This window comes from Schistocerca americana, unplaced genomic scaffold (genome assembly GCF_021461395.2).
Source record: "Schistocerca americana isolate TAMUIC-IGC-003095 unplaced genomic scaffold, iqSchAmer2.1 HiC_scaffold_29, whole genome shotgun sequence".
Classification (NCBI taxonomy): Eukaryota; Metazoa; Arthropoda; class Insecta; order Orthoptera; family Acrididae; genus Schistocerca; species Schistocerca americana.
Window position 1 is genome coordinate 5,045,455 of NW_025726005.1, and position 144,179 is coordinate 5,189,633.

Sequence of the window (144,179 nt, forward strand, 5' to 3'; positions counted from 1 at the left end):
GTGCAATTACTGTATTTCATCGTCAATAAGAACGTCCAAGGGATACAGTAAACCTGAAGTGAGGCATCGGAATCTAAAACTGTTTTCACAGGAGCGGTTCAAATCATAGAAAGTTAGAGTGGCAGTCCTCTTGTACTTAAGTCGGCATTGTGCCTTTTGTATTAAATTCGGATGCAGTTTCTGTGTTTCATCGTTAATAAGAAGGTACAAGTGATACAGTAAACATGAAGAGAAGCATCGGAATCTAAAACTGGACTCACGGGAGAGGTTCAAATCATAGAAAGTGAGAGTGTCAGTCCTCTTGTACTTAAGCCGGCATTGTGCCTTTTGTATTAAATTCGGATGCAATTTCTGTGTTTTATCGTCAATTAGAAGGTCCAAGGGATACAATAAACCTGAAGTGAAGCACCGGAATCCAAAACAGGACTCACAGGAGAGGTTCAAATCATAGAAAGTTAGAGTGTCAGTCCTCTTGTACTTAAGTCGGCATTGTGCATTTTGTATTAAATTCGGATGCAATTTCTGTGTTTCATCGTCAATAAGAAGGTCCAAGGGATACAGTAAACCTGAAGGGAGGCATCGAAATCTAAAACTGGACTCACAGGAGAGGTTCAAATCATAGAAAGTGAGAGTGTCAGTCGTCTTGTACTTAAGCCGGCATTGTGTCTTTTGTTTTAAATTCGGATGCAATTTCTGTGTTTCATCGTCAATATGAAGGTCCAAGGGATACAGTAACCCTGAAGCATCGGAATCTAAAACTCGTCTCACAGGAGAGGTTCAAATCATAGAAAGTGAGAGTGTCGGTCATCTTGTACTTAAGTCGGCATTGTGCCTTTTGTATTAAATTCGGATGCAATTTCTGTGTTTCATCGTCAATAAGAAGGTCCAAGGGATACAGTAAACCTGAAGTGAAGCATCGGAATCTAAAACTGGACTCACAGGAGAGGTTCAAATCATAGAAAATTAGAGTGTCAGTCCTCTTGTACTTAAGTCGGCATTGTGCCTTTTGTATTAAATTCGGATGCAATTTCTGTGTTTCATCGTCAATAAGACGGTCCAAGGGATACAGTAAACCTGAAGTGAAGCATCGGAATCTAAAACTGGACTCACAGGAGAGGTTCAAATAATAGAAAGTTAGAGTGTCAGTCCTCTTGTACTTAAGTCGCCATTGTGCCTTTTGTATTAAATTCGGATGCAATTTCTGTGTTTCATCGTCAATAAGAAGGTCCAAGGGATACAGTAAACCAGAAGATAAGCAACGGAATCTAAAACTGGACTCACAGGAGAGGTTCAAATCATAGAAAGTGAGAGTGTCAGTCGTCTTGTACTTAAGCCGGCATTTTGTCTTTTGTTTTAAATTCGGATGCAATTTCTGTGTTTCATCGTCAATATGAAGGTCCAAGGGATACAGTAACCCTGAAGCATCGGAATATAAAACTCGTCTCACAGGAGAGGTTCATATCATAGAAAGTGAGAGTGTCGGTCATCTTGTACTTATGTCGGCATTGTGCCTTTTGTATTAAATTCGGATGCAATTTCTGTGTTTCATCGTCAATAAGGAGGTCCAAGGGATACAGTAAACCTGAAGTGAAGCATCGGAATCTAAAACTGGACTCACAGGAGAGGTTCAAATCATAGAAAATTAGAGTGTCAGTCCTCTTGTACTTAAGTCGGCATTGTGCCTTTTGTATTAAATTCGGATGCAATTTCTGTGTTTCATCGTCAATAAGATCGTCCAAGGGATACAGTAAACCTGAAGTGAGGCATCGGAATCTAAAACAGTACTCACAGGAGCGGTTCAAATCATAGAAAGTTAGAGTGGCAGTCCTCTTGTTCTTAAGTCGGCATTGTGCCTTTTGTATTAAATTCGGATGCAATGTCTGTGTTTCATCGTTAATAAGAAGGTACAAGTGATACAGTAAAGCTGAAGTGAGGCATCGGAATCTAAAACTGGACTCACGGGAGTGGTTCAAATCGTAGAAAGTGCGAGTGTCAGTCCTCTTGTACTTAAACCGGCATTGTGCCTTTTGTATTAAATTCGGATGCAATTTCTGTGTTTCATCGTTAATCAGAAGGTCCAAGGGATACAGTAACCCTGAAGCATCGGAATCTGAAACTGGACTCACAGGAGACGTTCAAATCATAGAAAGTTAGAGTGTCCGTCCTCTTGTACTTAAGTCGGCATTGTGCCTTTTGTATTAAAGTCGGATGCAATTTCTGTGTTTCATCCTCAATAAGAAGGTCCAAGGGATACAGTAAACCCGTAGTGAGGCATCGGGGTCTAAAACTGGACTCACAGGAGAGGTTCAAATCATAGAAAGTGAGAGTGTCAGTCCTCTTGTACTTAAGTCGGCATTGTGCCTTTTGTATTAAATTCGGATGCAATTTCTGTGTTTCATCGTCAATAAGATGGTCCAAGGGATACAGTAAACCTGAAGTGAAGCATCGGAATCTGAAACTGGACTCACAGGAGAGGTTCAAATAATAGAAAGTTAGAGTGTCAGTCCACTTGTACTTAAGTCGGCATTGTGCCTTTTGTATTAAATTCGGATGCAAATTCTGTGTTTCATCGTCAATAGGAAGGTCCAAGGTATACAGTACACCTGAAGTGAAGCATCAGAATCTAAAACTGGACTCACAGAAGAGGTTCAAATCATAGAATGTTAGAGTGTCAGTCCTCTTGTACTTAAGTCGGCATTGTGCCTTTTGTATTAAATTCGGATGCAATTACTGTATTTCATCGTCAATAAGAACGTCCAAGGGATACAGTAAACCTGAAGTGAGGCATCGGAATCTAAAACTGTCTTCACAGGAGCAGTTCAAATCATAGAAAGTTAGAGTGTCAGTCCTCTTGTACTAGAGTCGGCATTCTCCCTTTTGTATTAAAATCGGATGCAATTTCTGTGTTTCATCGTCAATAGGAAGGTCCAAGGTATACAGTAAACCTGAAGTGAAGCATCAGAATCTAAAACAGGACTCACAGGAGAGGTTCAAATCATAGAATGTTAGAGTGGCAGTCCTCTTGTTCTTAAGCCGGCATTGTGCCTTTTGTCTTAAATTCGGATGCAATTTCTGTGTTTCATCGTTAATAAGAAGGTACAAGTGATACAGCAAACCTCAAGTGAAGCATCGGAATCTAAAACTGGACTGACGGGAGTGGTTCAAATCATAGAAAGTGAGAGTGTCAGTCCCCTTGTACTTACGTCGGCAATGTGCCTTTTGTATTAAATTCGGATGCAATTTCTGTGTTTCATCGTCAATAAGAAGGTCCAAGGGATACAGCAAACCTGTAGTGAGGCATCGGAATGTAAAACTGGACTCATAGGAGATGTTCAAATCATAGAAAGTTAAAGTGTCAGTCCTCTTGTACTTAAGTCGGCATTGTGCCTTTTGTATTAAATTCGGATGCAATTTCTGTATTTCATCGTCAATAAGATGGTCCCAGGGATACAGTAAACCTGAAGTGAAGCATCGGAATCTAAAACTGGACTCACAGGAGAGGTACAAATCAACGAAAGTTAGAGTGTCAGTCCTCTTGTACTTAAGTCGGCATTGTGCCTTTGTATTAATTTCGGATGCAATTTCTGTGTTACATCCTCAATAAGAACGTCCAAGGGATACAGTAAACCTGAAGTGAAGCATCAGAATCTAAAACTGGACTCACAGGAGAGGTTCAAATCATAGAATGTTAGAGTGTCAGTCCTCTTGTACTTAAGTCGGCATTGTGCCTTTTGTATTAAATTCGGATGCAATTACTGTATTTCATCGTCAATAAGGACGTCCAAGGGATACAGTAAACCTGAAGTGAGGCATCGGAATCTAAAACTGTTTTCACAGGAGCGGTTCAAATCATAGAAAGTTAGAGTGGCAGTCCTCTTGTACTTAAGTCGGCATTGTGCCTTTTGTATTAAATTCGGATGTAATTTCTGTGTTTCATCGTTAATAAGAAGGTACAAGTGATACAGTAAACATGAAGAGAAGCATCGGAATCTAAAACTGGACTCACGGGAGAGGTTCAAATCATAGAAAGTGAGAGTGTCAGTCCTCTTGTACTTAAGCCGGCATTGTGCCTTTTGTATTAAATTCGGATGCAATTACTGTGTTTTATCGTCAATTAGAAGGTCCAAGGGATACAATAAACCTGAAGTGAAGCATCAGAATCCAAAACAGGACTCACAGGAGAGGTTCAAATCGTAGAAAGTCAGAGTGGCAGTCCTCTTGTACTTAAGTCGGCATTGTGCCTTTTTTGTTAAATTCGGATGCAATTTCTGTGTTTCATCGTCAATAACAAGGTCCAAGGGGTACAGTAAACGTGAAGTGAGACATCGGAATCAAAAACTGGGCTCACAGGAGAGGTTCAAATCAAAAAAAGTTAGAGTGTCTGTCCTCTTGTACTTAAGTCGGCGTTGTGCCTTTTGTATTAAAGTCGGATGCAATTTCTGTGTTTCATCTTCAATAAGATTTTCCAAGGGATTCAGTAAACCTGAAGTGAAGCATCGGAATCTAAAACTGGACTCACAGGAGAGGTTCAAATCATAGAAAGTTAGAGTGTCAGTCCTCTTGTACTTAAGTCGGCATTGTGCCTTTTGTATTAAATTCGGATGCAATTTCTGTGTTTCATCGTCAATAAGATGGTCCAAGGGATACAGTAAACCTGAAGGGAGGCATCGAAATCTAAAACTGGACTCACAGGAGAGGTTCAAATCATAGAAAGTGAGAGTGTCAGTCGTTTTGTACTTAAGCCGGCATTGTGTCTTTTGTTTTAAATTCGGATGCAATTTCTGTGTTTCATCGTCAATATGAAGGTCCAAGGGATACAGTAACCCTGAAGCATCGGAATCTAAAACTCGTCTCACAGGAGAGGTTCAAATCATAGAAAGTGAGAGTGTCGGTCATCTTGTACTTAAGTCGGCATTGTGTCTCTTGTTTTAAATTCGGATGCAATTTCTGTGTTTCATCGTCAATATCAAGGTCCAAGGGATACAGTAAACCTGAAGTGAAGCATCGGAATCTAAAACTGGACTCACAGGAGAGGTTCAAATCATAGAAAGTTAGAGTGTCAGTCCTCTTGTACTTAAGTCGGCATTGTGCCTTTTGTATTAAATTCGGATGCAATTTCTGTGTTTCATCGTCAATAAGACGGTCCAAGGGATACAGTAAACCTGAAGTGAAGCATCGGAATCTAAAACTGGACTCACAGGAGAGGTTCAAATAATAGAAAGTTAGAGTGTCAGTCCTCTTGTACTTAAGTCGGCATTGTGCCTTTTGTATTAAATTCGGATGCAATTTCTGTGTTTCATCGTCAATAAGAAGGTCCAAGGGATACAGTAAACCTGAAGGGAGGCATCGAAATCTAAAACTGGACTCACAGGAGAGGTTCAAATCATAGAAAGTGAGAGTGTCAGTCCTCTTGTACTTAAGCCGGCATTGTGTCTTTTGTTTTAAATTCGGATGCAATTTCTGTGTTTCATCGTCAATATCAAGGTCCAAGGGATACAGTAACCCTGAAGCATCGGAATCTAAAACTCGTCTCACAGGAGAGGTTCAAATCATAGAAAGTGAGAGTGTCGGTCCTCTTGTACTTAAGTCGGCATTGTGCCTTTTGTATTAAATTCGGATGCAATTTCTGTGTTTCTTCGTCAATAAGAAGGTCCAAGGGATACAGTAAACCTGAAGTGAAGCATCGGAATCTAAAACTAGACTCACAGGAGGGGTTCAAGTCATAGAAAATTAGAGTGTCAGTCCTCTTGTACTTAAGTCGGCATTGTGCCTTTTGTATTAAATTCGGATTCAATTTCTGTGTTTCATCGTCAATAGGAAGGTCCAAGGTATACAGTAAACCTGAAGTGAAGCATCAGAATCTAAAACAGGACTCACAGGAGAGGTTCAAATCATAGAATATTAGAGAGTCAGTCCTCTTGTACTTAAGTCGGCATTGTGCCTTTTGTATTAAATTCGGATGCAATTTCTGTGTTTCATCGTCAATAAGAACGTCAAAGGGATACAGTAAACCTGAAGTGAGGCATCGGAATCTAAAACAGTACTCACAGGAGCGGTTCAAATCATAGAAAGTTAGAGTGGCAGTCCTCTTGTTCTTAAGTCGGCATTGTGCCTTTTGTATTAAATTCGGATGCAATTTCTGTGTTTCATCGTTAATAAGAAGGTACAAGTGATACAGTAAAGCTGAAGTGAGGCATCGGAATCTATAACTGGACTCACGGGAGTGGTTCAAATCGTAGAAAGTGCGAGTGTCAGTCCTCTTGTACTTAAGCCGGCATTGTGCCTTTTGTATTAAATTCGGATGCAATTTCTGTGTTTCATCGTCAATCAGAAGGTCCAAGGGATACAGTAACCCTGAAGCATCGGAATCTGAAACTGGACTCACAGGAGACGTTCAAATCATAGAAAGTTAGAGTGTCCGTCCTCTTGTACTAAAGTCGGCATTGTGCCTTTTGTATTACATTCGGATGCAATTTCTGTGTTTCATCGTCAATAAGAAGGTCCAAGGGAAACAGTAAACCCGTAGTGAGGCATCGGCATCTAAAACTGGACTCACAGGAGTGGTTCAAATCATAGAAAGTGAGAGTGTCAGTCCTCTTGTACTTAAGTCGGCATTGTGCCTTTTGTATTAAATTCGGATACAATTTCTGTGTTTCATCGTCAATAAGATGGTCCAAGGGATACAGTAAACCTGAAGTGAAGCATCGGAATCTGAAACTGGACTCACAGGAGAGGTTCAAATAATAGAAAGTTAGAGTGTCAGTTCACTTGTACTTAAGTCGGCATTGTGCCTTTTGTATTAAATTCGGATGCAAATTCTGTGTTTCATCGTCAATAGGAAGATCCAAGGTATACAGTACACCTGAAGTGAAGCATCAGAATCTAAAACTGGACTCACAGGAGAGGTTCAAATCATAGAATGTTAGAGTGTCAGTCCTCTTGTACTTAAGTCGGCATTGTGCCTTTTGTATTAAATTCAGATGCAATTATTGTATTTCATCGTCAATAAGAACGTCCAAGGGATACAGTAAACCTGAAGTGAGGCATCGGAATCTAAAACTGTTTTCACAGGAGCGGTTCAAATCATAGAAAGTTAGAGTGTCAATCCTCTTGTACTAAAGTCGGCATTGTGCCTTTTGTATTAAATTCGGATGCAATTTCTGTGTTTCATCGTTAATAGGAAGGTCCAAGGTATACAGTAAACCTGAAGTGAAGCATCAGAATCTAAAACAGGACTCACAGGAGAGGTTCAAATCATAGAATGTTAGAGTGTCAGTCCTCTTGTACTTAAGCCGACATTCTGCCTTTTGTATTAAATTCGGATGCAATTTCTGTGTCTCATCGTCAATAAGAACGTCCAAGTAATACAGTAAACCTGAAGTGAGGCATCGGAATCTAAAACAGTACTCACAGGAGCGGTTCAAATCATAGAAAGTTAGAGTGGCAGTCCTCTTGTTCTTAAGTCGGCATTGTGCCTTTTGTATTAAATTCGGATGCAATTTCTGTGTTTCATCGTTAATAAGAAGGTACAAGTGATACAGCAAACCTGAAGTGAAGCATCGGAATCTAAAACTGGACTCACGGGAGTGGTTCAAATCATAGAAAGTGAGAGTGTCAGTCCCCTTGTACTTACGTCGGCAATGGGCCTTTTGTATTAAATTCGGATGCAATTTCTGTGTTTCATCGTCAATAAGAAGGTCCAAGGGATACAGCAAACCTGTAGTGAGGCATCGGAATGTAAAACTGGACTCATAGGAGATGTTCAAATCATAGAAAGTTAAAGTGTCAGTCCTCTTTTACTTCAGTTGGCATTGTGCCTTTAGTATTAAATTCGGATGCAATTTCTGTATTTCATCGTCAACAAGATAGTCCCAGGGATACAGTAAACCTGAAGTGAAGCATCGGAATCTAAAACTGAACTCACAGGAGTGATTCAAATAATAGAAAGTTAGAGTGTCAGTCCACTTGTACTTAAGTCGGCATTGTGAGTTTTGTATTAAATTCGGATGCAATTTCTGTGTTTCATCGCCAATAGGAAGGTCCAAGGTATATAGTAAACCTGAAGTGAAGCATCAGATTCAAAAACTGGACTCACAGGAGAGGTTCAAATCATAGAATGTTAGAGTGTCAGTCCTCTTGTACTTAGGTCGGCATTGTGCCTTATGTATTGAATTCGGATGCAATTACTGTATTTCATCGTCAATAAGAACGTCCAAGGGATACAGTAAACCTGAAGTGAAGCATCGGAATCTAATACTGTACTCACAGGAGCGGTTCAAATCATAGAAAGTTAGAGTGGCAGTCCTCTTGTACTTAAGTCGGCATTGTGCCTTTTGTATTAAATTCGGATGCAATTTCTGTGTTTCATCGTTAATAAGAAGGTACAAGTGATACAGTAAACCTGAAGAGAAGCATCGCAATCTAAAACTGGACTCACGGGAGAGGTTCAAATCATAGAAAGTGAGAGTGTCAGTCCTCTAGTACTTAAGCCGGCATTGTGCATTTTGTATTAAATTCGGATGCAATTTCTGTGTTTCATCGTCAATAAGAAGGTCCAAGGGGTACAGTAAACCTGAAGTCAGACATCGGAATCATAAACTGGGCACACAGGACAGGTTCAAATCAAAGAAAGTTAGAGTGTCTGTCCTCTTGTACTTAAGTCGGCATTGTGCCTTTTGTATTAAATTCGGATGCAATTTCAGTGTTTCATCGTCAATAAGATTTTCCAAGGGATTCAGTAAACCTGAAGTGAAGCATCGGAATCTAAAACTCGACTCACAGGAGAGGTTCAAATCATAGAAAGTTAGAGTGTCAGACCTCTTGTACTTAAGTCGGCATTGTGCCTTTTGTATTAAATTCGGATGCAATTTCTGTGTTTCATCGTCAATAAGAAGGTCCAGGGATACAGTTAACCTGAAGGGAGGCATCAAAATCTAAAACTGGACACACAGGAGAGGTTCAAATCATAGAACGTGAGAGTGTCAGTCCTCTTGTACTTAAGTCGGCATTGTGCCTTTTGAATTTAATTCCGATGCAATTTCTGTGTTTCACCGTCAATAAGAAGTTCCAAGGTATACAGCAAACCTGACGTGAAGCATCGGAATCTAAAACTGGACTTACAGGAGACGTTCAAAGCATAGAAAGTTAGAGTGTTAGTCCTCTTGTACTTCAGCCGGCATTGTGTCTTTTGTTTTAAATTCGGATGCAATTTCTGTGTTTCATCGTTAATAAGAATGTCCAAGGGATACAGTAAACCTGAAGTGAAGCATCGGAATCTAAAACTGGACTCATAGGAGCGGTTCAAATCATAGAAAGTTAGAGTGTCAGTCCTCTTGTACTTAAGTCGGCATTGTGCCTTTTGAATTTAATTCCGATGCAATTTCTGTGTTTCACCGTCAATAAGAAGTTCCAAGGTATACAGCAAACCTGACGTGAAGCATCGGAATCTAAAACTGGACTTACAGGAGACGTTCAAAGCATAGAAAGTTAGAGTGTTAGTCCTCTTGTACTTAATTCGGCATTGTGGCTTTTGTATTAAATTCGGAAGCTATATCTGTGTTTCATCGTCAATAAGAAGGTCCAAGGGATACAGTAAACCTGAAGCGAAGCATCGGAATCTAATACTGTACTCACAGGAGCGGTTCAAATCATAGAAAGTTAGAGTGTCAGTCCACTTGTACTGAAGTCGGCATTGTGAGTTTTGTATTAAATTCGGATGCAATTTCTGTGTTTCATCGCCAATAGGAAGGTCCAAGGTATATAGTAAACCTGAAGTGAAGCATCAGATTCAAAAACTGGACTCACAGGAGAGGTTCAAATCATAGAATGTTAGAGTGTCAGTCCTCTTGTACTTAAGTCGGCATTGTGCCTTATGTATTGAATTCGGATGCAATTACTGTATTTCATCGTCAATAAGAACGTCCAAGGGATACAGTAAACCTGAAGTGAAGCATCGGAATCTAATACTGTACTCACAGGAGCGGTTCAAATCATAGAAAGTTAGAGTGGCAGTCCTCTTGTACTTAAGTCGGCATTGTGCCTTTTGTATTAAATTTGGATGCAATTTCTGTGTTTCATCGTTAATAAGAAGGTACAAGTGATACAGTAAACCTGAAGAGAAGCATCGCAATCTAAAACTGGACTCACGGGAGAGGTTCAAATCATAGAAAGTGAGAGTGTCAGTCCTCTAGTACTTAAGCCGGCATTGTGCATTTTGTATTAAATTCGGATGCAATTTCTGTGTTTCATCGTCAATAAGAAGGTCCAAGGGGTACAGTAAACCTGAAGTCAGACATCGGAATCATAAACTGGGCACACAGGACAGGTTCAAATCAAAGAAAGTTAGAGTGTCTGTCCTCTTGTACTTAAGTCGGCATTGTGCCTTTTGTATTAAATTCGGATGCAATTTCAGTGTTTCATCGTCAATAAGATTTTCCAAGGGATTCAGTAAACCTGAAGTGAAGCATCGGAATCTAAAACTCGACTCACAGGAGAGGTTCAAATCATAGAAAGTTAGAGAGTCAGACCTCTTGTACTTCAGCCGGCATTGTGTCTTTTGTTTTAAATTCGGATGCAATTTCTGTGTTTCATCGTTAATAAGAATGTCCAAGGGATACAGTAAACCTGAAGTGAAGCATCGGAATCTAAAACTGGACTCATAGGAGCGGTTCAAATCATAGAAAGTTAGAGTGTCAGTCCTCTTGTACTTAAGTCGGCATTGTGCCTTTTGAATTTAATTCCGATGCAATTTCTGTGTTTCACCGTCAATAAGAAGTTCCAAGGTATACAGCAAACCTGACGTGAAGCATCGGAATCTAAAACTGGACTTACAGGAGACGTTCAAAGCATAGAAAGTTAGAGTGTTAGTCCTCTTGTACTTAATTCGGCATTGTGGCTTTTGTATTAAATTCGGAAGCTATATCTGTGTTTCATCGTCAATAAGAAGGTCCAAGGGATACAGTAAACCTGAAGTGAAGCATCGGAATCTAAAACTGGACTCACAGGAGAGGTTCAAATCATAGAACGTGAGAGTGTCAGTCCTCTCGTACTTAAGCCGGCATTGTGTTTTTTGTTTTAAATTCGGATGCAATTTCTGTGTTTCATCGTCAATAGGAAGGTCCAAGGTATACAGTAAACCTGAAGTGAAGCATCGGAATCTAAAACAGGACTCAAAGGAGAGGTTCAAATCTTAGAATGTTAGAGTGTCAGTCCTCTTGTTCTTAAGTCGGCATTGTGCCTTTTGTATTAAATTCGGGTGCAATTTCTGTGTTTCATCGTTAATATGAAGGTAGAAGTGATACAGTAAACCTGAAGTGAAGCATCGGAATCTAAAACTGGACTCACGGGAGTGGTTCAAATCATAGAAAGTGAGAGTGTCAGTCCTCTTGTACTTAAGCCGGCATTGTGCCTTTTGTATTAAATTCGGATGCAATTTCTGTGTTTCGTCGTCAATCAGAAGGTTCAAGGGATACAGTAACCCTGAAGCATCGGAATCTGAATCTGGACTCACAGGAGAGGTTCAAAACATAGAAAGTTAGATTGTCGGTGCTCTTGTACTTCAGTTGGCATTGTGCCTTTTTTATTAAATTCGGATCCAATTTCTGTGTTTCGTCGTCAACACGAAGGTCCAAGGGATACAGTAAACCTAAAGTGAAGCATCGGAATCTAAAACTGGACTCACAGGAGTGTTTCAAATCATAGAAAGTTAGAATGTCAGTCCTGTTGTACTTAAGTCGGCATTGTGCCTTTTGTATTAAATTCGGACGCTATTTCTGTGTTTCATCGTCAATCAGAAGGTCCAAGGGACACAGCAAACCTGAAGAGTAGCAGCGGAATCTAAAACTGGACTCACAGGATGGGTTCAAATCATAGAAAGTGAGAGTGTCAGTTCTCTTGCACATAAGTCGGCATTGTGCCTTTTGTATTAAATTCGGATGCAATTTCTGTGTTTCATCGTCAATAAGATGGTGCAAGGTATACAGTAAACCTGAAGTGAAGCAACGGAATCTAAAACTGGACTCACAGGAGAGGTTCAAATCATAGAATGTTAGAGTGTCAGTCCTCTTGTACTTAAGTCGGCATTGTGCCTTTTGTATTAAATTCGGATGCAATTTCTGTGTTTCATCGTCAATAAGAACGTCCAAGGGATACAGTAAACCCGAAGTGAGGCATCGGAATCTAAAACTGTATTCACAGGAGCGGTTCAAATCATAGAAAATTAGAGTGGCAGTCCTCTTGTACTAAAGTCGGCATTGTGCCCTTTGTATTAAATTCGGCTGCAATTTCTGTGTTTCATCGTTAATAAGAAGGTACAAGGGATACAGTAAACCTGAAGTGAAGCATCGGAATCTAAAACTGGACTCGCAGGAGAGGTTCAAATCATAGGAATTGAGAGTGTCGGTCCTCTTGTACTTATGTCGGCATTGTGCCTTTTGTATTAAATTCAGATGCAATTTCTGTGTTTCATCGTCAATAAGAAGGTCCAAGGGATACAGTAAACCTGAAGTGAAGCATCGGAATCTAAAGCTGGACTCACAGGAGACGTTCAAATCATAGAAAGTTAGAGTGTCAGTCCTCTTGTACTTAAGTCGGCATTGTGCCTTTTGAATTTAATTCCGATGCAATTTCTGTGATTCACCGTCAATAAAAAGTTCCAAGGTATACAGCAAACCTGACGTGAAGCATCGGAATATAAAACTGGACTTACAGGAGACGTTCAGATCATAGAAAGTTAGAGTGGCAGTCCTCTTGTACTGAAGTCGGCATTGTGCCTTTTGTATTAAGTTCGGATGCAATTTCTGTGTTTCATCGTTAATAAGAAGGTACAAGTGATACAGTAAACCTGAAGAGAAGCATCGCAATCTAAAACTGGACTCACGGGAGAGGTTCAAATCATAGAAAGTGAGAGTGTCAGTCCTCTCGTACTTAAGCCGGCATTGTGCATTTTGTATTAAATTCGGATGCAATTTCTGTGTTTCATCGTCAATAAGAAGGTCCAAGGGGTACAGTAAACCTGATGTCAGACATCGGAATCATAAACTGGGCACACAGGACAGGTTCAAATCAAAGAAAGTTAGAGTGTCTGTCCTCTTGTACTTAAGTCGGCATTGTGCCTTTTGTATTAAATTCGGATGCAATTTCAGTGTTTCATCGTCAATAAGATTTTCCAAGGGATTCAGTAAACCTGAAGTGAAGCATCGGAATCTGAAACTCGACTCACAGGAGAGGTTCAAATCATAGAATGTTAGAGTGTCAGACCTCTTGTACTTAAGTCGGCATTGTGCCTTTTGTATTAAGTTCGGATGCAATTTCTGTGTTTCATCGTCAATAAGAAGGTCCAAGGGATACAGTAAACCTGAAGGGAGGCATCGAAATCTAAAACTGGACACACAGGAGAGGTTCAAATCATAGAACGTGAGAGTGTCAGTCCTCTTGTACTTAAGCCGGCATTGTGTCTTTTGTTTTAAATTCGGATGCCATTTCTGTGTTTCATCGTCAATATGAAGGTCCAAGGGATACAGTAACCCTGAAGCATCGGAATCTAAAACTCGTCTCACAGGAGAGGATCAAATCATAGAAAGTTAGAGTGTCGGTCCTCTTGTACTTAAGTCGGCATTGTGAATTTTGTATTAAATTCGGATGTAATTTCTGTGTTTCATCGTCAATAAGAATGTCCAAGGGATACAGTAAACCTGAAGTGAAGCATCGGAATCTAAAACTGGACTCACAGGAGCGGTTCAAATCATAGAAAGTTAGAGTGTCAGTCCTCTTGTACTTAAGTCGGCATTGTGCCTTTTGAATTTAATTCCGATGCAATTTCTGTGTTTCACCGTCAATAAGAAGTTCCAAGGTATACAGCAAACCTGACGTGAAGCATCGGAATCTAAAACTGGACTTACAGGAGACGTTCAAAGCATAGAAAGTTAGAGTGTTAGTCCTCTTGTACTTAATTCGGCATTGTGGCTTTTGTATTAAATTCGGATGCTATATGTGTGTTTCATCGTCAATAAGAAGGTCCAAGGGATACAGTAAACCTGAAGTGAAGCATCGGAATCTAAAACTGGACTCACAGGAGAGGTTCAAATCATAGAACGTGAGACTGTCAGTCCTCTTGTACTTAAGCCGGCATTGTGTATTTTGTTTTACATTCGGATGCAATTTCTGTGTTTCATCGTCAATAGGAAGGTCCAAGGTATACAGTAAACCTGAAGTGTAGCATCAGAATCTAAAACAGGACTCACAGGAGAGGTTCAAATCTTAGAATGTTAGAGTGTCAGTCCTCTTGTACTTAAGACGGCATTGTGCCTTTTGTATTACATTCGGATTCAATTTCTCTGGTTCATCGCCAATAAGAACGTCCAAGGGATACAGTAAACCTGAAGTGAGGCATCGGAATCTAAAACAGTACTCACAGGAGCGGTTCAAATCATAGAAAGTTAGAGTGGCAGTCCTCTTGTTCTTAAGTCGGCATTGTGCCTTTTGTATTAAATTCGGATCCAATTTCTGTGTTTCATCGTTAATATGAAGGTACAAGTGATACAGTAAACCTGAAGTGAAGCATCGGAATCTAAAACTGGACTCACGGGAGTGGTTCAAATCAAAGAAAGTGAGAGTGTCAGTCCTCTTGTACTTAAGCCAGCATTGTGCCTTTTGTATTAAATTCGGATGCAATTTCTGTGTTTCATCGTCAATCAGAAGGTTCAAGGGATACAGTAACCCTGAAGCATCGGAATCTGAAACTGGACTCACAGGAGAGGTTCAAAACATAGAAAGTTAGAGTGTCGGTCCTCTTGTACTTAAGTCAGCATTGTGCCTTTTGTATTAAATTCGGATGCAATTTCTGTGTTTCGTCGTCAATACGAAGGTCCAAGGGATACAGTAAACCTAAAGTGAAGCATCGGAATCTAACACTGGACTCACAGGAGTGTTTCAAATCATAGAAAGTTAGAATGTCAGTCTTCTTGTACTTAAGTCGGCATTGTGCCTTTTGTATTAAATTCGGATGCAATTTCTGTGTTTCATCGTCAATAAGAAGGTCCAAGGTATACAGGAAACCTGAAGTGAAACATCGGTATCAAAAACTGCACTCACAGGAGAGGTTCAAATCATAGAAAGTTAGAGTGTCAGTCCTCTTGTACTTAAGTCGGCATTGTGCCTTTTGTATTAAATTCGGACGCTATTTCTGTGTTTCATCGTCAATAAGAAGGTCCAAGGGACACAGCAAACCTGAAGAGTAGCATCGGAATCTAAAACTGGACTCACAGGATAGGTTCAAATCATAGAAAGTGAGAGTGTCAGTCCTCTTGCACATACGTCGGCATTGTGCCTTTTGTATTAAATTCGGATGCAATTTCTGTGTTTCATCGTCAATAAGATGGTGCAAGGTACACAGTAAACCTGAAGTGAAGCAACGGAATCTAAAACTGGACTCACAGGAGAGGTTCAAATCATAGAATGTTAGAGTGTCAGTCCTCTTGTACTTAAGTCGGCATTGTGCCTTTTGTATTAAATTCGGATGCAATTTCTGTGTTTCATCGTCAATAAGAACGTCCAAGGGATACAGTAAACCTGAAGTGATTCATCGGAATCTAAAACTGTATTCACAGGAGCGGTTCAAATCATAGAAAGTTAGAGTGGCAGTCCTCTTGTACTAAAGTCGGCATTGTGCCCTTTGTATTAAATTCGGATGCAATATCTGTGTTTCATCGTTAATAAGAAGGTACAAGGGATACAGTAAACCTGAAGTGAAGCATCGGAATCTAAAACTGGACTCACAGGAGAGGTTCAAATCATAGAAAGTGAGAGTGTCAGTCCGCTACTACTTAAGCCGGCATTGTGTCTTTTGTATTAAATTCGGATGCAATTTCTGTGTTTCATCGTCAATATGAGGGTCCAAGGGATACAGTAACCCTGAAGCATCGGAATCTAAAACTGGACTCACAGGAGAGGTTCAAATCATAGAAAGTGAGAGTGTCGGTCCTCTTGTACTTAAGTCGGCATTGTGCCTTTTGTATTAAATTCAGATGCAATTTCTGTGTTTCATCGTCAATAAGAAGGTCCAAAGGATACAGTAAACCTGAAGTGAAGCATCGGAATCTAAAACTGGACTCACAGGAGAGGTTCAAATCATAGAAAGTTAGAGTGTCAGTCCTCTTGTACTTATGTCGGCATTGTGCCTTTTGAATTTAATTCCGATGCAGTTTCTGTGATTCACCGTCAATAAGAAGTTCCAAGGTATACAGCAAACCTGACGTGAAGCATCGGAATATAAAACTGGAATTACAGGAGACGTTCAGATCATAGAAAGTTAGTGTGGCAGTCCTCTTGTACTTAAGTCGGCATTGTGTCTTTTGTATTAAATTCGGATGCAATTTCTGTGTTTCATCGCCAATAACAAGGTCCAAGGGATACAGTAAACCTGAAGTGAAGCATCGGAATCTAAAACAGGACTCACAGGAGAGGTTCAAATAATAGAAAGTTAGAGTGTCAGTCCTCTTGTACTTAAGTCGGCATTGTGCCTTTTGTATTAAATTCGGATGCAATTTCCTTGTTTCATCGTCAATAGGAAGGTCCAAGGTATGCAGTAAACCTGAAGTGAAGCATCAGAATCTAAAACAGGACTCACAGGAGAGGTTCAAATCATAGAATGTTAGAGTGTCAGTCCTCTTGTACTTAAGTCGGCATTGTGCCTTTTGTATTAAATTCGGGTGCAATTTCTGTGTTTCATCGTCAATAAGAACGTCCAAGGGATACAGTAAACCTGAAGTGAGGCATCGGAATCTAAAACAGTACTCACAGGAGCGGTTCAAATCATAGAAAGTTAGAGTGGCAGTCCTCTTGTCCTTAAGTCGGCATTGTGCCTTTTGTATTAAATTCGGATGCAATTTCTGTAATTCATCGTTAATAAGAAGGTACAAGTGATACAGTAAACCTGAAGTGAAGCATCGGAATCTAAAACTGGACTCACGGGAGTGGTTCAAATCATAGAAAGTGAGAGTGTCAGTCCTCTTGTACTTAAGCCGGCATTGTGCCTTTTGTATTAAATTCGGATGCAATTTCTGTGTCTCATCGTCAATCAGAAGGTCCAAGGTATACAGTAACCCTGAAGCATCGGAATCTGAAACTGGACTCACAGGAGAGGTTAAAATCATAGAAATTTAGAGTGTCCGTCCTCTTGTACTTAAGTCGGCATTGTGCATTTTGTATTAAATTCGGATGCAATTTCTGTGTTTCATCGTCAATACCAAGGTCCAAGGGATACAGTAAACTTCAAGTGAAGCATCGGAGTCTAAAACTGGACTCACATAAGTGTCTCAAATCATAGAAAGTTAGAGTGGCAGTCCTCTTGTACTTAAGTCGGCATTGTGCCTTTTGTATTAAATTCGGATGCTATTTCTGTGTTTCATCGTTAATGAGAAGGTACAAGTGATACAGTAAACCTGAAGAGAAGCATCGGAATCTAAAACTGGACTCACGGGATAGGTTCATATCATAGAAAGTGAGAGTGTCAGTCCTCTCGTACTGAAGCCGGCATTGTGCCTTTTGTATTAAATTCGGATGCAATTTCTGTGTTTCATCGTCAATAAGAAGGTCCAAGGGATACAGTAACCCTGAAGCATCGGATCTAAAACTGGACTCACAGGAGAGGTTCAAATCATAGAAAGTAAGAGTGTCAGTCCTCTTGTACTTAAGTCGGCATTGTGCCTTTTGCATTAAATTCGGATGCTATTTCTGAGTTTCTTCGTCAATAAGAAGGTCCAAGGTACACAGTAAATCTGAAGTGAAGCATCGGAATCTAAAACTGTACTCACAGGAGCGGTTCAAATCATAGAAAGTTAGAGTGGCAGTCTTCTTGTACTTAAGTCGGCATTGTGCCTTTTGAATTTAATTCCGATGCAATTTCTGTTTTTCATCGTCAATAAGAAAGTCCAAGGTATACAGTAAACCTGATGTGAGGGATCGGAATCAAAAACTGGACTCACAGGAGAGGTTCGAATCATAGAAAGTTAGAGTGCCAGTCCTCTTGTACTTATGTTGGCTTTGTCCTTTTTGTATTTAATTCGTATGCTATTTCTGTGTTTCATCGTCAATAAGAAGGTCCAAGGGATACAGTTAACCTGAAGTGAAACATTGGAATTTAACACCGGACTCACAGGAGAGGTTCAAATCATAAAAAGTTACAGTGTCAGTCCTCTTACACTTAAGTCGGCATTGTGCCTTTTGTATTAAATTCGGATCCAATGTCTGTGTTTCATCGTCAATAAGTATGTCCAAGGGATACAGTAAACCTGAAGTGAGGCATCGGTATCTAAAACTGGACTCGCAGGAGAGGTTCAAATCATAGAAAGTGAGAGTATCAGTCCTCTTGTACTTAAGTCGGCATTGTGCCTTTTGTATTAAATTCGGATGCAATTTCTGTGTTTCATCGTCAATAAGAAGGTCCAAGGTATACAGGAAACCTGAAGTGAAGAATCGGAATCAAAAACTGCACTCACAGGAGAGGTTCAAATCTTAGAAAGTTAGAAAGTCAGCCCTCTTGTACTTAAGTCGGCATTGTGCCTTTTGTATTAACTTCGGATGCTATTTCTGTGTTTCAGCGTCAATAGGAAGGTCCAAGGGATACAGTAAACCTAAAGTGTAGCATCGGAATCTAAAACTGGACTCACAGGAGAGGTTCAAATCATAGAAAGTGAGAGTATCAGTCCTCTTGTACTTAAGTCGGCATTGTGCCTTTTGTATTAAATTCGGATGCAATTTCTGTGTTTCATCGTCAATAAGATGGTCCAAGGTACACAGTATACCTGAAGTGATGCATCGGAATCTAAAACTGGAGTCACAGGAGAGGTTCAAATCATAGAATGTTAGAGTGTCAGTCCTCTTGTACTTAAGCCGGCATTGTGCCTTTTGTATTAAATTCGGATGCAATTTCTGTGTTTCATCGTCAATCAGAAGGTCCAAGGGATACAGTAACCCTGAAGCATCGGAATCTAAAACTGGACTCACTGGAGGGGTTCATATCATAGAATGTTAGAGTGTCCGTCATCTTGTACTTAAGTCGGCATTGTGCCTTTTGTATTAAATTCTGATGCAATTTCTGTGTTTCATCGTCAATACGATGGTCCAAGGGATACAGTAAACCTGAAGTGAAGCATCGGCATGTAAAACTGGACTCACAGGAGAGGTTCAAATCATAGAAAGTTAGAGTGTCAGTACTCTTGTACTTAAGTCGGCAAATTGCCTTTTGTATTAAATTCGAATGGAATTTCTGTGTTTCATCGTCAATAAGAAGGTCCTAGGGATAGAGTAAACCTGCAATGAGGCATCGCAATCTAAAACTATACTCACAGGAGAGGTTCAAATCATAGAAATTTAGAGTGTCAGTCCTCTTGTACTTAAGTCGGCATTGTGCTTTTTGTATTAAATTCGGATGCAATTTGTGTGTTTCATCGTCAATATGAAGGTCCAAAGTACACAGTTAACCTGAAGTGAAGCATCGGAATCTAAAACTGGTCTCACAGGAGAGGTTCAAATCATAGAAAGTTAGAGTGTCAGTCCTCTTGTACTTAATTCAGCATTGTGCTTTTTCTATTAAATTCGGATGCAATTTCTGTGTTTCATCGTCAATAAGAAGGTCCAAGGTATACAGAAAAACCTGAAGTGAAACATCGGAATCTAAAACTGGACTCACAGGAGAGGTTCAAATCATAGAAAGTGAGAGTGTCAGTCCTCTTGTACACAAGTCGGCATTGTGCCTTTCGTATTAAATTCGGATGCAATTTCTGTGTTTCATCGTCAATGACAAGGTCCAAGGGATACAGTAAACCTGAGGTGAAGCATCGGAATCTAAAACTGGACTCACAGTAGAGGTTCAAATCATAGAAAGTGAGAGTGTCAGTACTCTTGTACTTAAGTCGGCATTGTGCTTTTTGTTTTGAATTCGGATGGAATTTCTGTATTTCGTCGTCAATAAGAAGGTCCAAGGTATACAGTAAACCTGAAGTGAAGCATCGGAATCTAAAACTGGATTCACAGGAGAAGTTCAAATAATAGAAAATGAGAGTGTCAGTCCTCTTGTACTTATGTCGGCATTGTGCCTTTTGTATTAAATTCGGATGCAATTTCCGTGTTTCATCGTCAATAACAAGGTCCAAGGGATACAGTAAACCTGAAGTGAAGCATCGTAATCTAAGACTGGACTTACAGGTGAGGTTCAAATCATAGAAAGTGAGAGAGTCAGTCCTCTTGTACTTAAGTTGGCATTGTGCTTTTTGTATTAAATTCGGATGCTATTTCTGTGTTTCATCGTCAATAACAAGGTCCAAGGGATACAGTTAACCTGAAGTGAAACATTGGAATTTAACACCGGACTCACAGGAGAGGTTCAAATCATAGAAAGTTAGTGTGTCAGTCCTCTTGTACTTAAGTCGGCATTGTGCCTTTCTATTAAATTCAGATGCAATTTCTGTGTTTCATCGTCAATAAGAAGTTCCAAGGGATACAGTAAACCTGAAGTGAGGCATCGAAATCTAAAACTGGACTCGCAGGAGAGGTTCAAATCATAGAAAGGTCGAATGTCAGTCATCTTGTACTTAAGTCGGCATTGTGCCTTTTGTATTAAATTCGGATGCAATTTCTGTGTTTCATCGTCAATAAGGAGGTACAAGGGATACAGGAAACCTGAAGTGAAGCATCGGAATCAAAAACTGCACTCACAGGAGAGGTTCAAATCTTAGAAAGTTAGAGTGTCAGTCCTCTTGTACTTATGTCGGCATTGTGCCTTTTGTATTAACTCCAGATGCTATTTCTGTGCTTCATCGTCAATAAGAAGGTCCAAGGGATACAGTAAACCTAAAGTGTAGCATCGGAATCTAAAACTGGACTCACAGGAGAGGTTCAAATCATAGAAAGTGAGAGTGTCAGTCCTCTTGTACTTAAGTCGGCATTGTGCCTTTTGTGTTAAATTCGGATGCAATTACTGTGTTTCATCGTCAATATGATGGTCCAAGGAATACAGTAAACCCGAAGTGAAGCAACGGAATCTAAAACTGGACTGAGAGGAGAGGTTCAAATCATAGATTGTTAGAGTGTCAGTCCTCTTGTACTTACGTCGGCATTGTGAATTTTGTATTAAATTCGGATGCAATTTCTGGGTTTCATCGTCAATAAGTACGTCCAAGGGATACAGTAAACCTGAAGTGAAGCATCGGAATCTAATACTGGACTCACAGGGGAGGTTAAAATCATAGAAAGTTAGAGTGTCAGTCCTCTTGTACTTAAGTCGGCATTGTGCCTTTTGAATTTAATTCCGACGCAATTTCTGTTTTTCATCGTCAATAAGAAAGTCCAATGTTTACAGTAAACCTGAAGTGAGGCGTCGGAAACAAAAACTGGACTCACAGTAGAGGTTCGAATCATAGCAAGTTAGAGTGTCAGTCGTCTTGTACTTAAGTTGGGATTGTGCCTTTTGTATTAAATTCGGATGTCATTTCTGTGTTTCATCGTGAATAAGAAGGTCCAAGGTATACAGGAAACCTGAAGTGAAGCATCGGAATCAAAAACTGCACTCACAGGAGAGGTTCAAATCATAGAAAGTTAGGGTGTCTGTCCTCTTGTACTTAAGACGGCATTGTGCCTTTTGTATTAAATTCGGATGCAATTTCTGTGTTTCATCGTGAATAAGAAGGTCCAAGGTATACAGGAAACCTGAAGTGAAGCATCGGAATCTAAAACTGGACTCACAGGAGAGGTTCAAATCATAGAATCTTAGAGTATCAGTCCTCTTGTACTTAAGTCGGCATTGTGCCTTTTGTATTAAATTCGGATGCAATTTCTGTGTTTCATCGTCAATAACAAGGTCCAAGGGATACTGTAACCCTGAAGCATCGGATTCTAAAATTGGACTCACAGGAGAGGTTCAAATCATAGAATGTTAGAGTGTCAGTCCTCTTGTACTTAAGTCGGCATTGTGCCTTTTGTATTAAATTCGGATGCAATTTCTGTGTTTCATCGTCAATAAGAACGTCCAAGGGATACAGTAAACCTGAAGTGATTCATCGGAATCTAAAACTGTATTCACAGGAGCGGTTCAAATCATAGAAAGTTAGAGTGGCAGTCCTCTTGTACTAAAGTCGGCATTGTGCCCTTTGTATTAAATTCGGATGCAATATCTGTGTTTCATCGTTAATAAGAAGGTACAAGGGATACAGTAAACCTGAAGTGAAGCATCGGAATCTAAAACTGGACTCACAGGAGAGGTTCAAATCATAGAAAGTGAGAGTGTCAGTCCGCTACTACTTAAGCCGGCATTGTGTCTTTTGTATTAAATTCGGATGCAATTTCTGTGTTTCATCGTCAATATGAGGGTCCAAGGGATACAGTAACCCTGAAGCATCGGAATCTAAAACTGGACTCACAGGAGAGGTACAAATCATCTGAAGTTAGAGTGTCAGTCCTCTTGTACTTAAGTCGGCATTGTGCCTTTTGTATTAATTTCGGATGCAATTTCTGTGTTTCATCGTCAATAAGAACGTCCAAGGGATACAGTAAACCTGAAGTGAGGCATCGGAATCTAAAACTGTACTCACAGGAGCGGTTCAAATCATAGAAAGTTCGAGTGGCAGTCTTCTTGTACTTAAGTCGGCATTGTGCCTTTTGTATTAAATTCGGATGCAATTTCTGTGTTTCATCGTTAACAAGAAGGTGCAAGGGATACAGTAAACCTGAAGTGAAGCATCGGAATCTAAAACTGGACTCACGGGAGAGGTTCAAATCATAGAGAGTGAGAGTGTCAGTCCTCTTGTACTTAAGCCGGCATTGTGCCTTTTGTATTAAATTCGGATGTAATTGCTGTGTTTCATCGTCAATAAGAAGGTCTAAAGGATACAGTAACCCTGAAGCATCGGAATCTAAAACTGGACTCACAGGAGAGGTTCAAATCATAGAAAGTGAGAGTGACAGTCCTCTTGTACTTAAGTCGGCATTGTGCCTTTGTATTAAATTCGGATGCAATTTTGGTGTTTCATCGTCAATAAGATAGTCCAAGGAATGCAGTAAACCTAAAGTGAAGCATCGGAATCTAAAACTGAACTCACAGGAGAGGTTCAAATCATAGAAAGTTAGGGTGTCCGTCCTCCTGTACTTAAGTCGACATAGTGCCTTTTGTATTAAATTCGGATACAATTTCTGTGTTTCGTCGTCAATACGAGGGTCCAAGGGATACAGTAATTCTGAAGTGAAGCATCGGAATCTAAAACTGGACTCACAGGAGAGTTTCAAATCATAGAATGTTAGACTGTCAGTCCTCTTGTACCTAAGTCGGCATTGTCCCTTTTGTATTAAATTCGGATTGAATTTCTTTGTTTCATCGTCAATAAGAAGGTCCAAGGGATACAGTAAGCCTGAGGCATCGGAATCTAAAACTGGACTCACAGGAGAGGTTCAAATCATAGATAGTGAGAGTGTCAGTCCTCTTGTACTTAAGTCGGCATTGTGCGTTTTGTATTAAATTCGGATTGAATTTCTTTGTTTCATCGTCAATAAGATGGTCCAAGGGATACAGTAACCTGAAGTGAAGCATCGGAATCTAAAACTGGACTCAAAGGGAAGGTTCAAATTATAGAAAGTTAGAATGTCAGTCCTCTTGTACTTAAGTCGGCATCGTGCCTTTTAAATTAAATACTGATGTAATTTCTGTGTTTCAACGTCAATAGGAGTGTCCAAGGTATACAGTAAACATGAACTGAAACATCGGAATCTAAAACTGGACTCACAGGAGAGGTTCAAATCTTAGATTGTTAGAATGTCAGTCCTCTTCTACTTAAGCCGGCATTGTGCCTTTTGTATTAAATTCGGATGTAATTGCTGTGTTTCATCGTCGATAAGAAGGTCTAAAGGATACAGTAACCCTGAAGCATCGGAATCTAAAACTGGACTCACAGGAGAGGTTCAAATCAAAGAAAGTGAGAGAGTCAGTCCTCTTGTACTTAAGTCGGCATTGTGCCTTTTGTACTAAATTCGGATGCAATTTCTGTGTTTCATCGTCAATAAGAAGGTCCAAGGGATTCAGAAAACCTGAAGTGAAGCATCGGAATCTAAAACTGTACTCACAGGAGAGGTTCAAATCATAGAAAGTTAGAGTGTCAGTCCTCTTGTACTCAAGTCGGCATTGTGCCTTTGTATTATATTCGGATGCAATTTTTGTGTTTCATCGTCAATAAGAAGTTCCAAGGGATGCAGTCAACCTGAAGTGAAGCATCGGAATCTAAAACTGGACTCACAGGAGGGTTTCAAATCATAGAAAGTTAGAGTGTCAGTCCCCTTGTACTTAAGTCGGTATTGTGCCTCTTGTATTAAATTCGGATGCAATTTCTGTGTTTCATCGTCAATAAGGAGGTCCAAGTGATACAGTAAACCCGAAGTGAAGCATCGAAATCTAAAACTGGACTCACAGGAGAGCTTCAAATATTAGAAAGTTAGAGTGTCAGTCCTTTTGTACTTAAGTCGGCATTGTGCGTTTTGTATTAAATTCGGATGTAATTTCTGTGTTTCATCGTCAATAGGAAAGTCCAAGGTATACAGTAAACCTGAAGTGAAGCATCGGAATCTAAAACTGGACTCTCAGGAGAGGTTCAAATCTTAGATTGATAGAGTGTCAGTCCTCTTGTACTTAAGTCGGCATTGTGCGTTTTGTATTAAATTCGGATGCAATTTCTGTGTTTCATCGTCTATAAGAAGGTCCAAGGGATAGAGTAAACCTGAAGTGAGGCATTGGAATCTAAAACTGGACTCACAGGAGAGGTTCAAATCATAGAAAGTTAGAGTGTCAGTCCTCTTGTACTTAAGTCGGCATTGTGCATTTTGTATTAAATTCGGATGCAATTTCTGTGTTTCATCGTCAATAAGAAGGTCCAAGGGATACAGTAAACCTGAAGTGAAGCATCGGAATCTAAAACTGGACTCACGGGAGAGGTTCAAATCATAGAAAGTTAGAGTGTCAGTCCTCTTGTACTTAAGTCGGCATTGTGCCTTTTGTATTAAATTCGAATGCAATTTCTGTGTTTCATCGTTAATAAGGAGGTACAAGGGATACAGTAAACCTGAAGTGATGCATCGGAATCTAAAACTGGACTCACGGGAGCTGTTGAAATCATAGAAAGTGAGAGTGTCAGTCCTCTTGTACTTAAGCCGGCATTGTGCCTTTTGTATTAAATTCGGATGCAATTTCTGTGATTCATAATCAATAACATGGTACAACGGATACAGTATACCTGAAGTGAAGCATTGGAATCCAAAACTGGCCTAACAGCAGAAGTTCAAATCATAGAAAGTGAGAGTGTCAGTCCTCTTGTACTTAAGTCGGCATTGTGCCTTTTGTATTAAATTCAGATGGAATTTTTGTGTTTCATCGTCAATAAGAAGGTCCAAGGGATACAGTAAACCAGAAGATAAGCAACGGAATCTAAAACTGGACTCACAGGAGAGGTTCAAATCATAGAAAGTAAGAATGTCCGTCCTCTTGTACTTAAGTCGGCATTCCGCCTTTTGTATTAAATTCGGATGCAAATTCTGTGTTTCATCGTCGATACGAAGGTCCAAGGTATACAGTAAACATGAACTGAAGCATCGGAATCTAAATCTGGACTCACAGGAGAGGTTCAAATCATAGAATGTTAGAGTGTCAGTCCTCTTGTACTTAAGTCGGCATTGTGCATTTTGTATTAAATTCGGATGCAATTTCTGTGTTTCATCGTCAATAAGGAGGTCCAAGGCATACAGTGAACCTGATGTGAGGCATTGGAATCTAAAACTGGACTCACAGGAGAGGTACAAATCATCGAAAGTTAGAGTGTCAGTCCTCTTGTACTTAAGTCGGCATTGTGCCTTTTGTATTAATTTCGGATGCAATTTCTGTGTTTCATCGTCAATAAGAACGTCCAAGGGATACAGTAAACCTGAAGTGAGGCATCGGAATCTAAAACTGTACTCACAGCAGCGGTTCAAATCATAGAAAGTTCGAGTGGCAGACTTCTTGTACTTCAGTCGTCATTGTGCCTTTTTTATTAAATTCGGATGCAATTTCTGTGTTTCATCGTTAACAAGAAGGAGCAAGGGATACAGTAAACCTAAAGTGAAGCATCGGAATCTAAAACTGAACTCACAGGAGAGGTTCAAATCATAGAAAGTTAGAGTGTCCGTCCTCTTGTACTTAAGTCGGCATTGTGCCTTTTGTACTAAATTCGGATGCAATTTCTGTGTTTCCTCGTCAATAAGAAGGTCCGAGGGATTCAGTAAACCTGAAGTGAAGCATCGGAATCTAAAACTGTACTCACAGGAGAGGTTCAAATCATAGAAAGTTAGAGTGTCAGTCCTCTTGTTCTCAAGTCGGCATTGTGCCTTTGTATTATATTCGGATGCAATTTTTGTGTTTCATCGTCAATAAGAAGGTCCAAGGGATGCAGTCAACCTGAAGTGAGGCTATGGAATCTAAAACTGGACTCACAGGAGGGTTTCAAATCATAGAAAGTTAGAGTGTCAGTCCCCTTGTACTTAAGTCGGTATTGTGCCTCTTGTATTAAATTCGGATGCAATTTCTGTGTTTCATCGTCAATAAGGAGGTCCAAGTGATACAGTAAACCCGAAGTGAAGCATCGAAATCTAAAACTGGACTCACAGGAGAGCTTCAAATATTAGAAAGTTAGAGTGTCAGTCCTCTTGTACTTAAGTCGGCATTGTGCCTTTTGTATTAAATTCGGATGTAATTTCTGTGTTTCATTGTCAATAGGAAAGTCCAAGGTATACAGTAAACCTGAAGTGAAGCATCGGAATCTAAGACTGGACTCACAGGAGAGGTTCAAATCTTAGATTGTTAGAGTGTCAGTCCTCTTGTACTTAAGTCGGCATTGTGCGTTTTGTATTAAATTCGGATGCAATTTCTGTGTTTCATCGTCTATAAGAAGGTCCAAGGGATACAGTAAACCTGAAGTGAGGCATTGGAATCTAAAACTGGACTCACAGGAGAGGTTCAAATCATTTAAAGTTAGAGTGTCAGTCCTCTTGTACTTAAGTCGGCATTGTGCAATTTGTATTAAATTCGGATGCAATTTCTGTGTTTCATCGTCAATAAGAAGGTCCAAGGGATACAGTAAACCTGAAGTGAAGCATCGGAATCTAAAACTGGACTCACGGGAGAGGTTCAAATCATAGAAAGTTAGAGTGTCAGTCCTCTTGTACTTAAGTCGGCATTGTGCCTTTTGTATTAAATTCGAATGCAATTTCTGTGTTTCATCGTTAATAAGGAGGTACAAGGGATACAGTAAACCTGAAGTGATGCATCGGAATCTAAAACTGGACTCACGGGAGCTGTTGAAATCATAGAAAGTGAGAGTGTCAGTCCTCTTGTACTTAAGCCGGCATTGTGCCTTTTGTATTAAATTCGGATGCAATTTCTGTGATTCATAATCAATAACATGGTACAACGGATACAGTATACCTGAAGTGAAGCATTGGAATCTAAAACTGGCCTAACAGCAGAAGTTCAAATCATAGAAAGTGAGAGTGTCAGTCCTCTTGTACTTAAGTCGGCATTGTGCCTTTTGTATTAAATTCAGATGGAATTTTTGTGTTTCATCGTCAATAAGAAGGTCCAAGGGATACAGTAAACCAGAAGATAAGCAACGGAATCTAAAACTGGACTCACAGGAGAGGTTCAAATCATAGAAAGTAAGAATGTCCGTCCTCTTGTACTTAAGTCGGCATTCCGCCTTTTGTATTAAATTCGGATGCAAATTCTGTGTTTCATCGTCGATACGAAGGTCCAAGGTATACAGTAAACATGAACTGAAGCATCGGAATCTAAATCTGGACTCCCAGGAGGGGTTCAAATCATAGAATGTTAGAGTGTCAGTCCTCTTGTACTTAAGTCGGCATTGTGCCTTTTGTATTAAATTCGGATGCAATTTCTGTGTTTCATCGTCAATAAGGAGGTCCAAGGCATACAGTGAACCTGATGTGAGGCATTGGAATCTAAAACTGGACTCACAGGAGAGGTACAAATCATCGAAAGTTAGAGTGTCAGTCCTCTTGTACTTAAGTCGGCATTGTGCCTTTTGTATTAATTTCGGATGCAATTTCTGTGTTTCATCGTCAATAAGAACGTCCAAGGGATGCAGTAAACCTGAAGTGAGGCATCGGAATCTAAAACTGTACTCACAGGAGCGGTTCAAATCATAGAAAGTTCGAGTGGCAGACTTCTTGTACTTCAGTCGTCATTGTGCCTTTTTTATTAAATTCGGATGCAATTTCTGTGTTTCATCGTTAACAAGAAGGAGCAAGGGATACAGTAAACCTAATGTGAAGCATCGGAATCTAAAACTGAACTGACAGGAGAGGTTCAAATCATAGAAAGTTAGAGTGTCCGTCCTCTTGTACTTAAGTCGACATTGTGCCTTTTGTATTAAATTCGGATACAATTTCTGTGTTTCATCGTCAATACGAGGGTCCAAGGGATAGAGTAATTCTGAAGTGAAGCATCGGAATCTAAAACTGGACTCACAGGAGAGTTTCAAATCATAGAAAGTAAGAGTGTCAGTCCTCTTGTACCTAAGTCGGCATTGTACCTTTTGTATTAAATTCGGATTGAATTTCTTTGTTTCATCGACAATAAGAAGGTCCAAGGGATACAGTAACCCTGAGGCATCGGAATCTAAAACTGGACTCACAGGAGAGGTTCAAATCATAGATAGTGAGAGTGTCAGTCCTCTTGTACTTAAGTTGGCATTGTGCCATTTGTATTAAATTCGGATTCAATTTCTGTGTTTCATCGTCAATAAGATGGTCCAAGGGATACAGTAACCTGAAGTGAAGCATCGGAATCTAAAACTGGACTCAAAGGAGAGGTTCAAATAATAGAAAGTTAGAAAGTCAGTCCACTTGTACTTAAGTCGGCATCGTGCCTTTTATATTAAATACTGATGCAATTTCTGTGTTTCATCGTCAATAGGAGTGTCCAAGGTATACAGTAAACATGAACTGATTATCGGAATCTAAAACTGGACTCACAGGAGAGGTTCAAATCATGGAATGTTAGAGTGTCAGTCGTCTTGTACTTAAGTCTCCATTGTGCCTTTTGTATTAAATTCGGATGCAATTTCTGTGTTTCATCGTCAATAAGAAGGTCCAAGGGATACAGTAAACCAGAAGATAAGCAACGGAATCTAAAACTGGACTCACAGGAGAGGTTCAAATCATAGAAAGTAAGAGTGTCCGTCCTCTTGTACTTAAGTCGGCATTCTGCCTTTTGTATTAAATTCGGATGCAAATTCTGTGTTTCATCGTCGATACGAAGGTCCAAGGTATACAGTAAACATGAACTGAAGCATCGGAATCTAAAACTGGACTCACAGGAGAGGTTCAAATCATAGAATGTTAGAGTGTCAGTCCTCTTGTACTTAAGTCGGCATTGTGCCTTTTGTATTAAATTCGGATGCAATTTCTGTGTTTCATCGTCAATAAGGAGATCCAAGGCACACAGTAAACCTGATGTGAGGCATTGGAATCTAAAACTGGACTCACAGGAGAGGTACAAATCATCGAAAGTTAGAGTGTCAGTCCTCTTGTACTTAAGTCGGCATTGTGCCTTTTGTATTAATTTCGGATGCAATTTCTGTGTTTCATCGTCAATAAGAACGTCCAAGGGATACAGTAAACCTTAAGTGTGGCATCGGAATCTAAAACTGTACTCACAGGAGCGGTTCAAATCATAGAAAGTTCGAGTGGCAGACTTCTTGTACCTAAGTCGGCATTGTGCCTTTTGTATTAAATTCGGATTGAATTTCTTTGTTTCATCGACAATAAGAAGGTCCAAGGGATACAGTAACCCTGAGGCATCGGAATCTAAAACTGGACTCACAGGAGAGGTTCAAATCATAGATAGTGAGAGTGTCAGTCCTCTTGTACATAAGTTGGCATTGTGCCATTTGTATTAAATTCGGATGCAATTTCTGTGTTTCATCATCAATAAGATGGTCCAAGGGATACAGTAACCTGAAGTGAAGCATCGGAATCTAAAACTGGACTCAAAGGAGAGGTTCAAATAATAGAAAGTTAGAATGTCAGTCCTCTTGTACTTAAGTCGGCATGGTGCCTTTTATATTAAATACTGATGCAATTTCTGTGTTTCATCGTCAATAGGAGTGTCCAAGGTATACAGTAAACATGAACTGAAGCATCGGAATCTAAAACTGGACTCACAGGAGAGGTTCAAATCATGGAATGTTAGAGTGTCAGTCCTCTTGTACTTAAGTCTCCATTGTGCCTTTTGTATTAAATTCGGATGCAATTTCTGTGTTTCATCGTCAATAAGAAGGTCCAAGGCATACAGTAAACCTGATGTGAGGCATTGGAATCTAAAACTGGACTCACAGGAGAGGTACAAATCAACGAAAGTTAGAGTGTCAGGCCTCTTGTACTTAAGTCGGCATTGTGCCTTTGTATCAATTTCGGATGCAATTTCTGTGTTACATCGTCAATAAGAACGTCCAAGGGATACAGTAAACCTGAAGTGAGGCATCGGAATCTAAAACTGTACTCACAGGAGCGGTTCAAATCGTAGAAAGTTCGAGTGGCAGTCTTCTTGTACTTAAGTGGGCATTGTGCCTTTTGTATTAAATTCGTATGCAATTTCTGTGTTTCATCGTCAATAAGAAGTTCCAAGGTATACAGCAAACCTGAAGTGAAGTATCGGAATCTAAAACTGGACTTACAGGAGAAGTTCAAATCGTAGAAACTTAGAGTGTCAGTCCACTTGTACTTAAGTCGGCATTGTGCCTATGTATTAAATTCCGATGCAATTTTGGTGTTTCATCGTCAATAAGAAGGTCCAAGGAATGCAGTAAACCTAAAGTGAAGCATCGGAATCTAAAACTGAACTCACAGGAGAGGTTCAAATCATAGAAAGTTAGAGTGTCCGTCCTCTTGTACTTAAGTCGACATTGTGCCTTTTGTATTAAATTCGGATACAATTTCTGTGTTTCATCGTCAATACGAGGGTCCAAGGGATACAGTAATTCTGAAGTGAAGCATCGGAATCTAAACCTGGACTCACAGGAGAGTTTCAAATCATAGAATGTTAGAGTGTCAGTCCTCTTGTACCTAAGTCGGCATTGTGCCTTTTGTATTAAATTCGGATTGAATTTCTTTGTTTCATCGACAATAAGAAGGTCCAAGGGATACAGTAACCCTGAGGCATCGGAATCTAAAACTGGACTCACAGGAGAGGTTCAAATCATAGATAGTGAGAGTGTCAGTCCTCTTGTACATAAGTTGGCATTGTGCCATTTGTATTAAATTCGGATGCAATTTCTGTGTTTCATCATCAATAACATGGTCCAAGGGATACAGTAACCTGAAGTGAAGCATCGGAATCTAAAACTGGACTGAAAGGAGAGGTTCAAATAATAGAAAGTTAGAATGTCAGTCCTCTTGTACTTAAGTCGGCATGGTGCCTTTTATATTAAATACTGATGCAATTTCTGTGTTTCATCGTCAATAGGAGTGTCCAAGGTATACAGTAAACATGAACTGAAGCATCGGAATCTAAAACTGGACTCACAGGAGAGGTTCAAATCATGGAATGTTAGAGTGTCAGTCCTCTTGTACTTAAGTCTCCATTGTGCCTTTTGTATTAAATTCGGATGCAATTTCTGTGTTTCATCGTCAATAAGAAGGTCCAAGGCATACAGTAAACCTGATGTGAGGCATTGGAATCTAAAACTGGACTCACAGGAGAGGTACAAATCAACGAAAGTTAGAGTGTCAGTCCTCTTGTACTTAAGTCGGCATTGTGCCTTTGTATCAATTTCGGATGCAATTTCTGTGTTACATCGTCAATAAGAACGTCCAAGGGATACAGTAAACCTGAAGTGAGGCATCGGAATCTAAAACTGTACTCACAGGAGCGGTTCAAATCATAGAAAGTTCGAGTGGCAGTCTTCTTGTACTTAAGTGGGCATTGTGCCTTTTGTATTAAATTCGTATGCAATTTCTGTGTTTCATCGTCAATAAGAAGTTCCAAGGTATACAGCAAACCTGAAGTGAAGTATCGGAATCTAAAACTGGACTTACAGGAGAAGTTCAAATCGTAGAAAGATAGAGTGTCAGTCCTCTTGTACTTAAGTCGGCATTGTGCCTTTGTATTATATTCGGATGCAATTTTTGTGTTTCATCGTCAATAAGAAGGTGCAAGGGATGCAGTAAACCTGAAGTGAAGCATCGGAATCTAAAACTGGACTCACGGGAGAGGTTCAAATCATAGAAAGTGAGAATGTCAGTCCTCTTGTACTTAAGCCGGCATTCTGCCTTTTGTATTAAATTCGGATGTAATTGCTGTGTTTCATCGTCGATAAGAAGGTCTAAAGGATATAGTAACCCTGAAGCATCGGAACCTAAAACTGGACTCACAGGAGGGTTTCAAATCATAGAAAGTTAGAGTGTCAGTACCCTTGTACTTAAGTCGGTATTGTGCCTCTTGTATTAATTTCGGATGCAATTTCTGTGTTTCATCGTCAATAAGGAGGTCCAAGGGATACAGTAAACCCGAAGTGAAGCATCGAAATCCAAAACTGGACTCACAGGAGAGCTTCAAATATTAGAAAGTCAGAGTGTCAGTCCTCTTGTACTTAAGTCGGCATTGTGCCTTTTGTATTAAATTCGGATGTAATTTCTGTGTTTCATCGTTAACAAGAAGGTGCAAGGGATACTATAAACCTGAAGTGAAGCATCGGAATGTAAGACTGGACTCACAGGAGAGGTTCAAATCATAGAAAGTGAGAGTGTCAGTCCTCTTGTACTTAAGTCGGTATTGTGACTTTTGTACTAAATTCGGATGCAATTTCTGTGTTTCATCGTCAATAAGAAGGTCCAAGGGATTCAGTAAACCTGAAGTGAAGCATCGGAATCTAAAACTGTACTCACAGGAGAGGTTCAAATCATAGAAAGTTAGAGTGTCAGTCCTCTTGTACTTAAGTCGGCATTGTGCATATTGAATTTAATTCCGATGCAATTTCTGTGTTTCATCGTCAATAAGAAGTTCCAAGGTATACAGACAAACTGAAGTGAAGCATCGGAATCTAAAACTGGACTTACAGGAGAGGTTCAAATCATAGAAACTTAGAGTGTCAGTCCACTTGTACTTAAGTCGGCATTGTGCCTATGTATTAAATTCCGATGCAATTTTGGTGTTTCATCGTCAATAAGAAGGTCCAAGGAATGCAGTAAACCTAAAGTGAAGCATCGGAATCTAAAACTGAACTCACAGGAGAGGTTCAAACCATAGAAAGTTAGAGTGTCCGTCCTCTTGTACTTAAGTCGACATTGTGCCTTTTGTATTAAATTCGGATACAATTTCTGTGTTTCATCGTCAATACGAGGGTCCAAGGGATACAGTAATTCTGAAGTGAAGCATCGTAATCTAAAACTGGACTCACAGGAGAGTTTCAAATCATAGAAAGTTAGAGTGTCAGTCCTCTTGTACCTAAGTCGGCATTGTGCCTTTTGTATTAAATTCGGATTGAATTTCTTTGTTTGATCGACAATAAGAAGGTCCAAGGGTTACAGTAACCCTGAGGCATCGGAATCTAAAACTGGACTCACAGGAGAGGTTCAAATCATAGATAGTGAGAGTGTCAGTCCTCTTGTACTTAAGTTGGCATTGTGCCATTTGTATTAAATTCGGATGCAATTTCTGTGTTTCATCGTCAATAAGATGGTCCAAGGGATACAGTAACCTGAAGTGAAGCATCGGAAACTAAAACTGGACTCAAAGGAGAGGTTCAAATAATAGAAAGTTAGAATGTCAGTCCTCTTGTACTTAAGTCGTCATGGTGCCTTTTATATTAAATACTGATGCAATTTCTGTGTTTCATCGTCAACAGGAGTGTCCAAGGTATACAGTAAACATGAACTGAAGCATCGGAATCTAAAACTGGACTCACAGGAGAGGTTCAAATCATGGAATGTTAGAGTGTCAGTCCTCTTGTACTTAAGTCTCCATTGTGCCTTTTGTATTAAATTCGGATGCAATTTCTGTGTTTCATCGTCAATAAGAAGGTCCAAGGCATACAGTAAACCTGATGTGAGGCATTGGATCTAAAACTGGACTCACAGGACAGGTACAAATCAACGAAAGTTAGAGTGTCAGTCCTCTTGTACTTAAGTAGGCATTGTGCCTTTGTATTAATTTCGGATGCAATTTCTGTGTTACATCGTCAATAAGAACGTCCAAGGGATACAGTAAACCTGAAGTGAGGCATCGGAATCTAAAACTGTACTCACAGGACCGGTTCAAATCATAGAAAGTTCGAGTGGCAGTCTTCTTGTACTTAAGTGGGCATTGTGCCTTTTGTATTAAATTCGTATGCAATTTCTGTGTTTCATCGTCAATAAGAAGTTCCAAGGTATACAGCAAACCTGAAGTGAAGTATCGGAATCTAAAACTGGACTCACAGGAGAGCTTCAAATATTAGAAAGTTAGAGTGTCAGTCCTCTTGCACTTAAGTCGGCATTGTGCCTTTTGTATTAAATTCGGATGCAATTTCTGTGTTTCATCGTCAATAAGAAAGTCCAAAAGATACAGTAAACCTGAAGTGAAGCATCGGAATCTAAAACTAGACTCACGGGAGAGGTTCAAATCATAGAAAGTTAGAGTGTCAGTCCTCTTGTACTTAAGTCGGCATTGTGCCTTTTGTATTAAATTCGAATGCAATTTTTGTGTTTCATCGTTAATAAGGAGGTACAAGGGATACAGTAAACCTGAAGTGATGCATCGGAATCTAAAACTGGACTCACGGGAGCTGTTGAAATCATAGAAAGTGAGAGTGTCAGTCCTCTTGTACTTAAGCCGGCATTGTGCCTTTTGTATTAAATTCGGATGCAATTTCTGTGATTCATAATCAATAACATGGTCCAACGGATACAGTATACCTGAAGCGAAGCATCGGAATCTAAAACTGGCCTCACAGCAGAAGTTCAAATCATAGAAAGTGAGAGTGTCAGTCCTCTTGTACTTAAGTCGGCATTGTGCCTTTTGTATTAAATTCAGATGCAATTTTTGTGTTTCATCGTCAATAAGAAGGTCCAAGGGATACAGTAAACCAGAAGATAAGCAACGGAATCTAAAACTGGACTCACAGGAGATGTTCAAATCATAGAAAGTAAGAGTGTCCGTCCTCTTGTACTTAAGTCGGCATTCTGCCTTTTGTATTAAATTCGGATGCAAATTCTGTGTTTCATCGTCGATACGAAGGTCCAAGGTATACAGTAAACATGAACTGAAGCATCGGAATCTAAATCTGGACTCACAGCAGAGGTTCAAATCATAGAATGTTAGAGTGTCAGTCCTCTCGTACTTAAGTCGGCATTGTGCCTTTTGTATTAAATTCGGATGCAATTTCTGTGTTTCATCGTCAATAAGGAGGTCCAAGGCATACAGTAAACCTGATGTGAGGCATTAGAATCATAACTGGACTCACAGGAGAGGTACAAATCATCGAAAGTTAGAGTGTCAGTCCTCTTGAACTTAAGTCGGCATTGTGCCTTTTGTATTAATTTCGGATGCAATTTCTGCGTTTCATCGTCAATAAGAACGTCCAAGGGATACAGTAAACCTGAAGTGAGGCATCGGAATCTAAAACTGTACTCACAGGAGCGGTTCAAATCATAGAAAGTTCGAGTGGCAGACTTCTTGTACTTAAGTCGGCATTGTGCCTTTTTTATTAAATTCGGATGCAATTTCTGTGTTTCATCGTTAACACGAAGGTGCAAGGGATACAGTAAACCTAAAGTGAAGCATCGGAATCTAAAACTGAACTCACAGGAGAGGTTCAAATCATAGAAAGTTAGAGTGTCAGTAGTCTTGTAACTAAGTCGGCATTGTGCCTTTTGTATTAAATTCGGATTGAATTTGTTTGTTTCATCGACAATAAGAAAGTCCAAGGGATACAGTAACCCTGAGGCATCGGAATCTAAAACTGGACTCACAGGAGAGGTTAAAATCATAGATAGTGAGAGTGTCAGTCCTCTAGTACTTAAGTCGACGTTGTGCCTTTTGTATTAAATACGGATACAATTTCTGTGCTTCATCGTCAATACGAGGGTCCAAGGGATACAGTAATTCTGAAGTGAAGCATCGGAATCTAAAACTGGACTCACAGGAGAATTTCAAATCATAGAAAGTTAGAGTGTCAGTCCTCTTGTAACTAAGTCGGCATTGTGCCTTTTGTTTTAAATTCGGATTGAATTTCTTTGTTTCATCGACAATAAGAAAGTCCAAGGGATACAGTAACCCTGAGGCATCGGAATCTAAAACTGGACTCACAGGAGAGGTTAAAATCATAGATAGTGAGAGTGTCAGTCCTCTTGTACTTAAGTTGGCATTGTGCCATTTGTATTAAATTCGGATGCAATTTCTGTGTTTCATCGTCAATAAGAAGGTCCAAGGGATACAGTAAACCAGAAGATAAGCAAAGGAATCTAAAACTGGACTCACAGGAGAGGTTCAAATCATAGAAAGTAAGAGTGTCCGTCCTCTTGTACTTAAGTCGGCATTCTGCCTTTTGTACTAAATTCGGATGCAATTTCTGTGTTTCATCGTCAATAAGAAGGTCCAAGGGATTCAGTAAACCTGAAGTGAAGCATCGGAATCTAAAACTGTACTCACAGGAGAGGTTCAAATCATAGAAAGTTAGAGTGTCAGTCCTCTTGTACTTAAGTCGGCATTGTGCATATTGAATTTAATTCCGATGCAATTTCTGTGTTTCATCGTCAATAAGAAGTTCCAAGGTATACAGACAACCTGAAGTGAAGCATCGGAATCTAAAACTGGACTTACAGGAGAGGTTCAAATCATAGAAACTTAGAGTGTCAGTCCACTTGTACTTAAGTCGGCATTGTGCCTATGTATTAAATTCCGATGCAATTTTGGTGTTTCATCGTCAATAAGAAGGTCCAAGGAATGCAGTAAACCTAAAGTGAAGCATCGGAATCTAAAACTGAACTCACAGGAGAGGTTCAAATCATAGAAAGTTAGAGTGTCCGTCCTCTTGTACTTAAGTCGACATTGTGCCTTTTGTTTTAAATTCGGATACAATTTCCGTGTTTCATCGTCAATACGAGGGTCCAAGGGATACAGTAATTCTGAAGTGAAGCATCGGAATCTAAAACTGGACTCACAGGAGAGTTTCAAATCATAGAAAGTTAGAGTGTCAGTCCTCTTGTACCTAAGTCGGCATTGTGCCTTTTGTATTAAATTCGGATTGAATGTCTTTGTTTCATCGACAATAAGAAGGTCCAAGGGATACAGTAACCCTGAGGCATCGGAATCTAAAACTGGACTCACAGGAGAGGTTCAAATCATAGATAGTGAGAGTGTCAGTCCTCTTGTACTTAAGTTGGCATTGTGCCATTTGTATTAATTTCGGATGCAATTTCTGTGTTTCATCGTCAATAAGAAGGTCCAAGGCATACAGTAAACCTGATGTGAGGCATTGGAATCTAAAACTGGACTCACAGGAGAGGAACAAATCAACGAAAGTTAGAGCGTCAGTCCTCTTGTACTTAAGTCGGCATTGTGCCTTTGTATTAATTTCGGATGCAATTTCTGTGTTACATCGTCTATAAGAACGTCCAAGGGATACAGTAAACCTGAAGTGAAGTATCGGAATCTAAAACTGGACTTACAGGAGAAGTTCAAATCGTAGAAAGATAGAGTGTCAGTCCTCTTGTACTTAAGTCGGCATTGTGCCTTTGTATTATATTCGGATGCAATTTTTGTGTTTCATCATCGATACGAAGGTCCAAGGTATACAGTAAACATGAACTGAAGCATCAGAATCTAAATCTGGACTCACAGGAGAGGTTCAAATCATAGAATGTTAGAGTGTCAGTCCTCTTGTACTTAAGTCGGCATTGTGCATATTGAATTTAATTCCGAAGCAATTTCTGTGTTTCATCGTCAATAAGAAGTTCCAAGGTATACAGCAAACCTGAAGTGAAGTATCGGAATCTAAAACTGGACTCACAGGAGAGCTTCAAATATTAGAAAGTTAGAGTGTCAGTCCTCTTGCACTTAAGTCGGCATTGTGCCTTTTGTATTAAATTCGGATGCAATTTCTGTGTTTCATCGTCAATAAGAAAGTCCAAAAGATACAGTAAACCTGAAGTGAAGCATCGGAATCTAAAACTAGACTCACGGGAGAGGTTCAAATCATAGAAAGTTAGAGTGTCAGTCCTCTTGTACTTAAGTCGGCATTGTGCCTTTTGTATTAAATTCGAATGCAATTTTTGTGTTTCATCGTTAATAAGGAGGTACAAGGGATACAGTAAACCTGAAGTGATGCATCGGAATCTAAAACTGGACTCACGGGAGCTGTTGAAATCATAGAAAGTGAGAGTGTCAGTCCTCTTGTACTTAAGCCGGCATTGTGCCTTTTGTATTAAATTCGGATGCAATTTCTGTGATTCATAATCAATAACATGGTCCAACGGATACAGTATACCTGAAGCGAAGCATCGGAATCTAAAACTGGCCTCACAGCAGAAGTTCAAATCATAGAAAGTGAGAGTGTCAGTCCTCTTGTACTTAAGTCGGCATTGTGCCTTTTGTATTAAATTCAGATGCAATTTTTGTGTTTCATCGTCAATAAGAAGGTCCAAGGGATACAGTAAACCAGAAGATAAGCAACGGAATCTAAAACTGGACTCACAGGAGATGTTCAAATCATAGAAAGTAAGAGTGTCCGTCCTCTTGTACTTAAGTCGGCATTCTGCCTTTTGTATTAAATTCGGATGCAAATTCTGTGTTTCATCGTCGATACGAAGGTCCAAGGTATACAGTAAACATGAACTGAAGCATCGGAATCTAAATCTGGACTCACAGCAGAGGTTCAAATCATAGAATGTTAGAGTGTCAGTCCTCTCGTACTTAAGTCGGCATTGTGCCTTTTGTATTAAATTCGGATGCAATTTCTGTGTTTCATCGTCAATAAGGAGGTCCAAGGCATACAGTAAACCTGATGTGAGGCATTAGAATCATAACTGGACTCACAGGAGAGGTACAAATCATCGAAAGTTAGAGTGTCAGTCCTCTTGAACTTAAGTCGGCATTGTGCCTTTTGTATTAATTTCGGATGCAATTTCTGCGTTTCATCGTCAATAAGAACGTCCAAGGGATACAGTAAACCTGAAGTGAGGCATCGGAATCTAAAACTGTACTCACAGGAGCGGTTCAAATCATAGAAAGTTCGAGTGGCAGACTTCTTGTACTTAAGTCGGCATTGTGCCTTTTTTATTAAATTCGGATGCAATTTCTGTGTTTCATCGTTAACACGAAGGTGCAAGGGATACAGTAAACCTAAAGTGAAGCATCGGAATCTAAAACTGAACTCACAGGAGAGGTTCAAATCATAGAAAGTTAGAGTGTCAGTAGTCTTGTAACTAAGTCGGCATTGTGCCTTTTGTATTAAATTCGGATTGAATTTCTTTGTTTCATCGACAATAAGAAAGTCCAAGGGATACAGTAACCCTGAGGCATCGGAATCTAAAACTGGACTCACAGGAGAGGTTAAAATCATAGATAGTGAGAGTGTCAGTCCTCTAGTACTTAAGTCGACATTGTGCCTTTTGTATTAAATACGGATACAATTTCTGTGCTTCATCGTCAATACGAGGGTCCAAGGGATACAGTAATTCTGAAGTGAAGCATCGGAATCTAAAACTGGACTCACAGGAGAATTTCAAATCATAGAAAGTTAGAGTGTCAGTCCTCTTGTAACTAAGTCGGCATTGTGCCTTTTGTTTTAAATTCGGATTGAATTTCTTTGTTTCATCGACAATAAGAAAGTCCAAGGGATACAGTAACCCTGAGGCATCGGAATCTAAAACTGGACTCACAGGAGAGGTTAAAATCATAGATAGTGAGAGTGTCAGTCCTCTTGTACTTAAGTTGGCATTGTGCCATTTGTATTAAATTCGGATGCAATTTCTGTGTTTCATCGTCAATAAGAAGGTCCAAGGGATACAGTAAACCAGAAGATAAGCAAAGGAATCTAAAACTGGACTCACAGGAGAGGTTCAAATCATAGAAAGTAAGAGTGTCCGTCCTCTTGTACTTAAGTCGGCATTCTGCCTTTTGTACTAAATTCGGATGCAATTTCTGTGTTTCATCGTCAATAAGAAGGTCCAAGGGATTCAGTAAACCTGAAGTGAAGCATCGGAATCTAAAACTGTACTCACAGGAGAGGTTCAAATCATAGAAAGTTAGAGTGTCAGTCCTCTTGTACTTAAGTCGGCATTGTGCATATTGAATTTAATTCCGATGCAATTTCTGTGTTTCATCGTCAATAAGAAGTTCCAAGGTATACAGACAACCTGAAGTGAAGCATCGGAATCTAAAACTGGACTTACAGGAGAGGTTCAAATCATAGAAACTTAGAGTGTCAGTCCACTTGTACTTAAGTCGGCATTGTGCCTATGTATTAAATTCCGATGCAATTTTGGTGTTTCATCGTCAATAAGAAGGTCCAAGGAATGCAGTAAACCTAAAGTGAAGCATCGGAATCTAAAACTGAACTCACAGGAGAGGTTCAAATCATAGAAAGTTAGAGTGTCCGTCCTCTTGTACTTAAGTCGACATTGTGCCTTTTGTTTTAAATTCGGATACAATTTCTGTGTTTCATCGTCAATACGAGGGTCCAAGGGATACAGTAATTCTGAAGTGAAGCATCGGAATCTAAAACTGGACTCACAGGAGAGTTTCAAATCATAGAAAGTTAGAGTGTCAGTCCTCTTGTACCTAAGTCGGCATTGTGCCTTTTGTATTAAATTCGGATTGAATGTCTTTGTTTCATCGACAATAAGAAGGTCCAAGGGATACAGTAACCCTGAGGCATCGGAATCTAAAACTGGACTCACAGGAGAGGTTCAAATCATAGATAGTGAGAGTGTCAGTCCTCTTGTACTTAAGTTGGCATTGTGCCATTTGTATTAATTTCGGATGCAATTTCTGTGTTTCATCGTCAATAAGAAGGTCCAAGGCATACAGTAAACCTGATGTGAGGCATTGGAATCTAAAACTGGACTCACAGGAGAGGAACAAATCAACGAAAGTTAGAGCGTCAGTCCTCTTGTACTTAAGTCGGCATTGTGCCTTTGTATTAATTTCGGATGCAATTTCTGTGTTACATCGTCTATAAGAACGTCCAAGGGATACAGTAAACCTGAAGTGAAGTATCGGAATCTAAAACTGGACTTACAGGAGAAGTTCAAATCGTAGAAAGATAGAGTGTCAGTCCTCTTGTACTTAAGTCGGCATTGTGCCTTTGTATTATATTCGGATGCAATTTTTGTGTTTCATCATCGATACGAAGGTCCAAGGTATACAGTAAACATGAACTGAAGCATCAGAATCTAAATCTGGACTCACAGGAGAGGTTCAAATCATAGAATGTTAGAGTGTCAGTCCTCTTGTACTTAAGTCGGCATTGTGCATATTGAATTTAATTCCGAAGCAATTTCTGTGTTTCATCGTCAATAAGAAGTTCCAAGGTATACAGACAACCTGAAGTGAAGCATCGGAATCTAAAACTGGACTTACAGGAGAGTTTCAAATCATAGAAACTTAGAGTGTCAGTCCACTTGTACTTAAGTCGGCATTGTGCCTTTGTATTAAATTCCGATGCAATTTTGGTGTTTCATCGTCAATAACAAGGTCCAAGGAATGCAGTAAACCTAAAGTGAAGCATCGGAATCTAAAACTGAACTCACAGGAGAGGTTCAAATCATAGAAAGTTAGAGTGTCCGTCCTCTTGTACTTAAGTCGACATTGTGCCTTTTGTATTAAATTCGGATACAATTTCTGTGTTTCATCGTCAATACGAGGGTCCAAGGGATACAGTAATTCTGAAGTGAAGCATCGGAATCTAAAACTGGACTCACAGGAGAGTTTCAAATCATAGAAAGTTAGAGTGTCAGTCCTCTTGTACTTAAGTCGGCATTGTGCCTTTTGTATTAAATTCGGATTGAATTTCTTTGTTTCATCGACAATAAGATGGTCCAAGGGATACAGTAACCCTGAGGCATCGGAATCTAAAACTGGACTCACAGGAGAGGTTCAAATCATAGATAGTGAGAGTGTCAGTCCTCTTGTACTTAAGTTGGCATTGTGCCATTTGTATTAAATTCGGATGCAATTTCTGTGTTTCATCGTCAATAAGATGTTCCAAGGGATACAGTAACCTGAAGTGAAGCATCGGAATCTAAAACTGGACTCAAAGGAGAGGTTCAATAATAGAAAGTTAGAAAGTCAGTCCACTTGTACTTAAGTCGGCATCGTGCCTTTTATATTAGATACTGATGCAATTTCTGTGTTTCATCGTCAATAGGAGTGTCCAAGGTATACAGTAAACATGAACTGAAGCATCGGAATCTAAAACTGGACTCACAGGAGAGGTTCAAATCATGGAATGTTAGAGTGTCAGTCCTCTTGTACTTAAGTCTCCATTGTGCCTTTTGTATTAAATTCGGATGCAATTTCTGTGTTTCATCGTCAATTAGAAGGTCCAAGGGATACAGTAAACCAGAAGATAAGCAACGGAATCTAAAACTGGACTCACAGGAGAGGTTCAAATCATAGAAAGTAAGAGTGTCCGTCCTGTTGTACTTAAGTCGGCATTCTGCCTTTTGTATTAAATTCGGATGCAAATTCTGTGTTTCATCGTCGATACGAAGGTCCAAGGTATACAGAAAACATGAACTGAAGCATCGGAATCTAAAACTGGACTCACAGGAGAGGTTCAAATCATAGAATGTTAGAGTGTCAGTCCTCTTGTATTTAAGTCGGCGTTGTGCCTTTTGTATTAAATTCGGATGCAATTTCTGTGTTTCATCGTCAATAAGGAGGTCCAAGGCATACAGTAAACCTGATGTGAGGCATTGGAATCTAAAACTGGACTCACAGGAGAGGTACAAATCATCGAAAGTTAGAGTGTCAGTCCTCTTGTACTTAAGTTGGCATTGTGCCTTTTGTATTAATTTCGGATGCAATTTCTGTGTTTCATCGTCAATAAGAACGTCCAAGGGATACAGTAAACCTTACGTGAGGCATCGGAATCTAAAACTGTACTCACAGGAGCGGTTTAAATCATAGAAAGTTCGAGTGGCAGACTTCTTGTACTTTAGTCGGCATTGTGCCTTTTGTATTAAATTGGGATGCAATTTCTGTGTTTCATCGTTAACAAGAAGGTGCAAGGGATACAGTAAACCTGAAGTGAAGCATCGGAATCTAAAACTGGACTCACAGGAGAGGTTCAAATCATAGAAAGTGAGAGTGTCAGTCCTCTTGTACTTAAGTCGGCATTGTGCCTTTTGTACCAAATTCGGATGCAATTTCTGTGTTTCATCGTCAATAAGAAGGTCCAAGGGATTCAGTAAACCTGAAGTGAAGCATCGGAATCTAAAACCGGACTCACAGAAGAGGTTCAAATCATAGAAAGTTAGAGTGTCAGTCCTCTTGTACTTAAGTCGACATTGTGCCTTTTGTATTAAATTCGGATCCAATGTCTGTGTTTCATCGTCAATAAGTATGTCCAAGGGATACAGTAAACCTGAAGTGAAGCATCGGAATCTAAAACTGGACTTACAGGAGAGGTTCAAATCATAGAAACTTAGAGCGTCAGTCCACTTGTACTTAAGTCGGCATTGTGCCTTTGTATTAAATTCCGATGCAATTTTGTTGTTTCATCGTCAATAAGAAGGTCCAAGGAATGCAGTAAACCTAAAGTGAAGCATCGGAATCTAAAACTGAACTCACAGGAGAGGTTCAAATCATAGAAAGTTAGAGTGTCCGTCCTCTTGTACTTAAGTCGGCATTGTGCCTTTTGTATTAAATTCGGATGCAATTTCTGTGTTTCATCGTTAACAAGAAGGTGCAAGGGATACAGTAAACCTGAAGTGAAGCATCGGAATCTAAAACTGGACTCACAGGAGAGGTTCAAATCATAGATAGTGAGAGTGTCAGTCCTCTTGTACTTAAGTTGGCATTGTGTCATTTGTATTACATTCGGTTGCAATTTCTGTGTTTCATAGTCAATAAGATGGTCCAAGGGATACAGTAACCTGAAGTGAAGCATCGGAATCTAAAACTGGACTCAAACGAGAGGTTCAAATAATAGAAAGTTAGAATGTCAGTCCTCTTGTACTTAAGTCGGCATCGTGCCTTTTACATTAAATACTGATGCAATTTCTGTGTTTCATCGTCAATAGGAGTGTCCAAGGTATACAGTAAACATGAACTGAAGCATCGGAATTTAAAACTGGACTCACAGGAAAGGTTCAAATCATGGAATGTTAGAGTGTCAGTCCTCTTGTACTTAAGTCGGCATTGTGCCTTTTGTATTAAATTCGGATGCAATTTCTGTGTTTCATCGTCAATAAGAAGTTCCAAGGTATACAGCAAACCTGAAGTGAAGTATCGGAATCTAAAACTGGACTTACAGGAGAAGTTCAAATCGTAGAAAGATAGAGTGTCAGTCCTCTTGTACTTAAGTCGGCATTGTGCCTTTGTATTATATTCGGATGCAATTTTTGTGTTTCATCGTCAATAAGAAGGTGCAAAGGATGCAGTAAACCTGAAGTGAAGCATCGGAATCTAAAACTGGACTCACGGGAAAGTTTCAAATCATAGAAAGTGAGAGTGTCAATTCTCTTGTACTTAAGCCGGCATTGTGCCTTTTGTATTAAATTCGGATGTAATTGCGGTGTTTCATCGTCAATAAGAAGGTCTAAAGGATACAGTAACCCTGAAGCATCGGAATCTAAAACTGGACTCACAGGAGAGGTTCAAGTCATAGAATGTGAGAGTGTCAGTCCTCTTGTACTTAAGTCGGCATTGTGCCTTTTGTATTAAATTCGGATGCAATTTCTGTGTTTCATCGTCAATAAGGAGGTCCAAGGCATACAGTAAACCTGATGTGAGGCATTGGAATCCAAAACTGGACTCACAGGAGAGGTACAAATCATCGAAAGTTAGAGTGTCAGTCCTCTTGTACTTAAATCCGCATTGTGCCTTTTGTATTAATTTCGGATGCAATTTTTGTGTTTCATCGTCAATAAGAACGTCCAAGGGATACAGTAAACCTGAAGTGAGGCAGCGGAATCTAAAACTGTACTCACAGGAGCGGTTCAAATCATAGAAAGTTCGAGTGGCAGACTTCTTGTACTTAAGTCGGCATTGTGCCTTTTGTATTAAATTCGGATGCAATTTCTGTGTTTCATCGTTAACAAGAAGGTGCAAGGGATACAGTAAACCTGAAGTGAAGCATCGGAATCTAAAACTGGACTCACGGGAGAGGTTCGAATCATAGAAAGTGAGAATGTCAGTCCTCTTGTACTTAAACCGGCATTGTGCCTTTTGTATTAAATTCGGATGTAATTGCTGTGTTTCATCGTCAATAAGAAGGTCTAAAGGATACAGTAACCCTGAAGCATCGGAATCTAAAACTGGACTCACAGGGGAGGTTCAAGTCATAGAAAGTGAGAGTGTCAGTCCTCTTGTACTTAAGTCGGCATTGTGCCTTTTGTACTAAATTCGGATGCAATTTCTGTGTTTCATCGTCAATAAGAAGGTCCGAGGGATTCAGTAAACCTGAAGTGAAGCATCGGAATCTAAAACTGTACTCACAGGAGAGGTTCAAATCATAGAAAGTTAGAGTGTCAGTCCTCTTGTACTTAAGTCGGCATTGTGCATATTGAATTTAATTCCGATGCAATTTCTGTGTTTCATCGTCAATAAGAAGTTCGAAGGTATACAGACAACCTGAAGTGAAGCACCAGAATCTAAAACTGGACTTATAGGAGAGGTTCAAATCATAGAAACTTAGAGTGTCAGTCCACTTGTACTTAAGTCGGCATTGTGCCTTTGTATTAAATTCCGATGCAATTTTGGTGTTTCATCGTCAATAACAAGGTCCAAGGAATGCAGTAAACCTAAAGTGAAGCATCGGAATCTAAAACTGAACTCACAGGAGAGGTTCAAATCATAGAAGTTTAGAGTGTCCGTCCTCTTGTACATAAGTCGACATTGTGCCTTTTGTATTAAATTCGGATACAATTTCTGTGTTTCATCGTCAATACGAGGGTCCAAGGGATACAGTAATTCTGAAGTGAAGCATCGGAATCTAAAACTGGACTCACAGGAGAGTTTCAAATCATAGAAAGTTAGAGTGTCAGTCCTCTTGTATCTAAGTCGGCATTGTGCCTTTTGTAATAAATTCGGATTGAATTTCTTTGTTTCATCGACAATAAGAAGGTCCAAGGGATACAGTAACCCTGAGGCATCGGAATCTAAAGCTGGACTCACAGGAGAGGTTCAAATCTTAGATAGTGAGAGTGTCAGTCCTCTTGTACTTAAGTCGGCATTGTGAATTTGTATTATATTCTAATGCAATTTTTGTGTTTCATCGTCAATAAGAAGGTGCAAGGGATGCAGTAAACCTGAAGTGAAGCAGCGGAATCTAAAACTGGACTCACGGGAGAGTTTCAAATCAAAGAAAGTGAGAGTGTCAGTCCTCTTGTACTTAAGCCGGCATTGTGCCTTTTGTATTAAATTCGGATGTAATTGCTGTGTTTCATCGTCAATAAGAAGGTCTAAAGGATACAGTAAGCCTGAAGCATCGGAATCTAAAACTGTACTCACAGGAGAGGTTCAAATCATAGAAAGTTAGAGTGTCAGTCCTCTTGTACTTAAGTCGGCATTGTGCATATTGAATTTAATTCCGATGCAATTTCTGTGTTTCATCGTCAATAAGAAGTTCCAAGGTATACAGCAAACCTGAAGTGAAGTATCGGAATCTAAAACTGGACTTACAGGAGAAGTTCAAATCGTAGAAAGATAGAGTGTCAGTCCTCTTGTACTTAAGTCGGCATTGTGCCTTTGTATTATATTCTAATGCAATTTCTGTGTTTCATCGTCAATAAGAAGGTCCAATGGATGCAGTAAACCTGAAGTGAAGCATCGAAATCTAAAACTGGACTCACAGGAAAGCTTCAAATATTAGAAAGTTAGACTGTCAGTCCCCTTGTACTTAAGTCGGTATTGTGCCTTTTGTATTAAATTCGGATGCAATTTCTGTGTTTAATCGTCAATAAGGAGGTCCAAGGGATACAGTAAACCTGAAGTGAAGCATCGGAATCAAAACCGGACTGACGGGAGAGGTTCAAATAATAGAGAGTTAGAGTGTCAGACCTCTTGTACTTAAGTCGTCATTGTGCCTTTTGTATTAAATTCGGATGCAATTTCTGTGTTTCATCGTCAATAAGAAGGTCCCAGGGATACAGTAAATCTGAAGTGAAGCATTGGAATGTAAAAGTGGACTCACAGAAGAGGTTGAAATCATATGAAGTGCGAGTGTCAGTCCTCTTGTACTTAAGTCGACATTGTGCCTTTTGTATTAAATTCGGATGCAGTTTCTGTGTTTCATCGTCATTAAGAAGGTCCAAGGGTTACAGTAAACCGGAAGTGAAGCATCGGAATCTAAAACTGGACTCACAGGAGAGGTTGAAATCATAGATAGTTAGAGATCAAAAATGGTTCAAATGGCTCTGAGCACTATGGGTCTCAACTGCTCAGGTCATTAGTCCCCTAGAACTTAGAACTAGTTAAACCTAACTAACCTAAGGACATCACAAACATCCATGCCCGAGGCAGAATTCGAACCTGCGACCGTAGCGCTCTTGCGGTTCCAGACTGCAGCGCCTTTAACCGCACGGCCACTTCGGCCGGCGATAGTTAGAGTGACAGTCCTCTTGTACTTAAGTCGGCATTGTGCCTTCTGAATTTAATTCGGATGTAATTTCTGTGTTTCATCGTCAATAAGAATGTCCAAGGGATTCAGTAAACGTGAAGTGAGGCATCGGAATCTAAAACTGGACTCACAGCAGAGGTTCAAATCATAGAATGTTAGAGTGTCAGTCCTCTTGTACTTAAGTCGGCATTGTGCCTTTTGTATTAAATTCGGATGCAATTTCTGTGTTTCATCGTCAATAAGAAGGTCCAAGGCATACAGTAAACCTGATGTGAGGCATTGGAATCTAAAACTGGACTCACAGGAGAGGTTCAAATCATCGAAAGTTAGAGTGTCAGTCCTCTTGTACTTAAGTCGGCATTGTGCCTTTTGTATTAAATTCGGATGCAATTTCTGTGTTCCATCGTTAATAAGAAGGTACAAGGGATACAGTAAACCTGAAGTGAGGCATCGGAATCTAAAACTGTACTCACAGGAGAGGTTCAAATCATAGATTGTTAGAGTGTCAGTCCTCTTGTACTTAAGACGGCATTGTGCATATTGAATATAATTCCGATGCAATTTCTGTGTTTCATCGTCAATAAGAAGTTCCAAGGTATACAGCAAACCTGAAATGAAGCATCGGAATCTAAAACTGGACTTACAGGAGAAGTTCAAATCGTAGAAAGATAGAGTGTCAGTCCTCTTGTGCCTCTGAGCACTGTGGGACTCAACTGCTGAGGTCATTAGTCCCCTAGAACTTACAACTAGTTAAACCTAACTAACCTAAGGACATCACAAACATCCATGCCTGAGGCAGGATTCGAACCTGCGACCGTAGCGGTCTTGCGGTTCCAGACTGCAGCGCCTTTAACCGCACGGCCACTTCGGCCGGCTCCTCTTGTACTTAAGTCGGCATTGTGCCTTTGTATTATATTCGGATGCAATTTCTGTGTTTCATCGTCAATAAGAAGGTCCAAGGGATACAGTAAACCTGAAGTGAAGGATCGGAACCTAAAACTGGACTCACAGGAGAGGATCAAATCATAGAAAGTGAGAGTGTCAGTCCTTATGTACTTAAGTCGGCATTGTGCCTTTTGTATTATATTCGGATGCAATTTCTGTGTTTCATCGTCAATAACAAGGTCCAAGGGATACAGTAACCCTGAAGCACTGGATTCTAAAACTGGACTCATAGGAGAGGTTCAAATCATAGAAAGTGAGAGTGTCAGTCCTCTTGTACTTACGTCGGCATTGTGCCGTTTGTATTAAATTCGGATGCAATATCTGTGTTTCATCGTCAATAAAATGGTCCAAGGGATACAGTAAACCTGAAGTGAAGCATCGGAATCTAAAACTGGACTCACAGGAGAGGTTCAAATCATAGATAGTGAGAGTGTCAGTCCTCTTGTACTTAAGCCGGCATTGTGCCTTTTATATTAAATACTGATGCAATTTCTGTGTTTCATCGTCAATAGGAGGGTCTAAGGTATACAGTAAACATGAAATGAAGCATCGGAATCTAAAACTGGACTCACAGGAGAGGTTCAAATCATAGAATGTTAGAGTGTCAGTCCTCATGTACTTAAGTCGGCATTGTGCCTTTTATATTAAATACTGATGCAATTTCTGTGTTTCATCGTCAATAGGAGGGTCTAAGGTATACAGTAAACATGAACTGATGCATCGGAATCTAAAACTGGACTCACAGGAGAGGTTCAAATCATAGAATGGTAGAGTGTCAGTCCTCTTGTACTTAAGTCGGCATTGTGCCTTTTGTATTAAATTCGGATGCAATTTCTGTGTTTCATCGTTAACAAGAAGGTGCAAGGGATACAGTAAACCTGAAGTGAAGCATCGGAATCTAAAACTGGACTTACGGGAGAGGTTCAAATCATAGAAAGTGAGAGTGTCAGTCCTCTTGTACTTAAGCCGGCATTGTGCCTTTAGTAATAAATTCGGATGTAATTGCTGTATTTCATCGTCAATAAGAAGGTCTAAAGGATACAGTAACCCTGAAGCATCGGAATCTAAAACTGGAATCACAGGAGAGGTTCAAATCATAGAAGGTGAGAGTGTCAGTCCTCTTGTACTTAAGTCGGCATTGTGCCTTTTGTACTAAATTCGGATGCAATTTCTGTGTTACATCGTCAATAAGAAGGTCCAAGGGATTCAGTAAACCCGAAATGAAGCATCGGAATCTAAAACTGTACTAACAGGAGAGGTTCAAATCATAGAATGTTAGAGTGTCAGTCCTCTTGTACTTAAGTCGGCATTGTGCCTCTTGTATTAAATTCGGATGCAATTTCTGTGTTTCATCGTCAATAAGAAGGTCCAAGGCATACAGTAAACATGATGTGAGGCATTGGAATCTAAAACTGGACTCACGAGAGAGGTTCAAATCATCGAAAATTAGAGTGTCAGTATTCTTGTACTTAAGTCGGCATTGTGCCTTTTGTATTACTTTCGGATGCAATTTCTGTGTTTCATCGTCAATAAGAAGGTCCAAGGGATACAGAAAACCTGAAGTGATGCATCGAAATCTAAAACTGGACTCACGGGAGCAGTTGAAATCATAGAAAGTGAGAGTGTCAGTCCTCTTGTACTTAAGCCGGCATTGTGCCTTTTGTATTAAATTCGGATGCAATTTCTGTGATTCGTAATCAATAACAAGGTCCAACGGATACAGTATACCTGAAGTGAAGCATCGGAATCTAAAACTGGCCTCACAGAAGAAGTTCAAATCATAGAAAGTGAGAGTGTCAGTCCTCTTGTACTTAAGTCGGCATTGTGCCTTTTGTATTAAATTCGGATGCAATTTCTGCGTTTCATCGTCAACAAGAAGTTCCAAGGTATACAGCAAACCTGAAGTGAAGCATCGGAATCTAAAACTGGACTTACAGGAGAAGTTCAAATCGTAGAAAGATAGAGTGTCAGTCCTCTTGTGCCTCTGAGCACTGTGGGACTCAACTGCTGAGGTCATTAGTCCCCTAGAACTTACAACTAGTTAAACCTAACTAACCTAAGGACATCACAAACATCCATGCCTGAGGCAGGATTCGAACCTGCGACCGTAGCGGTCTTGCGGTTCCAGACTGCAGCGCCTTTAACCGCACGGCCACTTCGGCCGGCTCCTCTTGTACTTAAGTCGGCATTGTGCCTTTGTATTATATTCGGATGCAATTTCTGTGTTTCATCGTCAATAAGAAGGTCCAAGGGATACAGTAAACCTGAAGTGAAGGATCGGAACCTAAAACTGGACTCACAGGAGAGGATCAAATCATAGAAAGTGAGAGTGTCAGTCCTCTTGTACTTAAGTCGGCATTGTGCCTTTTGTATTATATTCGGACGCAATTTCTGTGTTTCATCGTCAATAACAAGGTCCAAGGGATACAGTAACCCTGAAGCACTGGATTCTAAAACTGGACTCATAGGAGAGGTTCAAATCATAGAAAGTGAGAGTGTCAGTCCTCTTGTACTTACGTCGGCATTGTGCCGTTTGTATTAAATTCGGATGCAATTTCTGTGTTTCATCGTCAATAAAATGGTCCAAGGGATACAGTAAACCTGAAGTGAAGCATCGGAATCTAAAACTGGACTCACAGGAGAGGTTCAAATCATAGATAGTGAGAGTGTCAGTCCTCTTGTACTTAAGCCGGCATTGTGCCTTTTATATTAAATACTGATGCAATTTCTGTGTTTCATCGTCAATAGGAGGGTCTAAGGTATACAGTAAACATGAAATGAAGCATCGGAATCTAAAACTGGACTCACAGGAGAGGTTCAAATCATAGAATGTTAGAGTGTCAGTCCTCTTGTACTTAAGTCGGCATTGTGCCTTTTATATTAAATACTGATGCAATTTCTGTGTTTCATCGTCAATAGGAGGGTCTAAGGTATACAGTAAACATGAACTGATGCATCGGAATCTAAAACTGGACTCACAGGAGAGGTTCAAATCATAGAATGGTAGAGTGTCAGTCCTCTTGTACTTAAGTCGGCATTGTGCCTTTTGTATTAAATTCGGATGCAATTTCTGTGTTTCATCGTTAACAAGAAGGTGCAAGGGATACAGTAAACCTGAAGTGAAGCATCGGAATCTAAAACTGGACTTACGGGAGAGGTTCAAATCATAGAAAGTGAGAGTGTCAGTCCTCTTGTACTTAAGCCGGCATTGTGCCTTTAGTATTAAATTCGGATGTAATTGCTGTATTTCATCGTCAATAAGAAGGTCTAAAGGATACAGTAACCCTGAAGCATCGGAATCTAAAACTGGAATCACAGGAGAGGTTCAAATCATAGAAAGTGAGAGTGTCAGTCCTCTTGTACTTAAGTCGGCATTGTGCCTTTTGTACTAAATTCGGATGCAATTTCTGTGTTACATCGTCAATAAGAAGGTCCAAGGGATTCAGTAAACCCGAAATGAAGCATCGGAATCTAAAACTGTACTAACAGGAGAGGTTCAAATCATAAAATGTTAGAGTGTCAGTCCTCTTGTACTTAAGTCGGCATTGTGCCTCTTGTATTAAATTCGGATGCAATTTCTGTGTTTCATCGTCAATAAGAAGGTCCAAGGCATACAGTAAACATGATGTGAGGCATTGGAATCTAAAACTGGACTCACGAGAGAGGTTCAAATCATCGAAAATTAGAGTGTCAGTATTCTTGTACTTAAGTCGGCATTGTGCCTTTTGTATTACATTCGGATGCAATTTCTGTGTTTCATCGTTAACAAGAAGGTGCAAGGGATACAGTAAACCTGAAGTGAAGCATCGGAATCTAAAACTGGACTCACAGGAGAGGTTCAAATCATAGAAAGTGAGAGTGTCAGTCCTCTTGTACTTAAGTCGTCATTGTGACTTTTGTACTTAATTCGGATGCAATTTCTGTGTTTCATCGTCAATAAGAAGGTCCAAGGGATACAGAAAACCTGAAGTGATGCATCGAAATCTAAAACTGGACTCACGGGAGCAGTTGAAATCATAGAAAGTGAGAGTGTCAGTCCTCTTGTACTTAAGCCGGCATTGTGCCTTTTGTATTAAATTCGGATGCAATTTCTGTGATTCGTAATCAATAACAAGGTCCAACGGATACAGTATACCTGAAGTGAAGCATCGGAATCTAAAACTGGCCTCACAGAAGAAGTTCAAATCATAGAAAGTGAGAGTGTCAGTCCTCTTGTACTTAAGTCGGCATTGTGCATTTGTATTATATTCAGATGCAATTTTTGTGTTTCATCGTCAATAAGAAGGTCCAAGGGATACAGTAAACCTGAAGATAAGCAACGGAATCTAAAACTGGACTCACAGGAGAGGTTCAAATCATAGAAAGTAAGAGTGTCCGTCCTCTTGTACTTAAGCCGGCATTGTGCCTTTTGTATTAAATTCGGATGCAATTTCTGTGTTTCATCGTCAATAAGAAGGTCCAAGGTATACAGGAAACCTGAAGTGAAGCATCGGAATCAAGAACTGCACTCACAGGAGAGGTTCAAATCATAGAAAGTTAGAGTGTCAGTCCTCTTGTACTTAAGTCGGCATTGTGCCTTTTGTATTAAATTCGGATGCAATTTCTGTGTTTCATCGTCAATAAGAAGGTCCAAGAGAAACAGTAAACCTGAAGTGAAGCATAGGAATCAAAACCGGACTCACGGGAGAGGTTCAAATCATAGAGAGTTAGAGTGTCAGACCTCTTTCACATAAGTCGCATTGTGCCTTTTGTATTAAATTCGGATGCAATTTCTGTGTTTCATCGTCAATAAGAAGGTCCCAGGGATACAGTAAATCTGAAGTGAAGCATCGGAAAGTAAAAGTGGACTCACAGGAGAGGTTTAAGTCATATGAATTGAGATTGTCAGTCCTCCTGTACTTAAGTCGGCATTGTGCCTTTTGTACTAAATTCGGATGCAGTTCCTGTGTTTTATCGTCATTAAGAAGGTCCAAGGGTTACAGTAAACCGGAAGTGAAGCATCGGAATCTAAAACTGGACTCACAGGAGAGGTTCAAATCATAGATAGTTAGAGTGTCAGTCCTCTTGTACTTAAGTCGACATTGTGCCTTTTGAATTTAATTCGGATGTAATTTCTGTGTTTCATCGTCAATAAGAAGGTCCAAGGGATTCAGTAAACCTGAAGTGAGGCATCGGAATCTAAAACTGGACTCACAGCAGAGGTTCAAACCATAGAAAGTTAGAGTGTCCGTCCTCTTGTACTTAAGTCGGCATTGTGCCTTTTGTATTAAATTCGGATGCAATTTCTGCGTTTCATCGTCAACAAGAAGTTCCAAGGTATACAGCAAACCTGAAGTGAAACGTCGGAATCTAAAACTGGACTTACAGGAGAGGTTCAAAACACAGAAAGTTAGAGTGTCAGTCCTCTTGTACTTAAGTTGGCATTTTGCCTTTGTATTAAATTCGGATGCAATTTTTGTGTTTCATCGTTAAGAAGAAGGTACAAGGGATACAGTAAACCTGAAGTGAAGCATCGGAATCTAAAACTGGACTCACAGGAGAGGTTCAAATTATAGAAAGTGAGAGTGTCAGTCCTCCTGTACATAAGCCAGCATTGTGCCTTTTGTATTAAATTCGGATGCAATTTCTGTGATTCATCGTCAATAACAAGGTCCAACGGATACAGTAAACCTGAAGTGAAGCATCGGAATCTAAAACTAAACTCACAGGAGAGTTTCAAATCATAGAAAGTTAGAATGTCAGTCCTCTTGTACTTAAGTCGGCATTGTGCATATTGAATTTAATTCTGATGCAATTTCTGTGTTTCATCGTCAATAAGAAGTTCCAAGGTATACAGCAAACCTGAAGTGAAGCATCGGAATCTAAAACTGGACTTACAGGGGAAGTTCAAATCGTAGAAAGATAGAGTGTCAGCCCTCTTGTACTTAAGTCGGCATTGTGCCTTTGTTTTATATTCGGATGCAATTTTTGTGTTTCATCGTCAATAAGAAGGTCCAAGGGATACAGTAAGCCTGAAGTGAAGCATCGGAATCTAAAACTGGACTCTCAGGAGGGTTTCAACTCATAGAAAGTTAGAGTGTCAGTCCTCTTGTACTTAAGTCGGCATTGTGCCCTTCGTATTAAATTCGGATGCAATTTCTGTGTTTCATCGTCAATAAGAAGGTCCAAGGGATACAGTAAACCTGAAGTGAAGGATCGGAATCTAAAACTGGACTCACAGGAGAGGTTCAAATCATAGAAAGTGAGAGTTTCAGTCCACTTGTACTTAAGTCGGCATTGTGCCTTTTGTATTATATTCGGATGCAATTTCTGTGTTTCATCGTCAATAAGATGGTCCAAGGGATACAGTAAACCTGAAGTGAAGCATCGGCATCTAAAACTGGATTCACAGGAGTGCTTCAAATATTAGAAAGTTAGAGTGTAAGTCCTCTTGCACTTAAGTCGGCATTGTGCCTTTTGTATTAAATTCGGATGCAATTTCCGTGTTTCACCGTCAATAGGAAGGTCCAAGGTATACAGTAAACCTTAACTGAAGCATCAGAATCTAAAACTGGACTCACAGCAGAGGTTCGAATCATAGAGAGTTAGAGTGTCAGTCCTTTTGTACTTAAGTCGGCATTGTGCCATTTGTATTAAATTCGGATGCAATTTCTGTGTTTCATCGTCTATAAGAAGGTCCAAGATATACAGTAAACTTGAAGTGAGGCATTGGAATCTAAAACTGGACTCACAGGAGAGGTTCAAATCATAGATAGTGAGAGTGTCAGTCCTCTTGTACTTAAGTCGGCATTGTGCCTTTTGTATTAAATTCGGATGCAATTTCTGTGATTCATCGTCAATAACAAGTTCCAACGGATACAGTAAACCTGAAGTGAAGCATCGGAATCTAAAACTGGCCTCACAGCAGAGGTTCAAATCATAGAAAGTAAAAGTGTCAGTCCTCTTGTACTTAAGTCGGCATTGTGCCTTTTGTAATAAATTCGGATTGAATTTCTGTGTTTCATCGTCAATAAGAAGGTCCAAGGGATACAGTAACCCTGAAGCATCGGAATCTAAAACTGGACTCACAGGAGGGGTTCAAATCATAGAAAGTGAGAGTGTCAGTCCGCTTGTACTGAAGACGGCATTGTGCCATTTGTATAAAATTCGGATGCAATTTCTGTGTTTCATCGTCAATAAGAGGGTCCAAGGGGTACAGTAAACCTGAAGTGAAGCATCGGAATCTAAAACTGGACTCACAGGAGAGTTTCAAATTATAGAAAGTTAGAATGTCAGTCCTCTTGTACTTAGGTTGGCATTGTGCCTTTTGTATTAAATTCGGATGCAATTTCTGTGTTTCATCGTCAATTAGAAGGTCCAAGAAATACAGTAAGCCTGAAGTGAAGCATCGGAATCTAATACTGGACTCACAGGAGAGGTTCAAATCATAGGAAGTGAGAGCGTGTGTCCTCTTGTACTTAAGTCGGCATTGTCCGTTTTTTATTAAATTCGGATGCAATTTCTGTGTTTCATCGTCAATAAGAAGGTCCAAGGTATACAGGAAACCTGAAGGGAAGCTTCGAAATCTAAAACTGGACTCACAGGAGAGGTTCAAATCATAGAATGTTAGAGTGTCTGTCCTCTTGTACTTAAGTCGGCATTGTGCCTTTTGTATTACATTCGGATCCAATTTCTGTGTTTCATCGTCAATAAGAAGTTCCAAGGGATGCAGATAAGCTGAAGTGAAGCATCGGAAACTGAAACTGAACTCACAGGATAGGTTCAAATCATAGAAAGTGAGAGTGTCAGTCCTCTTGTACTTACGTCGGCATTGTGCCTTTTGTATTAAATTCGGATGCAATTTCTGTGTTTCATCGTCAGTAAGAAGGTCCAAGGGATACAGTAAACCTGAAGTGTAGCATCAGAATCTAAAACTGGACTCACAGGAGAGGTTCAAATCATAGAAAGTTAGAGTGTCAGTCCTCTTGTACTTAAGTCGGCATTGTGCCTTTTGTATTAAATTCATATGCAATTTCTGTGTTTCATCGTCAATAAGAAGGTCCAAGGGATACAGTAAACCTGAAGTGAAGCATCGGAATCTGAAACGGGACTCACGGGAGAGGTTCAAATCATAGAAAGTTAGAGTGTCAGTCCTCTTGTACTTAAGTCGGCATTGTGCCTTTTGAATTTAATTCGGATGTAATTTCTGTGTTTCATCGTCAATAAGAAGGTCCAAGGGATTCAGTAAACCTGAAGTGTGGCATCGGAATCAAAAACTGCACTCACAGGAGAGGTTCAAATCATAGAAAGTTAGAGTGTCAGTCCTCTTGTACTTAAGTCGGCATTGTGCCTTTTGTATTAAATTCGGATGCAATTTCTGTGATTCATCGTCAATACCAAGGTCCAACGGATACAGTAAACCCGAAGTGAAGCATCGGAATTTAAAACTGGACTCACGGGAGAGGTTCAAATCATAGAAAGTGAGAGTGTCAGTCCTCTTGTACTGAAGACGGCATTGTGCCATTTGTATAAAATTCGGATGCAATTTCTGTGTTTCATCGTCAACAAGAAGGTCCAAGGGGTACAGTAAACCTGAAGTGAAGCATCGGAATCTAAAACTGGACTCACAGGAGAGTTTCAAATTATAGAAAGTTAGAATGTCAGTCCTCTTGTACTTAACTCGGCATTGTGACATTGTTTTAAATTCGGATGCAATTTTTGTGTTTCATCGTCAATAAGAAGGTCCAAGGGATACAGTAAACCTGAAGATAAGAAACGGAATCTAAAACTGGACTCACAGGAGAGGTTCAAATCATAGAAAGTAAGAGTGTCCGTCCTCTTGTGCTTAAGTCGGCATTGTGCCTTTTGTATTAAATTCGGATGCAATTTCTGTGTTTCATCGTCAATAAGATGGTCCAAAAGATACAGTAAGCCTGAAGTGAAGCATCGGAATCTAAAACTGGACTCACAGGAGAGGTTCAAATCATATGAAGTGAGAGCGTGTGTCCTCTTGTACTTAAGTCGGCATTGTGCGTTTTTTATTAAATTCGGATGCAATTTCTGTGTTTCATCGTCAATAAGAAGGTCCAAGGTATACAGGAAACCTGAAGTGAAGCATCGAAATCTAAAACTGGACTCACATGAGAGGTTCAAATCATAGAATGTTAGAGTGTCTGTCCTCTTGTACTAAAGCCGGCATTGTGCCTTTTGTATTAAATTCGGATCCAATTTCTGTGTTTCATCGTCAATAAGAAGGTCCAAGGGATACAGTTAACCTGAAGTGAAGCATCGGAAACTAAAACCGAACTCACAGGAGAGGTTCAAATCATAGAAAGTTAGAGTGTCAGTCCTCTTGTACTTAAGTCGGCATTGTGCCTTTTGTATTAAATTCATATGCAATTTCTGTGTTTCATCGTCAATGAGAAGGTCCAAGGGATGCAGTAATCCTGAAGTGAGTCATTGGAATCTAAAACCAAACTCACGGGAGAGGTTCAAATCATAGAAATTGAGAGTGTCAGTCCACTTGCACTTAAGTCGGCATTGTGGCTTTTGTATTATATTCAGATGCAATTTCTGTGTTTCATCGTCAATAAGATGGTCCAAGGGATACAGCAAACATGAGGTGAAGCATCGGAATCTAAAACTGGACTCACAGGAGTGCTTCAAATATCAGAAAGTTAGAGTGTCAGTCCTCTTGTACTTAAGTCGGCATTGTGCCTTTTGTATTAAATTCGGATGCAATTTCCGTGTTTCACCGTCAATAGGAAGGTCCAAGGTATACAGTAAACCTGAAGTGAAGCATCAGAATCTAAAACTGGACTCACAGCAGAGGTTCAAATCATAGATTGTTAGAGTGTCAGTCCTCTTGTACTTAAGTCGGCATTGTGCCTTTTGTATTAAATTCGGATGCAATTTCTGTGTTTCATCGTCTATAAGAAAGTCCACGATATACAGTAAACCTAAAGTGAGGCATTGGAATCTAAAACTGGACTCACAGGAGAGGTTCAAATCATAGAAAGTTAGAGTGTCAGTCCTCTTGTACGTCAGTCGGCATTGTGCTTTTTGTATTAAATTCGGATGCAATTTCTGTGTTTCATCGTCAATAAGAAGGTCCAAGGGATACAGTAAACCTGAAGTGAAGCATCGGAATCTGAAACTGGACTCACGGGAGAGGATCAAACCGTAGAAAGTTAGAGTGTCAGTCCTCCTGTACTTAAGTCGGCATTGTGCCTTTTGAATTTAATTCGGATGTAATTTCTGTGTTTCATCGTCAATAAGAAGGTCCAAGGGATTCAGTAAACCTGAAGTGTGGCATCGGAATCAAAAACTGCACTCACAGGAGAGGTTCAAATCATAGAAAGTTAGAGTGTCAGTCCTCTTGTACTTAAGTCGGCATTGTGCCTTTTGTATTAAATTCGGGTGCAATTTCCGTGTTTCATCGTCAATAGGAAGGTCCAAGGTATACAGTAAACCTGAAGTGAAGCATCAGAATCTAAAACTGGACTCACAGCAGAGGTTCCAATCATAGATTGTTAGAGTGTCAGTCCTCTTGTACTTAAGTCGGCATTGTGCCTTTTGTATTAAATTCGGATGCAATTTCTGTGTTTCATCGTCTATAAGAAGGTCCACGAGATACAGTAAACCTGAAGTGAGGCATTGGAATCTAAAACTGGACTCACAGGAGAGGTTCAAAGCATAGAAAGTTAGAGTGTCAGTCCTCTTGTACTTCAGTCGGCATTGTGATTTTTGTATTAAATTCGGATGCAATTTCTGTGTTTCATCGTCAATAAGAAGGTCCAAGGGATACAGTAAACCTGAAGTGAAGCATCGGAATCTGAAACTGGACTCACGGGAGAGGTTCAAATCATAGAAAGTTAGAGTGTCGGTTCTCTTGTACTTAAGTCGGCATTGTGCCTTTTGTATTAAATTCGGATGCAATTTCTGTGTTTCATCGTTAATAAGAAGGTACAAGGGTTACAGTAAACCTGAAGTGATGCATCGGAATCTAAAACTGGACTCACAGGAGTGCTTCAAATATTAGAAAGTTAGAGTGTCAGTCCTCTTGTACTTAAGTCGGCATTGTGCCTTTTGTATTAAATTCGAATGCAGTTTCCGTGTTTCATCGTCAATAGGAAGGTCCAAGGTATACAGTAAACCTGAAGTGAAGCATCAGAATCTAAAACTGGACTCACAGCAGAGGTTCAAATCATAGATTGTTAGAGTGTCAGTCCTCTTGTACTTAAGTCGGCATTGTGCCTTTTGTATTAAATTCGGATGCAATTTCTGTGTTTCATCGTCTATAAGAAGGTCCACGAGATACAGTAAACCTGAAGTGAGGCATTGGAATCTAAAACTGGACTCACAGGAGAGGTTCAAAGCATAGAAAGTTAGAGTGTCACTCCTCTTGTACTTCAGTCGGCATTGTGATTTTTGTATTAAATTCGGATGCAATTTCTGTGTTTCATCGTCAATAAGAAGGTCCAAGGGATACAGTAAACCTGAAGTGAAGCATCGGAATCTGAAACTGGACTCACGGGAGAGGTTCAAATCATAGAAAGTTAGAGTGTCGGTTCTCTTGTACTTATGTCGGCATTGTGCCTTTTGTATTAAATTCGGATGCAATTTCTGTGTTTCATCGTTAATAACAAGGTCCAACGGATGCAGTAAACCTGAAGTGAAGCATCGGAATCTAAAACTGGCCTCACAGCAGAGGTTCAAATCATAGAAAGTGAGAGTGTCAGTCCTCTTGTACTTAAGTCGGCATTGTGCCTTTTGTAATAAATTCGGATTGAATTTCTGTGTTTCATCGTCAATAAGAAGGTCCAAGGGATACAGTAACCCTGAAGCATCGGAATCTAAAACTGGACTCACAGGAGGGGTTCAAATCATAGAAAGTGAGAGTGTCAGTCCTCTTGTACTTAAGTCGGCATTGTGCCTTTTGTATTAACTTCGGATGCAGTTTCTGTGTTTTATCGTCATTAAGAAGGTCCAAGGGATACAGTAAACCGGAAGTGAAGCATCGGAATCTAAAACTGGACTCACAGGAGAGGTTCAAATCATAGATAGTTAGAGTGTCAGTCCTCTTGTACTTAAGTCGGCATTGTGCCTTTTGAATTTAATTTGGATGTAATTTCTGTGTTTCATCGTCAATAAGGAGGTCCAAGGGATTCAGTAAACCTGAAGTGTGGCATCGGAATCTAAAACTGGACTCACAGCAGAGGTTCAAATCATACAGAATTAGAGTGTCAGACCTCTTGTACTTTATTCGGCATTGTGCCTTTTGTATTAAATTCGGGTGCAATTTCTGTGTTTCATCGTCAATTAGAAGGTCCAAGGTATACGGTAAGCCTGAAGTGAAGCATCGGAATCTAATACTGGACTCACAGGAGAGGTTCAAATCATACTAAGTGAGAGCGTGTGTCCTCTTGTACTTAAGTCGGCATTGTGCGTTTTTTATTAAATTCGGATGCAGTTTCTGTGTTGCATCGTCAATAAGAAGGTCCAAGGTATACAGGAAACCTGAATTGAAGCATCGAAATCTAAAACTGGACTCACAGGAGAGGTTCAAATCATAGAATGTTAGAGTGTCTGTCCTCTTGTACTTAAGCCGGCATTGTGCCTTTTGTATTACATTCGGATCTAATTTCTGTGTTCCATCGTCAATAAGAAGGTCCAAGGGATACAGTTAACCTGAAGTGAAGCATCGGAAACTAAAACTGAACTCACAGGAGAGGTTCAAATCATAGAAAGTGAGAGTGTCAGTCCTCTTGTACTTAAGTCGGCATTGTGCCTTTTGTATTAAATTCGGATGCAATTTCTGTGTTTCATCGTCAGTAGGAAGGTCCAAGGGATACAGTAAACGTGAAGTGAAGCATCAGAATCTAAAACTGGACTCACAGGAGAGGTTCAAATCATAGAAAGTTAGAGTGTCAGTCCTCTTGTACTTAAGTTGGCATTGTGCCTTTTCTATTAAATTCATATGCAATTTCTGTGTTTCATCGTCAATAAGAAGGTCCAACGGATACAGTAATCCTGAAGTGAGTCATTGGAATCTAAAACCAAACTCACGGGAGAGGTTCAAATCATAGAAAGTGAGAGTGTCAGCCCACTTGCACTTAAGTCGCCATTGTACCTTTTGTATTATATTCGGATGCAATTTCTGTGTTTCATCGTCAATAAGATGGTCCAAGGGATACAGTAAACATGAAGTGAAGCATCGGAATCTAAAACTGGACTCACAGGAGTGCTTCAAATATTAGAAAGTTAAAGTGTCAGTCCTCTTGTACTTAAGTCGGCATTGTGCCTTTTGTATTAAATTCGGATGCAATTTCGTGTTTCATCGTCAATAGGAAGGTCCATGGTATACAGTAAACCTGAAGTGAAGCATTAGAATCTAAAACTGGACTCACAGCAGAGGTTCAAATCATAGATTGTTAGAGTGTCAGTCCTCTTGTACTTAAGTCGGCATTGTGCCTTTTGTATTAAATTCGGATGCAATTTCTGTGTTTCATCGTCTATAAGAAGGTCCACGATATACAGTAAACCTGAAGTGAGGCATTGGAATCTAAAACTGGACTCACAGGAGAGGTTTAAATCATAGAAAGTTGGAGTGTCAGTCCTCTTGTATTTCAGTCGGCATTGTGCTTTTTGTATTAAATTCGGATGCAATTTCTGTGTTTCATCGTCAATAAGAAGGTCCAAGGGATACAGTAAACCTGAAGTGAAGCATCGGAATCTGAAACTGGACTCACGGGAGAGGTTCAAATCATAGAAAGTTAGAGTGTCAGTCCTCTTGTACTTAAGTCGGCATTGTGCCTTTTGAATTTAATTCGGATGTAATTTCTGTGTTTCATCGTCAATAAGAAGGTCCAAGGGATTCAGTAAACCTGAAGTGTGGCATCGGAATCAAAAACTGCACTCACAGGAGAGGTTCAAATCATAGAAAGTTAGAGTGTCAGTCCTCTTGTACTTAAGTCGGCATTGTGCCTTTTGTATTAAATTCGGATGCAATTTCTGTGATTCATCGTCAATACCAAGGTCCAACGGATACAGTAAACCTGAAGTGAAGCATCGGAATCTAAAACTGGACTCACGGGAGAGGTTCAAATCATAGAAAGTTAGAGTGTCAGTCCTCTTGTACTTAAGTCGGCATTGTGCCTTTTGTATTAAATTCGGATGCAATTTCTGTGTTTCATCGTCTATAAGAAGGTCCACGATATACAGTAAACCTGAAGTGAGGCAAAGGAATTTAAAACTGGACTCACAGGAGAGGTTAAAATCATAGAAAGTTAGAGTGTCAGTCCTCTTGTACTTCAGTCGGCATTGTGCTTCTTGTATTAAATTCGGATGCATTTTCTGTGTTTCATCGTCAATAAGAAGGTCCAAGGGATACAGTAAACCTGAAGTGAAGCATCGGAATCTGAAACTGGACTCACGGGAGAGGTTCAAATCATAGAAAGTTAGAGTGTCAGTTATTTTGTACTTAAGTCGGCATTGTGCCTTTTGTATTAAATTCGGATGCAATTTCTGTGTTTCATCGTCTATAAGAAGGTCCACGATATACAGTAAACCTGAAGTGAGGCATTGGAATCTAAAACTGGACTCACAGGAGAGGTTCAAATCATAGAAAGTTAGAGTGTCAGTCCTCTTGTACTTCAGTCGGCATTGTGCTTTTTGTATTAAATGCGGATGCAATTTCTGTGTTTCATCGTCAATAAGAAGGTCCAAGGGATACAGTAAACCGGAAGTGAAGCATCGGAATCTAAAACTGGACTCACAGGAGAGGTTCAAATCATAGATAGTTAGAGTGTCAGTCCTCTTGTACTTAAGTCGGCATTGTGCCTTTTGAATTTAGTTCGGATGTAATTTCTGTGTTTCATCGTCAATAACAAGGTCCAAGGGATTCAGTAAACCTGAAGTGTGGCATCGGAATCAAAAATTGCACTCACAGGAGAGGTACAAATCATAGAAAGTAACAGTGTCAGTCCTCTTGTACTTAAGTCGGCATTGTGCCTTTTGTATTAAATTCGGATCCTATTTCTGTGTTTCATCGTCAATAAGAAGGTACAAGGGATACAGTAAACCTGAAGTGTAGCATCGGAATCTAACACTGGACTCACAGGAGAGGTTCAAATCATAGATAGTGAGAGTGTCAGTCCTCTTGTACTTAAGTCAGCATTGTGCCTCTTGTATTACATTCGGATGCAATTTCTGTGTTTCATCGTCAATAAGATGGTCCAAGGGATACAGTAAACCTGAAGTGAAGCATCGAAATCTAAAACTGGACTCACAGGAGAGGTTCAAATCATAGAATGTTAGAGTGTCTGTCCTCTTGTACTTAAGCCGGCATTGTGCCTTTTGTATTAAATTCGGATCCAATTTCTGTGTTTCATCGTCAATAAGAAGGTCCAAGGGATACAGTTAACCTGAAGTGAAGCATCGGAAACTAAAAGTGAACTCACAGGAGAGGTTCAAATCATAGAAAGTGAGAGTGTCAGTCCTCTTGTACTTAAGTCGGCATTGTGCCTTTTGTATTAAATTCGAATGCAATTTCTGTGTTTCATCGTCAGTAAGAAGGTCCAAGGGATACAGTAAACTTGAAGTGAAGCATCAGAATCTAAAACTGGACTCACAGGAGAGATTCAAATCATAGAAAGTTAGAGTGTCTGTCCTCTTGTACTTAAGTCGGCATTGTGCCTTTTGTATTAAATTCATATGCAATTTCTGTGTTTCATCGTCAATAAGATGGTCCAAGGGATACAGTAATCCTGAAGTGAGTCATTGGAATCTAAAACCAAACTCACGGGAGAGGTTCAAATCATTGAAAGTGAGAGTGTCAGTCCACTTGCACTTAAGTCGGCATTGTGCCTTTTGTATTATATTCGGATGCAATTTCTGTGTTTCATCGTCAATAAGATGGTCCAAGGGATACAGTAAACATGAAGTGAAGCATCGGAATCTAAAACTGGACTCACAGGAGTGCTTCAAATATTAGAAAGTTAGAGTGTCAGTCCTCTTGTACTTAAGTAGGCATTGTGCCTTTTGTATTAAATTCGGATGCAATTTCCGTGTTTCATCGTCAATAGGAAGGTCCAAGGTATACAGTAAACCTGAAGTGAAGCATCAGAATCTAAAACTGGACTCACAGCACAGGTTCAAATCATAGATTGTTAGAGTGTCAGTCCTCTTGTACTTAAGTCGGCATTGTGCCTTTTGTATTAAATTCGGATGCAATTTCTGTGTTTCATCGTCTATAAGAAGGTCCACGAGATACAGCGAACCTGAAGTGAGGCATTGGAATCTAAAACTGGACTCACCGGAGAGGTTCAAATCATAGAAAGTTAGAGTGTCAGTCCTCTTGTACTTCAGTCGGCATTGTGATTTTTGTATTAAATTCGGATGCAATTTCTGTGTTTCATCGTCAATAAGAAGGTCAAAGGGATACAGTAAACCTGAAGCGAAGCATCGGAATCTCAAACTGGACTCACGGGAGAGGTTCAAATCATAGAAAGTTAGAGTGTCAGTCCTCTTGTACATAAGTAGGCATTGTGCCTTTGTTTTAAATTCGGATGCAATTTTTGTGTTTCATCGTCAATAAGAAGGTCCAAGGGATACAGTAAACCTGAAGATAAGAAACGGAATCTAAAACTGGACTCACAGGAGAGTTTCAAATCGTAGAAAGTAAGAGTGTCAGTCCTCTTGTACTTAAGTCGGCATTGTGCCTTTTGTATTAAATTCGGATGCAATTTCTGTGTTTCATCGTCAGTAAGAAGGTCCAAGGGATACAGTAAACTTGAAGTGAAGCATCAGAATCTAAAACTGGACTCACAGGAGAGGTTCAAATCATAGAAAGTTAGAGTGTCTGTCCTCTTGTACTTAAGTCGGCATTGTGCCTTTTGTATTAAATTCATATGCAATTTCTGTGTTTCATCGTCAATAAGAAGGTCCAAGGGATACAGTAATCCTGAAGTGAGTCATTGGAATGTAAAACCAAACTCACGGGAGAGGTTCAAATCATTGAAAGTGAGAGTGTCAGTCCACTTGCACTTAAGTCGGCATTGTGCCTTTTCTATTATATTCGGATGCAATTTCTGTGTTTCATCGTCAATAAGATGGTCCAAGGGATACAGTAAACATGAAGTGAAGCATCGGAATCTAAAACTGGACTCACAGGAGTGCTTCAAATATTAGAAAGTTAGAGTGTCAGTCCTCTTGTACTTAAGTCGGCATTGTGCCTTTTGTATTAAATTCGGATGCAATTTCCGTGTTTCATCGTCAATAGGAAGGTCCAAGGTATACAGTAAACCTGAAGTGAAGCATCAGAATCTAAAACTGCACTCACAGCACAGGTTCAAATCATAGATTGTTAGAGTGTCAGTCCTCTTGTACTTAAGTCGGCATTGTGCCTTTTGTATTAAATTCGGATGCAATTTCTGTGTTTCATCGTCTATAAGAAGGTCCACGAGATACAGTAAACCTGAAGTGAGGCATTGGAATCTAAAACTGGACTCACCGGAGAGGTTCAAATCATAGAAAGTTAGAGTGTCAGTCATCTTGTACTTCAGTCGGCATTGTGATTTTTGTATTAAATTCGGATGCAATTTCTGTGTTTCATCGTCAATAAGAAGGTCCAAGGGATACAGTAAACCTGAAGTGAAGCATCGGAATCTGAAACTGGACTCACGGGAGAGGTTCAAATCATAGAAAGTTAGAGTGTCAGTCCTCTTGTACTTAAGTCGGCATTGTGCCTTTTGTATTAAATTCGGATGCAATTTCTGTGTTTCATCGTTAATAAGAAGGTACAAGGGTTACAGTAAACCTGAAGTGATGCATTGGAGTCTAAAACTGGACTCACGGGAGCTGTTGAAATCATAGAAAGTGAGAGTGTCAGTCCTCTTGTACATAAGCCGGCATTGTGCTTTTGTATTAAATTCGGATGCAATTTCAGTGTTTCATCGTCAAATAAGCATGTCCAAGGGATACAGTAAACCTGAAGTGAAGCATCGGAATCAAAAACTGGACTTAAAGGAGAGGTTCAAATCATAGAGAGTTAGAGTGTCAGACCTCTTGTAATTAAGTAGGCATTGTGCCTTTGTTTTAAATTCGGATGCAATTTTTGTGTTTCATCGTCAATAAGAAGGTCCAAGGGATACAGTAAACCTGAAGATAAGAAACGGAATCTAAAACTGGACTCACAGGAGAGGTTCAAATCATAGAAAGTAAGAGTGCCCTTCCTCTTGTACTTAAGTCGGCATTGTGCCCTTTGTATTAAATTCGGATGCAATTTCTGTGTTTCATCGTCAATAAGATGGTCCAAGGGATACAGTAAGCCTGAAGTGAAGCATCGGAATCTAAAACTGGACTCACAGGAGAGGTTCAAATCATAGAAAGTTAATGTGTCAGTCCTCTTGTACTTAAGTCGGCATTGTGCCTTTTGTATTAAATTAGGATGCAGTTTCTGTGTTTCATCGTCAATAAGCATGTCCAAGGGATACAGTAAACCTGAAGTGAAGCATCGGAATCAAAAACTGGACTTAAAGGAGAGGTTCAAATCATAGAGAGTTAGAGTGTCAGACCTCTTGTACTTCAGTCGGCTTTGTGCCTTTTGTATTAAATTCGGATGCAATTTCTGTGTTTCATCGTCAATAAGAAGGTCCCAGGGATACAGTAAATCTGAAGTGAAGCATCGGAATGTAAAAGTGGACTCACAGGAGGGGTTCAAATCATATGAAGTGAAGTGTCAGTCCTCTTGTACTTAAGTCGGCATTGTGCCTTTTGTATTAAATTCGGATGCAGTTTCTGTGTTTTATCGTCATTAAGAAGGTCCAACGGATACAGTAAACCGGATGTGAAGCATCGGAATCTAAAACTGGACTCATAGGAGAGTTTCAAATCATAGATAGTTAGAGTGTCAGTCCTCTTATACTTAAGTCGGCATTGTGCCTTTTGAATTTAATTCGGATGTGATTTCTGTGTTTCATCGTCAATAAGAAGGTCCAAGGGATTCAGTAAACCTGAAGTGTGGCATCGGAATCTAAAACTGGACTCACAGCAGAGGTTCAAATCATACAGAGTTAGAGTGTCAGTCCTCTTGTACTTAAGTCGGCATTGTGCCTTTTGTATTAAATTCGGATCCTATTTCTGTGTTTCATCGTCAATAAGAAGGTACAAGGGATACAGTAAACCTGAAGTGTAGCAACGGAAACTAACACTGGACTCACAGGAGAGGTTCAAATCATCGATAGTGAGAGTGTCAGTCCTCTTGTACTTAAGTCAGCATTGTGCCTCTTGTATTACATTCGGATGCAATTTCTATGTTTCATCGTCAATAAGATGGTCCAAGGGATACAGTAAACCTGAAGTGAAGCATCGAAATCTAAAACTGGACTCACAGGAGAGGTTCAAATCATAGATTGTTAGAGTGTCTGACCTCTTGTACTTAAGCCAGCATTGTGCCTTTTGTATTAAATTCGGATCCAATTTCTGTGTTTCATCGTCAATAAGAAGGTCCAAGGGATACAGTTAACCTGAAGTGAAGCATCGGAAACTAAAACTGGACTCACAGGGAGGTTCAAATCATAGAAGGTTAGAGTGTCAATCCTCTTGTACTTAAGTCAGCATTGTGCCTTTTGTATGAAATTCGGATGCAATTTCTGTGTTTCATCGTCAATAAGAAGGTCCAAGGGATACAGTAAACATGAAGTGAGTCATTGGAATCAAAACTGGACTCACAGGAGAGGTTTAAATCATAGAAAGTGAGAGTGTCAGTTCTCTTGTACTTAACTCGGCATTGTGCCTTTTGTATTAAATACGGATCCAATTTCTGTGTTTCATCGTCAATAAGATGGTCCAAGGGATACAGTAATCCTGAAGTGAAGCATCAGAATCTAAAACTGGACTCACAGGAGAGGTTCAAATCATAGAAAGTGAGAGTGTCAGTCCTCTTGTACTTAATTCGGCATTGTGCCTATTGTATTAAATTCGCATGCAATTTCTGTGTTTCATCGTTAATAAGAAGTTACAAGGGATACAGTAAACCTGAAGTGAAGCATCGAAATCTAAAACTGGACTCACGGGAGAGGTTCAAATCATAGGAAATGAGAGTGTCAGTCCTCTTGTACTTAAGCCAGCATTGTGCCTTTTGTATTAAATTCGGATGCAATTTCTGTGTTTCATCGTCAGTAAGAAGGTCCCAGGGATACAGTAAATCTGAAGTGAAGCATCGGAATGTAAAAGTGGACTCACAGGAGAGGTTCAAATCATATGAAGTGAGAGTGTCAGTCCTCTTGTACTTAAGTCGGCATTGTGCCTTTTGTATTAAATTCGGATGCAGTTTCTGTGTTTTATCGTCATTAAGAAGGTCCAACGGATACAGTAAACCGGAAGTGAAGCATCGGAATCTAAAACTGGAATCAAAGGAGAGGTTCAAATCATAGATAGTTAGAGTGTCAGTCCTCTTGTACTTAAGTCGGCATTGTGCCTTTTGAATTGAATTCGGATGTAATTTCTGTGTTTCATCGTCAATAAGAAGGTCCAAGGGATTCAGTAAACCTGAAGTGTGGCATCGGAATCTAAAACTGGACTCACAGCAGAGGTTCAAATCATACAGAGTTAGAGTGTCAGTCCTCTTGCACTTAAGTCGGCATTGTGCCTTTTGTATTAAATTCGGATGCAATTTCTGTGTTTCATCGTCAATTAGAAGGTCCAAGGTATACACTAAGCCTGAAGTGAAGCATCGGAATCTAATACTGGACTCACAGGAGAGGTTCAAATCATAGGAAGTGAGAGCGTGTGTCCTTTTGTACTTAAGTCGGCATTGTGCGTTTTGTATTAAATTCGGATGCAATTTCTGTGTTTCATCGTCAATAAGAAACTCCAAGGTATACAGGAAACCTGAAGTGAAGCATCGGATTAAAAAACTGCACTCACAGGAGAGGTTCAAATCATAGAAAGTTAGAGTGTCAGTCCTCTTGTACTTAAGTCGGCATTGTGCCTTTTGTATTAAATTCGGATCCTATTTCTGTGTTTCATCGTCAATAAGAAGGTACAAGGGATACAGTAAACCTGAAGTGTAGCATCGGAATCTAACACTGGACTCACAGCAGAGGTTCATATCATAGATAGTGAGAGTGTCAGTCCTCTTGTACTTAAGTCAGCATTGTGCCTCTTGTATTACATTCGGATGCAATTTTTGTGTTTCATCGTCAATGGGATGGTCCAAGGGATACAGTAAACCTGAAGTGAAGCATCGAAATCTGAAACTGGACTCACAGGAGAGGTTCAAATCATAGAATGTTAGAGTGTCTGTCCTCTTGTACTTAAGCCGGCATTGTGCCTTTTGTATTAAATTCGGATCCAATTTCTGTGTTTCATCGTCAATAAGAAGGTCCAAGGGATGCAGTTAACCTGAAGTGAAGCATCGGAAACTAAAACTGGACTCACAGGGAGGTTCAAATCATAGAAGGTTAGAGTGTCAATCCTCTTGTACTTAAGTCGGCATTGTGCCTTTTGTATGAAATTCGGATGCAATTTCTGTGTTTCATCGTCAATAAGAAGGTCCAAGGGATACAGTAAACCTGAAGTGAGTCATTGGAATCAAAACTGGACTCACAGAAGAGGTTTAAATCATAGAAAGTTAGTGTGTCAGTCCTCTTGTACTTAACTCGGCATTGTGCCTTTTGTATTAAGTACGGATCCAATTTCTGTGTTTCATCGTCAATAAGATGGTCCAAGGGATACAGTAATCCTGTTGTGAAGCATCGGAATTTAAAACTGGACTCACAGGAGAGGTTCAAATCATAGAAAGTTAGAGTGTCAGTCCTCTTGTACTTAAGTCGGCATTGTGATTTTTGTATTAAATTCATATGCAATTTCTGTATTTCATCGTCAATAAGAAGGTCCAAGGGATACAGTAATTCTGAAGTGAGTCATTGGAATCTAAAACCAAACTCACGGGAGAGGTTCAAATCATAGAAAGTGAGAGTGTCAGTCCTCTTGTACTTAAGTCGGCATTGTGCCTTTTGTATTAAATTCGCATGCAATTTCTGTGTTTCATCGTTAATAAGAAGGTACAAGGGATACAGTAAACCTGAAATGAAGCATCGGAATCTAAAACTGGACTCACGGGAGAGGTTCAAAGCATAGGAAATGAGAGTGTCAGTCCTCTTGTACTTAAGCCAGCATTGTGCCTTTTGTATTAAATTCCGATTCAATTTCTGTGTTTCATCGTCAATAACAAGTTGCAAGGTATACAGTAAACCTGAAGTGAAGCATCGGAATCTAAAACTGGACTCACAGGAGAGGTTCAAATAATAGAAAGTTAGAGTGTCAGTCCTCTTGTTCCTTAGTCGACATTGAGCTTTTTGTATTAAATTCGGATGCAATTTCTGTGTTTCATCGTCAATAAGAAGGTCCAAGGGAGACAGTAAACCTGAAGTGAGTCATTGGAATCAAAACTAAACTCACAGGAGAGGTTTAAATCATAGAAAGTGAGAGTGTCAGTCCTCTTGTACTTAACTCGGCATTGTGCCTTTTGTATTAAATACGGATCCAATTTCTGTGTTTCATCGGCAATAAGATGGTCCAAGGGATACAGTAATCCTGAAGTGAAGCATCGGAATCTAAAACTGGACTCACAGGAGAGGTTCAAATAATAGAAAGTTAGAGTGTCAGTCCTCTTGTACTAAAGTCGGCATTGTGCCTTCTGTATTAAATTCGGATGCAATTTCTGTGTCTCATCGTCAATAGGACGGTCCAAGGAATACAATAAACCTGAAGTGAAGCATCAGAATCTAAAACTGGACTCACAGGAGAGGTTCAAATCATAGAAAGTTAGAGTGTCAGTCCTCTTGTACTTAAGTCGGCATTGTGCCTTTTGTATTAAATTCATATGCAATTTCTGTGTTTCATCGTCAATAAGAAGGTCCAAGGGATACAGTAATCCTGAAGTGAGTCATTGGAATCTAAAACCAAACTCACGGGAGAGGTTCAAATCATAGAAAGTGAGAGTGTCAGTCCACTTGCACTTAAGTCGGCATTGTGCCTTTTGTATTATATTCGGATGCAATTTCTGTGTGTCATCGTCAACTAGATGGTCCAAGGGATACAGTAAACCTGAAGTGAAGCATCGGAATCTAAAACTGGACTCACAGGAGTGCTTCAAATATTAGAAAGTTAGAGTGTCAGTCCTCTTGTACTTAAGTCGGCATTGTGCCTTTTGTATTAAATTCGGATGCAATTTCCGTGTTTCATCGTCAATAGGAAGGTCAAAGGTATACAGTAAACCTGATGTGAAGCATCAGAATCTAAAACTGGACTCACAGCAGAGGTTCAAATCATACACTCCTGGAAATTGAAATAAGAACACCGTGAATTCATTGTCCCAGGAAGGGGAAACTTTATTGACACATTCCTGGGGTCAGATACATCACATGATCACACTGACAGGACCACAGGCACATAGACACAGGCAACAGAGCATGTACAATGTCGGCACTAGTACCGTGTATATCCACCTTTCGCAGCAATGCAGGCTGCTATTCTCCCATGGAGACGATCGTAGAGATGCTGGATGTAGTCCTGTGGAACGGCTTGCCATGCCATTTCCACCTGGCGCCTCAGTTGGACCAGCGTTCGTGCTGGACGTGCAGACCGCGTGAGACGACGCTTCATCCAGTCCCAAACATGCTCAATGGGGGACAGATCCGGAGATCTTGCTGGCCAGGGTAGTTGACTTACACCTTCTAGAGCACGTTGGGTGGCACGGGATACATGCGGACGTGCATTGTCCTGTTGGAACAGCTAGTTCCCTTGCCGGTCTAGGAATGGTAGAACGATGGGTTCGATGACGGTTTGGATGTACCGTGCACTATTCAGTGTCCCCTCGACGATCACCAGTGGTGTACGGCCAGTGTAGGAGATCGCTCCCCACACCATGATGCCGGGTGTTGGCCCTGTGTGCCTCGGTCGTATGCAGTCCTGATTGTGGCGCTCACCTGCACTGTGCCAAACACGCATACGACCATCATTGGCACCAAGGCAGAAGCGACTCTCATCGCTGAAGACGACACGTCTCCATTCGTCCCTCCATTCACGCCTGTCGCGACACCACTGGAGGCGGGCTGCACGATGTTGGGGCGTGAGCGGAAGACGGCCTAACGGTGTGAGGGACCGTAGCCCACCTTCATGGTGACGGTTGCGAATGGTCCTCGCCGATACCCCAGGAGCAACAGTGTCCCTAATTTGCTGGGAAGTGGCGGTCTGGTCCCCTACGGCACTGCGTATGATCCTACGGTCTTGGCGTGCATCCGTGCGTCGCTGCGGTCCGGTCCCAGGTCGACGGGAACATGCACCTTCCGCCGACCACTGGCGACAACATCGATGTACTGTGGAGACCTCACGTCCCACGTGTTGCGCAATTCGGCGGTACGTCCACCCGGCCTCCCGCATGCCCACTATACGCCCTCGCTCAAAGTCCGTCAACTGCACATACTCTTCACGTCCGCGCTGTCGCGGCATGCTACCAGTGTTAAAGACTGCGATGGAGCTCCGTATGCCACGGCAAACTGGCTGACACTGACGGCGGCGGTGCACAAATGCTGCGCAGCTAGCGCCATTCGACGGCCAACACCGCGGTTCCTGATGTGTCTGCTGTGCCGTGCGTGTGATCATTGCTTGTACAGCCCTCTCGCAGTGTCCGGAGCAAGTATGGTGGGTCTGACACACCGGTGTCAATGTGTTCTTTTTTCCATTTCCAGGAGTGTAGATTGTTAGAGTGTCAGTCCTCTTGTACTTAAGTCGGCATTGTGCCTTTTGTATTAAATTCGGATGCAATTTCTGTGTTTCATCGTCTATAAGAAGGTCCACGATATACAGTAAACCTGAAGTGAGGCATTGGAATCTAAAACTGGACTCACAGGAGAGGTTCAAATCATAGAACGTTAGAGAGTCAGTCCTCTTGTACTTCAGTCGGCATTGTGCTTTTTGTATTAAATTCGGATGCAATTTCTGTGTTTCATCGTCAATAAGAAGGTCCAAGGGATACAGTAAACCTGAAGTGAAGCATCGGAATCTGTAACTGGACTCACGGGAGAGGTTCAAATCATAGAAAGTGAGAGTGTCAGTCCTCTTGTACTTAACTCGGCATTGTGCCTTTTGTATTAAATACGGATCCAATTTCTGTGTTTCATCGTCAATAAGATGGTCCAAGGGATACAGTAATCCCAAAGTGAAGCATCGGAATCTAAAACTGGACTCACAGGAGAGGTTCAAATCATAGAAAGTTAGAGTGTCAGTCCTCTTGTACTTAAGTCGGCATTGTGCCTTTTGTATTAAATTCATATGCAATTTCTGTATTTCATCGTCAATAAGAAGGTCCAAGGGACACAGTAATCCTGAAGTGAGTCATTGGAATCTAAAACCAAACTCACGGGAGAGGTTCAAATCATAGAAAGTGAGAGTGTCAGTCCTCTTGTACATAAGTGGGCATTGTGCCTTTTGTATTAAATTCGCATGCAATTTCTGTGTTTCATCGTTAATAAGAAGGTACAAGGGATACAGTAAACCTGAAATGAAGCATCGGAATCTAAAACTGGACTCACGGGAGAGGTTCAAATCATAGGAAATGAGAGTGTCAGTCCTCTTGTACTTAAGCCAGCATTGTGCCTTTTGTATTAATTTCCGATGCAATTTCTGTGTTTCATCGCCAATAACAAGTTGCAAGGTATACAGTAAACCTGAAGTGAAGCATCGGAATCTAAATCTGGACTCACAGGAGAGGTTCAAATAATAGAAAGTTAGAGTGTCAGTCCTCTTGTACTTTAGTCGACATTGAGCTTTTTGTATTAAATTCGGATGCAATTTCTGTGTTTCATCGACAATAGGAAGGTCCAAGGATACAGTAAACCTGAAGTGAAGCATCAGAATCTAAAACTGGACTCACAGGGAGGTTCAAATCATAGAATGTTAGAGTGTCAATCCTCTTGTACTTAAGTCGGCATTGTGCCCTTTGTATTAAATTCGGATGCAATTTCTGTGTTTCATCGTCAATAAGATGGTCCAAGGGATACAGTAAGCCTGAAGTGAAGCATCGGAATCTAAAACTGGACTCACAGGAGAGGTTCAAATCATAGAAAGTTAGAATGTCAGTCCTCTTGTATTTAAGTCGGCATTGTGCCTTTTATATTAAATTAGGATGCAATTTCTGTGTTTCATCGTCAATTAGATGGCCCAAGGCATACAGTTAACTTGATGTGAGGCATTGCAATCTAAAACTGGACTCATAGGAGAGGTTCAAATCATCGAAAGTTAATGTGTCAGTCCTCTTGTACTTAAGTCGGCATTGTGCCTTTTGTATTAAATTAGGATGCAGTTTCTGTGTTTCATCGTCAATAAGCATGTCCAAGGGATACAGTAAACCTGAAGTGAAGCATCGGAATCAAAAACTGGACTTAAAGGAGAGGTTCAAATCATAGAGAGTTAGAGTGTCAGACCTCTTGTACTTCAGTCGGCTTTGTGCCTTTTGTATTAAATTCGGATGCAATTTCTGTGTTTCATCGTCAATAAGAAGGTCCCAGGGATACAGTAAATCTGAAGTGAAGCATCGGAATGTAAAAGTGGACTCACAGGAGGGGTTCAAATCATATGAAGTGAAGTGTCAGTCCTCTTGTACTTAAGTCGGCATTGTGCCTTTTGTATTAAATTCGGATGCAGTTTCTGTGTTTTATCGTCATTAAGAAGGTCCAACGGATACAGTAATCCTGAAGTGAAGCATCATAATCTAAAACTGGACTCACAGGAGATGTTCAAATCATAGAAAGTGAGAGTGTCAGTCCTCTTGTACTTAAGTCTTCATTGTGCCTTTTGTATTAAATTCGCATGCAATTTCTGTGTTTCATCGTTAATAAGAAGGTACAAGGGATACAGTAAACCTGAAGTGAAGCATCGAAATCTAAAACTGGACTCACGGGAGAGGTTCAAATCATAGGAAATGAGAGTGTCAGTCCTCTTGTACTTAAGCCAGCATTGTGCCTTTTGTATTAAATTCCGATGCAATTTCTGTGTTTCATCGTCAATAACAAGGTCCAAGGGATACAGTGAACCTGAAGTGAAGCATTGGAATCTATAACTGGACTCACAGGAGAGGTTCAAATCATAGAAAGTGAGAGCATCAGTCCTCTTGTACTTAAGTCGGCATTGTGCCTTTGTTTTAAATTCGGATGCAATTTTTGTGTTTCATCGTCAATAAGAAGGTCCAAGGGATACAGTAAACCTGAAGATAAGAAACGGAATCTAAAACTGGACTCACAGGAGAGGTTCAAATCATAGAAAGTAAGAGTGTCCGTCCTCTTGTACTTAAGTCGGCATTGTGCCTTTTGTATTAAATGCGGATGCAATTTCTGTGTTTCATCGTCAATAAGATGGTCCAAGAGATACAGTAAGCCTGAAGTGAAACATCGGAATCTAAAACTGGACTCACAGGAGAGGTTCAAATCATAGAAAGTTAGAATGTCAGTCCTCTTGTATTTAAGACGGCATTGTGCCTTTTATATTAAATTAGGATGCAATTTCTGTGTTTCATCGTCAATTAGATGGTCCAAGGCATACAGTAAACTTGATGTGAGGCATTGCAATCTAAAACTGGACTCATAGGAGAGGTTCAAATCATCGAAAGTTAATGTGTCAGTCCTCTTGTACTTAAGTCGGCATTGTGCCTTTTGTATTAAATTCGGATGCAATTTCTGTGTTTCATCGTCAATAAGCATGTCCAAGGGATACAGTAAACCTGAAGTGAAGCATCGGAATCAAAAGCTGGACTTACGGGAGAGGTTTAAATCATAGAGAGTTAGAGTGTCAGACCTCTTGTACTTAAGTCGGCTTTGTGCCTTTTGTATTAAATTCGGATGCAATTTCTGTGTTTCATCGTCAGTAAGAAGGTCCCAGGGATACAGTAAATCTGAAGTGAAGCATCGGAATGTAAAAGTGGACTCACAGGAGAGGTTCAAATCGTATGAAGTGAGAGTGTCAGTCCTCTTGTACTTAAGTCGGCATTGTGCCTTTTGTATTAAATTCGGATGCAGTTTCTGTGTTTTATCGTCATTAAGAAGGTCCAACGGATACAGTACACCGGAAGTGAAGCATCGGAATCTAAAACTGGAATCACAGGAGAGGTTCAAATCATAGATAGTTAGAGTGTCAGTCCTCTTGTACTTAAGTCGGCATTGTGCTTTTTGAATTTAATTTGGATGTCATTTCTGTATTTCATCGTCAATAAGAAGGTCCAAGGGATTCAGTAAACCTGAAGTGTGGCATCGGAATCTAAAACTGGACTCACAGCAGAGGTTCAAATCATACAGAGTTAGAGTGTCAGTCCTCTTGTACTTAAGTCGGCATTGTGCCTTTTGTATTAAATTCGGATCCTATTTCTGTGTTTCATCGTCAATAAGAAGGTACAAGGGATACAGTAAACCTGAAGTGTAGCATCGGAATCTAACACTGGACTCACAGCAGAGGTTCATATCATAGATAGTGAGAGTGTCAGTCCTCTTGTACTTAAGTCAGCATTGTGCCTCTTGTATTACATTCGGATGCAATTTTTGTGTTTCATCGTCAATAAGATGGTCCAAGGGATACAGTAAACCTGAAGTGAAGCATCGAAATCTAAAACTGGACTCACAGGAGAGGTTCAAATCATAGAATGTTAGAGTGTCTGTCCTCTTGTACTTAAGCCGGCATTGTGCCTTTTGTATTAAATTCGGATCCAATTTCTGTGTTTCATCGTCAATAAGAAGGTCCAAGGGATACAGTTAACCTGAAGTGAAGCATCGGAAACTAAAACTGGACTCACAGGGAGGTTCAAATCATAGAAGGTTAGAGTGTCAATCCTCTTGTACTTAAGTCGGCAATTTGCCTTTTGTATGAAATTCGGATGCAATTTCTGTGTTTCATCGTCAATAAGAAGGTCCAAGGGATACAGTAAACCTGAAGTGAGTCATTGGAATCAAAACTGGACTCACAGAAGAGGTTTAAATCATAGAAAGTGAGTGTGTCAGTCCTCTTGTACTTAACTAGGCATTGTGCCTTTTGTATTAAGTACGGATCCAATTTCTGTGTTTCATCGTCAATAAGATGGTCCAAGGGATACAGTAATCCTGAAGTGAAGCATCGGAATTTAAAACTGGACTCACAGGAGAGGTTCAAATCATAGAAAGTTAGAGTGTCAGTCCTCTTGTACTTAAGTCGGCATTGTGCCTTTTGTATTAAATTCATATGCAATTTCTGTATTTCATCGTCAATAAGAAGGTCCAAGGGATACAGTAATCCTGAAGTGAGTCATTGGAATCTAAAACCAAACTCACGGGAGAGGTTCAAATCATAGAAAGTGAGAGTGTCAGTCCTCTTGTACATAAGTGGGCATTGTGGCTTTTGTATTAAATTCGCATGCAATTTCTGTGTTTCATCGTTAATAAGAAGGTACAAGGGATACAGTAAACCTGAAATGAAGCATCGGAATCTAAAACTGGACTCACGGGAGAGGTTCAAATCATAGGAAATGAGAGTGTCAGTCCTCTTGTACTTAAGCCAGCATTGTGCCTTTTGTATTAATTTCCGATGCAATTTCTGTGTTTCATCGCCAATAACAAGTTGCAAGGTATACAGTAAACCTGAAGTGAAGCATCGGAATCTAAATCTGGACTCACAGGAGAGGTTCAAATAATAGAAAGTTAGAGTGTCAGTCCTCTTGTACTTTAGTCGACATTGAGCTTTTTGTATTAAATTCGGATGCAATTTCTGTGTTTCATCGACAATAGGAAGGTCCAAGGATACAGTAAACCTGAAGTGAAGCATCAGAATCTAAAACTGGACTCACAGGGAGGTTCAAATCATAGAATGTTAGAGTGTCAATCCTCTTGTACTTAAGTCGGCATTGTGCCCTTTGTATTAAATTCGGATGCAATTTCTGTGTTTCATCGTCAATAAGATGGTCCAAGGGATACAGTAAGCCTGAAGTGAAGCATCGGAATCTAAAACTGGACTCACAGGAGAGGTTCAAATCATAGAAAGTTAGAATGTCAGTCCTCTTGTATTTAAGTCGGCATTGTGCCTTTTATATTAAATTAGGATGCAATTTCTGTGTTTCATCGTCAATTAGATGGCCCAAGGCATACAGTTAACTTGATGTGAGGCATTGCAATCTAAAACTGGACTCATAGGAGAGGTTCAAATCATCGAAAGTTAATGTGTCAGTCCTCTTGTACTTAAGTCGGCATTGTGCCTTTTGTATTAAATTAGGATGCAGTTTCTGTGTTTCATCGTCAATAAGCATGTCCAAGGGATACAGTAAACCTGAAGTGAAGCATCGGAATCAAAAACTGGACTTAAAGGAGAGGTTCAAATCATAGAGAGTTAGAGTGTCAGACCTCTTGTACTTCAGTCGGCTTTGTGCCTTTTGTATTAAATTCGGATGCAATTTCTGTGTTTCATCGTCAATAAGAAGGTCCCAGGGATACAGTAAATCTGAAGTGAAGCATCGGAATGTAAAAGTGGACTCACAGGAGGGGTTCAAATCATATGAAGTGAAGTGTCAGTCCTCTTGTACTTAAGTCGGCATTGTGCCTTTTGTATTAAATTCGGATGCAGTTTCTGTGTTTTATCGTCATTAAGAAGGTCCAACGGATACAGTAATCCTGAAGTGAAGCATCATAATCTAAAACTGGACTCACAGGAGATGTTCAAATCATAGAAAGTGAGAGTGTCAGTCCTCTTGTACTTAAGTCTTCATTGTGCCTTTTGTATTAAATTCGCATGCAATTTCTGTGTTTCATCGTTAATAAGAAGGTACAAGGGATACAGTAAACCTGAAGTGAAGCATCGAAATCTAAAACTGGACTCACGGGAGAGGTTCAAATCATAGGAAATGAGAGTGTCAGTCCTCTTGTACTTAAGGCAGCATTGTGCCTTTTGTATTAAATTCCGATGCAATTTCTGTGTTTCATCGTCAATAACAAGGTCCAAGGGATACAGTGAACCTGAAGTGAAGCATTGGAATCTATAACTGGACTCACAGGAGAGGTTCAAATCATAGAAAGTAAGAGCATCAGTCCTCTTGTACTTAAGTCGGCATTGTGCCTTTGTTTTAAATTCGGATGCAATTTTTGTGTTTCATCGTCAATAAGAAGGTCCAAGGGATACAGTAAACCTGAAGATAAGAAACGGAATCTAAAACTGGACTCACAGGAGAGGTTCAAATCATAGAAAGTAAGAGTGTCCGTCCTCTTGTACTTAAGTCGGCATTGTGCCTTTTGTATTAAATGCGGATGCAATTTCTGTGTTTCATCGTCAATAAGATGGTCCAAGAGATACAGTAAGCCTGAAGTGAAACATCGGAATCTAAAACTGGACTCACAGGAGAGGTTCAAATCATAGAAAGTTAGAATGTCAGTCCTCTTGTATTTAAGACGGCATTGTGCCTTTTATATTAAATTAGGATGCAATTTCTGTGTTTCATCGTCAATTAGATGGTCCAAGGCATACAGTAAACTTGATGTGAGGCATTGCAATCTAAAACTGGACTCATAGGAGAGGTTCAAATCATCGAAAGTTAATGTGTCAGTCCTCTTGTACTTAAGTCGGCATTGTGCCTTTTGTATTAAATTCGGATGCAATTTCTGTGTTTCATCGTCAATAAGCATGTCCAAGGGATACAGTAAACCTGAAGTGAAGCATCGGAATCAAAAGCTGGACTTACGGGAGAGGTTTAAACCATAGAGAGTTAGAGTGTCAGACCTCTTGTACTTAAGTCGGCTTTGTGCCTTTTGTATTAAATTCGGATGCAATTTCTGTGTTTCATCGTCAGTAAGAAGGTCCCAGGGATACAGTAAATCTGAAGTGAAGCATCGGAATGTAAAAGTGGACTCACAGGAGAGGTTCAAATCGTATGAAGTGAGAGTGTCAGTCCTCTTGTACTTAAGTCGGCATTGTGCCTTTTGTATTAAATTCGGATGCAGTTTCTGTGTTTTATCGTCATTAAGAAGGTCCAACGGATACAGTAAACCGGAAGTGAAGCATCGGAATCTAAAACTGGAATCACAGGAGAGGTTCAAATCATAGATAGTTAGAGTGTCAGTCCTCTTGTACTTAAGTCGGCATTGTGCTTTTTGAATTTAATTTGGATGTCATTTCTGTATTTCATCGTCAATAAGAAGGTCCAAGGGATTCAGTAAACCTGAAGTGTGGCATCGGAATCTAAAACTGGACTCACAGCAGAGGTTCAAATCATACAGAGTTAGAGTGTCAGTCCTCTTGTACTTAAGTCGGCATTGTGCCTTTTGTATTAAATTCGGATCCTATTTCTGTGTTTCATCGTCAATAAGAAGGTACAAGGGATACAGTAAACCTGAAGTGTAGCATCGGAATTTAACACTGGACTCACAGCAGAGGTTCATATCATAGATAGTGAGAGTGTCAGTCCTCTTGTACTTAAGTCAGCGTTGTGCCTCTTGTATTACATTCGGATGCAATTTTTGTGTTTCATCGTCAATAAGATGGTCCAAGGGATACAGTAAACCTGAAGTGAAGCATCGAAATCTAAAACTGGACTCACAGGAGAGGTTCAAATCATAGAATGTTAGAGTGTCTGTCCTCTTGTACTTAAGCCGGCATTGTGCCTTTTGTATTAAATTCGGATCCAATTTCTGTGTTTCATCGTCAATAAGAAGGTCCAAGGGATACAGTTAACCTGAAGTGAAGCATCGGAAACTAAAACTGGACTCACAGGGAGGTTCAAATCATAGAAGGTTAGAGTGTCAATCCTCTTGTACTTAAGTCGGCAATTTGCCTTTTGTATGAAATTCGGATGCAATTTCTGTGTTTCATCGTCAATAAGAAGGTCCAAGGGATACAGTAAACCTGAAGTGAGTCATTGGAATCAAAACTGGACTCACAGAAGAGGTTTAAATCATAGAAAGTGAGTGTGTCAGTCCTCTTGTACTTAACTAGGCATTGTGCCTTTTGTATTAAGTACGGATCCAATTTCTGTGTTTCATCGTCAATAAGATGGTCCAAGGGATACAGTAATCCTGAAGTGAAGCATCGGAATTTAAAACTGGACTCACAGGAGAGGTTCAAATCATAGAAAGTTAGAGTGTCAGTCCTCTTGTACTTAAGTCGGCATTGTGATTTTTGTATTAAATTCATATGCAATTTCTGTATTTCATCGTCAATAAGAAGGTCCAAGGGATACAGTAATTCTGAAGTGAGTCATTGGAATCTAAAACCAAACTCACGGGAGAGGTTCAAATCATAGAAAGTGAGAGTGTCAGTCCTCTTGTACTTAAGTCGGCATTGTGCCTTTTGTATTAAATTCGCATGCAATTTGTGTGTTTCATCGTTAATAAGAAGGTACAAGGGATACAGTAAACCTGAAATGAAGCATCGGAATCTAAAACTGGACTCACGGGAGAGGTTCAAAACATAGGAAATGAGAGTGTCAGTCCTCTTGTACTTAAGCCAGCATTGTGCCTTTTGTATTAAATTCCGATTCAATTTCTGTGTTTCATCGTCAATAACAAGTTGCAAGGTATACAGTAAACCTGAAGTGAAGCATCGGAATCTAAAACTGGACTCACAGGAGAGGTTCAAATAATAGAAAGTTAGAGTGTCAGTCCTCTTGTACTTAAGTCGGCATTGTGCCTTTTGTATTAAATTCGGATGCAATTTCCGTGTTTCATCGTCAATAGGAAGGTCAAAGGTATACAGTAAACCTGATGTGAAGCATCAGAATCTAATACTGGACTCACAGCAGAGGTTCAAATCATACACTCCTGGAAATTGAAATAAGAACACCGTGAATTCATTGTCCCAGGAAGGGGAAACTTTATTGACACATTCCTGGGGTCAGATACATCACATGATCACACTGACAGGACCACAGGCACATAGACACAGGCAACAGAGCATGCACAATGTCGGCACTAGTACCGTGTATATCCACCTTTCGCAGCAATGCAGGCTGCTATTCTCCCATGGAGACGATCGTAGAGATGCTGGATGTAGTCCTGTGGAACGGCTTGCCATGCCATTTCCACCTGGCGCCTCAGTTGGACCAGCGTTCGTGCTGGACGTGCAGACCGCGTGAGACGACGCTTCATCCAGTCCCAAACATGCTCAATGGGGGACAGATCCAGAGATCTTGCTGGCCAGGGTAGTTGACTTACACCTTCTAGAGCACGTTGGGTGGCACGGGATACATGCGGACGTGCATTGTCCTGTTGGAACAGCTAGTTCCCTTGCCGGTCTAGGAATGATAGAACGATGGGTTCGATGACGGTTTGGATGTACCGTGCACTATTCAGTGTCCCCTCGACGATCACCAGTGGTGTACGGCCAGTGTAGGAGATCGCTCCCCACACCATGATGCCGGGTGTTGGCCCTGTGTGCCTCGGTCGTATGCAGTCCTGATTGTGGCGCTCACCTGCACTGTGCCAAACACGCATACGACCATCATTGGCACCAAGGCAGAAGCGACTCTCATCGCTGAAGACGACACGTCTCCATTCGTCCCTCCATTCACGCCTGTCGCGACACCACTGGAGGCGGGCTGCACGATGTTGGGGCGTGAGCGGAAGACGGCCTAACGGTGTGAGGGACCGTAGCCCACCTTCATGGAGACGGTTGCGAATGGTCCTCGCCGATACCCCAGGAGCAACAGTGTCCCTAATTTGCTGGGAAGTGGCGGTGTGGTCCCCTACGGCACTGCGTATGATCCTACGGTCTTGGCGTGCATCCGTGCGTCGCTGCGGTCCGGTCCCAGGTCGACGGGAACATGCACCTTCCGCCGACCACTGGCGACAACATCGATGTACTGTGGAGACCTCACGTCCCACGTGTTGAGCAATTCGGCGGTACGTCCACCCGGCCTCCCGCATGCCCACTATACGCCCTCGCTCAAAGTCCGTCAACTGCACATACGGTTCACGTCCACGCTGTCGCGGCATGCTACCAGTGTTAAAGACTGCGATGGAGCTCCGTATGCCACGGCAAACTGGCTGACACTGACGGCGGCGGTGCACAAATGCTGCGCAGCTAGCGCCATTCGACGGCCAACACCACGGTTCCTGGTGTGTCCGCTGTGCCGTGCGTGCGATCATTGCTTGTACAGCCCTCTCGCAGTGTCCGGAGCAAGTATGGTGGGTCTGACACACCGGTGTCAATGTGTTCTTTTTTCCATTTCCAGGAGTGTAGATTGTTAGAGTGTCAGTCCTCTTGTACTTAAGTCGGCATTGTGCCTTTTGTATTAAATTCGGATGCAATTTCTGTGTTTCATCGTCTATAAGAAGGTCCACGATATACAGTAAACCTGAAGTGAGGCATTGGAATCTAAAACTGGACTCACAGGAGAGGTTCTAATCATAGAAAGTTAGAGAGTCAGTCCTCTTGTACTTCAGTCGGCATTGTGCTTTTTGTATTAAATTCGGATGCAATTTCTGTGTTTCATCGTCAATAAGAAGGTCCAAGGGATACAGTAAACCTGAAGTGAAGCATCGGAATCTGTAACTGGACTCACGGGAGAGGTTCAAATCATAGAAAGTGAGAGTGTCAGTCCTCTTGTACTTAACTCGGCATTGTGCCTTTTGTATTAAATACGGATCCAATTTCTGTGTTTCATCGTCAATAAGATGGTCCAAGGGATACAGTAATCCCGAAGTGAAGCATCGGAATCTAAAACTGGACTCACAGGAGAGGTTCAAATCATAGAAAGTTAGAGTGTCAGTCCTCTTGTACTTAAGTCGGCATTGTGCCTTTTGTATTAAATTCATATGCAATTTCTGTATTTCATCGTCAATAAGAAGGTCCAAGGGATACAGTAATCCTGAAGTGAGTCATTGGAATCTAAAACCAAACTCACGGGAGAGGTTCAAATCATAGAAAGTGAGAGTGTCAGTCCTCTTGTACTTAAGTGGGCATTGTGCCTTTTGTATCAAATTCGCATGCAATTTCTGTGTTTCATCGTTAATAAGAAGGTACAAGGGATACAGTAAACCTGAAATGAAGCATCGGAATCTAAAACTGGACTCACGGGAGAGGTTCAAATCATAGGAAATGAGAGTGTCAGTCCTCTTGTACTTAAGCCAGCATTGTGCCATTTGTATTAATTTCCGATGCAATTTCTGCCTTTCATCGTCAATAACAAGTTGCAAGGTATACAGTAAACCTGAAGTGAAGCATCGGAATCTAAAACTGGACTCACAGGAGAGGTTCAAATAATAGAAAGTTAGAGTGTCAGTCCTCTTGTACTTTAGTCGACATTGAGCTCTGTGTATTAAATTCGGATGCAATTTCTGTGTTTCATCGACAATAGGAAGGTCCAAGGATACAGTAAACCTGAAGTGAAGCATCAGAATCTAAAACTGGACTCACAGGGAGGTTCAAATCATAGAATGTTAGAGTGTCAATCCTCTTGTACTTAAGTCGGCATTGTGCCTTTTGTATGAAATTCGGATGCAATTTCTGTGTTTCATCGTCAATAAGAAGGTGCAAGGGATACAGTAAACCTTAAGTGAGTCATAGGAATCAAAACTAAACTCACATTACAGGTTTAAATCATAGAAAGTGAGAGTGTCAGTCCTCTTGTACTTAACTCGGCATTGTGCCTTTTGTATTAAATACGGATCCAATTTATGTGTTTCATCGTCAATAAGATGGTCCAAGGGATACAGTAATCCTGAAGTGAAGCATCGGAATCTAAAACTGGACTCACAGGAGAGGTTCAAATAATAGAAAGTTAGAGTGTCAGTCCTCTTGTACTAAAGTCGGCTATGTGCCTTTTGTATTAAATTCGGATGCAATTTCTGTGTCTCATCGTCAATAGGACGGTCCAAGGAATACAATAAACCTGAAGTGAAGCATCAGAATCTAAAACTGGACTCACAGGAGAGGTTCAAATCATAGAAAGTTAGAGTGTCAGTCCTCTTGTACTTAAGTCGGCATTGTGCCTTTTGTATTAAATTCATATGCAATTTCTGTGTTTCATCGTCAATAAGAAGGTCCAAGGGATACAGTAACCCTGAAGTGAGTCACTGGAATCTAAAACCAAACTCACGGGAGAGGTTCAAATCATAGAAAGTGAGAGTGTCAGTCCACTTGCACTTAAGTCGGCATTGTGCCTTTTGTATTATATTCGGATGCAATTTCTGTGTTTCATCGTCAACAAGATGGTCCAAGGGATACAGTAAACCTGAAGTGAAGCATCGGAATCTAAAACTGCACTCACAGGAGTGCTTCAAATATTAGAAAGTTAGAGTGTCAGTCCTCTTGTACTTAAGTCGGCATTGTGCCTTTTGTATTAAATTCGGATGCAATTTCCGTGTTTCATCGTCAATAGGAAGGTCCAAGGTATACAGTAAACCTGAAGTGAAGCATCAGAATCTAAAACTGGACTCACAGCAGAGGTTCAAATCATAGATTGTTAGAGTGTCAGTCCTCATGTACTTAAGTCGGCATTGTGCCTTTTGTATTAAATTCGGATGCAATTCCTGTGTTTCATCGTCTATAAGAAGGTCCACGATATACAGTAAACCTGAGGTGAGGCATTGGAATCTAAAACTGGACTCACAGGAGTGGTTCAAATCATAGAAAGTTAGAGAGTCAGTCCTCTTGTACTTTAGTCGGCATTGTGCTTTTTGTATTAAATTCGGATGCAATTTCTGTGTTTCATCGTCAATAAGAAGGTCCTAGGGATACAGTAAACCTGAAGTGAAGCATCGGAATCTGAAACTGGACTCACGGGAGAGGTTCAAATCATAGAAAGTGAGAGTGTCAGTCCTCTTGTACTTAAGTCGGCATTGGGCCTTTTGTATTAAATTCGGATGCAATTTCTGTGTTTCATCGTTAATAAGAAGGTACAAGGGTTACAGTAAACCTGAAGTGATGCATCGGAGTCTAAAACTGGACTCACGGGAGCTGTTGAAATCATCGAAAGTGAGAGTGTCAGTCGTCTTGTACATATGCCGGCATTGTGCCTTTTGTATTAAATTCGGATGCAATTTCTGTGATTCATCGTCAATAACAAGGTCCAACGGATACAGTAAACCTGAAGTGAAGCATCGGAATCTAAAACTGGCCTCACAGCAGAGGTTCAAATCATAGAAAGTGAGAGTGTCAGTCCTCTTGTACTTAAGTCGGCATTGTGCCTTTTGTAATAAATTCGGATTGAATTTCTGTGTTTCATCGTCAATAAGAAGGTCCAAGGGATACAGTAACCCTGAAGTATCGGAATCTAAAACTGGACTCACAGGAGGGGTTCAAATCATAGAAAGTGAGAGTGTCAGTCCTCTTGTACTGAAGTCGGCATTGTGCCATTTGTATAAAATTCGGATGCAATTTCTGTGTTTCATCGTCAATAAGAAGGTCCAAGGGGTACAGTAAACCTGAAGTGAAGCATCGGAATCTAAAACTGGACTCACAGGAGAGTTTCAAGGTATAGAAAGTTAGGATGTCAGTCCTCTTGTACTTAAGTCGGCATTGTGCCTTTGTTTTAAATTCGGATGCAATTTTTGTGTTTCATCGTCAATAAGAAGGTCCAAGGGATACAGTAAACCTGAAGATAAGAAACGGAATCTAAAACTGGACTCACAGGAGAGGTTCAGATCATAGAAAGTAAGAGTGTCCGTCCTCTTGTACTTAAGTCGGCATTGTGCCTTTTCTATTAAATTCGGATGCAATTTCTGTGTTGCATCGTCAATAAGATGGTCCAAGGGATACAGTAAGCCTGAAGTGAAGCATCGGAATCTAAAACTGGACTCACAGGAGAGGTTCAAATCATAGAAAGTTAGAATGTCAGTCCTCTTGTATTTAAGTCGGCATTGTGCCTTTTATATTAAATTAGGATGCAATTTCTGTGTTTCATCGTCAATTAGATGGCCCAAAGCATACAGTAAACTTGACGTGAGGCATTGCAATCTAAAACTGGACTCATAGGAGAGGTTCAAATCATCGAAAGTTAATGTGTCAGTCCTCTTGTACTTAAGTCGGCATTGTGCCTTTTGTATTAAATTAGGATGCAATTTCTGTGTTTCATCGCCAATAAGCATGTCCAAGCGATACAGTAAACCTGAAGTGAAGCATCGGAATCAAGAACTGGACTCACAGCAGAGGTTCAAATCATACAGAGTTAGAGTGTCAGTCGTCTTGTACTTAAGTCGGCATTGTGCCTTTTGTATTAAATTCGGATGCAATTTCAGTGTTTCATCGTCAATTAGAAGGTCCAAGGTATACAGTAAGCCTGAAGTGAAGCATCGGAATCTAATACTGGACTCACAGGAGAGGTTCAAATCATAAGAAGTGAGATCGTGTGTCCTCTTGTACTTAAGTCGGCATTGTGCGTTTTGTATTAAATTCGGATGCAATTTCAGTATTTCATCGTCAATAAGAAGGTCCAAGAGATACAGTAAACCTGAAGTGAAGCATTGAAATCTAAAACTGGACTCACGGGAGAGGTTCAAATCATCGAAAGTTAAAGTGTCAGTCCTCTTGTACTTAAGTCGGCATTGTGCCTTTTGTATTAAATTACGATTCAATTTCTGTGTCTCATCGTCAATAGGACGGTCCAAGGAATACAACAAACCTGAAGAGAAGCATCAGAATCTAAAACTGGACTCACAGGAGAGGTTCAAATCATAGAAAGTTAGAGTGTCAGTGCTCTTGTACTTAAGTCGGCATTGTGCCTTTTGTATCAAATTCATATGCAATTTCTGTGTTTCATCGTTAATAAGAAGGTCCAGGGGATACAGTAATCCTGAAGTGAGTCATTGGAATCTAAAACCAAACTCACGGGAGAAGTTCAAATCATAGAAAGTGAGAGTGTCAGTCCTCTTGTACTTAAGTCGGCATTGTGCCTTTTGTAATAAATTCGCATGCAATTTCTGTGTTTCATCGTTAATAAGAAGGTACAAGGGATACAGTAAACCTGAAGTGAAGCAGCGAAATTTAAAACTGGACTCACGGGAGAGGTTCAAATCATAGGAAATGAGAGTGTCAGTCCTCTTGGACTTAAGCCAGCATTGTGCCTTTTGTATTAATTTCCGATGCAATTTCTGTGTTTCATCGTCAATAACAAGTTGCAAGGTATACAGTAAACCTGAAGTGAAGCATCGGAATCTAAAACTGGACTCACAGGAGAGGTTCAAATAATAGAAAGTTAGAGTGTCAGTCCTCTTGTACCTTAGTCGACATTGAGCTTTTTGTATTAAATTCGGATGCAATTTCTGTGTTTCATCGACAATAGGAAGGTCCAAGGATACAGTAAACCTGAAGTGAAGCATCAGAATCTAAAACTGGACTCACAGGGAAGTTCAAATCATAGAATGTTAGAGTGTCAATCCTCTTGTACTTAAGTCGGCATTGTGCCTTTTGTATGAAATTCGGATGCAATTTCTGTGTTTCATCGTCTATAAGAAGGTGCAAGGGATACAGTAAACCTTAAGTGAGTCATTGGAATCAACACTAAACTCACAGGAGAGGTTTAAATCATGGAAAGTGAGAGTGTCAGTCCTCTTGTACTTAACTCGGCATTGTGCCTCTTGTATTAAATACGGATCCAATTTATGTGTTTCATCGTCAATAAGATGGTCCAAGGGATACAGTAATCCTGAAGTGAAGCATCGGAATCTAAAACTGGACTCACAGGAGAGGTTCAAATAATAGAAAGTTAGAGTGTCAGTCCTCTTGTACTAAAGTCGGCATTGTGCCTTTTGTATTAAATTCGGATGCAATTTCTGTGTCTCATCGTCAATAGGACGGTCCAAGGAATACAATAAACCTGAAGTGAAGCATCAGAATCTAAAACTGGACTCACAGGAGAGGTTCAAATCATAGAAAGTTAGAGTGTCAGTCCTCTTGTACTTAAGTCGGCATTGTGCCTTTTGTATTAAATTCATATGCAATTTCTGTGTTTCATCGTCAATAAGAAGGTCCAAGGGATACAGTAATCCTGAAGTGAGTCATTGGAATCTAAAACCAAACTCACGGGAGAGGTTCAAATCATAGAAAGTGAGAGTGTCAGTCCACTTGCACTTAAGTCGGCATTGTGCCTGTTGTATTATATTCGGATGCAATTTCTGTGTTTCATCGTCAACAAGATGGTCCAAGGGATACAGTAAACCTGAAGTGAAGCATCGGAATCTAAAACTGCACTCACAGGAGTGCTTCAAATATTAGAAAGTTAGAGTGTCAGTCCTCTTGTACTTAAGTCGGCATTGTGCCTTTTGTATTAAATTCGGATGCAATTTCCGTGTTTCATCGTCAATAGGAAGGTCCAAGGTATACAGTAAACCTGAAGTGAAGCATCAGAATCTAAAACTGGACTCACAGCAGAGGTTCAAATCATAGATTGTTAGAGTGTCAGTCCTCATGTACTTAAGTCGGCATTGTGCCTTTTGTATTAAATTCGGATGCAATTTCTGTGTTTCATCGTCTATAAGAAAGTCCACGATATACAGTAAACCTGAAGTGAGGCATTGGAATCTAAAACTGGACTCACAGGAGTGGTTCAAATCATAGAAAGTTAGAGAGTCAGTCCTCTTGTACTTTAGTCGGCATTGTGCTTTTTGTATTAAATTCGGATGCAATTTCTGTGTTTCATCGTCAATAAGAAGGTCCAAGGGATACAGTAAACCTGAAGTGAAGCATCGGAATCTGAAACTGGACTCACGGGAGAGGTTCAAATCATAGAAAGTGAGAGTGTCAGTCCTCTTGTACTTAAGTCGGCATTGGGCCTTTTGTATTAAATTCGAATGCAATTTCTGTGTTTCTTCGTTAATAAGAAGGTACAAGGGTTACAGTAAACCTGAAGTGATGCATCGGAGTCTAAAACTGGACTTACGGGAGCTGTTGAAATCATCGAAAGTGAGAGTGTCAGTCCTCTTGTACATATGCCGGCATTGCGCCTTTTGTATTAAATTCGGATGCAATTTCTGTGATTCATCGTCAATAACAAGGTCCAACGGATACAGTAAACCTGAAGTGAAACATCGGAATCTAAAACTGGCCTCACAGCCGAGGTTCAAATCATAGAAAGTGAGAGTGTCAGTCCTCTTGTACTTAAGTCGGCATTGTGCCTTTTGTAATTAATTCGGATTGAATTTCTGTGTTTCATCGTCAATAAGAAGGTCCAAGGGATGCAGTAACCCTGAAGCATCGGAATCTAAAACTGGACTCACAGGAGGGGTTCAAATCATAGAAAGTGAGAGTGTCAGTCCTCTTGTACTGAAGTCGGCATTGTGCCATTTGTATAAAATTCGGATGCAATTTCTGTGTTTCATCGTCAATAAGAAGGTCCAAGGGGTACAGTAAACCTGAAGTGAAGCATCGGAATCTAAAACTGGACTCACAGGAGAGTTTCAAATTATAGAAAGTTAGAATGTCAGTCCTCTTGTACTTAAGTCGGCATTGTGCCTTTTGTATTAAATTCGGATGCAATTTCTGTGTTTCATCGTCAATAAGCATGTCCAAGGGATACAGTAAACCTGAAGTGAAGCATCGGAATCAAAAACTGGACTTAAAGGAGAGGTTCAAATCATAGAGAGTTAGAGTGTCAGACCTCTTGTACTTCAGTCGGCTTTCTGCCTTTTGTATTAAATTCGGATGCAGTTTCTGTGTTTTATCGTCATTAAGAAGGTCCAACGGATACAGTAAACCGGAAGTGAAGCATCGGAATCTAAAACTGGACTCACAGGAGAGTTTCAAATCATAGATGGTTAGAGTGTCAGTCCTCTTATACTTAAGTCGGCATTGTGCCTTTTGAATTTAATTCGGATGTAATTTCTGTGTTTCATCGTCAATAAGAAGGTCCAATGGATTCAGTAAACCTGAAGTGTGGCATCGGAATCTAAAACTGGACTCACAGCAGAGGTTCAAATCATACAGAGTTAGAGTGTCAGTCCTCTTGTACTTAAGTCGGCATTGTGCCTTTTGTATTAAATTCGGATGCAATTTCTGTGTTTCATCGTCAATTAGAAGGTCCAAGGTATACAGTAAGCCTGAAGTGAAGCATCGGAATCTAATACTGAACTCACAGGAGAGGTTCAAATCATAGGAAGTGAGATCGTGTGTCCTCTTGTACTTAAGTTGGCATTGTGCGTTTTGTATTAAATTCGGATGCAATTTCAGTATTTCATCGTCAATAAGAAGGTCCAAGAGATACAGTAAACCTGAAGTGAAGCATCGAAATCTAAAACTGGACTCACAGGAGAGGTTCAAATCATAGATTGTTAGAGTGTCTGACCTCTTGTACTTAAGCCGGCATTGTGCCTTTTGTATTAAATTCGGATCTAATTTCTGTGTTTCATCGTCAATAAGAAGGTCCAAGGGATACAGTTAACCTGAAGTGAAGCATCGGAAACTAAAACTGGACTCACAGGGAGGTTCAAATCATAGAAGGTTAGAGTGTCAATCCTCTTGTACTTAAGTCGGCATTGTGCCTTTTGTATGAAATTCGGTTGCAATTTCTGTGTTTCATCGTCAATAAGAAGGTCCAAGGGATACAGTAAACCTGAAGTGAGTCATTGGAATCAAAACTGGACTCACAGGAGAGGTTTAAATCATAGGAAGTGAGAGTGTCAGTTCTCTTGTACTTAACTCGGCATTGTGCCTATTGTATTAAATACGGATCCAATTTCTGTGTTTCATCGTCAATAAGATGGTCCAAGGGATACAGTAATCCTGAAGTGAAGCATCAGAATCTAAAACTGGACTCACAGGAGAGGTTCAAATAATAGAAAGTTAAAGTGTCAGTCCTCTTGTACTTAAGTCGGCATTGTGCCGTTTGTATTAAATTCGGATGCAATTTCTGTGTCTCATCGTCAATAGGACGGTCCAAGGAATACAACAAACCTGAAGAGAAGCATCAGAATCTAAAACTGGACTCACAGGAGAGGTTCAAATCATAGAAAGTTAGAGTGTCAGTCCTCATGTACTTAAGTCGGCATTGTGCCTTTTGTATTAAATTCATATGCAATTTCTGTGTTTCATCGTTAATAAGAAGGTCCAAGGGATACAGTAATCCTGAAGTGAGTCATTGGAATCTAAAACCAAACTCACGGGAGAGGTTCAAATCATATAAAGTGAGAGTGTCAGTCCTCTTGTACTTAAGTCGGCATTGTGCCTTTTGTATTAAATTCGCATGCTATTTCTGTGTTACATCGTTAATAAGAAGGTACAAGGGATACAGTAAACCTGAAGTGAAGCATCGAAATCTAAAACTGGACTCAGGGGAGAGGTTCAAATCATAGGAAATGAGAGTGTCAGTCCTCTTGTACTTAAGCCAGCATTGTGCCTTTTGTATTAAATTCGGATGCAATTTCTGGGTTTCATCGTCAATAACATGGTCCAAGGGATACAGTGAACCTGAAGTGAAGCATTGGAATCTATAACTGGACTCATAGGAGAGGTACAAATCATAGAAAGTGAGAGCATCAGTCCTCTTGTACTTAAGTCGGCATTGTGCCTTTGTTTTAAATTCGGATGCAATTTTTGTGTTTCATCGTCAATAAGAAGGTCCAAGGGATACAGTAAACCTGAAGATAAGAAACGGAATCTAAAACTGGACTCACAGGAGAGGTTCAAATCATAGAAAGTAAGAGTGTCCGTCCTCTTGTACTTATGTCGGCATTGTGCCTTTTGTATTAAATTCGGATGCAATTTCTGTGTTTCATCGTCAATAAGATGGCCCAAGGGATACAGTAAGCCTGAAGTGAAACATCGGAATCTAAAACTGGACTCACAGGAGAGGTTCAAATCATAGAAAGTTAGAATGTCAGTCCTCTTGTATTTAAGTCGGCATCTTGCCTTTTATATTAATTTAGGATGCAATTTCTGTGTTTCATCGTCAATTAGATGGTCCAAGGCATACAGTAAACTTGATGTGAGGCATTGCAATCTAAAACTGGACTCATAGGAGAGGTTCAAATCATCGAAAGTTAATGTGTCAGTCCCCTTGTACTTAAGTCGGCATTGTGCCTTTTGTATTAAATTCGGATGCAATTTCTGTGTTTCTTCGTCAATAATCATGTCCAAGGGATACAGTAAACCTGAAGTGAAGCATCGGAATCAAAAACTGGACTTACGGGAGAGGTTCAAATCATAGAGAGTTAGAGTGTCAGACCTCTTGTACTTAAGTCGGCTTTGTGCCTTTTGTATTAATTTCGGATGCAATTTCTGTGTTTCATCATCAATAAGAAGGTCCCAGGGATACAGTAAATCCGAAGTGAAGCATCGGAATGTAAAAGTGGACACACAGGAGAGGTTCAAATCATATGAAGTGAGAGCGTCAGTCCTCTTGTACTTAAGTCGGCATTGTGCCTTTTGTATTAAATTCGGATGCAGTTTCTGTGTTTTATCGTCATTAAGAAGGTCCAACGGATACAGTAAACCGGAAGTGAAGCATCGGAATCTAAAACTGGACTCACAGGAGAGGTTCAAATCATAGATAGTTAGAGTGTCAGTCCTCTTGTACTTAAGTCGGCATTGTGCCTTTTGAATTTAATTCGGATGTAATTTCTGTGTTTCATCGTCAATAAGAAGGTCCAAGGGATTCAGTAAACCTGAAGTGTGGCATCGGAATCTAAAACTGGACTCACAGCAGCGGTTCAAATCATACAGAGTTAGAGTGTCAGTCCTCTTGCACTTAAGTCGGCATTGTGCCTTTTGTATTAAATTCGGATGCAATTTCTGTGTTTCATCGTCAATTAGAAGGTCCAAGGTATACAGTAAGCCTGAAGTGAAGCATCGGAATCTAATACTGGACTCACAGGAGAGGTTCAAATCATAGGAAGTGAGAGCGTGTGTCCTCTTGTACTTAAGTCAGCATTGTGCGTTTTGTATTAAATTCGGATGCAATTTCTGTATTTCATCGTCAATTAGAAAGTCCAAGGTATACAAGAAACCTGAAGTGAAGCATCGGATTAAAAAACTGCACTCACAGGAGAGGTTCAAATCATAGAAAGTTAGAGTGTCAGTGCTCTTGTACTTAAGTCGGCATTGTGCCTTTTGTATTAAATTCGGATCCTATTTCTGTGTTTCTTCGTCAATAAGAAGGTACAAGTGATACAGTAAACCTGAAGTGTAGCATCGGAATCTAACACTGGACTCACAGCAGAGGTTCATATCATAGATAGTGAGAGTGTCAGTCCTCTTGTACTTAAGTCAGCATTGTGCCTCTTGTATTACATTCGGATGCAATTTTTGTGTTTCATCGTCAATAAGATGGTCCAAGGGAAACAGTAAACCGGAAGTGAAGCATCGAAATCTAAAACTGGACTCACAGGAGAGGTTCAAATCATAGAATGTTAGAGTGTCTGTCCTCTTGTACTTAAGCCGGCATTGTGCCTTTTATATTAAATTCGGATCCAATTTCTGTGTTTCATCGTCAATAAGAAGGTCCAAGGGATACAGTTAACCTGAAGTGAAGCATCGGAAACTAAAACTGGACTCACAGGGAGGTCCAAATCATAGAAGGTTAGAGTGTCAATCCTCTTGTACTTAAGTCGGCATTGTGCCTTTTGTATGAAATTCGGATGCAATTTCTGTGTTTCATCGTCAATAAGAAGGTCCAAGGGATACAGTAAACCTGAAGTGAGTCATTGGAATCAAACCTAAACTCACAGGAGAGGTTTAAATCATAGCAAGTGAGAGTGTCAGTCCTCTTGTACTTAAGTCGGCATTGTGCCTTTTGTATTAAATTCGGATGCAGTTTCTGTGTTTCATCGTCAATAAGATGGTCCAAGGGATACAGTAAACCTGAAGTGAAGCATCGGAATCTAAAACTGGACTCACAGGAGAGGTTCGAATCATAGAAAGTTAGAGTGTCAGTCCTCTTGTACTTAAGTCGGCATTGTGATTTTTGTATTAAATTCATATGCAATTTCTGTATTTCATCGTCAATAAGAAGGTCCAAGGGATACAGTAATCCAGAAGTGAGTCATTGGAATCTAAAACCAAACTCACGGGAGAGGTTCAAATCATAGAAAGTGAGAGTGTCAGTCCTCCTGTACTTAAGTCGGCATTGTTACTTTTGTATTAAATTCGCATGCAATTTCTGTGTTTCATCGTTAATAAGAAGGTACAAGGGATACGGTAAACCTGAAATGAATCATCGGAATCTAAAACTGGACTCACGGGAGAGGTTCAAATCATAGGAAATGAGAGTGTCAGTCCTCTTGTACTTAAGCCAGCATTGTGCCTTTTGTATTAAATTCCGATTCAATTTCTGTGTTTCATCGTCAATAACAAATTGCAAGGTATACAGTAAACCTGAAGTGAAGCATCGGAATCTAAAACTGGACTCACAGGAGAGGTTCAAATAATAGAAAGTTAGAGTGTCAGTCCTCTTGTACCTTAGTCGACGTTGAGCTTTTTGTATTAAATTCGGATGCAATTTCTGTGTTTCATCGTCAATAAGAAGGTCCAAGGGATACAGTAAACCTGAAGTGAGTCATTGGAATCAAATCAAAACTCACAGGAGAGGTTTAAATCATAGAAAGTGAGAGTGTCAGTCCTCTTGTACTTAACTCGGCATTGTGCCTTTTGTATTAAATACGGATCCAATTTCTGTGTTTCATCGGCAATAAGATGGTCCAAGGGATACAGTAATCCTGAAGTGAAGCATCGGAATCTAAAACTGGACTCACAGGAGAGGTTCAAATAATAGAAAGTTAGAGTGTCAGTCCTCTTGTACTAAAGTCGGCATTGTGCCTTCTGTATTAAATTCGGATGCAATTTCTGTGTCTCATCGTCAATAGGACGGTCCAAGGAATACAATAAACCTGAAGTGAAGCATCAGAATCTAAAACTGGACTCACAGGAGAGGTTCAAATCATAGAAAGTTAGAGTGTCAGTCCTCTTGTACTTAAGTCGGCATTGTGCCTTTTGTATTAATTTCATATGCAATTTCTGTGTTTCATCGTCAATAAGAAGGTCCAAGGGATACAGTATTCCTGAAGTGACTCATTGGAATCTAAAACCAAACTCACGGGAGAGGTTCAAATCATAGAAAGTGAGAGTGTCAGTCCACTTGCACTTAAGTCGGCATTGTGCCTTTTGTATTATATTCGGATGCAATTTCTGTGTTTCATCGTCAACAAGATGGTCCAAGGGATACAGTAAACCTGAAGTGAAGCATCAGAATCTAAAACTGGATTCACAGGAGTGCTTCAAATATTAGAAAGTTAGAGTGTCAGTCCTCTTGTACTTAAGTCGGCATTGTGCCTTTTGTATTAAATTCGGATGCAATTTCCGTGTTTCATCGTCAATAGGATGGTCAAAGGTATACAGTAAACCTGATGTGAAGCATCAGAATCTAAAACTGGACTCACAGCAGAGGTTCAAATCATACACTCCTGGAAATTGAAATAAGAACACCGTGAATTCATTGTCCCAGGAAGGGGAAACTTTATTGACACATTCCTGGGGTCAGATACATCACATGATCACACTGACAGGACCACAGGCACATAGACACAGGCAACAGAGCATGCACAATGTCGGCACTAGTACAGTGTATATCCACCTTTCGCAGCAATGCAGGCTGCTATTCTCCCATGGAGACGATCGTAGAGATGCTGGATGTAGTCCTGTGGAACGGCTTGCCATGCCATTTCCACCTGGCGCCTCAGTTGGACCAGCGTTCGTGCTGGACGTGCAGACCGCGTGAGACGACGCTTCATCCAGTCCCAAACATGCTCAATGGGGGACAGATCCGGAGATCTTGCTGGCCAGGGTAGTTGACTTACACCTTCTAGAGCACGTTGGGTGGCACGGGATACATGCGGACGTGCATTGTCCTGTTGGAACAGCTAGTTCCCTTGCCGGTCTAGGAATGGTAGAACGATGGGTTCGATGACGGTTTGGATGTACCGTGCACTATTCAGTGTCCCCTCGACGATCACCAGTGGTGTACGGCCAGTGTAGGAGATCGCTCCCCACACCATGATGCCGGGTGTTGGCCCTGTGTGCCTCGGTCGTATGCAGTCCTGATTGTGGCGCTCACCTGCACTGTGCCAAACACGCATACGACCATCATTGGCACCAAGGCAGAAGCGACTCTCATCGCTGAAGACGACACGTCTCCATTCGTCCCTCCATTCACGCCTGTCGCGACACCACTGGAGGCAGGCTGCACGATGTTGGGGCGTGAGCAGAAGACGGCCTAACGGTGTGTGGGACCGTAGCCCAGCTTCATGGAGACGGTTGCGAATGGTCCTCGCCGATACCCCAGGAGCAACAGTGTCCCTAATTTGCTGGGAAGTGGCGGTGTGGTCCCCTACGGCACTGCGTATGATCCTACGGTCTTGGCGTGCATCCGTGCGTCGCTGCGGTCCGGTCCCAGGTCGACGGGAACATGCACCTTCCGCCGACCACTGGCGACAACATCGATGTACTGTGGAGACCTCACGTCCCACGTGTTGAGCAATTCGGCGGTACGTCCACCCGGCCTCCCGCATGCCCACTATACGCCCTCGCTCAAAGTCCGTCAACTGCACATACGGTTCACGTCCACGCTGTCGCGGCATGCTGCCAGTGTTAAAGACTGCGATGGAGCTCCGTATGCCACGGCAAACTGGCTGACACTGACGGCGGCGGTGCACAAATGCTGCGCAGCTAGCGCCATTCGACGGCCAACACCGCGGTTCCTGGTGTGTCCGCTGTGCCGTGCGTGTGATCATTGCTTGTACAGCCCTCTCGCAGTGTCCGGAGCAAGTATGGTGGGTCTGACACACCGGTGTCAATGTGTTCTTTTTTCCATTTCCAGGAGTGTAGATTGTTAGAGTGTCAGTCCTCTTGTACTTAAGTCGGCATTGTGCCTTTTGTATTAAATTCGGATGCAATTTCTGTGTTTCATCGTCTATAAGAAGGTCCACGATATACAGTAAACCTGAAGTGAGGCATTGGAATCTAAAACTGGACTCACAGGAGAGGTTCAAATCATAGAAAGTTAGAGAGTCAGTCCTCTTGTACTTCAGTCGGCATTGTGCTTTTTGTATTAAATTCGGATGCAATTTCTGTGTTTCATCGTCAATAAGAAGGTCCAAGGGATACAGTAAACCTGAAGTGAAGCATCGGAATCTGTAACTGGACTCACGGGAGAGGTTCAAATAATAGAAAGTGAGAGTGTCAGTCCTCTTGTACTTAACTCGGCATTGTGCCTTTTGTATTAAATACGGATCCAATTTCTGTGTTTCATCGTCAATAAGATGGTCCAAGGGATACAGTAATCCTGAAGTGAAGCATCGGAATCTAAAACTGGACTCACAGGAGAGGTTCAAATCATAGAAAGTTAGAGTGTCAGTCCTCTTGTACTTAAGTCGGCATTGTGCCTTTTGTATTAAATTCATATGCAATTTCTGTATTTCATCGTCAATAAGAAGGTCCAAGGGATACAGTAATCCTGAAGTGAGTCATTGGAATCTAAAACCAAACTCACGGGAGAGGTTCAAATCATAGAAAGTGAGAGTGTCAGTCCTCTTGTACATAAGTGGGCATTGTGCCTTTTGTATTAAATTCGCATGCAATTTCTGTGTTTCATCGTTAATAAGAAGGTACAAGGGATACAGTAAACCTGAAATGAAGCATCGGAATCTAAAACTGGACTCACGGGAGAGGTTCAAATCATAGGAAATGAGAGTGTCAGTCCTCTTGTACTTAAGCCAGCATTGTGCCTTTTGTATTAATTTCCGATGCAATTTCTGTGTTTCATCGTCAATAACAAGTTGCAAGGTATACAGTAAACCTGAAGTGAAGCATCGGAATCTAAAACTGGACTCACAGGAGAGGTTCAAATAATAGAAAGTTAGAGTGTCAGTCCTCTTGTACTTTAGTCGACATTGAGCTTTTTGTATTAAATTCGGATGCAATTTCTGTGTTTCATCGACAATAGGAAGGTCCAAGGATACAGTAAACCTGAAGTGAAGCATCAGAATCTAAAACTGGACTCACAGGGAGGTTCAAATCATAGAATGTTAGAGTGTCAATCCTCTTGTACTTAAGTCGGCATTGTGCCTTTTGTATGAAATTCGGATGCAATTTCTGTGTTTCATCGTCAATAAGAAGGTGCAAGGGATACAGTAAACCTTAAGTGAGTCATTGGAATCAAAACTAAACTCACAGGACAGGTTTAAATCATAGAAAGTGAGAGTGTCGGTCCTCTTGTACTTAACTCGGCATTGTGCCTTTTGTATTAAATACGGATCCAATTTATGTGTTTCATCGTCAATAAGATGGTCCAAGGGATACAGTAATCCTGAAGTGAAGCATCGGAATCTAAAACTGGACTCACAGGAGAGGTTCAAATAATAGAAAGTTAGAGTGTCAGTCCTCTTGTACTAAAGTCGGCATTGTGCCTTTTGTATTAAATTCGGATGCAATTTCTGTGTCTCATCGTCAATAGGACGGTCCAAGGAATACAATAAACCTGAAGTGAAGCATCAGAATCTAAAACTGGACTCACAGGAGAGGTTCAAATCATAGAAAGTTAGAGTGTCAGTCCTCTTGTACTTAAGTCGGCATTGTGCCTTTTGTATTAAATTCATATGCAATTTCTGTGTTTCATCGTCAATAAGAAGGTCCAAGGGATACAGTAATCCTGAAGTGAGTCATTGGAATCTAAAACCAAACTCACGGGAGACGTTCAAATCATAGAAAGTGAGAGTGTCAGTCCACTTGCACTTAAGTCGGCATTGTGCCTTTTGTATTATATTCGGATGCAATTTCTGTGTTTCATCGTCAACAAGATGGTCCAAGGGATACAGTAAACCTGAAGTGAAGCATCGGAATCTAAAACTGGACTCACAGGAGTGCTTCAAATATTAGAAAGTTAGAGTGCCAGTCCTCTTGTACTTAAGTCGGCATTGTGCCTTTTGTATTAAATTCGGATGCAATTTCCGTGTTTCATCGTCAATAGGAAGGTCCAAGGTATACAGTAAACCTGAAGTGAAGCATCAGAATCTAAAACTGGACTCACAGGAGAGGTTCAAATCATAGATTGTTAGAGTGTCAGTCCTCATGTACTTAAGTCGGCATTGTGCCTTTTGTATTAAATTCGGATGCAATTTCTGTGTTTCATCGTCTATAAGAAGGTCCACGATATACAGTAAACCTGAAGTGAGGCATTGGAATCTAAAACTGGACTCACAGGAGTGGTTCAAATCATAGAAAGTTAGAGAGTCAGTCCTCTTGTACTTTAGTCGGCATTGTGCTTTTTGTATTAAATTCGGATGCAATTTCTGTGTTTCATCGTCAATAAGAAGGTCCAAGGGATACAGTAAACCTGAAGTGAAGCATCGGAATCTGAAACTGGACTCACGGGAGAGGTTCAAATCATAGAAAGTGAGAGTGTCAGTCCTCTTGTACTTAAGTCGGCATTGTGCCTTTTATATTAAATTCGGATGCAATTTCTGTGTTTCATCGTTAATAAGAAGGTACAAGGGTTACAGTAAACCTGAAGTGATGCATCGGAGTCTAAAACTGGACTCACGGGAGCTGTTGAAATCATCGAAAGTGAGAGTGTCAGTCCTCTTGTACATATGCCGGCATTGTGCCTTTTGTATTAAATTCGGATGCAATTTCTGTGATTCATCGTCAATAACAAGGTCCAAGGATACAGTAAACCTGAAGTGAAGCATCGGAATCTAAAACTGGCCTCACAGCAGAGGTTCAAATCATAGAAAGTGAGAGTGTCAGTCCTCTTGTACTTAAGTCGGCATTGTGCCTTTTGTAATAAATTCGGATTGAATTTCTGTGTTTCATCGTCAATAAGAAGGTCCAAGGGATACAGTAACCCTGAAGCATCGGAATCTAAAACTGGACTCACAGGAGGGGTTCAAATCATAGAAAGTGAGAGTGTCAGTCCTCTTGTACTGAAGTCGGCATTGTGCCATTTGTATAAAATTCGGATGCAATTTCTGTGTTTCATCGTCAATAAGAAGGTCCAAGGGATACAGTAAACCTGAAGATAAGAAACGGAATCTAAAACTGGACTCACAGGAGAGGTTCAGATCATAGAAAGTAAGAGTGTCCGTCCTCTTGTACTTAAGTCGGCATTGTGCCTTTTGTATTAAATTCGGATGCAATTTCTGTGTTTCATCGTCAATAAGATGGTCCAACGGATACAGTAAGCCTGAAGTGAAGCATCGGAATCTAAAACTGGACTCACAGGAGAGGTTCAAATCATATAAAGTTAGAATGTCAGTCCTCTTGTATTTAAGTCGGCATTGTGCCTTTTATATTAAATTAGGATGCAATTTCTGTGTTTCATCGTCAATTAGATGGTCCAAGGCATACAGTAAACTTGATGTGAGGCATTGCAATCTAAAACTGGACTCACAGGAGAGGTTCAAATCATCGAAAGTTAAGGTGTCAGTCCTCTTGTACTTAAGTCGGCATATTGCCTTTTGTATTAAATTCAGATGCAATTTCTGTGTTTCATCGTCAATAAGCATGTCAAAGGGATACAGTAAACCTAAAGTGAAGCATCGGAATCAAAAACTGGACTTACGGGAGAGGTTCAAATCATAGAGAGTTAGAGTGTCAGACCTCTTGTACTTAGTCAACTTTGTGCCTTTTGTATTAAATTCGGATGCATTTTCTGTGTTTCATCGTCAATAAGAAGGTCCCAGGGATACAGTAAATCTGAAGTGAAGCATCGGAATGTAAAAGTGGACTCACAGGAGAGGTTCAAATCATATGAAGTGTGAGTGTCAGTCCTCTTGTACTTAAGTCGGCATTGTGCCTTTTGTATTAAATTCGGATGCAGTTTCTGTGCTTTATCGTCATTAAGAAGGTCCAACGGATACAGTAAACCGGAAGTGAAGCATCGGAATCTAAAACTGGACTCACAGGAGAGGTTCAAATCATAGATAGTTAGAGTGTCAGTCCTCTTGTACTTAAGTCGGCATTGTGCCTTTTGAATTTAATTCGGATGTAATTTCTGTGTTTCATCGTCAATAAGAAGGTCCAAGGGATTCAGTAAACCTGAAGTGTGGCATCGGAATTTAAAACTGGACTCACAGCAGAGGTTTAATCATACAGAGTTAGAGTGTCAGTCCTCATGTACATAAGTCGGCATTGTGCCTTTTGTATTAAATTCGGATGCAATTTCTGTGTTTCATCGTCAGTAAGAAGGTCAAAGGGATACAGTAAACCTGAAGTGAAGCATCGGAATCTAAAACTGGACTCACAGGAGAGGTTCCAATAATAGAAAGTTAGAGTGTCAGTCCTCTTGTACTTTAGTCGACATTGAGCTTTTTGTATTAAATTCGGATGCAATTTCTGTGTTTCATCGTCAATAGGAAGGTCCAAGGAATACAGTAAACCAAAAGTGAAGAATCAGAATCTAAAACTGGACTCACAGGGAGGTTCAAATCATAGAAGGTTAGAGTGTCAATCCTCTTGTACTTAAGTCGGCATTCTGCCTTTTGTATGAAATTCGGATGCAATTTCTGTGTTTCATCGTCAATAAGAAGGTCCAAGGGATACAGTAAACCTGAAGTGAGTCATTGGAATCAAAACTGGACTCACAGGAGAGGTTTAAATCATAGAAAAAGAGAGTGTCAGTCATCTTGTACTTATCTCGGCATTGTGCCTTTTGTATTAAATACGGATCCAATTTCTGTGTTTCATCGTCAATAAGATGGTCCAAGGGATACAGTAATCCTGAAGTGAAGCATCGGAATCTAAAACTGGACTCACAGGAGAGGTTCAAATAATAGAAAGTTAGAGTGTCAGTCCTCTTGTACTTAAGTCGGCATTGTGCCTTTTGTATTAAATTCGGATGCAATTTCTGTGTCTCATCGTCAATAGGACGGTCCAAGGAATACAATAAACCTGAAGTGAAGCATCAGAATCTAAAACTGGACTCACAGGAGAGGTTCAAATCATAGAAAGTTAGAGTGTCAGTCCTCTTGTACTTAAATCGGCATTGTGCCTTTTGTATTAAATTCATATGCAATTTCTGTGTTTCATCGTCAATAAGAAGGTCCAAGGGATACAGTAATCCTGAAGTGAGTCATTGGAATCTAAAACCAAACTCACGGGAGAGGTTCAAATCATAGAAAGTGAGAGTGTCAGTCCTCTTGTACTTAAGTCGGCATTGTGCCTTTTGTATTAAATTCGCATGCAATTTCTGTGTTTCATCGTTAATAAGAAGGTACAAGGTATACAGTAAACCTGAAGTGAAGCATCGGAATCTAAAACTGGACTCACAGGAGAGGTTCAAATCATAGAAAGTTTGAGTGTCAGTCCTCTTGTTCATAAGTCTGCACTGTGCCTTTTGAATTTAATTCCGATGCAATTTCTGTGTTTCATCGTCAATAACAAGTTGCAAGGTATACAGTAAACCTGAAGTGAAGCATCGGAATCTAAAACGGGACTCACAGGAGAGGTTCAAATCATAGAAAGTTAGAGTGTCAGTCCTCTTGTACTTAAGTCGGCATTGTCCCTTTTGCATTAAATTCGGATGCAATTTCTGTGTTTCATCGTCAATAAGAAGGACCAAGGGACACAGTAAACCTGAAGTGCAGCATCGGACTCTAAAACTGGACTCACAGGAGAGGTTCAAGTCATAGAATGTTAAAGTGTCAGTCCTCTTGTACTTCAGTCGGCATTGTGCCTTTTGTATTAAATTCAGATGCAATTTCTGTGTTTCATCGTCAATAAGCAGGTCCAAGGCATACAGTAAACCTGAAGTGAGGCATTGGAATCTAAAACTGTACTCACAGGAGAGGTTCAAATCATCGAAAGTTAGAGTGTGAGTCCTCTTGTACTTAAGTCGGCATTGTGCCTTTTTTTAAATTCGGATGCAATTTCTGTGTTTCATCGTCAATAAGAAGGTCCAAGGAATACAGTAAACCTGAAGTGAAGCATCGGAATCCAAAACTGGACTCATGGGAGAGGTTTAAATCATAGAAAGTGAGACTGTCAGTCATCTTGTACTTGAGTCGGCATTGTGCCATTTGTATTAAATTCGGATGCAATTTCTGTGTTCCATCGTCAATAGGAAGGTCCCAGGGATACAGTAAACCTCAAGTGAAGAATCGGAATCTAAAAGTGGACTCACAGGAGAGGTTCAAATCATAAAATGTGAGAGTGTCAGTCCTCTTGTACTTAAGTCGGCATTGTGCCTTTTGTATTAAATTCGGATGCAGTTTCTGTGTTAATCGTCATTAAGAAGGTCCTAGGGATACAGTAAACCGGACGTGAAGCATCGGAATCTAAAACTGGACTCACAGGAGAGGTTCAAATGATAGATAGTTAGAAAGTCAGTCCTCTTGTACTTAAGTCGGCATTGTGCCCTTTGAATTTAATTCGGATGCAATTTCTGTGTTTCATCATCAATAACAAGCTCCAAGGTATACAGTAAACCTGAAGTGAAGCATCGGAATCTAAAACTGGTCTCACAGGAGAGCTTCAAATCATAGAAAGTTAGAGTGTCAGTCCTCTTGTACTTAACTCGGCATTGTGCCTTTCGTATTAAATTCGGATGCAATTTCTGTGTTTCATCGTCAATAAGAAGGTCCAAGGGATACAGTAAACCTGAAGTGAAGGATCGGAATCTAAAACTGGACTCACAGGAGAGGTTCAAATCATAGAAAGTGAGAGTGTCAGTCCACTTGTACTTAAGTCGGCATTGTGCCTTTTGTATTATATTCGGATGCAATTTCTGTGTTTCATCGTCAATAAGATGGTCCAAGGGATACAGTAAACCTGAAGTGAAGCATCGGAATCTAAAACTGGACTCACAGGAGTGCTTCAAATATTAGAAAGTTAGAGTGTCAGTCCTCTTGTACTTAAGTCGGCATTGTGCCTTTTGTATTAAATTCGGATGCAATTTCTGTGATTCATCGTCAATAACAAGGTCCAACGGATACAGTAAACCTGAAGTGAAGCATCGGAATCTAAAACTGTCCTCACAGCAGAGGTTCAAATCATAGAAAGTGAGAGTGTCAGTCCTCTTGTACTTAAGTCGGCATTGTGCCTTTTGTAATAAATTCGGATTGAATTTCTGTGTTTCATCGTCAATAAGAAGGTCCAAGGGGTACAGTAACCCTGAAGCATCGGAATCTAAAACTGGACTCACAGGAGGGGTTCAAATCATAGAAAGTGAGAGTATCAGTCCTCTTGTACTGAAGTCGGCATTGTGCCATTTGTATTGTAACCTCCCCACCGTAATTTAAAAGAAATATAATTACAATACTTAATACAAATGGGAGCCGAGTGTAACCTCCCCACAAAAATTTACAAGACAGAAATATTATTTATGAATGCCAATGGACATTGTGCTAAGCGTAACCTGCCCACAATGAAATGCACTGACAATGGCAACAAAAATGTGAAATTCGCAATCTGACTCAAATATAAATTCTTCACCAAAATTAAAGTCCATTCAGTGATAAGAAAATTCAATTAAACCGAAATATCGGTCTTTGGCCCTGTGTAAATCAATCAGAATTAAAGTCTTACCTCAGAATAACTGGATGTCAAATTTCTGCTCTTATTTCTGCGCACGGCTTGGAGGAACTGCATTGCAAATAATAATATTCCTTTTTTCTGTAATTTTACTGAAAATTTTCTTTAAAAGAAGTGGAATGAAATGGGAAGTGCAACGAAATCTTTAGTTCAATAAAAATTAAAATTTTTGAAAAAATGCTTTTGAAATTAAAAATTATTATTGGGGCACTTGTTGGAGAATAATTACAATAAATAAATTTTTACATTATCTAATGATTATATTAATTAACAGTATACCTCATTCAGCATCTTGACCAGTGTTGCCGACCGCCTACATCACACAACCGCACTGGGCTGCTACTACTGACCGACCGCTCTGCATGACGACTATTAGAGTACTGCACGCGACGACTACTGACAGAGTACTGCTCTCAACTAGACAGGGCTACAGACTCGCAACGACTAAACTGACAGACTCGCAACACTCGCGCGGTCAAGCGCATACTCTCTGGTCACAGATGCTACAATGCCTCGCCATCGCTGCTATGTTACATACGTGTTTCATAACCCTCCACTGGGGGGGCAAAAATTTGGCAGCGATGGTGAGTCATTTGGACTTGCCAAGCGCGGCAAAATTTTTCATTAATTAACAAAATCCTACAACCTACAGAATATTTAAATGTTGTGCACACGCACTAAGTACAAAATATATCAGACAAAGACAAAATGTGAATACTAAACATAGTAGCAAATCAGAAAAATGTATATACAAATTATTTGACAGATAACAAAGTGCACAGACACTGAAAAAAAAATTCTTTAGCATATTCAGAACAAATAAACAGACTGGCAAAAAATATTATGTTGACAAGTGACATGAGTGCACATGCACTGTAGTTCAGAAAATAAAAAATGTATATACAATATAAAAGACAAGAGTGTACATATACTGTACTTCAGAACAAATCGAAAAATGTCTTTAGCATTTTCGCAATAAATAAACATAATGGCAAGAAAATCATGTCCAAAGTGCACATGCACTGAAAAATGTCTTTAGCATTTTCACAACAAATAAACATAATGGCAAACATCATGTCGACCAGTGCCATAAGTGTACTCGCACTGGAGTTCAAAAAATCGAAAAAATGTATAACCTATGAACATAAATGATGTTACCAAAAAATGATTTTCTTTATGTGACAAGAATCAGGATAGGAAAGGGAAGGATTGCATCATGGTTGTAGCACTTTAGATTGCACACAGCTGTTCTGAAAGTCCATATCTTTCCACAGAAGTACAACACCAAGTGACACAACTTGAAGTTCTTTTCCCATCAGAATTTATCAGTGTAGCCAAGACACTGAACTGTCGTAGTAATGTTCCATGTTTTCATTTTGGCAGTACATTAGGTACACCAAACAGTGGGACCATAATAACGTCTTCATCGCTCACGGTGGTGGACAGCATGTCGTGTCAACACCACGCTCTTACAAGGCACACCAACGTAGAATTAGTGCAAAAACCAAATATAGTGCTCCATGATCACTAGGATAAACAGGACAAATGGACATTGCAGTAATTTAGGGTAGTCAGCTTATGAGGTGAAGGACATCAAGTCACATAATATTGACAATTACAGACTTAATTAGCAGTTTGTGGCATTCATAGCCCAGTTATTGAACATTTCTGTACCAAGTATATAGTATTACAGAAAAATGTTCATTAATTGTTTTACATAGAATCAGTAGCCTTCTTTTCCTGGTTATAAAGCATTATGAAATAATCGCATTCTTTTCAGTTACAGAGTATAATTAAGAATCATTAACCTTCTCCTAATTACAGTTAATTCATCATTTGTCGTTAATTAATCATTTGTCTAATTACAGTTAATTAATCATTTGTCGTTAATTAATCATTTGTCTAATTACAGTTAATTAATTAATCATTTGTCATTCCAATATAGTAAGAATTATTAGCCTTAATTAATTACAAAGCATTATTAAACAGTACCATAGTTAATTAATTATGTGTCATTACAATCTATAAAGAATCACTAGCTGGCATCATGGGTAATCGTATTACAATAAACAGTGGCGGTCCTTGGCCAGTTACAAAGTATATTTAGTAGGACAGAATAATGCTCATCAGAAGCCTTAATTGAAAAGGAGAGTCAATTATTGGCCTAGCATTAACATAATACATTGAGTGATACAAATTATTGGCACTCATTGGCCATTAACCAAAACATGAAAAAAAAACATGGGAAAAAAAGGGGCTAATTAATGGCATAATTAATAACAATTCTTCAAGTGACATTAATTATTGGCACTCAGTGGCCAGCAAGTATTGAATAGAATCATCATTCAGTATTATTCAGATTATTACGAAGTCATTATTAAAAATCAGTTAATTACAGTCATAGCATTAATAATCACAGGCATTATAAGTAGTATCCTTACAATAAACAGTGGCAGTTATTAGCTGGTGACAAAGCATTATCTTAAATATATACTTTTTTTTTTTTTGTCTTATTAAGAAGTCATTACTCAAGCGACATACTATTCAGAGCTAATCAGTATTATTCAGTATTTTCTCAAACTGGTATCACTATTTGGTTTTTTTTTTTTTGTTTTTTTTTTGTTTTTTTTTTTTGTTTGTTAGCAATGCATTGCATTGGGATCGATAATTAATTGCTGAGACATAACACTATTTGCTTTTGACCTATTGCAGCAAATGAGGATAGGTAACGTCATTCGTCATGAGTCAGCTGTAGCAAGATTATGTAACAAGGCAGTACATGTGATCACATTTATAAACGATAGACACAAATGGGTAAAAATATAAAAATGCAAGTACTAGAACAGGTATAATAAGTAACAGGTTTAGTAAGTATCATGAAAAACTTCTCCTGGAAAAATTACAAAATGGATTATTGACCTGAAAGAAGAAACGCACACTATGCTGAAAAGTAGTGAACTTCGAATTAACAGGTAGCGAAATGTGTATAAAAATGTGTTTCATAGCTGTCCTTTCCAAAACTTTCCGTCATCCTACTATGCAATATTACGCCTGCTGTCAAAGCAAACTGCAACAAATACTTAAATAACTACATAACATAAATACATAACTTCAACATTATCCTCATCTCTAAAGAAAACTTCATTATCCATATCATCATAACTTCACTATTATCATCATCTGTAAAGAAAAACTTCATTATTCATAACATCATATCCTTCATCATTATTCATCAGTATTCATTATCATCTGCAAAAAATCACTTCATTACTCATTATACAATTATTCCTTATCTCTAGCATATTTCATCACTAAAACTAAGATGTGTAGTTCAGTCTGACAGCCTGCATCAATCACCTTGTAATCTGAAAGAAAAAATTAGTTAAGACTGCTATTCTGTGATGAGTACAGTATAGTCTTGTTAATGCTTGTTAATCCTGATCCATTTACTCTTCCTCATAAAGTTATTGCATCTCCTTTCGTTTATCCCGTAGGTGAAATTCCCATTTCTGTTGAATTTATTTCTTACATGCATCATTTCTTTCTGAAATTGATGAGCAGAGATTAATGTCTTGCATTTAAATCATATACCCACTAAATAATGACTGGTTTATGGTGACACAATTAACCATACAGCATAACATGACAGAAAACGTAATATGTTAAAAACGTTGACAGTGTTCAGATGCAAAAATGTACACAGAATAATATAATGCAGTAGCAAAAAAAAAATGTAAAACAGTCACGATCTTGAGGTGTCATAGGGCAACAAAAAATGTCAAAGTCAACTGGTGTGTGTTATATCTTAACTATTTCACAGTACATACAAACAAAACTTGAAAACAATCATACACACAAAAAAGTGGAAAATGTGCACGGTCTGATGTGTAACGACAAGAAAAGCGACCTGCTAACCTTACCTTGCCGGGCACTTGCCAAGAAAAAATACGATAATCATCAGTAATTAGTCACGTGAAATAATTGCATTAGTAAACGACATCATAGTGTGTTGAATCACACAGTGGTTTCACTCAATAAACGGTTTAATGTTTGAGATATGGTGATTGCCTTTCGATTTTCTGGTTCTCAAAGTTTCGACATGTACAACATTGGGGTGAGGGATGCTGCGAATCCGATATGGACCTGCGTATAGAAGTTCAAATTTACTGCACTTACCTTTTAATTTACTGGATAAATAGTGTGTACGTATCAATATCTTCTGTCCAACGTGAAAGTCGCGGCGTGTACAAACCTGTTTTTGCTGTCTTCTCCGGCGCTCTGCGGCACGTTTGATGTTGTTCAGCGCAATGTCAATTATTTCGTGGTGTCGTAATCGACGAGATGTAGGAAATGTTATTAATTCTTTAATTTTGTTAGGTGGTTCAGCATTTTTCAGTATAACAGACGGAGATAGCATAGTGGATTCATTTGGTATGGAATTAATTACATCTTGGAATGAGAGTATGTATGTATCCCAATCAATATGTCTTTTGTGGCAGTATATTCGGCACAGCTTACCAATTTCTTTCATTAATCTTTCACAAGGGTTCGAAGAAGCGTGGTACTTGGATATATAGATCGGAGAAATGTTTCTGGCTCGTAACAAGCGTGTCCATACGCTACTACGAAATTGAGATCCATTGTCAGAAATTACTTTCATTACATGCCCTACATGAAATAGAAAATGTTTTACAAATGCTTTCGAAACAGTTTTAGCAGTAGCTTTGCGTAATGGAGTGAAAGTAACAAATTTTGAAGTGAGCTCAACAGCGACAAAAATGTAGCAAAAACCTCTGTTAGTTCTCGGAATCGGACCAAAAATATCTACTGCGGCCATATGTCTTAATTTAACAGGTATAATGGGATATAAAGGAGGAATATGTGAAGTGGTGTCTGATTTAGCTTTCTGGCAAATTTTACAAGACGCTAAAACTCGTCGTATACGTCTTTCCATGTTAGTAAAATAACAGTTCTGTCTCAGTATAAGAAAACATTTTCGTGCTCCGTAATGTGCGTAGCTTAAATGAGTGTACCAAATTAATTTGTTGACCAATTCGTCAGGAATGCATAATAACCAATTGTTGCTGTCAGGATGAGAGCGGCGAAACAGAACGTCATTGCGTACAGTGTAGTGGTTCCTAATCGTAACATTATTCTTATCTTGCCAAAGCTGTTTAATTTCTTTCCACACGTTGTCTTTGTTTTGTTCTTGTGCTATGTCCTGTAATGACGATGAAATAAAGTTTTCAAATGCAACTTGCTGAATGTACATGACACTGAAATTTGTTTTGCAGAAGTTGGTCGCTACGTCTTGCTGATTGTTGCCGAGAGAACGCGATAGTGCGTCTGCTATGACATTTTGTGTGCCAGGAATGTGAACTATTGTAAAATTAAATTCCTGTAAATACAGTTTCCATCTGCTTAATCTGTCGTGAGTAAATTTAGCTGAAAGTAAAAATTGTATCGCTCTGTGATCTGTGTAAACAGTGGTATGTCTGCCATAAAGAAAATGCCGAAATCTCGTGAAAGCCCATACAACACATAATGTTTCAAGTTCTGTAACAGAATAATTTCGTTCAGCAGGTGACAGAATGCGGCTTGCAAATGCGATGTTTTTGATTACTATAGAACCGTTTTCTTCGATTTCCTGGAAAATATGTACGCCTAAAGCGGTGTTAGAACTGTCGGTGGCAATGGAAAAATTTCTGGTAAGATCTGGGTGCGATAAAAGTGGAGCATTCAACAAAGCATGTTTCAGGTTCACAAATTCAGAATGTGCTTGCTTATCCCAAGACCAAATAGTGTTTTTACCTGTTAATTGGCACAATCTGGGTGTGTCTAAAGCAGAGTGATGAATAAATTTACGAAAAAAGTTAATTAAGCCCAAAAAACTGCGTAATTGCTTCTTCGTCGTAGGAACAGTAATGTCACGTAGAGCCTGAAGTTTTTCCGGATCAGGTGCAATGCCTTCTGCTGAAATTACGTGTCCAAGAAATTTTATAGAAGTTTTACCAAAGTGCGATTTACTGAGGTTAACTGTAAGTCCTTGTGCATGGAAAGTTTGTAACAGTTGTTCAAGAATCAGATTGTGTTCAGATCAGTTAGCTTCTGCGATAAGAATGTCGTCTACATACGTCGTAATTCTGTCTTTAAGTTCTGTCGGAAGTATTGTGTTCAAACCGCGAATAAAAGCTGCAGAAGAAATAGTTAAGCCGAACGGTAATTTGCAAAATTGATAACAGTCGCCGAAACAAAGAAATGCTGTGTATTTTCTGCAATTCGGATGAAGTTGAATTTGCCAAAATCCCGATTTCAAATCTAGTGTAGAATAAATAGCTGTACCGTGAAATTTCTGTAAAAGTTCCTCTAGTGTCTGTGGTCGATCTGTTTCATTAATAATAATGTCATTAATGTGACGTGAATCAAGTACAAGGCGAAGTGAGCCATCTTTTTTCTTAACAATATGTAGCGGGTTTATGTACGGACTAACTGCTGGTTCTATAATTCCTTGGTCGAGCATATCCTGCAATTCTTTTTTAACCTGTTCTCTGTGAATATATGGAATGGGATAATGCTTTGCTTTAAATGTGTCGTGCTGTTTGACTTGAAATTCATACATAAATCCGGACATAGTACCAGAAACATTGTCAAAAACTGGAGCTTGCTGTAAAAGAATTTTGTGTAACTGCGTTCGTTCGTCGTCTGTAGTTGCACTGCTCTCTTTAACTTTATCGGAAATCATTTGTATTACGTCGTAGTCCATTTCGTCTGGAGTATTATAGTTGTGTACGTACGTATCCGTTAACAATGTGGGATTACAGTCTATGTCACGTGTTGCGGAAATGATCTCTGTGCGGTTGATTGTTTGTTCTTCCGCAGATAATGAGTGCTGAAATTCTAAAGCAAGTTGTACATTTTCATCCTTTAACATTAAATAAGAATTCTGAAAATCTATAACTGCGTCGTGTTGTACCAGAAAATTCGTGCCTAAAATAATGTCTGTTGTCAATAAAGGAACAATCCAAAAATTAGAGTGGAAAGTATGACCTCCAATACAAAATGATAAATGCGTCTGTAATTTAACGTCTACTCCTTTACTCGATACTGCTCCCTTCACTTTTGTTTTGCCTAAAGGTAATGTCGGATAGGTATTCTCTTTGTTGCACTCATTAAAAGTCTCCTCATTTATTACTGATATAGGTGATCCGGAATCAATTACTGCTGAGAATTTCGATGAACCAATTTTAATTTCGATAACAGGATGTGAAATGGTTTTCTGAATAACTGGTCTTTCCTGTAAAAGAGTGTCTCTGATGTCGTCAAAAGTAATTACATTTTCGTGAACAACATTTTGCGTGTCTAAAGTAGTGCTTGTATTATTGGAAGATGCGTCCTGTACATTATCTAGTCAGATTCTATCTGACGTGTTATTATTATTAGGAGGATTCTGTGGCATTTCGACTATTTGAACTGTCCTATTACTTCTTCCAGACGTGTTACGCTCTGGATGGTACCTACTGTCGGGTTCATTCATAAGAATATGTTCTTGCGTATGATTTTGCTGTTGGTGAGACCGACTGTTATTATATGTACGCTGGTAATTGTGCTCATCGTTTTTACGTCTGTCGTAATAGTCATTCCTATACGGTGTATTGCGATAGGAGTTGAAATACTGTCTTCTCTGTACATAGTTGTTTCTCTGCTCCCGTGCGTTACTATTTGTTGGACCAGGGGCTATACGTCCACGCGGCGAAACATTAAAGCCTGGTTGACCTTGTGTATTCCATTGTTCGTTAGGTATGTTAACCGGCTGGTTTTGATGTTGTTGTTGTGAAATACCTCTATTGTTACTAAAGTGTTGTTCCTGTTGCTGAAAATTTTGACGATATTGATAATTAAAATTTTGGCTGTTATTAGAATTTTGGTAGTTGTCGTTCCTAAAGCGTCTGTTATCTTTCCTATTGAAATTACGTGTCTGATCATAATTGCTGTACTTTTGTTGACCTTGGTTATTATAAGAAAAGTTTTTGTTTACAAAAGAATAATCAGATTGCTGTACTTCCAAGAGCTGTAAAAGATCTCTGAACGCTGAAATATTTTCTTTTTGCTGACCTGTTAGAAGTGACACTCGTAATGACCGTGGTAATTTGGAAATGCATAATTGTATAAGTGCGGATTCACTGTACGGTTCACTCAGGTATTGGTTTTGTTGTACCATGTGCTCAAAAAATTGCGTTACACTGGGAAAATTTGAGTTTTCATAGTTTGGCAAACTAATTAGTTGATCTTTAATTCCGCGCTGTGTCGTCTTCGACCAGTACGCTGACAGAAAAGCATTCTGAAATTCCTCTACCGAGTAACACTGTCTCGCGATCGGTCTCATACGAGTTGCCGGTTCGCCTTCCAAAAAACTGCAAATAAATTCAAGTTTATGTGTTACAGGCCAAGTCGGTGGAAGAGCAAAACTAAACTGTTGAATCCAATCCAGTGGGTGAATCTGCGTTCTATCGTTTTTAAATATTTTGAACTTTCTTACTGACAGAAAATGTTTGTAGTCGAAACTATCATCTCTGTGTGATGGAACATGTTCAGGATCGTAAGAGAATCTATTGAACTGTGGTTGATCGCAATCTAAGTCCCGTACTCTCTGTAGATTACCCAAATTATACGCGCTGCGTGTATCTGACGAATGTTCATAAAGTGGTGTCTGTTGTATGTTATTAACTGAAGTGTTTTTCATTTCTGTTACTTCTTGTTGTAAACTTGACAACTTCCTACGTAACGTGTTGTTAGATGAATCGATCTCATTAATTGTCTGTTGTAAATTTTGAAATTCAGGTGTTTGGATAAATGAAACCGGTGCAGTATCGTCTGATTTATTGTCATTAGCATTTTCGATAACATCAATACGACTGGCCAATTCATCACATTTTTCAGTCAGTATTTTAACCTGATCATCGGTTTTAGAATCAGACGCATTAATCTGTTTTTGCAACTTACGCGTAGTTTCGCTCAGTTTTTTAACATCAGCTTTGATGACATCGCAATCCTGTGTTAGATCTAATTGTTCGAATCTGTCTGTCACTGTTTGAATATTTACTGTGTGTGTATCTGTTTTTGATTTAAGGTCAGAAATTTCATCCCGTAATTCCGCGTTCAATTGTTCTATGGTATTAATTTTGTCGGACACTGTAGTAATATTATTGTCTACATACGTCTTCGCTTTCGCGAATATTTTACGTTTGTCCTCTTGTCTTTGTGCAGTGATTGTTTCCATAACCTGACGTTTGACTTTATTTTGATCCTGAATAAATTTGCGGAAACGCGTATCACTGTTTTGTATGTGAAGATTAAAGCGTTCGTCAATCTGAGTGTTCTGCTGTTCGAATTTCGCGTCTATCTTTGCGTCCACTGTGCGCGAAAGTTCTACCGTCATTGCTTTAAACTCGTCCCGTAATTGTGTAGCTTTTTCAGAGCACTGTTTGGCGACTCCGCTAATTTCGTCTCTGAGTGTTTCTGTTGCGGCTGTTTGCATTTCCCTTAATTCTTGCGCAACAGATTTAATTTCTTCGCTATTTTTTCGTGAACAAGCCTCAATTTCCACTCGCAACTGTTCCTTAGTGTCATGACACTGCGCGGCAACGGCTCTTATTTGTTCACTAAGCTGTCTGGAATTGTCGTCTAATTTTTCATTTAACTGTTGATTGAGTTTTTCATTATCTTGTTTGACCTGTTCACTAAGTTGTTGTTTGAGATTTTCGTTATCTTGTTTGCTATCCACACTCTGTTTTTTGACCTGTTCGCTAAGTTGTTTGAAATCTTCACTCTGTTGTTTACTCATTTGTCGCAACAAAGCCATAATTGGATTCGACTCAAGGTCAGCATTTCTATTCTCTGTGCTGTTCAACAGTGGATCTGGAATTGTTTCACTTTCTGTAACCATTTGGTCATTTTGAGATTTACAAAAAGGTTTGTCAGTCAAATGTATACTATCAGTCATTGTTTCGGAATTAAATAAATCTGTCCTACTTTGTGTGAGCTGTTCATTTTCATTAGACAAATTTGTCTGTTTGTTACTTGAGTTTTCCAAATCGGTGTGTTAAGCTGGGCAGCGCTCATTACAATAGAGCGTTCTGCGTCATCAATTGTCGTCAAATTAACAGACGACATAACCGAGTTCGTTTGTTCGTCATTAAGACAAAAATCATCATTAGTGGTTGGAACGCATTGATTGTTAGTGAACGCAGGATTGTCATCATTACACTGCATGTCACATGTCCTATCGGTAAAGTCGTTTGACCCGGTAATTTCATTCATAATACCTCGCGATACACTATTCACAGTCTTTCGCGGCATTTTTACAATAGTCAAAATTTTTCACAAAATAAATAAGCACAATGCAAAAATAACACACAAATACAACAGAGCAAAGAATTGCCGTTGACCTGTAGAAAGAAAGTCACAAGTTAATAAAAGCGTTGCGCCAAATCCTAATTATATCTAAGCAAATAAGAGCAGATATCTGACTGTTGTTCAAAAGATTCTCAACGAAATACGATCCTGGACTGGGTGTCGCCAAGTGTAACCTCCCCACCGTAATTTAAAAGAAATATAATTACAATACTTAATACAAATGGGAGCCGAGTGTAACCTCCCCACAAAAATTTACAAGACAGAAATATTATTTATGAATGCCAATGGACATTGTGCTAAGCGTAACCTGCCCACAATGAAATGCACTGACAATGGCAACAAAAATGTGAAATTCGCAATCTGACTCAAATATAAATTCTTCACCAAAATTAAAGTCCATTCAGTGATAAGAAAATTCAATTAAACCGAAATATCGGTCTTTGGCCCTGTGTAAATCAATCAGAATTAAAGTCTTACCTCAGAATAACTGGATGTCAAATTTCTGCTCTTATTTCTGCGCACGGCTTGGAGGAACTGCATTGCAAATAATAATATTCCTTTTTTCTGTAATTTTACTGAAAATTTTCTTTAAAAGAAGTGGAATGAAATGGGAAGTGCAACGAAATCTTTAGTTCAATAAAAATTAAAATTTTTGAAAAAATGCTTTTGAAATTAAAAATTATTATTGGGGCACTTGTTGGAGAATAATTACAATAAATAAATTTTTACATTATCTAATGATTATATTAATTAACAGTATACCTCATTCAGCATCTTGACCAGTGTTGCCGACCGCCTACATCACACAACCGCACTGGGCTGCAACTACTGACCGACCGCTCTGCATGACGACTATTAGCGTACTGCACGCGACGACTACTGACAGAGTACTGCTCTCAACTAGACAGGGCTACAGACTCGCAACGACTAAACTGACAGACTCGCAGCACTCGCGCGGTCAAGCGCATACTCTCTGGTCACAGATGCTACAATGCCTCGCCATCGCTGCTATGTTACATACGTGTTTCAGTATAAAATTCGGATGCAATTTCTGTGTTTCGTCGTCAATAAGAAGGTCCAAGGGGTACAGTAAACCTGAAGTGAAACATCGGAATCTAAAACTCGACTCACAGGAGAGTTTCAAATAATAGAAAGTTAGAATGTCAGTCCTCTTGTACTTAAGTCGGCATTGTGCCTTTGTTTTAAATTCGGATGCAATTTTTGTGTTTCATCGTCAATAACAAGGTCCAAGGGATACAGTAAACCTGAAGATAAGAAACGGAATCTAAAACTGGACTCACAGGAGAGGTTTAAATCATAGAAAGTAAGAGTGTCCGTCCTCTTGTATTTAAGTCGGCATTGTGCCTTTTGTATTAAATTCGGATGCAATTTCTGTCTTTCATCCTCAATTAGAAGGTCCAAGGTATACAGTAAGCCTGAAGTGAAGCATCGGAATCTAATACTGGACTCACAGCAGAGGTTCAAATCATAGGAAGTGAGAGCGTGTGTCCTCTTGTACTTAAGTCGGCATTGTGCGTTTTGTATTAAATTCGGATGCAATTTCTGTGTTTCATCGTCAATAAGAAGGTCCAAGGTATACAGGAAACATGAAGTGAAGCATCGGAATCAAAAACTGCACTCACAGGAGAGGTTCAAATCCATAGAAAGTTAGAGTGTCAGTCCTCTTGTACTTAAGTCGGCATTGTGCCTTTTGTATTAAATTCGGATCCTATTTCTGTGTTTCATCGTCAATAAGAAGGTACAAGGGATACAGTAAACCTGAAGTGTAGCATCGGAATCTAACCCTGGACTCACAGGAGAGGTTCAAATCATAGATAGTGAGAGTGTCAGTCCTCTTGTACTTAAGTCAGAATTGTGCCTCTTGTATTACATTCGGATGCAATTTCTGTCTTTCATCGTCAATAAGATGGTCCAAGGGATACAGTAAACCTGAAGTGAAGCATCGAAATCTAAAACTTGACTCACAGGAGAGGTTCAAATCATAGAATGTTAGAGTGTCTGTCCTCTTGTACTTAAGCCGGCATTGTGCCTTTTGTATTAAATTAGGATCCAATTACTGTGTTTCATCGTCAATAAGAAGGTCCGAGGGATACAGTTAACCTGAAGTGAAGCATCGGAAACTAAAACTGAACTCACAGGAGAGGTTCAAATCATAGAAAGTGAGAGTGTCAGTCCTCTTGTACTTAAGTCGGCATTGTGCCTTTTGTATTAAATTCGGATGCAATTTCTGTGTTTCATCGTCAGTAAGAAGGTCAAAGGGATACAGTAAACCTGAAGTGAAGCATCGGAATCTAAAACTGGACTCACAGGAGAGGTTCAAATAATAGAAAGTTAGAGTGTCAGTCCTCTTGTACTTTAGTCGACATTGAGCTTTTTGTATTAAATTCGGATGCAATTTCTGTGTTTCATCGTCAATAGGAAGGTCCAAGGAATACAGTAAACCAAAAGTGAAGAATCAGAATCTGAAACTGGACTCACAGGGAGGTTCAAATCATAGAAGGTTAGAGTGTCAATCCTCTTGTACTTAAGTCGGCATTGTGCCTTTTGTATGAAATTCGGATGCAATTTCTGTGTTTCATCGTCAATAAGAAGGTCCAAGGGATACAGTAAACCTGAAGTGAGTCATTGGAATCAAAACTGGACTCACAGGAGAGGTTTAAATCATAGAAAAAGAGAGTGTCAGTCCTCTTGTACTTAACTCGGCATTGTGCCTTTTGTATTAAATACGGATCCAATTTCTGTGTTTCATCGTCAATAAGATGGTCCAAGGGATACAGTAATCCTGAAGTGAAGCATCGGAATCTAAAACTGGACTCACAGGAGAGGTTCAAATAATAGAAAGTTAGAGTGTCAGTCCTCTTGTACTTAAGTCGGCATTGTGCCTTTTGTATTAAATTCGGATGCAATTTCTGTGTCTCATCGTCAATAGGACGGTCCAAGGAATACAATAAACCTGAAGTGAAGCATCAGAATCTAAAACTGGACTCGCAGGAGAGGTTCAAATCATAGAAAGTTAGAGTGTCAGTCCTCTTGTACTTAAGTCGGCATTGTGCCTTTTGTATTAAATTCATATGCAATTTCTGTGTTTCATCGTCAATAAGAAGGTCCAAGGGATACAGTAATCCTGAAGTGAGTCATTGGAATCTAAAACCAAACTCACGGGAGAGGTTCAAATCATAGAAAGTGAGAGTGTCAGTCCTCTTGTACTTAAGTCGGCATTGTGCCTTTTGTATTAAATTCGCATGCAATTTCTGTGTTTCATCCTTAATAAGAAGGTACAAGGTATACAGTAAACCTGAAGTGAAGCATCGGAATGTAAAACTGGACACACGGGAGAGGTTCAAATCATAGAAAATGAGAGTGTCAGTCCTCTTGTACTTAAGCCAGCATTGTGCCTTTTGTATTATATTCGGATGCAATTTCTGTGTTTCATCGTCAATAACAAGGTCCAACGGATACAGTGAACCTGAAGTGAAGCATCTGAATCTAAAACTGGACTCATAGGAGAGGTTCAAATCATAGAAAGTGAGAGTGTCAGTCCTCTTGTACTTAAGTCGGCATTGTGCATTCTGTATTAAATTCGGATGCAGTTTCTGTGTTTCATCGTCAATAAGAAGGTCCAAGGGATACAGTAAACCTGAAGTGAAGCATCGGAATCTAAAACTGGACTCACAGGAGAGGTTCAAATCATAGAAAGTTTGAGTGTCAGTCCTCTTGTTCATAAGTCGGCACTGTGCCTTTTGAATTTAATTCCGATGCAATTTCTGTGTTTCATCGTCAATAACAAGTTGCAAGGTATACAGTAAACCTGAAGTGAAGCATCGGAATCTAAAACGGGACTCACAGGAGAGGTTCAAATCATAGAAAGTTAGAGTGTCAGTCCTCTTGTACTTAAGTCGGCATTGTCCCTTTTGCATTAAATACGGATGCAATTTCTGTGTTTCATCGTCAATAAGAAGGACCAAGGGACACAGTAAACCTGAAGTTAAGCATCGGACTCTAAAACTGGACTCACAGGAGAGGTTCAAGTCATAGAATGTTAAAGTGTCAGTCCTCTTGTACTTCAGTCGGCATTGTGCCTTTTGTATTAAATTCAGATGCAATTTCTGTGTTTCATCGTCAATAAGCAGGTCCAAGGCATACAGTAAACCTGAAGTGAGGCATTGGAATCTAAAACTGTACTCACAAGAGAGGTTCAAATCATCGAAAGTTAGAGTGTGAGTCCTCTTGTACTTAAGTCGGCATTGTGCCTTTTGTATTAAATTCGGATGCAATTTCTGTGTTTCATCGTCAATAAGAAGGTCCAAGGAATACAGTAAACCTGAAGTGAAGCATCGGAATCCAAAACTGGACTCATGGGAGAGGTTTAAATCATAGAAAGTGAGACTGTCAGTCATCTTGTACTTAAGTCGGCATTGTGCCATTTGTATTAAATTCGGATGCAATTTCTGTGTTCCATCGTCAATAGGAAGGTCCCAGGGATACAGTAAACCTCAAGTGAAGAATCGGAATCTAAAAGTGGACTCACAGGAGAGGTTCAAATCATAAAATGTGAGAGTGTCAGTCCTCTTGTACTTAAGTCGGCATTGTGCCTTTTGTATTAAATTCGGATGCAGTTTCTGTGTTAATCGTCACCAAGAAGGTCCTAGGGATACAGTAAACCGGACGTGAAGCATCGGAAACTAAAACTGGACTCACAGGAGAGGTTCAAATCATAGATAGTTAGAAAGTCAGTCCTCTTGTACTTAAGTCGGCATTGTGCCCTTTGAATTTAATTCGGATGCAATTTCTGTGTTTCATCATCAATAACAAGCTCCAAGGTATACAGTAAACCTGAAGTGAAGCATCGGAATCTAAAACTGGTCTCACAGGAGAGCTTCAAATCATAGAAAGTTAGAGTGTCAGTCCTCTTGTACTTAACTCGGCATTGTGCCTTTCGTATTAAATTCGGATGCAATTTCTGTGTTTCATCGTCAACAAGAAGGTCCAAGGGATACAGTAAACCTGAAGTGAAGGATCGGAATCTAAAACTGGACTCACAGGAGAGGTTCAAATCATAGAAAGTGAGAGTGTCAGTCCACTTGTACTTAAGTCGGCATTGTGCCTTTTGTATTATATTCGGATGCAATTTCTGTGATTCATCGTCAATAAGATGGTCCAAGGGATACAGTAAACCTGAAGTGAAGCATCGGAATCTAAAACTGGACTCACAGGAGTGCTTCAAATATTAGAAAGTTAGAGTGTCAGTCCTCTTGTACTTAAGTCGGCATTGTGCCTTTTGTATTATATTCGGATGCAATTTCTGTGTTTCATCGTCAATAAGAAGGTCCAAGGGATACAGTAAACCTGAAGTGAAGGATCGGAATCTAAAACAGGACTCACAGGAGAGGTTCAAATCATAGAAAGTGAGAGTGTCAGTCCACTTGTACTTAAGTCGGCATTGTGCCTTTTGTATTAAATTCGGACGCAATTTCTGTGTATCATCGTTAATAAGAAGGTACAAGGGTTACAGTAAACCTGAAGTGATGCATCGGAGTCTAAAACTGGACTCACGGGAGCTGTTGAAATCATAGAAAGTGAGAGTGTCAGTCCTCTTGTACATAAGCCGGCATTGTGCCTTTTGTATTAAATTCGGATGCAATTTCTGTGTTTCATCGTCAATAACAAAGTCCAACGGATACAGTAAACCTGAAGTGAAGCATCGGAATCTAAAACTGGCCTCACAGCAGAGGTTCAAATCATAGAAAGTGAGAGTGTCAGTCCTCTTGTACTTAAGTCGGCATTGTGCCTTTTGTAATAAATTCGGATTGAATTTCTGTGTTTCATCGTCAATAAGAAGGTCCAAGGGGTACAGTAACCCTGAAGCATCGGAATCTAAAACTGGACTCACAGGAGGGGTTCAAATCATAGAAAGTGAGAGTGTCAGTCCTCTTGTACTGAAGTCGGCATTGTGCCATTTGTATAAAATTCGGATGCAATTTCTGTGTTTCATCGTCAATAAGAAGGTCCAAGGGGTACAGTAAACCTGAAGTGAAACATCGGAATCTAAAACTCGACTCACAGGAGAGTTTCAAATAATAGAAAGTTAGAATGTTAGTCCTCATGTACTTAAGTCGGCATTGTGCCTTTGTTTTAAATTCGGATGCAATTTTTGTGTTTCATCGTCAATAACAAGGTCCAAGGGATACAGTAAACCTGAAGATAAGAAACGGAATCTAAAACTGGACTTACAGGAGAGGTTTAAATCATAGAAAGTAAGAGTGTCCGTCCTCTTGTATTTAAGTCGGCATTGTGCCTTTTGTATTAAATTCGGATGCAATTTCTGTGTTTCATCGTCAATAAGATGGTCCAAGGGATACAGTAAGCCTGAAGTGAAGCATCGGAATCTAAAACTGGACTCACAGGAGAGGTTCAAATCATAGAAAGCTAGAATGTCAGTCCTCTTGCATTTAAGTCAGCATTGTGCCTTTTATATTAAATTAGGATGCAATTTCTGTGTTTCATCGTCAATTAGATGGTCCAAGGCATACAGTGAACTTGATGTGAGGCATTGCCATCTAAAACTGGACTCATAGGTGAGATTCAAATCATCGAAAGTTAAGGTGTCAGTCCTCTTGTACTTAAGTCGGCATTGTGCCTTTTGTATTAAATTCGGATGCAATTTCTGTGTTTCATCGTCAATAAGCATGTCCAAGGGATACAGTAAACCTGAAGCGAAACATCGGAATCAAAAACTAGACTTACGGGAGAGGTTCAAATCATAGAGAGTTAGAGTGTCAGACCTCTTGTACTTAAGTCGGCTTTGTGCCTTTTGTATTAAATTCGGATGCAATTTCTGTGTTTCATCGTCAATAAGAAGGTCCCAGGGATACAGTAAATCTGAAGTGAAGCATCGGAATGTAAAAGTGGACTCACAGGAGAGGTTCAAATCACATGAAGTGAGAGTGTCAGTCCTCTTGTACTTAAGTCGGCATTTTGCCTTTTGTATTAAATTCGGATGCAGTTTCTGTGTTTTATCATCATTAAGAAGGTCCAAGGGATACAGTTAACAGGAAGTGACGCATCAGAATCTAAAACTGGACTCACAGGAGAGGTTCAAATCATAGATAGTTAGAGTGTCAGTCCTCTTGTACTTAAGTCGGCATTGTGCCTTTTGAATTTAATTCGGATGTAATTTCTGTGTTTCATCGTCAATAAGAAGGCCCTAGGGATTCAGTAAACCTGAAGTGTGGCATCGAAATCTAAAACTGGACTCACAGCAGAGGTTCAAATCATACAGAGTTAGAGTGTCAGTCCTCTTGTACTTAAGTCGGCATTGTGCCTTTTGTATTAAATTCGGATGCAATTTCTGTGTTTCATCGTCAATTAGAAGGTCCAAGGTATACAGTAAGCATGAAGTGAAGCATCTAAAACTAATACTGGACTCACAGGAGAGGTTCAAATCATAGGAAGTGAGAGCGTGTGTCCTCTTGTACTTAAGTCGGCATTGTGCGTTTTGTCTTAAATTCGGATGCACTTTCTATGTTTCATCGTCAATAAGAAGGTCCAAGGTATACAGGAAACCTGAAGTGAGGCATCGGAATCAAAAACTGCACTCACAGGAGAGGTTCAAATCATAGAAAGTTAGAGTGTCAGTCCTCTTGTACTTAAGTCGGCATTGTTCCCTTTGTATGAAATTCGGATCCTATCTCTGTGTTTCATCGCCAATAAGAAGGTACAAGGGATGCAGTAAACCTGAAGTGTAGCATCGGAATCTAACACTGGACTCACAGGAGAGGTTCAAATCATAGATAGTGAGAGTGTCTGTCCTCTTGTACTTAAGCCGGCATTGTGCCTTTTGTATTAAATTCGGATCCAATTTCTGTGTTTCATCGTCAATAAGAAGGTCCAAGGGATACAGTTAACCTGAAGTGAAGCATCGGAAACTAAAACTGAACTCACAGGAGAGGTTCAAATCATAGAAAGTGAGAGTGTCAGTGTTCTTGTACTTAAGTCGGCATTGTGCATTTTGTATTAAATTCGGATGCAATTTCTGTGTTTCATCGTCAGTAAGAAGGTCCAAGGGATACAGTAAACCTGAAGTGAAGCATCGGAATCTAAAACTAGACTCACAGGAGAGGTTCAAATAATAGAAAGTTAGAGTGTCAGTCCTCTTGTACTTTAGTCGACATTGAGCTTTTGTATTAAATTCGGATGCAATTTCTGTGTTTCATCGTCAATAGGAAGGTCCAAGGAATACAGTAAACCTGAAGTGAAGCATCAGAATCTAAAACTGGACTCACAGGGAGGTTCAAATCATAGAATGTTAGAGTGTCAATCCTCTTGTACTTAAGTCGGCATTGTGCCTTTTGTATTAAAGTCGGATGCAATTTCTGTGTTTCTTCGTCAATAAGAAGGTCCAAGGGATACAGTAAACCTGAAGTGAGTCATTGGAATCAAAACTGGACTCACAGGAGAGGTTAAAATCATAGAAAGTGAGAGTGTCAGTCCTCTTGTACCTAACTCGGCATTGTGCCTTTTGCATTAAATACGGATCCAATTTCTGTGTTTCATCGTCAATAAGATGGTCCAAGGGATACAGTAATCCTGAAGTGAAGCATCGGAATCTAAAACTGGACTCACAGGAGAGGTTCAAATAATAGAGAGTTAGAGTGTCAGTCCTCTTGTACTTAAGTCGGTATTGTGCCTTTTGTATTAAATTCGGATGCAATTTCTCTGTCTCATCGTCAATAGGACGGTCCAAGGAATACAATAAACCTGAAGTGAAGCATCAGAATCTAAAACTGGAGTCACAGGAGAGGTTCAAATCATAGAAAGTTAGAGTGTCAGTCCTCTTGTTCTTAAGTCGGCATTGTGCCTTTTGTATTAAATTCGGATGCAATTTCTGTGTTTCATCGTCAATAACAAGTTGCAAGGTATACAGTTAACCTGAAGTGAGGCATTGGAATCTAAAACTGTACTCACAGGAGAGGTTCAAATCATCGAAAGTTAGAGTGTGAGTCCTCTTGTACGTAAGTCGGCATTGTGCCATTTGTATTAAATTCGGATGCAATTTCTGTGTTCCATCGTCAATAGGAAGGTCCCAGGGATACAGTAAACCTGAAGTGAAGAATCGTAATCTAAAAGTAGACTCACAGGAGAGGTTCTAATCATAAAATGTGAGAGTGTCAGTCCTCTTGTACTTAAGTCGGCATTGTGCCTTTGGTATTAAATTCGGATGCAGTTTCTGTTTTTCATCGTCATTACGAAGGTCCTAGGGATACAGTAAACCGGACGTGAAGCATCGGAATCTAAAACTGGACTCACAGGAGAGGTTCAAATCATAGATAGTTAGAAAGTCAGTCCTCTTGTACTTAAGTTGGCATTGTGCCCTTTGAATTTAATTCGGATGCAATTTCTGTGTTTCATCATCAATAACAAGCTCCAAGGTATACAGTAAACCTGAAGTGAAGCATCGGAATCTAAAACTGGTCTCACAGGAGAGCTTCAAATCATAGAAAGTTAGAGTGTCAGTCCTCTTGTACCTAACTCGGCATTGTGCCTTTTGTATTAAATACGGATCCAATTTCTGTGTTTCATCGTCAATAAGATGGTCCAAGGGATACAGTAAACCTGAAGTGAAGCATCGGAATCTAAAACTGGATTCACAGGAGAGGTACAAATAATAGAAAGTAAGAGTGTCAATCCTCTTGTACTTAAGTCGGCATTGTGCTTTTTGTATTACATTCGGAGGCAATTTCTGTGTTTCATCGTTTATAAGAAGGTCCAAGGGATACAGTAAACCTGAAGTAAAGCGTCGGAATCTGTACTGGACTCACAGGAGATGTCCATATCATAGAATGTTAGAAAGTCATTCGTCTTGTACTTAAGTCCGCATTGTGCCTTTTATATTAAATTCGGATGCAATTTCTGTGTTTCATCGTCAATAAGAAGGTACAAGGGATACAGCAAAGCTGAAGTGAAGCATCGGAAACTAAAACTGGACTCACAGGAGAGGTTCAAATCACAGAATGTTAGAGTGAAGTTCTCTTATACTTAAGTCGGCATTGTGCCTTTTGTATTATATTCGTATGCAATTTCTGTGTTTCATCGTCAATAAGAAGGTCCAAGGCATACAGTAATCCTGAAGTGAGACATTGGAATCTAAAACTGGACTCACAGGAGAGGTGCAAATCATCGAAAGTTAGAGTGTCAGTCCTCTTGTACTTAAGTCGGCATTGTGCCTTTTGTATTAAATTCGGATGCAATTTCCTTGTTTCATCGTCAATAAGAAGGTGCAAGGGATACAGTAAACCTGAAGTGAAGCATCGGAATCTAAAACTGGACTCACGGGAGAGGTTCAAATCATAGAAAGTGAGAGTGTCTGTCCTCTTGTACTTAAGTCGGCGTTGTGCCTTTTGAATTTAATTCCAATGCTATTTCTGTGTTTCATCGTCAATAAGAAGTTCCAAGGTATACAGTAACCCTGAAGTGAAGCATCGGAATCTAAAACTGGACTTACAGGAGAGGTTCAAATCATAGAAAGTTACTGTTTCAGTCCTCTTGTACTTAAGTCGGCATTGTGACTTTTGTATTAAATTCGGATGCAATTTTTGTGTTTTATCATCAATAACAAGGTCCAAGGGATACAGTAAACCTGAATTGAAGCATCGGAATCCAAAACTGGACTCACAGGAGAGGTTCAAATGATAGAAAGTTAGAGTGTCACTCCTCTTGTACTTATGTCGGCATTGTGCCTTTTGTATTAAATTCGGATGCAATTTCTGTGTTTCATCGTCAATAAGAAAGTCCAAGGGAAAGAGTAAACCTGAAGTGAAGCATCGGAATCTAAAACTGGACTCACAAGAGTGGTTCAAGTCATAGAAAGTGAGAGTGTCTGTCCTCTTGTACTTAAGTCGGCGTTGTGCCTTTTGAATTTAATTCCAATGCTATTTCTGTGTTTCATCGTCAATAAGAAGTTCCAAGGTATACAGTAACCCTGAAGTGAAGCATCGGAATCTAAAACTGGACTTACAGGAGAGGTTCAAATCATAGAAAGTTACTGTTTCAGTCCTCTTGTACTTAAGTCGGCATTGTGACTTTTGTATTAAATTCGGATGCAATTTCTGTGTTTCATCGTCAATAAGAAGGTCCAAGGGAAACAGTAAACCTGAAGTGAAGCATCGGAATCTAAAACTGGACTCACAGGGGAGGTTCAAATCATAGAAAGTGAGAGTGTCAGTCCTCTTGTACTTAAGTCGACATTGTGCCTTTTGTATTAAATTCGGATGCAATTTCTGTGTTTCATCGTCAATAAGAAGGTCCAACTGATACAGTACTCCTGAAGTGAAGCATCGGAATCCAAAACTAGACTCACAGGAGAGGGTCAGATCATAGAAAGTGAGAGTGTCAGTCCTCTTGTACTTAAATCGGCGTTGTGCCTTTTGAACTTACTTCCGATGCAAGTTCTGTGTATTATCGTCAATAAGAAGTTCCAAGGTATACAGTAAACCTGAAGTGAAGCATCGGAATCTAAAACTGGACTTACTGGAGAGGTTCAAGTCATAGAAAGTTGGTGTGTCAGTCCTCTTGTACTTATGTCGGCATTGTGCCATTTGTATTAAATTCGGGTGCAATTTTTGTGTTTTATCGTCAATAACAAGTTCCAAGGTATACAGTAAACCTGACGTGAAGCACCGGAATCTAAAACTGGACTTACAGGAGAGGTTCAAAACATAGATAGTTAGTGTGTCAGTCCTCTTGTACTTAGTCGGCATTGTGCCATTTGTACTAAATTCGGATGCAATTTTTGTGTTTTATCGTCAATAACAAGGTCCGAGCGATACAGTAAACCTGAAGTGAAGCATCAGAATCTAAACCTGGACTTACAGGAGGCGTTCCAATCATAGAAAGTGAGAGTGTCAGTCGTATTGTACTTAAGTCGGCATTGTGCCTTTTATATTAAATTCGGATGCAATTTCTATGTTTCATCGTCAATAGGAGGGTCCAAGGTATACAGTAAACATGAAGTGAAGCATCGGAAACTAAAACTGGACTCACAGGAGAGGTTCAAATCACAGAATGTTAGAGTGAAGTTCTCTTGTACTTAAGTCGGCATTGTGCCTTTTGTATTATATTCGGATGCAATTTCTGTGTTTCATCGTCAATAAGAAGGTCCAAGGCATACAGTAAACGTGAAGTGAAGCATCGGAATCTAAAACTGGACACACAGGAGGGGTTCAAATCATAAAAAGTCCGAGTGTCAGTCCTCTTGTACTTAAGTCGGCATTGTGCCTTTTGTATTAAATTCGGATGCAATTTCTATGTCTCATCGTCAATAAGAAGGTCCAAGGGATACAGTAAACCTAAAGTGAAGCATCGGAATCTAAAACTGGACTCACAGGAGAGGTTCAAATCATAGAAAGTGAGAGTGTCAGTCCTCTTGAAATTAAGTCGGCATTGTGCCTTTTGTATTAAATTCGGATGCAATTTCTGTGTTTCATCGTCAATATGAAGGTCCAAGGGAAACAGTAAACCTGAAGTGAAGCATCGGAATCTAAAACTGGACTCACAGGAGGGGTTCAAATCATAGAAAGTTAGAGTGTTAATCCTCTTGTACTTAAGTCAGCATTGTGCCTTTTGAATTTAATTCCGATGCAATTTCTGTGTTTCATCGTCAATAAGAAGTTCCAAGGTATTCAGCAAACTTGAAGTGAAGCATCGTAATCTAAAACTGGACTCACAGGAAAGGTTCAAATCATAGAAAGTTAGAGTGTCAGTCCTCTTGTACTTAAGTCGGCATTGTGCCATTTGTATTAAATATCGGATGTAAACTCTAAGTTTCATCGTCAATAAGAAGGTCCAAGGGACACAGTAAACCTGAAGTGAAGCATCGGAATCTAAAACCGGACTTACAAGGGATGTACAAATCATAGAAAGTTAGAGTGTCAGCTCTCTTGCACTTATGTCGGCATTGTGCCTTTTGTATTAAATGCGGAGGCAATTTCTGTGTTTCATCGTCAATAAGAAGGTCCAAGGTATACAGTAAACCTGAAGTGAAGCATCGGAATCTGAAACTGGACTCACAAAAGAGCTTCAAATCATAGAAAGTGAGAGTGTCAGTCCTCTTGTACTTAAGTCGGCACTGTGCCTTTTGTATTAAATTCGGAAGCAATGTCTGTGTTTCATCTTCAATAAGAAGGTCCAAGGGATACAGTAAATCTGAAGTGAAGCATCGGATTCTAAAACTGGACTCACAGGAGCGGTTCAAATCATAGAAAGTTAGAGTGTCAGTCCTCTTGTACTTAAGTCGGCATTGTGCCTTTTCTATTAAATTCGGATGAAATTTCTGTGTTTCATCGTCAATAAGAAGGTCCAAGGTATACAGTAAACCTGAAGTGAGGCATCGGAATCTAAAACTGGACTCACACGAGAGGTACAAATCATACACAGTGAGAGTGTCAGTCCACTTGTACTTAAGACGGCATTGTGCCTTTTGTATTAAATTCGGATGCAATTTCCTTGTTTCATCGTCAATAAGAAGGTCCAAGGGATACAGTATACCTGAAGTGAAGCATCGGAATCTAAAACTGGACTCACGGGAGAGGTTCAAACCATAGAAAGTCAGAGTGTCTGTCCTCTTGTACTTAAGTCGGCGTTGTGCCTTTTGAATTTAATTCCAATGCTATTTCTGTGTTTCATCGTCAATAAGAAGTTCCTAGGTATACAGTAAACCTGAAGTGAAGCACCGGAATCTAAAACTGGACTTACAGGAGAGGTTCAAATCATAGAAAGTTACAGTTTCAGTCCTCTTGTACTTAAGTCGGGATTGTGACTGTTGTATTAAATTCGGATGCATCTTTTGTGATTTATCATCAATAACAAGGTCCAAGGAATACAGTAAACCTGAATTGAAGCATCGGAATCCAAAACTGGACTCACAGGAGAGGTTCAAATGATAGAAAGTTAGAGTGTCACTCCTCTTGTACTTATGTCGGCATTGCGCCTTTTGTATTAAATTTGGATGCAATTTCTGTGTTTCATCGTCAATAAGAAGGTCCAAGGGAAACAGTAAACCTGAAGTGAAGCATCGGAATCTAAAACTGGACTCACAGGGGAGGTTCAAATCATAGAAAGTGAGAGTGTCAGTCCTCTTGTACTTAAGTCGGCATTGTGCCTTTTGTATTAAATTCGGATGCAATTTCTGTGTTTCGTCGTCAATAAGAGGGTCCAACTGATACAGTACTCCTGAAGTGAAGCATCGGAATCCAAAACTAGACCCACAGGAGAGGCTCAGATCATAGATAGTGAGAGTGTCTGTCCTCTTGTACTTAAGTCGGCGTTGTGCCTTTTGAATTTACTTCCGATGCAATTTCTGTGTTTTATCGTCAATAAGAAGTTCCAAGGTATACAGTAAACCTGAAGTGAAGCATCGGAATCTAAAACTGGACTCACAAGAGTGGTTCAAGTCATAGAAAGTGAGAGTGTCTGTCCTCTTGTACTTAAGTTGGCATCATGCCTTTTGTATTAAATTCGGATGCAATTAATGGGTTTCATCGTCAATAAGAAGTTCCAAGGTATACAGTAAACCTGAAGTGAAGCACCGGAATCTAAAACTGGACTTACAGGAGAGGTTCAAATCAAAGAAAGTTAGTGTGTCAGTCCTCTTGTACTTAGTCGGCATTGTGCCATTTGTATTAAATTTGGATGCAATTTTTGTGTTTTATCGTCAATACCAAGGTCCGAGCGATACAGTAAACCTGAAGTGAAGCATCGGAATCCACAACTGGACTCACAGGAGAGGTTCAAATCATAGAATGTTAGAGTGTCAGTCCTCTTGTAATTAAGTCGGCATTGTGCCATTTGTATTAAATTCGGATGCAATTTCTGTGTTTCATCGTCAATAAGAAGGACAAAGGGATACAGTAAACCTGAAGTCAAGCATCGGAATCTAATACTGGACTTACAGGAGAGGTTCAAATCATAGAAAGTGAGAGTGTCAGTACTCTTATACTTAAGCCGGCATTGTGCCTTTTGTATTAAATACGGATGCAAATTCTGTGTTTCATCGTCAATAAGATGGTCCAAGGGATACAGTAAACCTGAAGTGAAGCATCGGAATCTAAAACTGGGCTCACAGGACAGGTTCAAATCATAGAAAGTTAGAGTGTCAGTCCTCTTGTACTTAAGTCGGCATTGTGCCTTTTATATTAAATTCGGATGCAATTTCTATGTTTCATCGTCAATAGGAGGGTCCAAGGTATACAGTAAACATGAAGTGAAGCATCGGAAACTAAAACTGGACTCACGGGAGAGGTTCAAATCACAGAATGTTAGAGTGAAGTCCTCTTGTACTTAAGTCCCCATTGTGCCTTTTGTATTATATTCGGATGCAATTTCTGTGTTTCATCGTCAATAAGAAGGTCCAAGGCATACAGTAATCCTGAAGTGAGGCATTGGAATCTAAAACTGGACTCACAGGAGAGGTGCAAATCATCGAAAGTTAGAGTGTCACTCCTCTTGTACTTAAGTCGGCATTGTGCCTTTTGTATTAAATTCGGATGCAATTTCCTTGTTTCATCGTCAATAAGAAGGTCCAAGGGATACAGTAAACCTGAAGTGAAGCATCGGAATCTAAAACTGGACTCACGGGAGAGGTTCAAATCATAGAAAGTCAGAGTGTCTGTCCTCTTGTACTTAAGTCGGCGTTGTGCCTTTTGAATTTAATTCCAATGCTATTTCTGTGTTTCATCGTCAATAAGAAGTTCCAAGGTATACAGTAAACCTGAAGTGAAGCACCGGAATCTAAAACTGGACTTACAGGAGAGGTTCAAATCATAGAAAGTTACAGTTTCAGTCCTCTTGTACCTAAGTCGGCATTGTGACTGTTGTATTAAATTCGGATGCAACTTTTGTGTTTTATCATCAATAACAAGGTCCAAGGGATACAGTAAACCTGAATTGAAGCATCGGAATCCAAAACTGGACTCACAGGAGAGGTTCAAATGATAGAAAGTTAGAGTCTCACTCCTCTTGTACTTATGTCGGCATTGCGCCTTTTGTATTAAATTCGGATGCAATTTCTGTGTTTCATCGTCAATAAGAAGGTCCAAGGGACACAGTAAACCTGAAGTGAAGCATCGGAATCTAAAACTGGACTTACAGGGGAAGTTCAAATCATAGAAAGTTAGAGTGTCAGTCCTCTTGCACTTATGTCGGCATTGTGCCTTTTGTATTAAATGCGGAGGCTATGTCTGTGTTTCATCGTCAATAAGAAGGTCCAAGGTATACAGCAAACCTGAAGTGAAGCATCGGAATCCAAAACTGGACTCACAGGAGAGGTTCAAATCATAGAAAGTTAGAGTGTCAGTCCTTTTGTACTTAAGTCGGCATTGTGCCTTTTGTATTAAATTCGGAGGCAATTTCTGTGTTTCATCGTCGATATGAAGGTACAAGGGATACAGTAAACCTGAAGTGAAGAATCAGAATCTAAATCTGGACTCAGAGGAGAGGTTCAAATCATAGAGAGTGAGAGTGTCAGTCCTCTTGTACTTAAGTAGGCATTGTGCCTTTTGTATTAAATTCGGATGCAATTTCTGTGTTTCATCGTCAATAAGAAGGTCCAAGGGATTCAGTAAACGTGAAGTGAAGCATCGGAATCTAAAACTGGACTCACAGGAGGGGTTCAAATCATAGAAAGTTAGAGTGTTAATCCTCTTGTACTTAAGTCGGCATTGTGCCATTTGAATTTAATTCCGATGCAATTTCTGTGTTTCATAGTCAATAAGAAGTTCCAAGGTATTCAGCAAACCTGAAGTGAAGCATCGTAATCTAAAACTGGACTCACAGGAAAGGTTCAAATCATAGAAAGTTAGAGTGTCAGTCCTCTTGTGCTTAAGTCGGCATTGTGCCATTTGTATTAAATATCGGATGTAATCTCTAAGTTTCATCGTCAATAAGAAGGTCCAAGGAACACAGTAAACCTGAAGTGAAGCATCGGAATCTAAAACCGGACTTACAAGGGATGTACAAATCATAGAAAGTTAGAGTGTCAGCTCTCTTGCACTTATGTCGGCATTGTGCATTTTGTATTAAATGCGGAGGCAATTTCTGTGTTTCATCGTCAATAAGAAGGTCCTAGGTATACAGTAAACCTGAAGTGACGCATCGGAATCTAAAACTGGACTCACAAAAGAGCTTCAAATCATAGAAAGTGAGAGTGTCAGTCCTCTTGTACTTAAGTCGGCATTGTGCCTTTTCTATTAAATTCGGATGTAATTTCTGTGTTTCATCGTCAATAAGAAGGTCCAAGGTATACAGTAAACCAGAAGTGAGGCATCGGAATCTAAAACTGGACTCACACGAGAGGTACAAATCATATACAGTGAGAGTGTCAGTCCTCTTGTACTTAAGACGGCATTGTGCCTTTTGTATTAAATTTGGATGCAATTTCTGTGTATCATTGTCAATAAGAAAGTCCAAGGTATACAGGAAACCTGAAGTTAAGCATCGGAATCTAAATCTCGACTCACAGGATAGGTTTATATCATAGAAAGTTAGAGTGTCAGTCCTCTTGTATTAAAGTCGGCATTGTGCTTTTTGAATTTAATTCCGATGCAATTTCTGTTTTTCATCGTCAATAAGAAGGTCCAAGGTATACAGCAAACCTGAAGTGAAGCATCGAAATCTAAAGCTGGACTCACAGGAGAGGTTCAAATCATAGAAAGTTAGATTGTCAGTCCTTTTGTACTTAAGTCGGCATTGTGCCATTTGTATTAAATTCGGATGCAGTTTCTATGTTTCATCGTCAATAAGAAGGTCCAAGGGATACAGTAAACCAGAAGTGAAGCATCGGAGTCTAAAACTGGACTCACAGGAGAGGTTCAATTCATAGAAAGTTAGAGAGTCAGTCCTCTTGTACTTAACTCGGCATTGTGCCTTTTGAATATAATTCCGATGCAATTTCTGTGCTTCATCAACAATAAGATGGTACAAGGTACACAGTAAACCTGAAGTGAAGCATCGGAATCCAAAACTGGACTCACAGGAGAGGTTCAAACCATAGAAAGTTAGAGTGTCAGTCCTTTAGTACTTAAGTCGGTATTGTGCCTTTTGAATTTAATTCCGATGCAATTTCTGTGTTTCATCGTCAATAAGGAGTTCCAAGGTATACAGCAAACCTGAAGTGAAGCATCGGAATCTAAAACTGGACTCACGGGAGGGGTTCAAATCATAGAATGTCAGAGTGTCGGTCCTCTTGTACTTAAGTCGGCATTGTGCCTTTTGTATTAAATTCGGATGCAATTTCTATGTTTCATCGTCAATAAGAAGGTCCAAGGGATACAGTAAACCTGAAGTGAAGCATCGGAATCCAAAACTGGACTCACAGGAGAGGTTCAAATCATAGAAAGTGAGAGCGTCAGTCCTCTTGTAATTAAGTCGGCATTGTGCCTTTTGTATTAAATTCGGAGCAATTTCTGTGTTTCATCATCAATAAGAAGGTCCAAGGAAAACAGTAAACCTGAAGTGAAGCATCGGAATCTAAAAGTGGACTCACAGGAGGGGTTCAAATCATTGAAAGTTAGTGTGTCAATCCTCTTGTACTTAAGTCGGCATTGTGCCTTTTGAATTTAATTCCGATGCAATTTCTGTGTTTCATCGTCAATAAGAAGTTCCAGGGTATACAGCATACCTGAAGTGAAGCATCGTAATCTAAAACTGGACTCACAGGAGAGGTTCAAATCATAGGAAGTTAGAGTGTCAGTCCTCTTGTACTTACGTCGGCATTGTGCCTTTTGTATTAAATATCGAATGTAATCTCTAAGTTTCATCGTCAATAAGAAGGTCCAAGGGACACCGTAAACCTGAAGTGAAGCATCGGAATCTAAAACCGGACTTACAGGGGATGTTCAAATCATAGAAAGTTAGAGTGTCAGTCCTCTTGCACTTATGTCCGCATTGTGCCTTTTGTATTAAATGCGGAGGCAATGTCTGTGTTTCATCGTCAATAAGAAGGTCCAAGGTATACAGCAAACCTGAAGTGAAGCATCGGAATCCAAAACTGGACTCACAGGAGAGATTCAAATCATAGAAAGTTAGAGTGTCAGTCCTCTTGTACATAAGTCGGCATTGTGCCTTTTGTATTAAATTCGGAGGCAATTTCTGTGTTTCATCGTCAATAAGAAGGTCCAAGGGATTCAGTAAACATGAAGTGTAGCATCGGAATCTAAAACTGGACTCGCAGGAGAGGTTCAAATCATAGAAAGTTACAGTGTCAGTTCTCTTGTACTTAAGCCGTTATTGTGCCATTTGAATTTAATTCCGATGCTATTTCTGTGTTTCATCGTCAACAAGAAGTTCCAAGGTATACAGCCAACCTGAAGTGAAGCATCGGAATCTAAAACTGGACTCACAGGAGGGGTTCAAATCATAGAAAGTCTGAGTGTCAGTCCTCTTGTACTTAAGTCGGCATTGTGCCTTTTGTATTAAATTCGGATGCAATTTCTATGTCTAATCGTCAATAAGAATGTCCAAGGGATACAGTGAACCTAAAGTGAAGCATCGGAATCTAAAACTGGACTCACAGGAGAGGTTCAAATCATAGAAAGTGAGAGTGTCAGTCCTCTTGTAATTAAGTCGGCATTGTGGTATTTGTAATAAATTCGGATGCAATTTCTGTGTTTCATCGTCAATAAGGAGGTCCAAGGGAAACAGTAAACCTGAAGTGAAGCATCGGAATCTAAAACTGGACTCACAGGAGGGGTTCAAATCATAGAAAGTTAGAGTGTCAATCCTCTTGTACCTAAGTCGGCATTGTGCCTTTTGAATTTAATTCCGATGCAATTTCTGTGTTTCATCGTCAATAAGAAGTTCCAAGGTATACAGCAAACCTGAAGTGAAGCATCGTAATCTAAAACTGGACTCACAGGAGAGGTTCAAATCATAGAAAGTTAGAGTGTCAGTCCTCTTGTACTTAAGTCAGCATTGTTCTTTTTGTATTAAATTTGGATGCAGTTTCTGTGTTTCATCATCAATAAGAAGGTCCAAGGTATACAGGAAAAATGAAGTGAAGGATCGGAATCTAAAACTGGACTCACAGGAGAGGTTCAAATGATAGAAAGTTAGAGTGCCAGTCCTCTTGTACTTAAGTCGGCATTGTGCCTTTTGTATTAAATTCGGATGCAATTTCTGTGTTTCATCGTCAAGAAGAAGGTACAAGGGATACAGTAAACCTGAAGTGAAGCATCGGAATCCAAAACTGGACTCACAAGAGAGTTTCAAATCATAGAAAGTGAGAGTGTCAGTCCTCTTGTACTAAAGACGGCATTGTGCCTTTTGTATTAAATTCGGAAGCAATGTCTGTGTTTCATCTTCAATAAGAAGGTCCAAGGGATACAGTAATTGTGTAGTGAAGCATCGAAATCTAAAACTTGACTCACAGGAGAGGTTCAAATCATAGAATGTTAGAGTGTCAGTCCTGTTGTACTTAAGTCGGCATTGTGCCTTTTGTATTAAATTCGGATGAAATTTCTGTGTTTCATCGTGAATAAGAAGGTCCAAGGGATACAGTAAACCTGAAGTGAAGCATCGGAATCTAAATCTGGACTCACAGGAGAGGTTCAAATCATAGAAAGTGAGAGTGGCAGTCCTCTTGTACTTAAGTCGGCATTGTGCCTTTTGTATTAAATTCGGATGCAATTTCTGTGTTTCATCGTCAATAAGAAGGTCCAAGGGATTCAGTAAACATGAAGTGAAGCATCGGAATCTAAAACTGGACTCGCAGGAGAGGTTAAAATCATAGAAAGTTAGAGTGTCAATTCTCTTGTACTTAAGTCGGCATTGGGCCTTTTGAATTTAATTCCGATGCAATTTCTGTGTTTCATCGTCAATAAGAAGTTCCAAGGTATACAGCAAACCTGAAGTGAAGCATCGGAATCTAAAACTGGACTCACAGGACGGGTTCAAATCATAGAAAGTCAGAGTGTCAGTCCTCTTGTACTTAAGTCGGCATTGTGCCTTTTGTATTAAATTCGGATGCAATTTCTATGTTTCATCGTCAATAAGAAGGTCCAAGTGATACTGTAAACCTGAAGTGAAGCATCGGAATCTGAAACTGGACTCACAGGAGAGGTTCAAATCATAGAAAGTGAGAGTGTCAGTCCCTTTGTAATTAAGTCGGCATTGTGCCTTTTGTATTAAATTCAGATGCAATTTCTGTGTTTCATCGTCAATAAGAAGGTCCAAGGGAAACAGTAAACCTGAAGTGAGGCATCGGAATCTAAAACTGGACTCACAGGAGGGGGTCAAATCATAGAAAGTTAGAGTGTCAATCCTCTTGTACTTATGTCGGCATTGTGCCTTTTGAATTTAATTCCGATGCAATTTCTGTGTTTCATCGTCAATAAGAAGTTCCAAGGGATACAGCAAACCTGAAGTGAAGCATCGTAATCGAAAACTGGACTCACAGGAGAGGTTCAAATCATAGAAAGTTAGAGTGTCAGTCCTCTTGTACTTAAGTCGCCATTATGCCTTTTGTATTAAATATCGGATGTAATCTCTGAGTTTCATCGTCAAGAAGAAGGTCCAAGGGACACAGTAAACCTGAAGTGAAGCATCGGAATCTAAAACCGGACTTACAGGGGAGGTTCAAATCATAGAAAGTTAGAGTGTCAGTCCTATTGTACTTAAGTCGGCATTGTGCCTTTTGTATTAAATTCGGAAGCAATGTCTGTGTTTCATCTTAAATAAGAAGGTCCAAGGGATACAGTAAATCTGAAGTGAAGCATCGGATTCTAAAACTGGACTCACAGGAGAGGCTCAAATCAAGGAAAGTTAGAGTGTCAGTCCTCTGTACTTAAGTCGGCATTGTGCATTTTGTATTAAATTCGGATGCAATTTCTGTGTTTCATCGTCAATAAGAAGGTCCAAGGGATACAGTAAACCTGAAGTGAAGCATCGTAATCTAAAACTGGACTCACAGGAGATGTTCAAATCATAGAAAGTTAGAGTGTCAGTCCTCTTGTACTTAATTCGGCATTGTGCCTTTTGTATTAAATATCGGATGTAATCTCTGAGTTTCATCGTCAATAAGAAGGTCCATGGGATACAGTAAACCTGAAGTGAAGCATCGGAATCTAAAACTGGACTTACAGGGGGGGTTCAAATCATAGAAAGTTAGAATGTCAGTCCACTTGCACTTAAGTCGGCATTGTGCCTTTTGTATTAAATTCGGAGTCAATTTCTGTGTTTCATCGTCAATAAGAAGGTCAAAGGTATACAGTAAACCTGAAGTGAAGTATCGGAATCTAAAACTGGACTCACAGGATAGGTTCAAATCATAGAAAGTGAGAGTGTCAGTCCTCTTGTACTTAAGTCGGCTTTGTGCCTTCTGTATTAAATTCGGATGCAATTTCTGTGTTTCATCGACAATGAGAAGGTCCAAGATATACCGGAAAAGTGAAGTGAAGCATCGGAATCTAAAACTGGATTCACAGGAGAGGTTCAAATCATAGAAAGTTAGAGTGTCAGTCCTCATGTACTTAAGTCGGCATTGTGCCGTTTGTATTAAATTCGGATGCAATGTCTGTGCTTCATCGTCAATAAGAAGGTACAATGGATACAGTAAACCTGAAGTGAAGCATTGGAATCTAAAACTGGACTCACAAGAGAGGTTCAAATCATAGAAAGTGTGAGTATCTGTCCTCTCGTACTTAAGTCAGCATTGTGCCTTTTGCATTAAAGTCGGATGCAATTTCTGTGTTTCGTCGTCAATAGCAAGGTCCAAGGAATACAGTAAACCTGAAGTGAAGCATTGGTATCTAAAACTGGACACACAAGAGAGGTTCAAATCATAGAAAGTGAGAGAGTCAGTCCTCTTGTACTTAAGTCGGCATTGTCCCTTTTGTATTAAATTCGGATGCAATTTCTGTGTTTCATCGTCAATAAGGAGGTCCAAGGGATACAGTACACCTGAAGTGAGGCAACGGAATCTAAAACTGGACTCACAGGAGATGTTCAAATCATAGAAAGTTAGAGTGTCAGTCCTCTTGTACTTAAGTCGGCATTGTGCCTTTTGTATTAAATATCGGATGCAATTTCTGAGTTTCATCGTCAATAAGAAGGTCCAAGGGATACAGTAAACCCAAAGTGAAGCATCGGAATCTAAAACTGGACTTACAGGGGAGGTTCAAATCATAGAAAGTTAGAGTGTCAGTCCTATTGCACTTAAGTCGGCATTGTGCCTTTTGTATTAAATTCGGAGGCAATTTCTGTGTTTCATCGTCACTAAGAAGGTCCAAGGTATACAGTGAACCTGAAGTGATGCATCGGAATCTAAAACTGGACTCACAGGAGAAGTTCAAATCATAGAAAATTAGAGTGTCAGTCCTATTGCACTTAAGTCGGCATTGTGCCTTTTGTATTAAATTCGGAGGCAATTTCTGTGTTTCATCGTCACTAAGAAGGTCCAAGGTATACAGTAAACCTGAAGTGATGCATCGGAATCTAAAACTGGACTCACAGGAGGTGTTCAAATCATAGAAAGTGTGACTGTCAGTCCTCTTGTACTTAAGACGGCATTGCGCCTTTTGTATTACATTCGGGTGCAATGTCTGTGTTTCATCTTCAATAAGAAGGTCCAAGGGATACAGTAAATCTGAAGTGAAGCATCGGAAACTAAAACTGGACTCACAGGAGAAGTTCATATCCTAGAAAGTTAGAGTGTTAGTCCACTTGTACTTAAGTCGGCATTGTGCCTTTTGTATTAAATTCGGATGCAATATCTGTGTTTCATCGTCAATAAGTAGGTGCAAGGGATACAGTAAACCTGAAGTGAATCATCGGAATCTAAAACTGGACTCACAAGAGAGGTTCAAATCATAGAAAGTGAGAGTGTCAGTCCCTTTGTACTTAAGTCGGCATTGAGCCTTTTGTATTAAATTCGGATGCAATTTCTGTGTTTCATCGTCAATAAGAAGATCCAAGGGATACAGTAAACCAGAAGTGAAGCACCGGAATCTAAGACTGGACTCACAGGAGAGGTTCAAATCATAGAAAGTTAGAGTGTCAGTCCTCTTGTACTTAAGTCGGCATTGTGCTTTTTGAATTAAATTCGGGTGCAATATCTGTGTTTCATCGTCAATAAGTAGGTGCAAGGGATACAGTAAACCTGAAGTGAATCATCGGAATCTAAAACTGGACTCACAAGAGAGGTTCAAATCATAGAAAGTGAGAGTGTCAGTCCCTTTGTACTTAAGTCGGCATTGTGCCTTTTGTATTAAATTCGGGTGCAATTTCTGTGTTTCATCGTCAATAAGAAGGTCCAAGGTATACAGTAAACCTGAAGTGAAGCATCGGAATCTAAAACTGGACTCACAGTGGAGGTTCAAATCATAGAAAGTTAGAGTGTCAGTCCTCTTGTACTTAAGTGGGCACTGTGCCTTTTGTATTAAATTCAGAGGCAATTTCTGTGATTCATCGTCAATTAGAAGATCCAAGACATACAGTAAACCTGAAGTAAATCATCGGAATCTAATACTGGACTCACAGGAGAGGTTCAAATCATAGCAAGTGAGAGTGTCAGTCCTCTTGTACTTAAGTCGGCATTGTGCCTTCTGTATTAAATTCGGATGCAATTTCTGGTTTTCATCGTCAATAAGAAGGTCCAAGATATACCAGAAAAGCGAAGTGAAGCATCGGAATCTAAAACTGGACTCACAGGAGAGTTTCAAATCATAGAAAGTTAGAGTGTCAGTCCTCTTGTACTTAAGTCGGCATTGAGCCTTTTGTATTAAAATCGGATGCAATTTCTGTGTTTCATCGTCAATAAGAAGGTACAAGGGAAACAGTAAACCTGAAGTGAGGCATCGGAATCTAAAACTGGACTCACAGGAGGGGGTCAAATCATAGAAAGTTAGAGTGTCAATCCTCTTGTACTTATGTCGGCATTGTGCCTTTTGAATTTAATTCCGATGCAATTTCTGTGTTTCATCGTCAATAAGAAGTTCCAAGGGATACAGCAAACCTGAAGTGAAGCATCGTAATCGAAAACTGGACTCACAGGAGAGGTTCAAATCATAGAAAGTTAGAGTGTCAGTCCTCTTGTACTTAAGTCGCCATTATGCCTTTTGTATTAAATATCGGATGTAATCTCTGAGTTTCATCGTCAAGCAGAAGGTCCAAGGGACACAGTAAACCTGAAGTGAAGCATCGGAATCTAAAACCGGACTTACAGGGGAGGTTCAAATCATAGAAAGTTAGAGTGTCAGTCCTATTGTACTTAAGTCGGCATTGTGCCTTTTGTATTAAATTCGGAAGCAATGTCTGTGTTTCATCTTCAATAAGAAGGTCCAAGGGATACAGTAAATCTGAAGTGAAGCATCGGATTCTAAAACTGGACTCACAGGAGAGGCTCAAATCAAGGAAAGTTAGAGTGTCAGTCCTCTTGTACTTAAGTCGGCATTGTGCATTTTGTATTAAATTCGGATGCAATTTCTGTGTTTCATCGTCAATAAGAAGGTCCAAGGGATACAGTAAACCTGAAGTGAAGCATCGTAATCTAAAACTGGACTCACAGGAGATGTTCAAATCATAGAAAGTTAGAGTGTCAGTCCTCTTGTACTTGATTCGGCATTGTGCCTTTTGTATTAAATATCGGATGTAATCTCTGAGTTTCATCGTCAATAAGAAGGTCCATGGGATACAGTAAACCTGAAGTGAAGCATCGGAATCTAAAACTGGACTTACAGGGGGGGTTCAAATCATAGAAAGTTAGAATGTCAGTCCACTTGCACTTAAGTCGGCATTGTGCCTTTTGTATTAAATTCGGAGTCAATTTCTGTGTTTCATCGTCAATAAGAAGGTCAAAGGTATACAGTAAACCTGAAGTGAAGTATCGGAATCTAAAACTGGACTCACAGGATAGGTTCAAATCATAGAAAGTGAGAGTGTCAGTCCTCTTGTACTTAAGTCGGCTTTGTGCCTTCTGTATTAAATTCGGATGCAATTTCTGTGTTTCATCGACAATGAGAAGGTCCAAGATATACCGGAAAAGTGAAGTGAAGCATCGGAATCTAAAACTGGATTCACAGGAGAGGTTCAAATCATAGAAAGTTAGAGTGTCAGTCCTCATGTACTTAAGTCGGCATTGTGCCGTTTGTATTAAATTCGGATGCAATGTCTGTGCTTCATCGTCAATAAGAAGGTACAATGGATACAGTAAACCTGAAGTGAAGCATTGGAACCTAAAACTGGACTCACAAGAGAGGTTCAAATCATAGAAAGTGTGAGTATCTGTCCTCTCGTACTTAAGTCAGCATTGTGCCTTTTGCATTAAAGTCGGATGCAATTTCTGTGTTTCGTCGTCAATAGCAAGGTCCAAGGAATACAGTAAACCTGAAGTGAAGCATTGGTATCTAAAACTGGACACACAAGAGAGGTTCAAATCATAGAAAGTGAGAGAGTCAGTCCTCTTGTACTTAAGTCGGCATTGTCCCTTTTGTATTAAATTCGGATGCAATTTCTGTGTTTCATCGTCAATAAGGAGGTCCAAGGGAAACAGTACACCTGAAGTGAGGCAACGGAATCTAAAACTGGACTCACAGGAGAAGTTCAAATCATAGAAAGTTAGAGTGTCAGTCCTCTTGTACTTAAGTCGGCATTGTGCCTTTTGTATTAGATATCGGATGCAATTTCTGAGTTTCATCGTCAATAAGAAGGTCCAAGGGATACAGTAAACCCAAAGTGAAGCATCGGAATCTAAAACTGGACTTACAGGGGAGGTTCAAATCATAGAAAATTAGAGTGTCAGTCCTATTGCACTTAAGTCGGCATTGTGCCTTTTGTATTAAATTCGGAGGCAATTTCTGTGTTTCATCGTCACTAAGAAGGTCCAAGGTATACAGTGAACCTGAAGTGATGCATCGGAATCTAAAACTGGACTCACAGGAGAAGTTCAAATCATAGAAAATTAGAGTGTCAGTCCTATTGCACTTAAGTCGGCATTGTGCCTTTTGTATTAAATTCGGATGCAATATCTGTGTTTCATCGTCAATAAGTAGGTGCAAGGGATACAGTAAACCTGAAGTGAATCATCGGAATCTAAAACTGGACTCACAAGAGAGGTTCAAATCATAGAAAGTGAGAGTGTCAGTCCCTTTGTACTTAAGTCGGCATTGAGCCTTTTGTATTAAATTCGGATGCAATTTCTGTGTTTCATCGTCAATAAGAAGATCCAAGGGATACAGTAAACCTGAAGTGAAGCACCGGAATCTAAGACTGGACTCACAGGAGAGGTTCAAATCATAGAAAGTTAGAGTGTCAGTCCTCTTGTACTTAAGTCGGCATTGTGCTTTTTGAATTAAATTCGGGTGCAATATCTGTGTTTCATCGTCAATAAGTAGGTGCAAGGGATACAGTAAACCTGAAGTGAATCATCGGAATCTAAAACTGGACTCACAAGAGAGGTTCAAATCATAGAAAGTGAGAGTGTCA